General features: G+C 44.6%; 1 protein-coding gene across 3 annotated transcripts; it reads right to left on the bottom strand.

Annotated features, from left to right (window-relative positions):
- Positions 1-57976: 57976 nt before the first annotated feature.
- On the bottom strand, positions 57977-138946 carry LOC137415103 (E3 ubiquitin-protein ligase TRIM7-like). Of its 3 annotated transcripts, none has more exons than XM_078770170.1 (9): positions 138838-138922; positions 130124-130280; positions 111614-112096; positions 88385-88480; positions 85309-85542; positions 83582-83604; positions 78059-78186; positions 75971-76024; positions 57977-58649 (listed from the first exon to the last, which is right to left on the bottom strand). In XM_078770170.1, exons 3-9 carry the CDS (start codon positions 112055-112057, stop codon positions 58123-58125), a joined length of 1506 nt encoding a protein of 501 aa, XP_078626296.1. In that variant the 5' UTR covers positions 112058-112096; positions 130124-130280; positions 138838-138922; the 3' UTR covers positions 57977-58122. The 3 variants fall into 3 exon arrangements, with proteins under 3 accessions (XP_078626296.1, XP_078626298.1, XP_078626297.1); XM_078770172.1 differs by having other exon boundaries at positions 130132-130280; positions 138838-138879; XM_078770171.1 differs by lacking the exon at positions 130124-130280 and having other exon boundaries at positions 138838-138946.
- Positions 138947-144179: the final 5233 nt, after the last annotated feature.

Raw genomic sequence — 144179 nt, 5'->3', positions numbered from 1 at the left:
GCTTTACCTCCTCGCGTAGCCCCGAAACCTCCTCACTTACCCCTCGTCGTATCTCCTCCATCTCTTTTGTAGATGCCACCCTCATCTGTCCCAATTCATCCCTCTGAGCATCCAATTTGGTTTCTACCCCGATTTTTACCTCCTCTATCTGCTCTCCCATTTGTTTAATTCCTCGGGCGGATTGCTCCCCTATCTCCCGCAATTTGCCTTCCATCCTATTTTCTAACCCCATTAACCCATTTTTTACCCCCTCTAACTGATTCTCCTGGGCAGCCATTCTATTTTCTACCCCCGTTAACCCATTCTTTACCTCTTTTATCCCGTTGTCTAACCCCTCAAATTTCTTGTCTAATTCCCCGATTTGGGCATTGGTACCCCTCGCTTCGTCCCTCATTGCCCCCATTTGGCCCCCCATCTCTCCCATTTGGCCCCCCATTTCGCCCATACTGCTTTTCAAACCTCTAATTTGGTCTCCCAATTGCTCACTATTCTTTTCCATAAGGGCCTTCATTTGCATCATAAAAAGGTTCAAATCCACCAGCGGCGCTGCTGCGGTCGCGGTCGCGGCAAAATTTGGTGCCGCTACACCCACGTGCGCGAGGACGCCATTTTGTGCACCTGATACCCCCTCAACCGCCTCCTCATTGCTCTCCTCCTCCCTTTCATCCACATACATTTCCCCTAGGTCCTGGGTCGATTCTACCCCATCTATCTCTCCCACCGGCATCCCGTCGCCTTGACCAGCCATGGCGCGATTTCAAAATTCGGGTTTTGCTTTAAAACAAAACAAATTTCGTCCGCTCCAAATTTTGACCAAATTTTTTCTAGATGTTTTTTTTTAAAATTCGGTTCGGGCCCCGAATCTCACTCCCAGACACCAATTGTTACAGACGCGGTTTTAGATGTTATATTGACCGAGCGGTGGTGTATTACCGCGTCCGAACAGTTACTCCCCGATTAGAACCCGATTCCACCCGACGTTGACCAGATCGCACCACAGATATTCAATCGGGAAACCTCTAAAGCGACCGAAAGAGAATGAAAAGAGAAGAAGACAGAGTACGGAGGAAGAACAGATTTATTATACACACACAAGCAATGGATGGAAGAAGCAGTCACACAGCGAATCGTTAACTTACACTATTCATTTTACTTAATCCCAAGACAACGAGTAGGACAGACGACGTTCACACTTACACGGGGGATATTGCAGGCAGGTAGGGCTTGAGGTGGATTGCTGGAGAGGGAGGCAGGGTCGGAGGCAGCCGCTCTCAATTCCTCGCGGTTTTTGGCGGGAAAACCCTTCGTCGCGTATCCGCTGCCGATGCTTTAGACGTCACGCGCTGGCTCGGGCACACCTGCTCCTCTCCTTCTGGTGGAGCCGTCTCCCTCCTTTCAGCGCGTCTCTCCAAAGCTGGTTTCCTTTCCGAGTACCTCTCCTCTTTGGCTTGGACTCCCTTTCGTCTGCCAGTAAAAGCTCCTCTTGGTGTCGCCTCTTCGCTCATCTCCCAGGTCATCTCTGAAGCAGTCCCTTACAGTCGCTTTTATAACTCGGGGTGGATCTTGATTCGTGTCTGAGCTTCTGAGTGTCGTGTCTGACAATAGGTACATTCAAGTCGTGTCTGAGCTTGATTTTCACGACAATAGGTACATTTGTCATGTCGTACGTATGAGACTTATTGTGGATTACCATTTTAAAGCAGTTAATTAATTCTTGTTCAATAAATTCTGTTCTTGTTCAAAGCAGAACATTCGTTACACTTCCTCCAAAATTGTTACACTTCTCAAAAACCGTTACACTTCTCAAATTCGTTACACACTTCTCAAAACCGTTACAATATATATAAATATATATATATATATATCAGGTAGATCTGCAAAGGTATCATGCTCCGACTGTCGTGAAGAAGAAGAACCATCTCGATGTACATGAGTAGAGGACCTGTCTAGCCCGGATGTCAGATTAAGCTTGTATATTTGTGGTCATACAAGGATGGCCTCGTGTTAACGAGAGTAGGGATTATGCTAATTCCCCTGTGTGTTAGACCTGGTGATTTATCCTTCGTCCCGTATGGCAATGCACTAGACGCGAGTTAGGTCCATTAACTACAACAGCAAATAATAATAAAACCTAACCGGAACCCAGATGACGCACTTTGGCTGACAACTCCGACTATAGCAACACACATCGCTCAGGCAGACCGGGAGCCACGCCTAAGAAGGACTCACTATTGGGCCAGGTGTCGACCAACGGGAAGGCCAGGGTAAGGACGGACTCGTGATTGGTCAAGGCAGGGGCAAGAAGCTGGCCACTGATTGGAGAGCAAGAAGCGACGTGTGGATTGGAGGAGAAGTGCTGGTGATGTCACGAGACAGCTAATAAAATAACTCGCTGGTCGGCATGTTGTCCTTCTCGTTCTGGATCTACCTTGTTCTGGACCTTCACCCTACGCTTGACGTTGCCCCCTTGCATTCTTGACCCTGGACCCTTGCTCGTTGGACGACAATGGATGGTGGAAAGACGGTGGAGCGCTGACGACTCTCCTTCCCTGTGTTCACGTACGGGACCTCGCGAGCGATCAAGTGGGGATGTGAGGCTTACTGCGGCAGTGTATGCTGGCTTAGCAGGGTGGAGCAAAAGGTTCCCGCCAACGGAGGCCTGTTTCGCGCCAACGTCTGGCGGTTTTCCCACAAACCGGAGCCGCGTCAGGACTGCGCGCCTGGGGCCTGATGATCCCTGACACACCAGCCGAGTTGAGATAAGTCCCCACAATAAAACACACAATGTTTCTTTTCATTTATTTTCCCTTCGTCGGTGTGATACGTCTGGTGTGGGAGCGCTTCTTTTTCGGACATATATTTAACTGGCACATTTCATTGTTCTCGGGTTCCGTTTAATAAACCTGTTCTTTTTGTACATTTTAATTCCGTTTTCGTTTGAGTTACTTTCTTGCAGGATTGGAGCTGCCACACGGGAAGCTGCCGGCTTCTTCTTCCTCTCTCTTCTGCCCACGCGTAGATAAGAAATCCGTATTTGAACAACGCCTCGAATAATGCTCAATTTGCTATCCGTGATTCCCCGGTATTCACCGAGGGGAATCACACGACAAAACCATTGAGGATGACCAATTGGTGGAAGTGGGTGACTTGATGTCATTCGGTTATTGCAATGTGATTGTGCTTGAATTATTAACCTCAAATTGTACACAAGATGGTGCACGATTTGCATGCTCGATACCCATGCGTACATCTGAGATTATATGGAACGACTGCGAAGGTTCCACGTAAAGCATTGAATTTCACTTTGAATACATCAAATATGTACCTGATATAGAGGAATATATCGTTGAAAGAGAACAAGCATGAAAATGTTCGGAATATATTTTAATTGTCAAGCAATGTATTTGAGAAGAAATGTTGAGATATGTACTTTGCAGATGTTGTGCCAGGGCCCACATACAACGTTGTTGGTGTTATAACTTATTTATTTCGATGTTATCATGAACAAAGGCAATACCAATTGAATTATACTCAAGAAAAAAAACATTCCAAACAGGTGTGACTTGCCATATCTATCTAAAAGCTCTGTGTATTTATTTATCTGTCATGAAGGAAGTGACCTCACGTTCACGGAAGTGATGTCATGACTGCCTCCACCCCATTTCTTGGACAGCTCAGCCAACTCAATAGTATGGCAGATAAGTGCAGGAATTGTGCCTTTGATACAAGCATGGCATTTGGCACACAGTCAGAGTATGTTCGAAGAAAGATATTTGGCTATAGGGCCATTGCAGATTTGTCCTTTTTTGAAAAATGGCCGCCATTGTTGTCACAGGCCAAATCTGCGATGGCCCTCTAGCAAAATATCTTCCTTAGGGCATACTCGAACTGTGTGCCAACTCTCGTGCTTGTATCATCAAAGGCACAATTCTCCCAAATATTTCACCTATCTGCCGTACTAAAAATTGGGTGCCATTTTTATTGGACACATCTGTGATGACTCTAATTGTCAGAATATTTAACTGTGTACCAAATACCATGCTTGTATGATTCAAACAACAGTTTATACAAATTAATATACCATATGACATATACCATATACCATAATATACCATATTAAATGCGGCCATTTTAAAAACATTGTTGTTTAATACAGGACAAATATATGATAACCCTATAGTTAGGGGTCTTTAATTATGTGCCAAATGTCAAGCTTGTATGACCACAACAACAGTTTATACACAGTAATGTACCAAATATATGTAAAATAACAAGCAATGGAGGCCATTTTGAAAAGTGGCCGCCATTGTTGTCGCAGGACATATCTGTGATGGCCCTACAGCCAAATTTCTTCCTTAGGGCATACTCTAACTGTGTGCCAACTCTCGTGCTTGTATCATCAAAGTCACAATTCTCTCAAATATTTTACCAGCTGCCGTACCACAATCCACAATCAAAATCACACGCTACCTTTTTGTGAAGCAGCTCAGGCCTTAGGTCTCGGGTGTCAGTCCATGGCCTAGTGTAATTGAAATTATCCACGGTAAATAACCGCGTCGTATTATATTTGTACCCAAGCAGTACACATGTATTTGTTTCATTTCAAATGCTGTCCCCCTGTCATGTGACCAGATCCTCAGCTCTGATTGGTGGACGTTTGTGAGGGACATACAGACAGAGATGCTGTTATTGACGGCATTGCCCAATGGGCTACGATGTAAAATCATGAGGACAAAGAGGATGATGACAAATGATTAGTTAACTAAGAAAGAACTGAACTTGAGAACCAATTCACGTGGATATGTACAAGTATTGTAATGCTTTCAAGTCAATATCAAAATACTCTCGTGTACTTTTGTCATTAATAATAATCAAGACCTGGTGCACATGCAGTATTTTGTTACAAATTTGGGAAACCAAAATGACCAAATGATGTAGGGGGCTTGAACTTTTTCACCAGTTGTTGATTATGATAAAATATTTTGGTGGGATGAGCGGGCCATGTCCAATGATTTCCAGCTGGTACCATGGCACATACTTGACATTCTTCCATGGCACATACTTGATATTCTTCCATGGCACATACTTGACATTCTTCCATGGCACATACTTGATATTCTTCCATGGCACATACTTGATATTCTTCCATGGCACATACTTGATATTCTTCCATGGCACATACTTGATATTCTTCCATGGCACATATGTGATATTCCTCCATGGCACATACTTGATATTCCTCCATGGCACATATTGATATTCCTCCATGGCACATACTTGATAATCTTCCATGGCACATACTTGATATTCCTCTATGGCACATACTTGATATTCCTCCATGGCACATACATGATATTCTTCCATGGCACATACTTGATATTCCTCCATGGCACATACTTGATATTCTTCCATGGCACATACGTGATATTCCTCCATGGCACATACTTGATATTCCTCCATGGCACATACTTGATATTCTACCATGGCACATACTGGATATTCTACCATGGCACATACTTGATATTCTTCCATGGCACATACTTGATATTCTTCCATGGCACATACTTGATATTCTTCCATGGCACATACTTGATATTCTTCCATGGCACATACTTGATATTCTTCCATGGCACATACTTGATATTCCTCCATGGCACATACGTGATATTCCTCCATGGCACATACTTGATATTCCTCCATGGCACATATTGATATTCCTCCATGGCACATACTTGATATTCTTCCATGGCACATACTTGATATTCCTCCATGGCACATACTTGATATTCCTCCATGGCACATACTTGATATTCTTCCATGGCACATACTTGATATTCTTCCATGGCACATACTTGATATTCTTCCATGGCACATACTTGATATTCCTCCATGGCACATACGTGATATTCCTCCATGGCACATACTTGATATTCCTCCATGGCACATATTGATATTCCTCCATGGCACATACTTGATATTCTTCCATGGCACATACTTGATATTCCTCCATGGCACATACTTGATATTCCTCCATGGCACATACTGGATATTCTACCATGGCACATACTTGATATTCCTCCATGGCACATACTTGATATTCTACCATGGCACATACTGGATATTCTACCATGGCACATACTTGATATTCTTCCATGGCACATACTTGATATTCTTCCATGGCACATACTTGATATTCTTCCATGGCACATACTTGATATTCTTTCATGGCTCATACTTGATATCTTTTCACGGCACATACTTGATGTTCTTTCATGGCACATACTTGATATTCTTTCATGGCTCATACTTGATATCTTTTCATGGCACATACTTGATGTTCTTCCATGGCACATACTTGATGTTCTTTCATGGCACATACTTGATATTCTTCCATGGCACATACTTGATGTTCTTCCATGGCACATACTTGATATTCCTCCATGGCACATACTTGATGTTCTTCCATGGCACATACTTGATGTTCTTTCATGGCACATACTTGATATTCTTCCATGGCACATACTTGATGTTCTTTCATGGCACATACTTGATGTTCTTTCATGGCACATACTTGATATTCTTCCATGGCACATACTTGATATTCTTCCATGGCACATACTTGATATTCTTTCATGGCACATACTTGATATTCCTCCATGGCACATACTTGATATTCTTTCATGGCACATACTTGATGTTCTTCCATGGCACATACTTGATGTTCTTTCATGGCACATACTTGATATTCTTCCATGGCACAAACTTGATATCCTTTCATGGCACATACTTGATGTTCTTTCATGGCACATACTTGATATTCTTCCATGGCACATACTTGATATTCTTTCATGGCACATACTTGATATTCCTCCATGGCACATACTTGATATTCTTCCATGGCACATACTTGATATTCCTCCATGGCACATACTTGATATTCCTCCATGGCACATACTTAGTATTCCTCCATGGCACATACTTGATATTCTTCCATGGCACATACTTGATATTCTTTCATGGCACATACTTGATATTCTTCCATGGCACATACTTGATATTCTTCCATGGCACATACTTGATATTCTTCCATGGCACATACTTGATATTCTTCCATGGCACATACTTGATATTCTTCCATGGCACATACTTGATATTCTTCCATGGCACATACTTGATATTCTTTCATGGCACATACTTGATATTCTTTCATGGCACATACTTGATATTCTTTCATGGCACATACTTGATATTCCTCCATGGCACATACTTGATATTCTTCCATGGCACATACTTGATATTCTTCCATGGCACATACTTGATATTCTTTCATGGCACATACTTGATATTCTTCCATGGCACATACTTGATATTCCTCCATGGCACATACTTGATATTCTTCCATGGCACATACTTGATATTCCTCCATGGCACATACTTGATATTCTTCCATGGCACATACTTGATATTCTTCCATGGCACATACTTGATATTCCTCTCTGGCACGTACTTGATATTCCTCCATGGCACATACTTGATATTCCTCCATGGCACATACTTGATATTCCTCCATGGCACATACTTGATTTTCTTCCATGGCTCATACTTGATATTCCTCTCTGGCACATACTTGATATTCCTCCATGGCACATACTTGATATTCCTCCATGGCACATACTTGATATTCCTCCATGGCACATACTTGATATTCCTCCATGGCACATACTTGATATTCCTCCATGGCACATACTTGATATTACTCCATGGCACATACTTGATATTCCTCCATGGCACATACTTGATGTTTTTCCATGGCACATACTTGATATTCCTCCATGGCACATACTTGATATTCTTCCATGGCACATACTTGATATTCTTTCATGGCACATACTTGATATTCCTCCATGGCACATACTTGATATTCCTCCATGGCACATACTTGATATTCTTCCATGGCACATACTTGATATTCCTCCATGGCACATACTTGATATTCCTCCATGGCACATACTTGATATTCTTCCATGGCTCATACTTGATATTCTTCCATGGCACATACTTGATATTCCTCTCTGGCACATACTTGATATTCCTCTCTGGCACATACTTGATATTCCTCCATGGCACATACTTGATATTCCTCCATGGCACATACTTGATATTCCTCCATGGCACATACTTGATATTCTTCCATGGCTCATACTTGATATTCCTCTCTGGCACATACTTGATATTCCTCCATGGCACATACTTGATATTCCTCCATGGCACATACTTGATATTCCTCCATGGCACATACTTGATATTCCTCCATGGCACATACTTGATATTACTCCATGGCACATACTTGATATTCCTCCATGGCACATACTTGATATTCCTCCATGGCACATACTTGATATTCTTTCATGGCACATACTTGATATTCCTTCATGGCACATGCTTGATATTCTTTCATGGCACATACTTGATATTCCTCCATGGCACATACTTGATATTCCTCTATGGCACATACTTGATATTCCTCTATGGCACACACTTGATATTCTTTAATGGCACATACTTGATATTCCTCTATGGCACATACTTGATATTCCTCTATGGCACATACTTGATATACTTCCATGGCACATACTTGATATTCCTCCATGGCACATACTTGATATTCCTCCATGGCACATACTTGATATTCTTCCATGGCACATACTTGATATTCCTCCATGGCACATACTTGATATTCTTCCATGGCACATACTTGATATTCCTCCATGGCACATACTTGATATTCTTCCATGGCACATACTTGATATTCCTCCATGGCACATACTTGATATTCTTCCATGGCACATACTTGATATTCCTCCATGGCACATACTTGATATTCTTTCATGGCACATACTTGATATTCCTCTATGGCACACACTTGATATTCTTCCATGGCACATACTTGATATTCTTTCATGGCACATACTTGATATTCTTCCATGGCACATACTTGATATTCCTCTATGGCACATACTTGATATTCCTCTATGGCACATACTTGATATTCCTCTATGGCACATACTTGATATTCCTCTATGGCACATACTTGATATTCTTCCATGGCACATACTTGATATTCCTCCATGGCACATACTTGATATTCTTCCATGGCACATACTTGATATTCCTCCATGGCACATACTTGATATTCTTTCATGGCACATACTTGATATTCCTCTCTGGCACATACTTGATATTCCTCTATGGCACATACTTGATATTCCTTCATGGCACATACTTGATATTCCTCTCTGGCACATACTTGATATTCCTCTATGGCACATACTTGATATTCCTTCATGGCACATACTTGATATTCTTTCATGGCACAAACTTGATATTCCTCTCTGGCACATACTTGATATTCCTCTATGGCACATACTTGATATTCTTTCATGGCACATACTTGATATTCCTCTATGGCACATACTTGATATTCCTTCATGGCACATACTTGATATTCCTCCATGGCACATACTTGATATTCTTTCATGGCACATACTTGATATTCCTTCATGGCACATACTTGATATTCCTCCATGGCACATACTTGATATTCCTCCATGGCACATACTTGATATTCCTCTATGGCACATACTTGATATTCCTTCATGGCACATACTTGATATTCCTCCATGGCACATACTTGATATTCCTCTATGGCACATACTTGATATTCCTCCATGGCACATACTTGATATTCCTCCATGGCACATACTTGATATTCCTCCATGGCACATACTTGATATTCCTCCATGGCACATACTTGATATTCTTCCATGGCACATACTTGATATTCCTTCATGGCACATACTTGATATTCCTCCATGGCACATACTTGATATTCCTCTATGGCACATACTTGATATTCCTCCATGGCACATACTTGATATTCCTCCATGGCACATACTTGATATTCCTCCATGGCACATACTTGATATTCCTCCATGGCACATACTTGATATTCCTCCATGGCACATACTTGATATTCCTCTATGGCACATACTTGATATTCCTCTATGGCACATACTTGATATTCCTCTATGGCACATACTTGATATTCCTCCATGGCACATACTTGATATTCCTCCATGGCACATACTTGATATTCCTCCATGGCACATACTTGATATTCCTCCATGGCACATACTTGATATTCCTCCATGGCACATACTTGATATTCCTCCATGGCACATACTTGATATTCCTCCATGGCACATACTTGATATTCCTCCATGGCACATACTTGATATTCCTCTATGGCACATACTTGATATTCCTCCATGGCACATACTTGATATTCCTCCATGGCACATACTTGATATTCCTCCATGGCACATACTTGATATTCCTCCATGGCACATAATTGATATTCTTCCATGGCACATACTTGATATTCCTCCATGGCACATACTTGATATTCCTCTATGGCACATACTTGATATTCCTCCATGGCACATACTTGATATTCCTCCATGGCACATACTTGATATTCCTCCATGGCACATACTTGATATTCCTCCATGGCACATACTTGATATTCCTCCATGGCACATACTGGATATTCTACCATGGCACATACTTGATATTCCTCCATGGCACATACTTGATATTCTACCATGGCACATACTGGATATTCTACCATGGCACATACTTGATATTCCTCCATGGCACATACTTGATATTCCTCCATGGCACATACTTGATATTCCTCCATGGCACATACTTGATATTCTTCCATGGCACATACTTGATATTCCTCTATGGCACATACTTGATATTCCTCCATGGCACATACTTGATATTCCTCCATGGCACATACTTGATATTCCTCCATGGCACATACTTGATATTCCTCCATGGCACATACTTGATATTCCTCCATGGCACATACTTGATATTCCTCCATGGCACATACTTGATATTCTTCACCTTCAATCGCCTTCACTTCTACTGGATAATAAATACCATTGTATTTGACACTACCAGTGTCCATCAGCCACACGAGACACATGCTCGGCCAGTTCTTTGTTATCAACATCAGCATCAGCATCAACAGTCAAAGCGAAGTGGATCACTTTGCCATTTTCCACCTTCATGTGGTGCGATCCCAGTATCCCGTGGACCAAACTGGCATCCCTGAATATCTACTCCAAAGCGAAACCTTCATTTCTCTCATCAATCTTGTGCTGTTTCATTTCAATCACCGTCACACTGCTCAGACCAGCAGCTGATGTGAAGCTTGCAGCATTGGTCACGATGTTCTTTCTGCTTCTCACGGAATTCCACACCCTATCCTTCACTGCACCACCAATGCCATCAACAGGCCCCTCGCCGTGTGATGTAGCAAAGAAATCCCAATCTATCTTAGGTTCATGCTTCTGGAGAAGAGCTAAAGCAGACATGATGAACCGATTTTTGAATTGGTAAGCAGGACCATCTCACCAAATGGATATGCTCTTGATATTTTTGGGGATATCTTCAAGCAGTATATCCAGGTAGGCCACAATCGTATCCTTAGAATGGGTACAATTGTTGTCTAGACCATCATCATGGGGTGTAGGGTCCTTGAGTGCCATTGTGCAACAGTGAATAGACACTTTTCCTTGGTAATAATTCAACTAAAGTTTCATTAGTACACTCCTCCTCAAACTCGTAGAGATTACTATCATAATCATTTTCCTACACATTCCATGTTACTGGATGATCTTTACTCTGGGGCAAAAACTGCTTTGAATCCTTTCCCCTTCATTGCAGCTTTTTTTTTTTTTTTTGGCTACAAAGTCGAGGCTCTTGTAAGAGCTAACACATAAAAACATAAACAGAAACACACATGAAACATGTAATAAAGGGAGCGTGATACCAGGGGTGGGGGGAGAGGAACGCAGAACAACAGCAGAGAACAGGGACATCATGAGATCTATGGAAAGGACAGGGCTGGTGGAATTTGAAAAAGGTGGATTTGGGATGTCTTAACGGTGGTAGAAAAGATCAAGGTTTTGGATAAGGGAAGATAAGAGATGGTGGTGAACAGCTGTTTTGAAGACCTGGAGGGAGGAGTGGGATTGAAGAGAGTGTGCGAGTTTGGTCCAGAGGTGGGAAAAATAGGAATGAAAGAGAGAAGGTGAGCAGAGAGTCTTGATTTTGGCAGTTTCACCAGATCGGTTGCTGGCAGATCTTGTGTGTCCTGCAGGAATATTTGAGTGACAGAGCAGTTGGAGTTAGACCGGAGAGGAGTCAGTAGAAGACAGAAAGACCACCAACCTGCCTGCGTTGGGCAAGTGAAAGGAACTCGGAGTTAGCTTCATCGTGGGAGATTCCAATGATTCTAAAAGCCTTAGTTTCTGCAGCGTGAAGCCGAGCTAAGTGTGAGGCAGAAGCACCAGCGCAGAGGGGAGAGCAGTACTCCAACAAGCTGCAGATGAAAGCTTTGTATGTGGTGAGGAGCTCAGTCGTGCCATGAAATGACTTCGCACGACGGAGGATGCCCATTCGGCAACTGTGTTTGGAAGCGAGCGTGGAAATGTGGTTTTCCCAGGAAAGATCATGGCAGATAGTGACGCCCAAGGTTGGTTAAGCATTCATTACTCTGCGCCTGTGAAGCGAAAAGCAGGCTTAGACATTCCATTGTGCACATGCGGTGTGCGTGTCTGCATAAAAAAAAAAAATCATTTTCTCAGCAACCATTGGTCCGATTGACATGAAATTTGTACCATAAGAGCACGTCTTCCTGTATAATTTTGTAATGATAATTGTGACGTCATAGGTCATGTGGTATATGTGCTATCTTGGAAAAATAAAAAAACCATGCACCTCTATATCTCCGAAACCGCTCCATGGAAGAAAATGAAACATGGCTCATTGTCAAGTACTCCCCATGGGGAATAAGATATATATATATATATATATATATATAATGTTGCGGCTATGGGATTTGGCCTCCATCCATATCCGCTTCTAAATATTCCCCTATTTCCCCAATACTCCCCAACTATCCCCAATCCCCCATTCCCTAGTCCCATTGTCTGTAAACAACACTCTGTAGCCCCGACCTTCCCCTTTTTCCCCCATTAAATGTCGTGCCCAGGTTCACCGCATCTCACGTAGACAACTATAGGACATCTTGCTAGTTATTCTTAGTCTATGTCAGTTAAGGACTCGTTTCCATTAATTCTGACTCTTCGTTGCACCAGAATGTGATTGTATGGCACCGTTAGCAAGTTTAGGACCTCCCAATACCTCCCCGCATCTCTTCCTCATGGAACTACAACAACAACAACAACTACAACAACAGCGGGGGCGGCGCGGCGGCGGCGCGGGGAGTGTGCGTCCTCACTCCGGCTTGGTTAGCCGCCATTGCCCATGTGCTCCGACGGGGTTACCACGCAGGGGCTCACTGTCAGCTCCTCGTCAAGGGCGAAGCCCGGTAACTCCCCCGCACCCAATAAGAAGCGGCGGACCGATTCCATCTGGGGCGGAGCTAACGAGCCGAGGGCGTGTCACTCCCCGCTGGACATGCGCAGGAAGACGGAGGTGACGTCAGATGCGCCTCAGCTTGGAGAGAAAAGGACGCCACCTCCAGCGCGACGATACCTCCCCGCATCTCTAGACCGGACCGGGTCGATTCTGCCCCTGAGCTCAAGGTGCACCTTGAGCTATCGACTGCCTGCCCTTCCTTGCCAGCAATCCCTATGTGAGTCAGTCTTGTCCCGTTTGTCTGTGGTCTGTCGGGGCTAAGATAAGACCGTGTATAAGTGCCCATCTTTCTGTGCTGTACCTCTGTGCCGTGTAATCTAAACGTTCTGCATAACAATATTATATCCTCCTCCGGAGGTCTTGAGAACTGTACCCCTGGTGTCGTGTCATTTAACCCAGCCGTTGTGTCCTTTCCTTCATTGATCTAGCGTAGCGCGATTCGGCCAACGTTCGAGTGTAATCGGGTAACTTGTGCGAACACGGCGGCCATTCCGCTCGGCCCATCATAACATCTAAGTCGTGTCCGTAACAATTGGTGTCGGGAAGTGGGATTCGATCCGGAGCACGTTTCACGCGCTCGAAATTATAACGGCGAAATTTGATTGTGTTTTACAAAAATAAAAACCCGAATTTTAAAAGTCGCGCTATGGCGGATCAAGACGGCTGGGTTCCGGTAGAGGAGAGTGAGGCAGGGTCGATCCAGGACCAAATTGAGGGACATGAGGAGAGCGAAGCAGTGAGGGTGGCAGGTTCGCAAAATAGCGTCGTCGCGCACGAGGTTACGGGCGCGCAAAATGGCGCCTCGCACATGGCCACGGCGACCGCGCCCGCGACCGTAGTAGCGCCGCTGGTAGATTTGAACCTTTTTTTTAATACAAATGAAGGCCCTTATGGCCCAGAATAGCGAGAAATTGAGGGAGGACATGGGGGCTAATAGTGAGCAAATGAGGGCTGATAGTGAGCGATTGGGTGAGCGATTGGAGGGCCAAATGGGGGTAATGAGGGACGAAGCGAGGGGTACCGGTGAGGGATTAGACAATAGATTAGGGGAAATACAGGAGGGGTTAATGGGGGTAGAAAACAGAATGGCCGCTCAAGAGAATCAAATGGAAGGGATGCAAAAGGGGTTAGAGGGGTTAGAAAACAGTATGGAAGGCAAATTGAGGGACATGAGGGACCAAGCGGAAAGGGAAGTAAAAAAAATGGAGCAGCAGATAGAGGGGGTCAGAATGGGGGTAGAAACTAAATTGGATGCTCACAGGGAGGAAATGGAGCAGATGAGGGTGGCATCTGGGCAGGAGATGCAAGTGATGGGAGAGGAGATCAGAAGAGGTGTGAGTGAGGATGTCGGAGGAGTGCGCGAGGAGGTGAGGCACTGTGAGGAGCGCATGGAGAAGGAGGTGAGAAAGGGGACTGTAAAGTTACAAGGGGGCATAGAGGACCTGACGCAGGAGGTGGAACAGCTGACGGAGAGACAAAAAGGACTAACGGAGCAGGTTCAAAGGAACACTGCGGTACTAGGAGGGTTAAAAGCTACACAGAAAGAACTAAAAGACGACTTGATAGCGACGAAGAGGGAATGTCAGATGGTACGTGAGGGACTGACAACGAGGTTGGACGAGGTGACAGAGGTAATGGAGACGAAGGACCGGCAGGTGAGGACGCACATGGAAACGGTCAAGGTAGCCTTGGAAGACGAGCTTGAGGAGACGTACCGGGAAATAAAAGAGGTGAAGCAGAAATTAGAAGAAGTGGAAGAAGGGGTGAGCGAAATTAAGAAGCGACGGAGAGGGGATAAGAAAGAGATAAAAGAGGAGATAAAAGAATTGGTCCAAAGTCTGTGTTTGGATCGTGATGATGTGCTCATTAACCGGATGAGGGATTCGCAGGTGATGAAGGAGAAGCGAAGAGGAAGAGGACCCGGTGTAAGTGGTGACCAATATGGTCGTGCGTATGATGCGCCAGGTGATTTAATGAGCTTGGGGGTCGAGATGGACCCGGGTGTTCGTGAGAGGCCGTTGGTGAAGTGTGCGACAGGTCTGGTGTGCGAAAAAGGAGGTGTGCGAGAAAGTCCGACTCTGGGGTGTGTGAGGAAAAAGTGCGTGCCAAGGAGTGAGGGTGCTGGCGAGAGTGAGTCGGTCGTAGCGCGTGTGCGAGGGAGCACATGGAAGCGCGGTGTGGTAAGTGTTACAGAGGGTGTGACGGGAGAGTGTGCGCAAGAGTGTGCGCGAGAAAGGTGTGTGACGGACAGGTGCATGGGGAAAGAGTGCGCTGTCAAAGGCAAGGAAGAATGCACGCCTGTGGTGAGTGTTACAGAGGGTGTAACGGGAGAGTGTGCGCGAGAAAGGTGTGTAACGTACAGGTGCATGAGGAAAGAGTGCGCTGTCGGGAGTAAGGGTGAGTGTGCTGTCAAGAGTGGAGGTGAGAGTAGTACGAGTGGCACGGAGCGTGAGTTGGTTGTGACAGGTGAGCGAGGATGTACACCTGGAATGGAAGGATGCACACCTGGAATGGTAGAGCGTGAGTGGGAATGCACGCTGGAATTGGTAGTGAGGCACGTGGTTGGGTGTGCGAGTGAGAGCACACCTGTGATTGTCACAGAGGAGGTGACCGAGGAGGGGGCGCGAAGAGGTGTGTTGGTGAGGTGTGCGACCAACGAATGTGTGCCAAAGTGTTCGGTGGTCAGGTGTGTGACCAAGGCTGTGAGTGGAATGAGTGTACCTGGGTGTGTTAGAGAAGGTATGACGAGGAGCATGGAAACGGCTGGATGTATGAGCAAGAAAGGGGTAGCGTATGCTTGTAAGCATGCAGGTGAAGCATCGACGGTAACCGGGCTAGAGGTTAGAACGACTTATAGCCGAAGCGGGCCCTCGGTGCGCGTCGGGCAGCTTCGCGTGCCGCGAGGACCAGCGGGGATCCGAACCACGGCGGTTTCGAAAGAACCGCCGTACGCGATCCACGCTGTGCCTCGCTTGGAACGGCCGCGTCCGGGCTCCACTAGGCGGAGCGGGCAGCCCGATAGGAAGGGTCGTCATGGCGACCACTTTCTATTGAGACGTGCCGGCAGGTCGAGATCGGGACATTGGATGGCTCCACGCCGAGGTGGTGCGTGGGATCTCGGCCCGGGTAAGCCCCCGTCCCTGCCACGAATGCGGGACGTATCCAGCCGCTGGCACCAAACAACCCGCATTCATTGCTCGGCTTTACGAAGCCGGGCTTTGGACAGGAATTGGCGCACCGAGAAGCATTAGTGAGTAGACTGTGTGATGAGGTTAGTGTTTTGGACCCAAAATTAGAAAAAAAAACAAAATTTGATGATTGGCAAAGGATTGGCAGTAATGATTGGCAGATGATGGGTAGTGATTGGCAAATTTTTGATTTGTTGAAATTTGATGTGCAAAATTGGTAGTGAGCGATGGGCCCGGTGGGTAAGGGTGGCATCCCTGCCACCCTTCCCATGGTGGGGCAAATGCGCTATAGATTATGGGGTGTATGGCAGTGAGAACTAGCCCGGGTGGGTTAGGATATTGATAGGGATCTAGCGAAGATGACATTAGGTGACGTTAAGGTTAGTCAGTGACAAGGATACCTGTAGTGGGGACGCAGGTAGATTAGTATGGATGATAATGACGAGGGAGCGCAATAGTTTAAAGGGACGACTGGGAAGCGCAAGTTTCAGAGGGGAGGAGTTAGATGAGATGATGCTGTGTGAGAACTGGACAGGTGTGTGGAGCAGTGTATGAGTAGTGAGTGTTGTGGATCAGCGCGAATGCGCTTGGGGAGAGAAGGGTGCAGGCGGCACCAAGTATGAGTGCACAGGTGTGCAAGTACAGGTGTGTGGAATACATGGAGTATTGGAATGAGTGGTGTGGAGAGAGTTGGAGTAAGTGGTACGGAGTGGTGTGCATGGTGCGAAGGTGTGGATGGGGGAAGAGTGGACCCCTTTCACGAGTACCCGGGGCGGGTAGTGTAAGTGTTAGGTAGAGGGTATAGGTAAATTGTGGTTGGATATTGGCATTTGTGGTGCGGATGCAGAATGGTATTGTGGATGGGTGCATTAGTGTTGTGGAAATGGCTGGGCGTGTAGCCTGTTAGTGTGTGTAGTTGGTTTGGGCACTCCACCACTGTGAGGATGTCGGCCAGGTGAGGCCGCAGGTGGGCTCTGGGAGCCGGTAGAGTTGTGGATGGGGCCCGAGGATCCGGAGGACGGACCCGGGTAGCCCAGTGCCAGAGAGGGCACCGAGTGGGGAGAGCGCCAGAGGGCCTTCCCCAGGTAGATAGGTTAGGGTAAGGAGCAGGTAAGCTCGGAGGCAACTGCAGTGGTGGAAGTGTGCAGGTGGGTAGACCTGCTGGGGGAGCTACACGTCGCAGCCCAGAAATTGTGCGAGGGCACCGGGAGATGAATCGGGGGAGTGAGACCCCAAATTGAGAAGCACCACAGTTTGGTCAATGGGAATTGGTTTTTAGAACCCATAGTGTAAGTGGCCAATGGATTGGCAGGGAAAGACCCCGGGTAATGTAAAGTTGTTAAAGTCATTTAGGAAATAGTTAGGATTGATGAACCTGTCGCACCATACGCAGCCACTTGCCTGAGGTGATGATGATGACTCCACACCTGTGTTTTCTTTGTTCTGTGTTGCAGGAAATGAGAATTGCTGTGTGGATTTGTGAGACGCATCACGACGTGGATAAGACATTGGGGCGATTCCATCTCTCCCTCCTTAGGAGGGACTGATGATGAATTGGTGATGGCAAATATTGATGTTGAGTTGGAGATGGCAAATTTTGATGAGAGTTGGAAATGGCAAATTTGATTGGTTAGGAGGGAGAGAAGACGAATTTGGTTTATGGGAGGAACGGGGAAGACAGTAGGGACGTGGATTTGTAAAGTAGATGTTTATGGGTAGTGTTGTGTTTTGTGGATACAGTAAGGGGTAAGGGAGGGGCAATGTAGGTTACCTGGTGGGGGGGGGGGGGCGTACGGTAGGAACGTACCTGTCTCACCTGGTTCCCATGTGCCCCCAGTGTGCATCACCTTGTAATGCGTGCACTTTTGCGCCCTTACCACCTTACTCACTTGTCTTCTTCTTTTGTCTCCCACCTCCGAGGATCTGGCTTTGGGGCAGAGAGAGAGGAGAGAGAGGTGCTGGCTCCGCAGTTGTGGGCCTGTACTTTCGCTGCTTGCTGCCTGGATCGATACACCAAATGGACCGCAATTTTTGTGGCCGCCCACCATGGACCGCAGTCTTTTGCGGGCAAGCACCACCCGTTGATGGACCTCTGGGTCAACGTGGCACCTATGCCATACAGGTGAACCACTCATAGTTGGCCCCCCTGACGGCCACAATTTAGAAATGGACGCGGTTGGCGCCTTTCTTTATTTTTAAGGAAGCCAGAAGGCCAAGTGCTCCATGAAGGCAAGACCAGCGGCAGAACATCGGCCGGCTGCGACACCACCGGTGACTATAAACACTTTATTGGTGCACCGGATGGTGCTGACTGTGTGATGGGGTGGTGCTTTTGGTGCTTGAACGGGGTGCTCTGCACATTATTAAAGGCCGTAGGGCCACAGAGCACTCGTGGGTTGGTGTATCGATGCTGGCATGCGTGCTCTCTCTATGCATAACATCTGCATGTGTTCCTCCAAAAACAGGTCCTGGATCGTAGTGTAAATATCAGTGTAGTCTTGTGTAAATAATGCTCCCTACCGGCTGTATGTTTAGTTTGAGAATTCTTTCCGCGATTCGGTTATCCTGTGGGTGTGTTTCTGTGAGGAGAAGGGTGCAACGTCGCAGGGGGGCATATTTACTCATTTGTGAACATCTGTAAAACTGTCGCACTCAGGGTTGAGTTAATAGTAGAGGGAACTACATCTGAGTGCCACACTAAAGTAGGTAAAAATTTATTGGGTCGGGACGCCCCGAGGTAGAGAAGGGTGCAATGTTGCGGATATGGGATTTGGGCTCCATCCATATCCGCTTGTAAATATTCCCCTATTTCCCCAATACTCCCCAACTATCCCCAATCCCCCATTCCCTAGTCCCATTGTCTGTAAACAACACTCTGTAGCCCCGACCTTCCCCTTTTTCCCCCATTAAATGTCGTGCCCAGGTTCACCGCATCTCACGTAGACAACTATAGGACATCTTGCTAGTTATTCTTAGTCTATGTCAGTTAAGGACTCGTTTCCATTAATTCTGACTCTTCGTTGCACCAGAATGTGATTGTATGGCACCGTTAGCAAGTTTAGGACCTCCCAATACCTCCCCGCATCTCTTCCTCATGGAACTACAACAACAACAACAACTACAACAACAGCGGGGGCGGCGCGGCGGCGCGGGGAGTGTGCGTCCTCACTCCGGCTTGGTTAGCCGCCATTGCCCATGTGCTCCGACGGGGTTACCACACAGGGGCTCACTGTCAGCTCCTCGTCAAGGGCGGAGCCCGGTAACCCCCCCGCACCCAATAAGAAGCGGCGGACCGATTCCATCTGGGGCGGAGCTAACGAGCCGAGGGCGTGTCACTCCCCGCTGGACATGCGCAGGAAGACGGAGGTGACGTCAGATGCGCCTCAGCTTGGAGAGAAAAGGACGCCACCTCCAGCGCGACGATACCTCCCCGCATCTCTAGACCGGACCGGGGCGATTCTGCCCCTGAGCTCAAGGTGCACCTTGAGCTATCGACTGCCTGCCCTTCCTTGCCAGCAATCCCTGTGTGAGTCAGTCTTGTCCCGTTTGTCTGTGGTCTGTCGGGGCTGAGATAAGACCGTGTATAAGTGCCCATCTTTCTGTGCCGTACCTCTGTGCCGTGTAATCTAAACGTTCTGCATAACAATATTATATCCTCCTCCGGAGGTCTTGAGAACTGTACCCCTGGTGTCGTGTCATTTAACCCAGCCGTTGTGTCCTTTCCTTCATTGATCTAGCGTAGCGCGATTCGGCCAACGTTCGAGTGTAATCGGGTAACTTGTGCGAACACGGCGGCCATTCCGCTCGGCCCATCATAACATCTAAGTCGTGTCCGTAACAATATATATATATTTTTTTGTTTGTTTTTTGTTTTTTGTATACCGAATCGAGGCTCGTGAAAGAGCTAACATTTACTTCACAAACAAATCGACCAGACAAACAAAATACACAAAAAGAGGGAGCGGAAGACAAGATGGGGTGAAAAGGGGAAGCACACAAACACAACATCCGAGAGCAGGGAGATGTGTGGAAGGGAGAGGGCCCGGGGGGAGGAGGCATGGGAAGGGGGGGGGGGGGGAGGGAGGGAGAAGTATAAAGCACAAGGACACCAAGGACTTCCAGGACAGAAGTTGGTATTTCAAAAAGGGGAATTGGGGTGAAATTAGTGGGGGTAGAAAAGATCAAGGTTTTGGATGGGGGAAGATAAGAGATGGTGGTGAACAGCTGTTTTAAAGACTTGGAGGGTGGAGTGGGATTGAAGAGAGTGAGGGAGTTTGTTCCAGAGGCGGGAGAAAAGAGGAATGAAGGAGTGAAGGTGAGCAGAGAGTCTTGATTTTGGCAGTTTAACCAAAAGAGGGTTGCAGGCAGATCTTGTGCGACCTGTAGGAATATTTGCGGGACAGAGCCCAGAGAGAGCTGGGGGGGCAAGGCCAGAGAGGAGTCGGTAGAAGACGGAAAGACCACCAACCTGCCTGCGGTGAGTGAGTGAGAGGCCCTTGGAGTTAGCTTCATCGCGGGAGATTCCAATGATTCTGAATGCTTTGGTTTCAACAGCGCGAAGGCGAGCTAGGTGTGAGGCAGGAGCACCAGCCCAGAGGGGAGAGCAGTATTCCATTGAGCTGCGGATGAAAGCCTTGTATGTGGTGAGGAGCTCAGGTGTGCCAAGGAAGGACTTCGCACGACGGAGGATGCCCAGTCGGCGACTGGCTTTGGAGGCCAGATTTGAAATGTGGTTTTTCCAGGAAAGATCATGGCAGATAGTGAGACCCAAAAGCTTGAGTGACAGAACTTCTTGGAGAGGATTATTCAGAAAGTGGATGGGAGGGTTGTCCAGTCGGTCTTTTCGGAGAGACATCGTAAGAGTGTGAGATTTGTCAGGATTGAAAGACATGTTCCACTTGTTTGCCCAGTCTGTGATTTTGTCAAGGTCTGCAGAGAGTGAGGAGGCTGCAGACTGCCGATCTGAGGGATGAAGAATGGAGCGACAGAGAGTAGAGTCATCAGCAAAGAGATAGAGAGGATTTTCAAGAGAGTCAGAGAGATCATTGATGAAGACCAGAAAAAGCACAGAGCCCAGAACACTGCCTTGGGGAACTCCAGCCTGAACAGGAAGAGGAGATGAGAGAAACCCATTCAGGGCCACACGTTGACTACGACTAGAGAGGAAGTCCGCCAGCCATGCATGGAGATTTCCATGGATACCAAAAGAGGAGAGTTTGGTGAGCAGAGCGGGGTGCCAGACTGTATCGAAGGCACGTGATATGTCAAGGGAGACTGCTCTAATTTCCTGTTTGGCATTGAGGACCTCCATCCATTGTTGAGAAAGCAGAAGCAGCATGTCCAGAGTGGAGTGTCCAGGTCAAATTGATGATCAGAGATCAAGCCATTGGAGAAGAGGAAAGATTTCATATCTGAAGCAATGATGGAATTCCATGACCTTGCTGATAATTGGGAGAAGGCTGATTGGTCTGTAGTTGCTGGGATCTGTTTTTGCACATTTTTTGTGCAAAGCGGTGATGTTGGCAGATTTCCAAGCAGATGGAAGATGACCTTGAGCAAAAGAGAGGGTGAAGAGAACAGAGAGAGGGAGTGAAAGAGCGGAAGAACATGATTTTAGGACCCGTGGGCTGATGCCGTCAGGTCCAGTTGCAGAATCAGAGTCGAGGGTTGACAGACACTTTTCCACCTTGTCAGGAGGAAAGGACACAGAGTCCAGGAGCAGCTGGGTACGACTGGGTACGGTGGGTACAGAGAGAGATGAGTTTGGGACACAAGATTTAGAGGCAAACACAGAGTTGAGGCATTCGGCTTTTTCATGTGCGGAGTCAGCCGTGTGGCCATTTAAGGTGAGGGAGGGGATGGAGGGGGAACAAACACCAGAAACAGATTTTACCAGACGCCACCAGGATTTGGAAGAGGGAGACAGATAAGAGAGTTCGGTCCTGAGGACGGAGAGATATTGTTTCCTGGCTCTCCTGAGGGTGGACACACACTTGTTTCGGGCTTTGTGAAAGGAAATGAGATTTCCTTCCGTTGGATTTGCTTTCCAGGAGACAAAAGCAAGTTGTTTCTGGGCAATAGCCTCACCACAAGATTCCGTGTACCATGGACGGGAGGAAGGGTATGACAACTGAAGACGAGAAGGGATAAAACTGTGCATGAGAGAGAGCAATTTACTTTGGAAGAATTCCCAGGATGAGTTGATGTCAGAGGCAGTAGAGATGGGAGACCAGTCCAGATGATTGATGGCTGCTTGAAGACCGTGCCAGTTGGCCTGAGTGAAATGCCAGACTCGTCGATGCTGAGGAGGCTCTCTGAAAATGGTCAGAGAGATGTCCACTTTCACAAGCACATGATCAGATGAGCCGATTGGAGCAGAAGAAGAGCAGCAGACATTTTCAGGGAAGTTAGTCATAACCAATTCCAGAAGAGAAGATTCTCCGTTGACTGAGATCCGGGTTGGGAAATTGACAGATTGTGTCAGTCCCAGTGAGTCACAGAAGTCCTTTGCTGAAGAGCCATGGCTGGTGAGAGAGGTACCCACCCCCAGCCAACTGGCATGGTTACAGTTGAAATCACCACACTTGAGGAAGAGAGAGTTGGGATGGGTAGATAGAAGTTGGTCCATATTATCAGACAGCGAGATGTAGATGGAGTCATCACTGTTTGGTGGATGGTACAACACGCATATGAACAAAAGGTGGGAGCGAAGGGGAAGCCGTAGCCAAAGGTATTCCTGGGGGTGAGGTGGAGAGAGGGCAGTGCAGGGCGAGTGAGGAAGAGTTTTTTATAAAGATAGCAACCCCACCTCCAGAACGAGGCTCAGGTCTATCATACCGGAGGAGGGAGTAACCTGGGAGAGATACCAAGGAATCAGAGGCATCATGAAGGAGGAAGGTTTCTGTTAAGCAGATCATGTCTGGTTTGTCAGAAGCAACCTGGATGGAGAGATCAGTTAAGTTTGAGCGAAGGCCCCGGATGTTTGAGGTCCATACTGTTAAGGAAGAGGAAGGGGAAGCATCGGATACAGAACAGGTGGGGGGGGAGCGGTAGGGCAGGATGTGGAAGAGGAAGAAGAGGTAGGGAGAGCTGTTGCAGGTGTGTCAGAGATTACAGAATAGCTTGGAGAAAGGGAAGAATGGGGCGGACAAAAGGTTTGATGGTGTTTGGGTGAGGCGCAGTGAGGTGTTATTTGAGGAGGGGGAAGAGTGAGGCAGAAGGTTGAGGAAGATGAAGGTGAAAGTTGGAAGGGGGAAGAAGCGGGGAGGACGCTTTGAGGAGGAGGGGTGAGAGGGGAGTCTAGGAGGGGAGGAGTGAGGGAGAGTCTCGGAGGGGAGGGGTGTGGGGGGAGTTTAGGAGGGAAGGGGCAGGGGGGGGGAGATTTGAAAGGGATGGGTGTTTGGGAAGATTTGGGGGGGAGGGGCAAGGGGGAAGATTTGACAGAGATGGGTGATGGGGAAGATTTGGAGGGGAGGGGTGAGATTGGATTTTGAAAAGTGTATGATTTATGGGAAACGAACATTTATTGCAAAATGAGTTTCTTGAGACATTCGAGTCAAAAATACGTATGAGGACGCTGAAGGATGGGTGGAGTTCTGGAGAGTTTAGGGAATGAATGAAAGATGCACTGTAAGAGATGGAATTTTTTTTTTGAATGAATAGAATTGGTGAGCAAGTCGAAAGCATCCTTTTATAGAAGAAGTAGAAAAAAGTGTTATAGAATATGACATAATAATAAAGTTCTTCAGGGACAGATGAAACATGTATTAACAACTTGATCACGTGATCTCGAACAACGTGGTCGAAGAACGAAAGAACAAATAACGAAGAACGAAAGAGCAAAAGAACGAAGAACGAAAGAACAAATAAGAACGTACAAGCGGATAAGAACAGGGAAGGAAAAAAAATTTTTTTTTTTTTTTTTGAGATTTTAAAACAAGGGAGTATGGGTGAAAAGATCGTGAAAAACAGAGACCGATAGTAGTTGTAGCGCGATCGAAGAACCGCTGAAACAAAAAAACAAAAGCCTCAAGCCAAGGTCTGAGGACACGGAAGCCTACTACTACTAGCACTACACTAGGCCTCAGAATACACGATACGAAAAAAACCGACGATTCTGTACACAGGTATGAAAAACCAACACCGAGAAACCTATTAAAGTCACCCCAATAGGTACATACACCGAAAGAAAGATAAAGATACGACAAAAACACAAATGTGAAAGATCACTTAGCTTCGAAAAGACGTGACCTCGCCGTGATCTCGCGAGAGCATTAACATATGTTAATGATGATGTCATTGGTGCCTTCGTTATGCCGTCATAATTCGACAAGTATAATGCTTCATCCGATCAGTATGAATTTTTTCTCCCTGCAATTGTTTGGTCTGTTGGACACGATATTTTCACCATCGGAGAACCTCCTCAAGTAGAATCTTTTAGTGATAATTAAGACATCATAGGTCACATGGTACAGGTCGCCATCTTGGAAAAAACCTTGCACCTCTATATCTCCGAAACCGCTCCATGGAAAAAAATAGAAAAATGGCCCATTATAAAGAACTCCACATGGGGGATAGGTGTTGTTAATGATGACATAATTGGTGCCGTAATTATGACGTCATAATTCGACAGGTACAACGCTTCGTCTGATCAGTTTCAAATTTATTGACGGTGATGTACGCATCAATTATATTCGAGAATATAAATTAATGATGCCATCGGTGACGTGGTCTGGCAGCCATATTGGATCAAAGAAAGAAAAAAACGTTCAAAAACATAAGAGTTGGCTCGCACCAAGTTGACTGCGCAGGGTAAGTATTTTATGAATATCATCTAGTTCTTCCAGCATTTACAGTGAGCTGGTATACATAATAAGGTCACTCGTAGATTATGGGAGTATAATAGCATGGAGGATTCAACCTTATGGAGGGCACTGATGGCAGGAATGAAATTTTCATGTTATCTACATCGGCAAATATTGTTATGTCGATGTGGTAGAGCAATATGTAGAGCAGTTAGATCTGAGTAGGTAACATGCTTCGTGTGTCGTGGTAAGGAAAACTACCTGTAATAAGTTACTGTATAGGCGTTTTGTTTTTTAAGATGTATACTTGTGAATCTCCCAGGAGGTTCGAGTGATAAGTAGTGTCGGGATTAAGGAGTAGCGCCCCAGTGAGTCCTCACCTGGTTAGCCAAACCTTTATCCCTTTTGGCACTGCACACCACATAGACATTCCGACGGATCCTCAGTGCAACACTAAATAACGCCCTCCCCCCTGACATGAGTTAGGAAGAAATCAGGCCAGGACACCGCCACATGGCCGCCACCATTTACACCTCTGAGAGGCCTATCCACCTCAAATAGCATGTGCTATGACACAAGGAGCAGGGAGCGCGAGTGGGAGTGATGCAGTGGGCGTGCACCTGGGCAAGCCGGCGAGTTGGTGGAGGAGACCGATTGGTTAGCAGTGCGCCAGGGCTGACGTCATGAGCCAGCAGATATTAACGAGCGCCGAACGCCATTTTGGGCAGTTGGACTTTTCGTGCGCAGAGTTGAGTACCGGTGCGAGTCGAGTTGGATCCCGAGTTGGAGTTGAGTGCGCAGAGTTGAGTTGCGCAGTTGGGAAAGCAGTTACATTCCTGAGAGGCGAGTTGAGAGGAGAGACGAGTTGGAGTTGAGTGGAGAGTTCACTGGAGTGCATGCAGTTTGTTCCGAGCAGTTGCTTCTGTCAGTGGTTCGAGGGATGCAGAAAAGTGACTCGCTATTGCAGCTCTTTTTCGTCCTGCGCAGCCCGAGTTGGGCTGAGGTGTAGCCCGAGTGGACTTTGCTGTCCTGCTGTGGGACCTCGTGGTGCTTGGAGCGGTGCTGGTGCTTGGAGCGGTGCTCGGTGCTTTGGAGCTTGGTGCACGGACCTCATGGGAGCAGCGAGAGGCTTGGAGCGGGGCCGTGTTACACCAGAAGACGACGAAACCAGATAAGACCGAGCTCCGCGTTCACAATAACATAACGAACATGTTTCTTTCCTATTTCATCCCCCTGTTCGTGTTTGAGGTCTGGTGTGCAGGATCCCGATTTAGACATTAGATTTACCGGCGCGTGCTTTTCCTGTCGCTGCCTTTATTTAATAAACCCTTGTATTATTTTCCTTTCCCATTCAAACCTGTGCCCGCTTGAGTTGATTGCCCCTTACAAGACCGGAGCTATGCTGGCGCGTGCTTTCTGACTGCAGTTAAGTGCTTTCGCCGCAGCCTCCATTTTCCTTCTTCCTCCCGCGCGGCCATAGCCGAATCCGTGTTTGGGTAGTTGCCTCCGAATAAGACCGTTTAGGCCATCCGTGACTCTGGTGTTAACCGGAGTTGCACGACAATATTATATGGTAGTTTGCTGCTCAGGAGAACATGATTTAGCCTTAGTTCAGGAAATTAATTTTTGCCAGTCTTAAAGTCTGGAAATTCCTCTGAAAACATAGCATGTCTCCTTCAGGAATGAGGTGAGGTACCTAATTTGAAACTTGGAGCCATCCGCTGCATGAACAGGAAGACAGACTACTGTGCCTTCAGAAAGTATTCACACCCATTGACTTTTTCACATTTTGTTGTTACAGCCTGAATTTTAAATGGAGTAAATTGAGATTATTCTTTTTTGGCACTGATCTACACATAATTCCCTGTTACGGATCCGTCACTTCTGCCTTTGTTGTTATTATATACTGTTAGGATTTTTAGTTTCAGGTAATATTGTTGTTTAGATTTTTGTGTGAAATGGAGATGACTTTAGTAAAAGGTAAAAATAAATGTTTGTGAAGGAAAAAGGAAAATGCAGCAAAGAGACCGGAAGAAGAGAGATTGAGAAGGGTAGTGAGAGGAGGAGAACGGCTATGATAGAGATACAGCCATGAGTCATGTTGAGGCTGGAAGCGGCCTTTTTTGATATTGGTCGCGAATGAGTTGAGACTTCCCATGAAAGGGATTGCCCGCGATATCGTCATATATTGCGAGTGCAATTAAACCTGTGTCTCAGGTTTTATCACCAAGTGTGAGTCATCGTTGGAGAAATCAAGCGTCTCCATTATGGGCCTATACGCCATTTTGTCCTCGAAGAAGAAGAGGCTGTCCACTTGGTGCATCTTGTTTTGTCGTTTGTATTTCCATATCGACCTCCTCATGTGGATTGCCGTTGGTTTCTATATCGGCTCAATTTCCATATCGACATCTCAACTCGTAACTCCTCATCCATAGCCGCACCAATACCTGCCTGTTGTGTTGTTCTGCTCGGCTTCAACCAGCATGGAGATTAGTGCACAGACTTTGGAGAATGTTAAATTCCATTCTCGTTTGGCGTGTCGTGAGTTTATTGCTTTGAGAGCATTTGGGAATGATGGTACCATCATATATATTGTTCATTTGATGCAAGTGACATTTTCATTGTACTTTCTTTAATAGTGTTATTATTGTGTATGTGAGAGTTATTAATACAATTACTTGTTTTGTTCCACACAATTGCATTGGTGTGGTTTTACCATGGTTTATTCGAACACTCAAAAATACAAATCTTTCTGCCGCATTCCCTCTCGAGATTCTGAGGTGCACCATAACCAGGGTTTGGGGAGGTAATATGGAGCATCCACATAATGTCATAGTGGATTTTTTAAAAAGTTTTTCTAAATTAATAAAAAATGAAAAGCTGAAATATCTCGAGTCAATAAGTATTCAACCCCTTTGCTATGACACTCCCAATTGAGCTCAGGTGCATCCAATTTCCTTTGATCATGCTTGAGAAGTCTCTAAAACATGATTGGAATCCATCTGCAACCAATTCAATTGATTGGACTTGATTTAGAAAAAACACACCTTTCTATATAAGGTCCTACAATTGACAGTGCATGTCAGGTCAGAAACTTTACCATGAAGTCCAAGGAACTGTCCATAGAACTCCAAGATAGAATTATGAGGAGGCGTAGATCTGGGGAAGGGTATAAAACAATTTCTCGAGTGTTCCAAAACTGGCACAACATTACATTGCATTTTCTTTCTTATTAGGTTCGGGATATTTGGCCAGTCCTATCTTTGTCGATGTTGTGCCCCATTGCATTTCTCCTTGAGGGCATCAAGGCAACCACAATTTTAAAAGGTACCATATGTATACCAGAACAGAGATGGAAGATTGATTATTCTCAACCTGGAGGTTATTCGTGATCGAGCTGGGTTTTTTATACTGCCAATCTGAAAGCAACAGTCATTCTTCTGAGACTACCTCATTTTCCTGAAGCTTGGTGTGCAAGGCTGAACATTTCTGCTTTCAGTTGGACGTTAACCACTATTTCTCGGACGTCAGACCAGTCTCTTCGTGAATAATAAATACTCGGCCACCACAGTATGCAAGTTTATTTGGTAATCATTTCCAGATTGTGATGAAATTGGTCATTTGGCCAGTCCTATCTTTACTGCATCTTGGTCAACTTGGTGATGTAAACTGATCCACATCCCCCATCCCTCTAGTTGTTCAAGATATAATTTCTGAAGGCAGAGATTTCAGACAACTCCATTAAACAGTGAAACGCCTGCGATTAGTCTGTTTCGTCTTGTAATGGCCTCTTACGAAAGGATGACCTTCTCACAAGCTCCTGACTGGCATTATACATCCACGGTACCCATTACACCTCTTCCAGTTCTCCTCTTGTGTATTACTGACCTATTCTGGTGGGATTGTTGCAGTGAGGATATCAAGAACTGCTCGGCTTTCATACCAGAACAGAGAACCTGCATTTGACTTCCTGTTTAGATATTGTTATCCTGGAACCTTCAGGGTCTACCTCTGATCAACTACTTGCCACTTAAAGTGAATATTGAAAAATACTGGCTCAGTGTATGATGATCAATGCTTTATTATTAGTTTTCACAAAAGGGCAAGTTTGCATGAAGGCCATGATGAGTAAAACACACGTGTTTGTCTGTGGGCAGGTTACGAGCAGTAAAAAGCTCCATCTTCTTTTCTGCTGAAGCCGTTCTTTGTATTCGCTGTGTGATAACTCTCTGCAAAAAAAGATTTGCAGTTGGTAATCTGATTGATAGTTTCAACGAAGGTTGATGTTCAACCCTCAAGAATGTCGTTTTTTTTCTGAAGGTCGACGATGCCTTATCATTGTTGAGCAGTCCTGCTAAAGTCGGCCCACCGATCCTCCTCGGCTCCTCCAAGACACGCAATCTTCCAGGATCCCACTCCTGGTTCAAAGCTCCGTAACTGTCTGTCTCGAAGAAATTATTTTTTGCAATTCCATCAACCAAAAGGTTCAGTTATTCAAGATTACAAAATGGTTCTCAATTGAACAGGGGCGAGATTGGACAAAGCCACTGCACTTTCAGCATTTCATTAAGTATTTACTGCTGCATCCGACGCATTGTGATGTCATGGAGTCACAGCAAACAAACACACTCTTGTTACAAGGGTATCTTCGAGAAATAAGTACGTAATGCAAAAAGTGCATGTTCTTGTAATTACCTCCGCCACCAAAGGTGGATGGAGGTTATGTTTTCACCCCTGTTTGTCAGTCTGTCTGTCCGTTTGTGAACAAAATATCTCAAAATGTTGTGGACGGATTCGGACGAAATTTGGCACAGATGTCCTGTATGTGACAAGAACGAATAGATTCAATTTTGGTGAAAATTCGGATCCGGCTACTAAATTTTTGTCTTTGGTGTCTTGGGTTATGGTCCAAAGTCTTCAGGGTCTTTTGGGTCTTCGAGGTCTCTTGGGTCTTCGGGGTCTTTTGGGTCTTCCGGTTTTTCTGGGTCTTTGGGGTCTTTGAGGTCTTTTGGGTCTTCTGGTTATTCTGGGTCTTTTGGGTCTTCAGGTGCTTTGGGGTCTTGAAGGGTATTTTGGGTCTTCAGGGATCTTGGGGACTTAAAGGGTCGTCAAAGGTCTGAGGTGTCTCAGCAGTCCAAACGTAATTTAGAGCTCAAGGACTGTGTTTTGGGTTTTAATTTTATTTGAAGAAGAAGACGTTTGGTCGCATATAAACATACATAACCATATACGTTAGATCTATAATAATAAGATGGCCAAAAACGAGGGGTAGATCAGGCTATGATGGACTGGACCTATCTATTGTGATTCCTGTGATTGATTTTTATTAAATGTGATTCTGTACTGTGATTTTCTGGTCCAATCTGAGATACAAAACGTAAACTGTTCACCAGTCCACCTTTGGTGGCAGAGGTAACAAGGGTATCTCAGAGAAATAGGTACGTAATGTAAAAAGTGCATGCTCTTGTAATTACCTCTGCCACCAAAGGTGGACTGGGGTTATGTTTTCACCCCTCTCTCTCTAACTGTCGCCAGGATATCTCCAAAAAAATATGAACAGGTTAGATGTTGCGGACAGGTTGTGTGTGACAAGGATGAAGTGATTCTATTTTGGTGAAGATCCTGATCCGAATACTCAAATTTTTAAGTGATTCTTCACCATTGAGAGACGGGGCCAAAAACTATATACAGCACGATATCCCAAAAAGTTATGGACGGATTCGGATGGATCTTGGTGGACAGATTGGGAATGTGACAAGGACGAACAGCTTCGATTTTGGTAAAGATAAGGATACATTAATTATTTTTTAAAGTGATTCTAAATAATTGAGAGATGGGGCCAAAAATGATAAATAACATGATATTTCAAAAAGTTGTGGACGAGTTATGACAAAACTAGGTGGATGAGTTGGTAAGCTGACAGGAACAAGCCAATAAGATTTTGGAGAGAGAGAGAGGGGTGGAGGGTGCCACCAATAGCGAGGTTGAAGGATAAACTAGAGGGAGACTTGGACAAATATGGAAAGAGGGAAGGAATGAGGGGTGAGGAAGCAGAGCATCCATGTAGTGGACAAGACGGATGATGGAAGCAAACTCTCAAGAAGGAAAAATGCAAACGGGTAGGTTGGAGAGTGGGGGTTAACAGGGGTATAAAAGGTCATAGTTTTGGATTGGGGATGGTCTGAGATGGTGGGGAACAGCTGTCTTGAAAACCTGGAGGGAAGAATGAGATTGAAGAGAATATGGAAGTTTGTTCCACTGTGGGAAAAAGAAGACCTAATGAGTGGATGTGAGCAGTGATTCTGAATATTGTGAGTTTCACCATGAAGGGGTCGATGGCGGACCACGTGCGCCCTGCAGAAACCTGGGGAGGGGGAGGGTGGACAAAGTATGGGAAGAGCAGAGGGTGCAAGACCAGAAAGGTAGGGGTAGAACACAGAGACCAATGATCTCTCTGCGACGGTAAAGTGATTGACCCAAAAACTCAGCTTCATTGGGGGATCTTCCAATAATCTTGGAGGCCTTGGTTTCCACATTGTCAAGCTGAGTAAGATGTGATGCGGAGCCATCCCAGAGGAGAGAGCAGGACTCCATCAAGCTGCAGATGAAGGCCTTGGAGGTGGATAGGAGTTCAGGTGTACCAATGAAGGACTTTGTATGACGGAGGATGACCAGTCGGTGTCTGGCTTTGGAGGCCAACTTTGAAATGTGGATTGCCGAAGAGAGATCATGGCTGAGTGAGACCCAGGAGTTTGAATGACTGAACTTCCTGAAGAGGGTTGTTGAGAAGGTAGATCGGAAGGTTTCCCAGGCGGTCCTTTCTTGGAGAAATAGTGAGTGTGAGATTTGTCAGGATTGAAAGACGTATTACAAGTATTTGACCATGTTGTGATTTTTCAAAGTCTGAAGAGATGGAAGAGGATGCAGCCTGCCTGTCTGAAGGATGAGGGATGTCACGGCAGAGTGTGGAATCATAAGCAAATCGATAAGAGGATTTTCCAGAATCGGAGAGATAATTGATGAAGATCAGGAATAGGACTGGGCCCAGAGCCTTGCTTAGCGGTACTCCAGCCTTAACAGGAAGAGTGGATGAAATGATTCCCCTGAGAGCCACATGTTGGCTACGAGAGTAAAGGAGGTCAGTAACCCAAGAGTGGAGTTGGCCTTGGATGCCGTAGACAGTGTTTGGAGAGCAAGTCGGGATGCCAGACTGTATCAAAAGCACGGCTTGTTCTTGTCAACAAACTAACTCATCCACCAAGTTTAGTCCGATTCCTTGCAGAACGTTTGGAGATATTGTGCTGTGTATAGTTTTTGGAGCTATTTCTCAATGGACCAATCTCAACCTTTCACCTTCCCCCAACCCCGCTCGCCCCCTTCCCCAGCCTGGTGTTCGCTTAGCGATTCGGGTGCTGGCTTGGGATCCGAGGATGCTGAGTTCAAATCCCGGTCGATCGTTTTATTAGGTTGAAAAAGGATGAAAAAAAATCAGGTTGAAAAAGCTCCTCACCACATGCAAGGCTTTCATCCGCAGCTCAATGTAATGCTGCTCTTCCCTCTGGGCCGGTGCTCCTGCCTCACACCTTTTTTTTTTTTTTTTTTTTTTTTTTTTTGGATACAAGATCGAGGCTCGTGAAAGAGCAAACATTAATCACACAAAAAGACAAACCGACACACAAAACAAAAAAACAAGGGGAGCGGCAGACAAGATGGGGAGAGAGGGGGGAGGACACAAAAGAGAGGGGGAAGAAGGGGAAGGACACAAACACAACATTTGAGAGCAGGGACATCGGGAGGACTTGGGGGGAGGTGGGAGAGGATTAAAACATATGAACACTGCAAGGACTCTGGGGTGAATTGCCGGGGGTAGAAAAGATCAAGGTTTTCGATGGGGGAAGATAAGAGATTTTTTTTTCATTTTTTTTTTGTATACAAGATCGAGGCTCGTGAAAGAGCGAACATTAATCACACAGAAAGACACACCGACACATAAAACATATAACATCGGGAGCGGTAGACAAGATGGGGAGAGAGGGGGAAGGACACAAACACAACATTTGAGAGCAGGGACCGAGAGACATGGAGACATCGAGAGATCTGAGAGAGGGCGAGGGCTTTGGGGGGGGGGGGCATGGGAAGGGGGCGGTGGGAGAGGTATAAAACATATGGACACTGCCAGGACTTCCAGGAAAGAAGTTGGAATTTCAAACAAGGTGGATCTGGGGTGAATTAGCGGGGGTAGAAAAGATCAAGGTTTTGGATGGGGGAAGATAAGAGATGGTGGTGAACAGCTGTTTTAAAGACCTGGAGGGAGGAGTGGGATTGAAGGGAGTGAGGGAGTTTGTTCCAGAGGCGGGAGAAAAGAGGAATGAAAGAGTGAAGGTGAGCAGAGAGCCGAGATTTCGGCAGTTTAACCATCAGAGGGTTGCTGGCAGATCTTGTGCGACCTGTAGGAATATTTGGGGGACAGAGCACAGAGAGAGCTGGGGGTGCAAGGCCGGAGAGGAGTCGGTAGAAGACAGAAAGACCACCTACCTGCCTGCGGTGAGTGAGTGAAAGGCCCTCAGAGATAGCTTCATCGCGGGAGATTCCAATAATTCTGAAAGCTTTGGTTTCAACAGCGTGAAGCCGAGCTAGGTGTGAGGCAGGAGCACCGGCCCATAGGGGAGAACAGTATTCCATTGAGCTGCGGATGAAAGCCTTGTATGTGGTGAGGAGCTCAGGTGTGCCGAGGAAGGACTTCGCACGACGGAGGATGCCCAGTCGGCGACTGGCTTTGGAGGCCAGCTTGGAAATGTGGTTTTCCCAAGAAAGATCATGGCAGATAGTGAGACCCAAAATCTTGAGCGACAGAACTTCTTGGAGAGGATTGTTGAGAAAGTAGATGGGAGGGTTGTCCAGTCGATCTTTTCGGAGAGACATAGTAAGAGTGTGAGATTTGTCAGGATTGAAAGACATGTTCCACTTGTTTGACCAGTCTGTGATTTTGTCCAGGTCTTCAGAGAGTGACGAGGCAGCAGACTGCCGATCTGAGGGAAGAGGAATGGAGCGGCAGAGAGTGGAGTCATCAGCAAAGAGATAGAGAGGATTTTCGAGAGAGTCAGAGAGATCATTGATGAAGACCAGAAAAAGCACGGGGCCCAGAACACTGCCTTGGGGAACTCCAGCCTGAACAGGAAGAGGAGATGAGAGAAACCCATTCAGGGCCACACGTTGACGACGACTAGAGAGGAAGTCCGCCAGCCATGCGTGGAGATTTCCATGGATACCAAAGGAGGAGAGTTTGGTGAGCAGAGCGGGGTGCCAGACCGTGTCGAAGGCACGTGATATGTCGAGGGAGACAGCTCTAATTTCCTGTTTGGCATTGAGGACCTCCATCCATTGTTGAGACAGCAGAAGCAGCATGTCCAGAGTAGAGTGACCTGGTCTGAAACCAAATTGATGATCAGAGATCAAGCCATTGGAGAAGAGGAAAGATTTCATATCCGAAGCAATGATGGATTCCATGACTTTGCTGATAATTGGGAGAAGGCTGATTGGTCTGTAGTTGCTAGGATCTGTTTTTGCACCTTTTTTGTGCAAAGCGGTGATGTTGGCTGATTTCCAAGCAGATGGCAGTTGACCTTGAGCAAAAGAGAGGGTGAAGAGAACAGAGAGAGGGTGAGATAGAGCAGCAGAGCAGGATTTTAGGACCCGTGGGCTGATGCCGTCGGGTCCAGTTGCAGAATCAGAGTCGAGGGTTGACAGAAACATTTCCACCTTGTCAGGAGGAAAGGACACGGAGTCCAGGAGCAGCAGGGTACGACTGGGTATGGTGGGTACAGAGAGGGATGGGTTTGGGACACAAGATTTAGAGGCAAACACAGAGTTGAGGCATTCAGCTTTTTCACGTGCGGAGTCAGCTGTGTAGCCATTTGAGGTAAGGGAGGGGATGGAGGGGGAACAAACACCAGAAACGGATTTGACCAGACGCCACCAGATTTTTGGAAGAGGGAGACAGATAAGAGAGTTCGGTCTTGAGAACGGAGAGATATTGTTTCCTGGCTCTCCTGAGGGTGGACACACACTTGTTTCGGGCTTTGTGAAAGGAAATGAGATTTCCTTCCGTTGGATTTGCTTTCCAGGAGACGAAGGCAAGTTGTTTCTGGGCAACAGCCTCACCACAAGATTCCGTGTACCATGGACGGGAGGAAGGGTATGACAACTGAAGACGAGATGGGATAAATCTGTGCATGAGAGAGAGCAATTTACTTTGGAAGCATTCCCAGGATGAGTTGATGTCAGAGGTGGTAGAGATGGGAGACCAGTCCAGATGATTGATGGCTGCTTGAAGACCGTGCCAGTTGGCCTGAGTGAAATGCCAGACTCGTCGACGCTGAGCAGGCTCCCTGAGGATGGTCAGAGAGATGTCCACTTTAACAAGGACATGATCAGATGATCCGATCGGAGCAGAAGAAGAGCAGCAGACATTTTCAGGGAAGTTAGTCATAACCAAGTCCAGAAGAGAAGATGTTCCGTTGACTGAGATCCGGGTCGGGAAATTGACAGATTGTGTCAGTCCCAGTGAGTCGCAGAAGTCCTTTGCTGAAGAGCCATGGCTGGTGAGAGAGGTACCCACACCCAGCCAACTGGCATGGTGACAATTGAAATCACCACATATGAGGAAGAGAGAGTTGGGATGAGTAGATAGAAGTTGGTCCATATCATCAGACAGCGAGATGTAGATGGAGTCATCACTGTTTGGTGGACGGTACAACACACATATGAACAAGAGGTGGGAGCGAAGGGGAAGCCGTAGCCAGAGGTATTCCTGGGGGTGAGGTGGAGAGAGTGCAGTGCAGGGCGAGTGAGGAAGAGAGTTTTTGATAAAGATAGCAACCCCGCCTCCAGGACGAGGCTCAGGTCTATCATACCGGAGGAGGGAGTAGCCCGGGAGAGATACTATGGAATCAGAGACATCATAAAGGAGGAAAGTTTCTGTTAAGCAGATCACGTCTGGTTTGACAGAAGCAACCTGTATGGAGAGATCAGTTAAGTTTGAACGAAGGCCCCGGATGTTTGAGGTCCATACCGTTAATGAAGAGGAAGGGGGAGCATCAGATACAGAACAGGGGGGAGAAGGGGTAGGGTAAGATGTGGAAGAGGTGGAAGAGATAGGGAGAGCTGTTGAAGGTGTGTCAGAGATTTCAGAATAGCTCGGAGAAAGGGAAGGATGGGGCGGACAAAAGGTTTGATGGTGATTGGGTGAGCCACAATGAGGTGTTATTTGAGGAGGGGGAAGAGCGAGGCAGAAGGTTGGGGGAGATGGAGGTGAGAGTTTGAAGGGGGAAGAAGCGGGGAGGACGCTTTGAGGAGGGGGAGTGAGAGGGGGGAAATTGAGAAGCAATGAGAGTGGGGAGATTTGAAGGGGAGGGGTGAGGGGGGAGTTTGGGAAGGAAGGGACAAGGGGAGGGATTTGAAAGGGATGGGATATGGGGGAGATTTGGAGGGGAGGGGTGAGGCAGGAGTCTAGGAGGGGAGGGGCGAGGGGGCGTATTGGCGGGGAGGGGTGAGGGGGTAGTTTAGGAGGGAGGGGGCAAGGGGGGAGATTTGAAAGGGATGGGTGATGGGGAAGATTTGGAGGGGAGGGGTGATGGGGAAGATTTGGAGGGGAGGGGTTATGGGGAAGATTTGGAGGGGAGGGGTGAGATTGGATTTTTGAAAGTGTATGATTTATGGGAAACGAACATTTATTGCAAAATGAGTTTCTTGTGACCTTCGAGTTAAAAATACGTTTAAGGACGCTGGATGGAGGATGGAGTGCAGGAGAGTTTAGGGAATGTAGAAAAAAGGCACTATAGGAGATGGATATTTTTTTTGGGATGAATTGATTTGGTGAGCAAGTCGAAAGCAGCCTTTTAAAGAAGAAGAAGAAAAAGGTGTTATAAAATATGACGGAATACATAACTTGAGGGGAAAGTGTAAACATTGAAGGTTAATGAGTGAAAAATATCTGGGGAAATGGGGGAGAAACACGTGGTCGAAGAACGAACGAACGAATAAGAATGAATAAACGAATGAGAACAGAGAAGGAAATGCTTTTTTTTTTTTTCTTTTTTTTTTTTGAGTTGAGATTTACACAAGGAAGTAGGCTATGGGTGAAAAGCCTGGGAATACAGAGAACGAAAGTTATTGGATCACAAACGACGGACCGCTGAGAGAAAAACAAAGCCTCAAGGTTGTACAGTGCACACTGTACAAGGCCTCAAGACACGACACGGCAAACAGACGATCAATTTATGAAAGATAAACACCGAGAAACAACCAAAGTTGCACACAATAACTTCACACACCGAAAGATAAATACAGTTTCGACAAAATACAATTGTGAACAGACTTAACTTCGAAAAACGTGGAGACCGTGTGGAGCTTCGAAAATCCCTCCCACCGTCTCCGAGATCTCGCGAGATCTCCCTCGTCTTCACCTAGCTCGTCTTCACGCTGTTGAAACCAAAGCTTTCAGAATCATTGAAATCTCCCGTGATGAAGCTAACTCTGAGGGCACTTCACTCACTCACCGCAGGCAGGTTGGTGGTCTTTCTGTCTTCTACCGACTCCTCTCCGGCCTTGTTCCCCCAGCTCTGTCTGTGCTCTGTCTCCCAAATATTCCTACAGGTCGCACAAGATCTGCCACAACTCTCTTCTGGTGAAACTGCCGAAATCAAGACTCTCTGCTCGCCTTCACTCTTTCATTCCTCTTTTCTCCCACCTCTGGAACAAACTCCCCCACTCTCTTCAATCCCACTCCTCCCTCCAGGTCTCTAAAACAGCTGTTCACCACCATCTCTTATTTTCCCCCATCCAAAACCCTGATTTTTTTCTACCCCTGTTAATTCACCCCAGATCCACATTTTTGAAATACCGACTTCTTTCCTGGAAGTCCTAGCTCTGTCCATGTGTTTTATCCCTCTCCCACCCCACCCCCATTTCCACGCCTCTTCCCCCCCCCCCAAGCCCTCTCCCTTCGACAGATCTCCCGATGTCCCTGTTCTCCAATGTTGTACTTGTGTGTTTCCCCCTCTCTCTCCATCTTGTCTCCCGCTCCCTTTATTTCATGTTTTATGTGTCGGTTGTTTTTTTTTGTGATTAATGTTGGCTCTGACACTACACGAGCCTCGATGTTGTTTTCCAAAAAAAATAAAAAAAATAAATGAACGTCAGGGGCGTTGACTCAGCCTGTCATCCTTCCGATGTCGGCAAATCGTTGACTCAGCCTGTCATCCTTCCGATGTCGGCAAATCGTTGACTCAGCCTGTCATCCTTCCGATGTCGGCAAATCGTTGACTCAGCCTGTCATCCTTCCGATGTCGGCAAATTGGGTACAAGCTCGCTGGTAATCGGGGCACTACATCAGCGGCACAAACCTGAATAACTGTACCTTTCGGTTTATGGGATTGCAAAAAAGAATTTCTTCGAGATAGACAGACATGGAGGTTTGAAGCAGGAGTGGGATAATGGAAGATTGCGTGTATTGGAGGAGCCGAGGAGGGTGAGAGAGCAGAGTGATCTCGACGGAAGGGGAGAGGGTATAAAACACGACGTTCAGCGTTTGCTCATTCCAAAGAAACTGTGTCTTACCGATTGTTCCCTTTCTGCTGTAAATGGAGCTCTTGGTCAGGTTTGTCCATTTCACGAGAGGGGGGTTCATGGGGGCATCATCCAGCACTAATTCCTTTGGTATGTTCTTCAAAATCCGTCTGAATCAAGAGGACAAAACAGTGCTCGTCACGAAATCACGTTTTACTATTTCACACAACATATCATAAGTTGCATTGCCCTCCATCTTTAGAAAACAATGCAAAATTTCATCAATAGGTTGCCATGGTGACGTGGATACCTTTTGTTCTCTTTGGCTGACAAAACCTACACGGACACACCAGGTGTGTAAGTATGAACATGTCCTGTATTGTTAGAATCCAGATTTTGTATGTAATAATGATAATGTATTTGCTTCTAAATTTATTGTGCACTTCAACCCGATTGGCTGATTCATTTTAAGCGTTGATTAATGATTGTGGTGATCATTCGAAGCATATAGATAAGACAATGCCGTATTAGTCAGTTCCCTGCGCAGCATGAGATGGGGTATTGTAATCACTTCTGTGTGTGTGTGTGTGTGTGTGTGTGTGTGTGTGTGTGTGTGTGTGTGTGTGTGTGTGTGTGTGTGTGTGTGTGTGTGTGTGTGTGTGTGTGTCTGTCCGAGCCAAAACTCTTTTACCATATGAGTTTTGTCATCAAATTTTCACCAAACCATTATTATGATAATACGGAGAAGGCAAGTTAACAATTTGGTCAAAAGGTCAAAGGTCAACGACACGTAAAATCATCAATTTTCATCCGACTGACCTGAAAGTTTAAGAATTTGCATATTGGGTCACAGAATTCGTTCACCAATCAAAATCTAGATGCCGATTATTTTTCGGACTAAAAGGTCAAAGGTCAAGGTTGCATAAAAACACCAATTTTCGCCCTATCGACCTAAAATTTCAGGAATTTGCATATCGGGTCACTGGATTGGTTCACCAATCAAAAGGTGGGAGTCAGTTGTTTTTTTTATTTGATAAAAAGGTTAAAGGCCAAGGTCAATGCATATGATAATCAATTTTCATTTTGCATTTTTTAAAAAACTGTTTTCATTATGTTGAACATACAGAAGAAGAAGAAGAAGAAGAAGAAGAAGAGGAAGGAGAAGATGCCGAATGAATACAAACGGAGGCGGACGGGCCTTGCATTTGCACATGCTTTCTAGTTCAATTTGTGAAAGTAGCATTCATTATATAATTAAAATTATTTATGCCTTGTCGTCCCCACACCATGGCAGGATGGCCTCGAGGTACGCACACTCACCTTTAAGCTGTCAAGCCTGGGTTTGAATCCTGACCCAGCTGTAAACTGTCATCCAAGTGTTTCACAGGCAGAATGAGTCATCAATTTGTGTGACATACGTCGGATGGATGCGAAATGGATGTCCCGTCTGCCAGCATTCGTTGGTGGACGGTAAAGATCCCACGGTGCCCTTCGCGAAGAGTAGGCAACTTATCGCCGGAATCCTGAACAAATTCCAGCTCTAATCACCCTTCTTTGAACTTGAGGCCTAACTCGCCCTGATGTCAATTAGTGGCGCGGCTTAGCCCAAATATTCAAAAGAATTGTGCATTTTGTGATACAAGCACCAAATTTGGCACACTAGTAGACTATCATATTATGAAAAGATCTGGATATTGGGCCATCTCAGATTCAGAGATTTGATTTTTGCAAGATTTGCAGATTTTGCAAGCTGAGATTGCAACGCCAGGGACGGCCGACTCCTTCCTACGAGCTGCCCACGTCACCCGCACAAGAAGAGCTCATCAAATCACTGCAGCGGCACTGCACATCCTGCAACACCGTGCGTATGAACGCCACTGTATGACATATGCTGATGATGCAGAAGACCTGCCTGAGTTCGAAGACTGGTGTCACCAGAGAGGAGAAGACATTCCCAACTTTCAGTACTGGGCAACTGTGCTGGAACTAGAGATGTTGGTACTGGTCTACGTGCGTTCTCTGCGGCAGGCTTCATTCACGACGTACCTTGATGCCCTGACGGAACTGGTCCCATGGTTCCATGCCTTAGACCACACACACTATGCCAGGTGGGTCCCTGTTCACCTGAGGGACACGGTTGCACTCCCAATGAAGCACCCAGATGTAGCCAGAGAATTCAGGGCTGGCAACTTCACTGTACAGAAGACGAAGAAGGTGTTCTCTTCGATCCCAATCGAATCTAAATCTTGCAAAAATCAAATCTCTGAATCTGAGATGGCCCAATATCCAGATCTTTTCATAATATGATAGTCTACTAGTGTACCAAATTTGGTGCTTGTATCACAAAATGCACAACAGGTTTGCTATGCTGCTACACTATGAGCGCATGGAACAGCTTCGAAAAACGTGACCTCCAATCTTGCGCATGCGCAAAAAGGTGCTGCTTCGTATGCAGTCTTTGGCTACTGGTTGCATCATTCCTCTAGTACTCATTTTTCTGACCTCAGAAGGATGACAGGCAGGCTGAATCAACCCACCTAGTGTTAATTCAACGGCACGACAGGGTCTCAAACTCAAGACCCTAGGTTCTTAAGCCAACCACTTTAACCATTGAGGTTGAGCCATTAGGCCATTTTTCACCAGACCTGTAAAAAAAATATTTACTACCAATGACAGGATGGGGAACAGGAAAGTGTTGATAGTAAGCAACTGCTGGTATTTGCAGTATTCGGCCATTGCACGTCGGGGTATAAGTCCCTCAAAGACAGTTTTTGTGCAACAAAGATGGGGATTTAATAGTTGAAATTAGTTCTGGGCGATAATCGTAATGGGATTATAATCGTGCTTTACATTTGTTTTCTTACAAAAATTCACCAAATGTCAGTCCGTCCGTTCGAAGGTACCGCAAAAACGGCTGAACCGATCGCAAGGACATTTTGGGTGGGTAATCCTGGAACCCCTGGAGTAAAATAGGATATATGGTTTTTCCAAGTTTTCCAATTTTCCAAACACGATGGAATAATATTTACCGATATAAACAGTGATGTGGCTTTTGTTGAAATTCTACGTACCCAGTAGAGAGTAGATCGACTCCTGATGAACTCTTCCTCCATAAACGTGCCGCTCCGAAGGAACACGGCAGCGTGTGCAAGGCGACTGAGAAACAGGTGTAGCGGCCGCTTCCGTGTTACAGATTCGGCGCGCACTCTTCACACATAAAGGGGCACCGAAGAAAGACGTGGAGCAGCCACTTCCGTTTTACAGAATTCAGGTTTTTTTCAAAATGGGCGCCGTGTACTGTTTAGATTTTGATGATTTGCGTGTGATATGATTCAACGGATGTTTATATGAATCGTTTAAAATAAAAAAGCCTTCAATTTCTGATATTTTGCCTTTTCATTTGGGCCTCCCAATTGAAGCCCCGCCCATGGGGCGGGTACCGTTGCGAGTAACGATAATGGAAATTACTGATGCTGCACATGCGTGGTAGGTAAATCGAACCTTGAACCCGGATATCGACGGTGTATTGACTGCTTTTAGTGTGTTTAGTTTCTCTCAAAAGATATACCCGTATGACATGCAGCACTATAAAATAAAGCAGGTGATATAATATGGAATGTATATTCTCCAATATGTAATTTAAATGGTATATCATTGAGCAATAAACGTCAAAAACAATCAACTACTCAAGGCGCCAAAAGAGCTTCCGGTGGTGTTGAATTTGGTGATCTGTTTGACTCCGCTTTGTCTGTGCGCGAAGTTGAGCACTCAAGGACACATCAAGTCAAAGATCAAGAAATAGAGCGTCCTCGGTGTGCAGAGTTTTGGCTCTGAGGACAAGGACAAGCAAATTATCTCGTTCTTCACTCCTCTCACCGTTTTCGTTGGAACGAATGGAGGGGGAAAGATGGTGTCGGGTGATTTATTTGTTTATTTATTTTCCCCATTTTGGTCACAACATGGGATGACTTGGCATTTAGTATTCGCGAAGTTCCACATAAAATGCATTCTTTTAAATGTTCTTCACAAATGTCCCAATGAGCAAGCAGATTGCTTGGAGCATTCCAAAAGCAAGCAGCTAGCTCAGTGTGTTCCACAAGCAAGCAGCTAGTGTGGTGTGTTCCACAAGCAAGCAGCCAGCATAGTGTGTTCCATAAGGAAGCAGCCAGCATAGTGTGTTCCATAAGCAAGCAGCCAGCATCGTGTGTTCCATAAGCAAGCAGCTAGCTCAGTGTGTTCTAAAAGCAAGCAGGTTTGCTTGTTGTGTAACATAAGGAAGCAGCTAGCTTGGTGTGTTCCATAAGGAAGCAGCTAGCTTGGTGTGTTCCATAAGCAAGCAGCTAGCTTGGTGTGTTCCACAAGCAAGCAGCTAGTGTGGTGTGTTCCATAAGCAAGCAGCTAGGTTGGTGTGTTCCATAAGGAAGCAGCTAGCTTGGTGTGTTCCATAAGGAAGCAGCTAGCTTGGTGTGTTCCATAAGGAAGCAGCTAGCTTGGTGTTCCATAAGGAAGCAGCTAGTTGGTGTGTTCCATAAGGAAGCAGCTAGCTTGGTGTGTTCCATAAGGAAGCAGCTAGCTTGGTGTGTTCCATAAGGAAGCAGCTAGCTTGGTGTGTTCCATAAGGAAGCAGCTGGCTTGGTGTGTTCCATAAGCAAGCAGCTAGCTTGGTGTGTTCCACAAGCAAGCAGCTAGTGTGGTGTGTTCCATAAGCAAGCAGCTAGGTTGGTGTGTTCCATAAGGAAGCAACTAGCTTGGTGTGTTCCATAAGGAAGCAGCTAGCTTGGTGTGTTCCATAAGGAAGCAGCTAGCTTGGTGTGTTCCATAAGGAAGCAGCTAGCTTGGTGTGTTCCATAATGAAGCAGCTAGCTTGGTGTGTTCCATAAGGAAGCAGCTGGCTTGGTGTGTTCCATAAGGAAGCAGCTAGGTTGGTGTGTTCCATAAGGAAGCAGCTAGCTTGGTGTGTTCCATAAGCAAGCAGCTAGCTTGGTGTGTTCCATAAGGAAGCAGCTAGCTTGGTGTGTTCCATAAGGAAGCAGCTAGCTTGGTGTGTTCCATAAGGAAGCAGCTAGCTTGGTGTGTTCCATAAGGAAGTAGCTAGCTTGGTGTATTTCAGAGGCAAGCAGCTCGTGTGGTGTGTTGTCACTTGGTGGTGAGAGAGTGTGAGAGAGAGACGGACACAGTGTGAGAGAGAGAGGGAGGGAGTGTGAGAGAGAGAGGGAGAGAGTGTGAGAGAGAGAGGGAGAGAGTGTGAGAGAGAGGGGGAGAGTGTGAGAGAGAGAGAGAGAGGGGGGGAGTGTGAGAGAGAGAGGGGGAGAGTGTGAGAGAGAGAGGGAGAGAGAGTGTGAGAGAGAAAGGGATAGAGTGTGAGAGAGAGAGAGGGGGAGAGTGTGAGAGAGAGAGGGAGAGAGTGTGAGAGAGAGAGAGAGGGGGAGAGTGTGAGAGAGAGAGGGAGAGAGTGTGAGAGAGAGAGAGGGGGAGAGTGTGAGAGAGAGAGAGGGAGAGAGTGTGAGAGAGAGAGAGGGAGAGAGTGTGAGAGAGAGAGAGGGAGAGAGTGTGAGAGAGAGAGTGTGAGAGAGAGAGGGGGAGAGTGTGAGAGAGAGAGAGAGGGGGAGAGTGTGAGAGAGAGAGAGGGGGAGAGTGTGAGAGAGAGAGGGAGAGAGTGTGAGAGAGAGAGGGGGAGAGTGTTGGAGAGAGAGGGTGAGAGTGTGAGAGAGAGAGGGGGAGATTGAGAGAGAGAGGGGGAGAGTGTGAGAGCAAGGGAAGGAGAGACAAAGAGTGAGAGTGAGCGAGAGAGAGAGAAGGAGAGTGTGAGATTGTGTAGAGGGAAAGGGCCGGTCCATGGGGACCGATCAGCACTTGATGAATTAGGGCAGCAGGAAGAAAGGGGAAGATTTGACCCACGACTTCAGTTTGGGGGTACAACCATCACGTGTCGGTAGAAGTTGTGGTATATGGTGGTGTCGTGTGTATAAATATATAAATAAAATGAACATATGTCACCCACAGGGTGAACCGTATCTTGCCAAAATGTGAACATGAGTGACTTGCTTCAGGTCACACTGAGGTGAACAGAACTGCTATCCACTAGAAGCGACTCTTTGAGGAATGTCTGCCCACGAGATATTCCGATGATAATCGTTCTAGAGAGTGACCTTGAAAAATACGTGTTTGCCTTATAACGTCACCAAATGACGTCATTTATATAATGTCTAAAGCTTGACATTTATACGAAACACTCATCAACGGCCTCAATTTGAGGTACTACACGATATGGTAACTGAAACTTGAAAATTTTACCTTTTGGTCAAAATTGAATGACCTTCAAAATGACCTTGAAGGTCAAGGCCGATCGACACCAAAAACTAATCAACTGAGCGCCATACCACACCCTATATACCCACCAAGTTTGGAGATCATAAGATCAAAGTTACTCAAAAAATAAGGGTTTCGTTGACCTCCATGATTGACCGCAAAGTGACCTTGACCTTTGACCTTGACCTTAATAATTTCGTATGGTGAATAGTATGTCTTCATGACCAACGCACATGAAATATTGAAAGATTTTGATGAGAACTGAGGAAATAATTTTTTCATGAAAATTCCGTTTTTTCGTCATGACGTCATCAAATGACGTCATAGCGTCAAACTGTTTACAGATCTGGGAAGCACTCATCAAGGGCATTCATATGAGGTATTACTCGATATGGTACCTACGATTTCAACATTTGACCTTGGGGTCAATAATTTTCGACCTCCAGCGCTAACCATGAAGGTCAAGGCCGATCGCCACCAAAAACTAATCAGCTGAGCGCCGGACCATATACTAGATTCCCATGAAGTTTGGAGACGATCCGATCAAAGTTACTCAAAAAATAAGGGTTTCGTCGACCTCCATGATTGACCACAAAGTGACCTTGACCTTTGACCTTGACCTTCAAAATTTTGTGTGCTGAAGGGTATCTCTATAGGACTCTGATATGCGAAGTTACAGGAGTTTCCAATAATAACTGTGGTCTACAGAGTGATCTAAACGTGAAAAAAAAATGATTAACCACAAACAAAAAAAAAACATATGTCACCCACAGGGTGAACCGTATCTTGCCAAAATGTGAACATGAGTGACTTGCTTCAGGTCACACTGAGGTGAACAGAACTGCTATCCACTAGAAGCGACTCTTTGAGGAATGTCTGCCCACGAGATATTGAAAGATTTTGATGAGAACTGAGGAAATAATTTTTTCATGAAAATTCCGTTTTTTCGTCATGACGTCATCAAATGACGTCATAGCGTCAAACTGTTTACAGATCTGGGAAGCACTCATCAAGGGCATTCATATGAGGTATTACTCGATATGGTACCTACGATTTCAAAATTTGACCTTGGGGTCAATAATTTTCGACCTCCAGCGCTAACCATGAAGGTCAAGGCCGATCGCCACCAAAAACTAATCAGCTGAGCGCCGGACCATATACTAGATTCCCATGAAGTTTGGAGACGATCCGATCAAAGTTACTCAAAAAATAAGGGTTTCGTCGACCTCCATGATTGACCACAAATTGACCTTGACCTTTGACCTTGACCTTCAAAATTTTGTGTGCTGAAGGGTATCTCTATAGGACTCTGATATGCGAAGTTACAGGAGTTTCCAATAATAACTGTGGTCTACAGAGTGATCTAAACGTGAAAAAAAATGATTAACCACAAACAAAAAAACAAACAAACAAACAAACATACAAGCTGACTAATACATCTTGCAAAAACTTCGTTTTGGCAAGATAAAAAACAAATAAACATATGTCACCCACAGGGTGAACCGTATCTTGCCAAAATGTGAACATGAGTGACTTGCTTCAGGTCACACTGAGGTGAACAGAACTGCTATCCACTAGAAGCGACTCTTTGAGGAATGTCTGCCCACGAGATATTGAAAGATTTTGATGAGAACTGAGGAAATAATTTTTTCATGAAAATTCCGTTTTTTCGTCATGACGTCATCAAATGACGTCATAGCGTCAAACTGTTTACAGATCTGGGAAGCACTCATCAAGGGCATTCATATGAGGTATTACTCGATATGGTACCTACGATTTCAACATTTGACCTTGGGGTCAATAATTTTCGACCTCCAGCGCTAACCATGAAGGTCAAGGCCGATCGCCACCAAAAACTAATCAGCTGAGCGCCGGACCATATACTAGATTCCCATGAAGTTTGGAGACGATCCGATCAAAGTTACTCAAAAAATAAGGGTTTTCAACATTTGACCTTGGGGTCAATAATTTTCGACCTCCAGCGCTAACCATGAAGGTCAAGGCCGATCGCCACCAAAAACTAATCAGCTGAGCGCCGGACCATATACTAGATTCCCATGAAGTTTGGAGACGATCCGATCAAAGTTACTCAAAAAATAAGGGTTTCGTCGACCTCCATGATTGACCACAAAGTGACCTTGACCTTTGACCTTGACCTTCAAAATTTTGTGTGCTGAAGGGTATCTCTATAGGACTCTGATATGCGAAGTTACAGGAGTTTCCAATAATAACTGTGGTCTACAGAGTGATCTAAACGTGAAAAAAAATGATTAACCACAAACAAAAAAACAAACAAACAAACAAACAAACAAACAAATAAACATATGTCACCCACAGGGTGAACCGTATCTTGCCAAAATGTGAACATGAGTGACTTGCTTCAGGTCACACTGAGGTGAACAGAACTGCTATCCACTAGAAGCGACTCTTTGAGGAATGTCTGCCCACGAGATATTGAAAGATTTTGATGAGAACTGAGGAAATAATTTTTTCATGAAAATTCCGTTTTTTCGTCATGACGTCATCAAATGACGTCATAGCGTCAAACTGTTTACAGATCTGGGAAGCACTCATCAAGGGCATTCATATGAGGTATTACTCGATATGGTACCTACGATTTCAACATTTGACCTTGGGGTCAATAATTTTCGACCTCCAGCGCTAACCATGAAGGTCAAGGCCGATCGCCACCAAAAACTAATCAGCTGAGCGACGGACCATATACTAGATTCCCATGAAGTTTGGAGATGATCCGATCAAAGTTACTCAAAAAATAAGGGTTTTCAACATTTGACCTTGGGGTCAATAATTTTCGACCTCCAGCGCTAACCATGAAGGTCAAGGCCGATCGCCACCAAAAACTAATCAGCTGAGCGCCGGACCATATACTAGATTCCCATGAAGTTTGGAGACGATCCGATCAAAGTTACTCAAAAAATAAGGGTTTCGTCGACCTCCATGATTGACCACAAAGTGACCTTGACCTTTGACCTTGACCTTCAAAATTTTGTGTGCTGAAGGGTATCTCTATAGGACTCTGATATGCGAAGTTACAGGAGTTTCCAATAATAACTGTGGTCTACAGAGTGATCTAAACGTGAAAAAAAATGATTAACCACAAACAAAAAAACAAACAAACAAACAAACAAACAAACAAACAAATGAACATATGTCACCCACAGGGTGAACCGTATCTTGCCAAAATGTGAACATGAGTGACTTGCTTCAGGTCACACTGAGGTGAACTGAGGTGAACACTGAGGTGAATATTTGAAAATTTGCGATATATTTTCGACCTCAGCGCTAACCATGAACGTCAAGGCCGTTCGCCACCAAAAACTGATCAGCTGTGCACTAGACCATATACTACAATATTGTAAAGTTTCGAGCTGATTCGACTAACAATACTCCAAACATAAGGGTTTAGTTGACCTCCATGATTGGCCGCAAAGTGACCTTGACCTTTGACCTTGACCTTCATAATTTTGTGTGCTAAAGGGTATCTCTAAAAGACTCTGATATGCGAACTTACAAGAGTTTCCAAAGGGAACTGTGCTCTACAGAGTGACCTAAACAATGCGAACTAAAGCAATACAATATACATGAAAAGTGCAGTTTTTTCGTCATAACGCCGTCAAATGACGTCACATTGTCAAACTAGTTATATGTTTGGAAAGCACTCAACAAGGGCTTCAATTTGAGGTACTACTCGATATGGTAACTGAAACTTGAAAATTTTACCTTTTGGTCAAAATTGAATGACCTTCAAAATGACCTTGAAGGTCAAGGCCGATCGACACCAAAAACTAATCAACTGAGCGCCATACCACACGCTATATACCCACCAAGTTTGGAGATCATAAGATCAAAGTTACTCAAAAAATAAGGGTTTCGTAATTTGACCTTGGGGTCAATAATTATCGACCTCCAGCGCTAACCATGAAGGTCAAGGCCGATCGCCACCAAAAACTAATCAGCTGAGCGCCGGACCATATACTAGATTCCCATGAAGTTTGGAGACGATCCGATCAAAGTTACTCAAAAAATTAGTGTTTCGTCGACCTCCATGATTGACCACAAAGTGACCTTGACCTTTGACCTTGACCTTCAAAATTTTGTGTGCTGAAGGGTATCTCTATAGGACTCTGATATGCGAAGTTACAGGAGTTTCCAATAATAACTGTGGTCTACAGAGTGATCTAAACGTGAAAAAAAATGATTAACCACAAACAAACAAATGAACATATGTCACCCACAGGGTGAACCGTATCTTGCCAAAATGTGAACATGAGTGACTTGCTTCAGGTCACACTGAGGTGAACAGAACTGCTATCCACTAGAAGTGACTCTTTGAGGAATGTCTGCCCACGAGATATTCCGATGATAATCGTTCTAGAGAGTGACCTTGAAAAATACGTGTTTGCCTTATAACGTCACCAAATGACGTCATTTATATAATGTCTAAAGCTTGACATTTATACGAAACACTCATCAACGGCCTCAATTTGAGGTACTACACGATATGGTAACTGAAACTTGAAAATTTTACCTTTTGGTCAAAATTGAATGACCTTCAAAATGACCTTGAAGGTCAAGGCCGATCGACACCAAAAACTAATCAACTGAGCGCCATACCACACCCTATATACCCACCAAGTTTGGAGATCATAAGATCAAAGTTACTCAAAAAATAAGGGTTTCGTTGACCTCCATGATTGACCGCAAAGTGACCTTGACCTTTGACCTTGACCTTAATAATTTCGTATGGTGAATAGTATGTCTTCATGACCAACGCACATGAAATATTGAAAGATTTTGATGAGAACTGAGGAAATAATTTTTTCATGAAAATTCCGTTTTTTCGTCATGACGTCATCAAATGACGTCATAGCGTCAAACTGTTTACAGATCTGGGAAGCACTCATCAAGGGCATTCATATGAGGTATTACTCGATATGGTACCTACGATTTCAACATTTGACCTTGGGGTCAATAATTTTCGACCTCCAGCGCTAACCATGAAGGTCAAGGCCGATCGCCACCAAAAACTAATCAGCTGAGCGCCGCACCATATACTAGATTCCCATGAAGTTTGGAGACGATCCGATCAAAGTTACTCAAAAACTAAGGGTTTCGTCGACCTCCATGATTGACCACAAAGTGACCTTGACCTTTGACCTTGACCTTCAAAATTTTGTGTGCTGAAGGGTATCTCTATAGGACTCTGATATGCGAAGTTACAGGAGTTTCCAATAATAACTGTGGTCTACAGAGTGATCTAAACGTGAAAAAAAAAAGATTAACCACAAACAAAAAAAAAACATATGTCACCCACAGGGTGAACCGTATCTTGCCAAAATGTGAACATGAGTGACTTGCTTCAGGTCACACTGAGGTGAACAGAACTGCTATCCACTAGAAGCGACTCTTTGAGGAATGTCTGCCCACGAGATATTGAAAGATTTTGATGAGAACTGAGGAAATAATTTTTTCATGAAAATTCCGTTTTTTCGTCATGACGTCATCAAATGACGTCATAGCGTCAAACTGTTTACAGATCTGGGAAGCACTCATCAAGGGCATTCATATGAGGTATTACTCGATATGGTACCTACGATTTCAACATTTGACCTTGGGGTCAATAATTTTCGACCTCCAGCGCTAACCATGAAGGTCAAGGCCGATCGCCACCAAAAACTAATCAGCTGAGCGCCGGACCATATACTAGATTCCCATGAAGTTTGGAGACGATCCGATCAAAGTTACTCAAAAAATAAGGGTTTTCAACATTTGACCTTGGGGTCAATAATTTTCGACCTCCAGCGCTAACCATGAAGGTCAAGGCCGATCGCCACCAAAAACTAATCAGCTGAGCGCCGGACCATATACTAGATTCCCATGAAGTTTGGAGACGATCCGATCAAAGTTACTCAAAAAATAAGGGTTTCGTCGACCTCCATGATTGACCACAAAGTGACCTTGACCTTTGACCTTGACCTTCAAAATTTTGTGTGCTGAAGGGTATCTCTATAGGACTCTGATATGCGAAGTTACAGGAGTTTCCAATAATAACTGTGGTCTACAGAGTGATCTAAACGTGAAAAAAAATGATTAACCACAAACAAAAAAACAAACAAACAAACAAACAAACAAACAAATAAACATATGTCACCCACAGGGTGAACCGTATCTTGCCAAAATGTGAACATGAGTGACTTGCTTCAGGTCACACTGAGGTGAACAGAACTGCTATCCACTAGAAGCGACTCTTTGAGGAATGTCTGCCCACGAGATATTGAAAGATTTTGATGAGAACTGAGGAAATAATTTTTTCATGAAAATTCCGTTTTTTCGTCATGACGTCATCAAATGACGTCATAGCGTCAAACTGTTTACAGATCTGGGAAGCACTCATCAAGGGCATTCATATGAGGTATTACTCGATATGGTACCTACGATTTCAAAATTTGACCTTGGGGTCAATAATTTTCGACCTCCAGCGCTAACCATGAAGGTCAAGGCCGATCGCCACCAAAAACTAATCAGCTGAGCGCCGGACCATATACTAGATTCCCATGAAGTTTGGAGACGATCCGATCAAAGTTACTCAAAAAATTAGTGTTTCGTCGACCTCCATGATTGACCACAAAGTGACCTTGACCTTTGACCTTGACCTTCAAAATTTTGTGTGCTGAAGGGTATCTCTATAGGACTCTGATATGCGAAGTTACAGGAGTTTCCAATAATAACTGTGGTCTACAGAGTGATCTAAACGTGAAAAAAAATGATTAACCACAAACAAACAAATGAACATATGTCACCCACAGGGTGAACCGTATCTTGCCAAAATGTGAACATGAGTGACTTGCTTCAGGTCACACTGAGGTGAACAGAACTGCTATCCACTAGAAGCGACTCTTTGAGGAATGTCTGCCCACGAGATATTCCGATGATAATCGTTCTAGAGAGTGACCTTGAAAAATACGTGTTTGCCTTATAACGTCACCAAATGACGTCATTTATATAATGTCTAAAGCTTGACATTTATACGAAACACTCATCAACGGCCTCAATTTGAGGTACTACACGATATGGTAACTGAAACTTGAAAATTTTACCTTTTGGTCAAAATTGAATGACCTTCAAAATGACCTTGAAGGTCAAGGCCGATCGACACCAAAAACTAATCAACTGAGCGCCATACCACACCCTATATACCCACCAAGTTTGGAGATCATAAGATCAAAGTTACTCAAAAAATAAGGGTTTCGTTGACCTCCATGATTGACCGCAAAGTGACCTTGACCTTTGACCTTGACCTTAATAATTTCGTATGGTGAATAGTATGTCTTCATGACCAACGCACATGAAATATTGAAAGATTTTGATGAGAACTGAGGAAATAATTTTTTCATGAAAATTCCGTTTTTTCGTCATGACGTCATCAAATGACGTCATAGCGTCAAACTGTTTACAGATCTGGGAAGCACTCATCAAGGGCATTCATATGAGGTATTACTCGATATGGTACCTACGATTTCAACATTTGACCTTGGGGTCAATAATTTTCGACCTCCAGCGCTAACCATGAAGGTCAAGGCCGATCGCCACCAAAAACTAATCAGCTGAGCGCCGGACCATATACTAGATTCCCATGAAGCTTGGAGACGATCCGATCAAAGTTACTCAAAAAATAAGGGTTTCGTCGACCTCCATGATTGACCACAAAGTGACCTTGACCTTTGACCTTGACCTTCAAAATTTTGTGTGCTGAAGGGTATCTCTATAGGACTCTGATATGCGAAGTTACAGGAGTTTCCAATAATAACTGTGGTCTACAGAGTGATCTAAACGTGAAAAAAAAATGATTAACCACAAAAAAAAAAAAACATATGTCACCCACAGGGTGAACCGTATCTTGCCAAAATGTGAACATGAGTGACTTGCTTCAGGTCACACTGAGGTGAACAGAACTGCTATCCACTAGAAGCGACTCTTTGAGGAATGTCTGCCCACGAGATATTGAAAGATTTTGATGAGAACTGAGGAAATAATTTTTTCATGAAAATTCCGTTTTTTCGTCATGACGTCATCAAATGACGTCATAGCGTCAAACTGTTTACAGATCTGGGAAGCACTCATCAAGGGCATTCATATGAGGTATTACTCGATATGGTACCTACGATTTCAAAATTTGACCTTGGGGTCAATAATTTTCGACCTCCAGCGCTAACCATGAAGGTCAAGGCCGATCGCCACCAAAAACTAATCAGCTGAGCGCCGGACCATATACTAGATTCCCATGAAGTTTGGAGATGATCCGATCAAAGTTACTCAAAACATTAGTGTTTCGTCGACCTCCATGATTGACCACAAAGTGACCTTGACCTTTGACCTTGACCTTCAAAATTTTGTGTGCTGAAGGGTATCTCTATAGGACTCTGATATGCGAAGTTACAGGAGTTTCCAATAATAACTGTGGTCTACAGAGTGATCTAAACGTGAAAAAAAATGATTAACCACAAACAAAAAAACAAACAAACAAACAAACATACAAGCTGACTAATACATCTTGCAAAAACTTCGTTTTGGCAAGATAAAAAACAAATAAACATATGTCACCCACAGGGTGAACCGTATCTTGCCAAAATGTGAACATGAGTGACTTGCTTCAGGTCACACTGAGGTGAACAGAACTGCTATCCACTAGAAGCGACTCTTTGAGGAATGTCTGCCCACGAGATATTGAAAGATTTTGATGAGAACTGAGGAAATAATTTTTTCATGAAAATTCCGTTTTTTCGTCATGACGTCATCAAATGACGTCATAGCGTCAAACTGTTTACAGATCTGGGAAGCACTCATCAAGGGCATTCATATGAGGTATTACTCGATATGGTACCTACGATTTCAACATTTGACCTTGGGGTCAATAATTTTCGACCTCCAGCGCTAACCATGAAGGTCAAGGCCGATCGCCACCAAAAACTAATCAGCTGAGCGCCGGACCATATACTAGATTCCCATGAAGTTTGGAGACGATCCGATCAAAGTTACTCAAAAAATAAGGGTTTTCAACATTTGACCTTGGGGTCAATAATTTTCGACCTCCAGCGCTAACCATGAAGGTCAAGGCCGATCGCCACCAAAAACTAATCAGCTGAGCGCCGGACCATATACTAGATTCCCATGAAGTTTGGAGACGATCCGATCAAAGTTACTCAAAAAATAAGGGTTTCGTCGACCTCCATGATTGACCACAAAGTGACCTTGACCTTTGACCTTGACCTTCAAAATTTTGTGTGCTGAAGGGTATCTCTATAGGACTCTGATATGCGAAGTTACAGGAGTTTCCAATAATAACTGTGGTCTACAGAGTGATCTAAACGTGAAAAAAAAGGATTAACCACAAACAAAAAAACAAAAAAACAAACAAAAAAACAAACATACAAGCTGACTAATACATCTTGCAAAAACTTCGTTTTGGCAAGATAACAAACAAACATACAAGCTGACTAATACATCTTGCAAAAACTTCGTTTTGGCAAGATAACAAACAAACAAATGAACATATGTCACCCACAGGGTGAACCGTATCTTGCCAAAATGTGAACATGAGTGACTTGCTTCAGGTCACACTGAGGTGAACTGAGGTGAATATTTGAAAATTTGCGATATATTTTCGACCTCAGCGCTAACCATGAACGTCAAGGCCGTTCGCCACCAAAAACTGATCAGCTGTGCACTAGACCATATACTACAATATTGTAAAGTTTCGAGCTGATTCGACTAACAATACTCCAAACATAAGGGTTTAGTTGACCTCCATGATTGGCCGCAAAGTGACCTTGACCTTTGACCTTGACCTTCATAATTTTGTGTGCTAAAGGGTATCTCTAAAAGACTCTGATATGCGAACTTACAAGAGTTTCCAAAGGGAACTGTGCTCTACAGAGTGACCTAAACAATGCGAACTAAAGCAATACAATATACATGAAAAGTGCAGTTTTTTCGTCATAACGCCGTCAAATGACGTCACATTGTCAAACTAGTTATATGTTTGGAAAGCACTCAACAAGGGCTTCAATTTGAGGTACTACTCGATATGGTAACTGAAACTTGAAAATTTTACCTTTTGGTCAAAATTGAATGACCTTCAAAATGACCTTGAAGGTCAAGGCCGATCGACACCAAAAACTAATCAACTGAGCGCCATACCACACCCTATATACCCACCAAGTTTGGAGATCATAAGATCAAAGTTACTCAAAAAATAAGGGTTTCGTAATTTGACCTTGGGGTCAATAATTTTCGACCTCCAGCGCTAACCATGAAGGTCAAGGCCGATCGCCACCAAAAACTAATCAGCTGAGCGCCGGACCATATACTAGATTCCCATGAAGTTTGGAGACGATCCGATCAAAGTTACTCAAAAAATTAGTGTTTCGTCGACCTCCATGATTGACCACAAAGTGACCTTGACCTTTGACCTTGACCTTCAAAATTTTGTGTGCTGAAGGGTATCTCTATAGGACTCTGATATGCGAAGTTACAGGAGTTTCCAATGACTCGATATGGTAACTGAAACTTGAAAATTTTACCTTTTGGTCAAAATTGAATGACCTTCAAAATGACCTTGAAGGTCAAGGCCGATCGACACCAAAAACTAATCAACTGAGCGCCATACCACACCCTATATACCCACCAAGTTTGGAGATCATAAGATCAAAGTTACTCAAAAAATAAGGGTTTCGTAATTTGACCTTGGGGTCAATAATTTTCGACCTCCAGCGCTAACCATGAAGGTCAAGGCCGATCGCCACCAAAAACTAATCAGCTGAGCGCCGGACCATATACTAGATTCCCATGAAGTTTGGAGACGATCCGATCAAAGTTACTCAAAAAATAAGGGTTTCGTCGACCTCCATGATTGACCACAAAGTGACCTTGACCTTTGACCTTGACCTTCAAAATTTTGTGTGCTAAAGGGTATCTCTAAAAGACTCTGATATGCGAACTTACAAGAGTTTCCAAAGGGAACTGTGCTCTACAGAGTGACCTAAACAATGCGAACTAAAGCAATACAATATACATGAAAAGTGCAGTTTTTTCGTCATAACGCCGTCAAATGACGTCACATTGTCAAACTAGTTATATGTTTGGAAAGCACTCAACAAGGGCTTCAATTTGAGGTACTACTCGATATGGTACCTACGATTTCAACATTTGACCTTGGGGTCAATAATTTTCGACCTCCAGCACTAACCATGAAGGTCAAGGCCGATCGCCACCAAAAACTAATCAGCTGAGCGCCGGACCATATACTAGATTCCCATGAAGTTTGGAGACGATCCGATCAAAGTTACTCAAAAAATAACGATTTCAACATTTGACCTTGGGGTCAATAATTTTCGACCTCCAGCGCTAACCATGAAGGTCAAGGCCGATCGCCACCAAAAACTAATCAGCTGAGCGCCGGACCATATACTAGATTCCCATGAAGTTTGGAGACGATCCGATCAAAGTTACTCAAAAAATAAGGGTTTCGTCGACCTCCATGATTGACCACAAAGTGACCTTGACCTTTGACCTTGACCTTCAAAATTTTGTGTGCTGAAGGGTATCTCTATAGGACTCTGATATGCGAAGTTACAGGAGTTTCCAATAATAACTGTGGTCTACAGAGTGATCTATTTGACCTTGGGGTCAATAATTTTCGACCTCCAGCGCGAACCATGAAGGTCAAGGCCGATCGCCACCAAAAACTAATCAGCTGAGCGCCGGACCATATACTAGATTCCCATGAAGTTTGGAGACGATCCGATCAAAGTTACTCAAAAAATAACGATTTCAACATTTGACCTTGGGGTCAATAATTTTCGACCTCCAGCGCTAACCATGAAGGTCAAGGCCGATCGCCACCAAAAACTAATCAGCTGAGCGCCGGACCATATACTAGATTCCCATGAAGTTTGGAGACGATCCGATCAAAGTTACTCAAAAAATAAGGGTTTCGTCGACCTCCATGATTGACCACAAAGTGACCTTGACCTTTGACCTTGACCTTCAAAATTTTGTGTGCTGAAGGGTATCTCTATAGGACTCTGATATGCGAAGTTACAGGAGTTTCCAATAATAACTGTGGTCTACAGAGTGATCTAAACGTGAAAAAAAAATGATTAACCACAAACAAACAAACAAACAAACAAACAAACAAACAAACAAACAAACAAACAAAAAACAAACAAACATACAAGCTGACTAATACATCTTGCAAAAACTTCGTTTTGGCAAGATAACAAACATACAAGCTGACTAATACATCTTGCAAAAACTTCGTTTTGGCAAGATAATAATTACTAGCTGTGTGTTGGTGGTGGAGACGGTAGTCTGACAGGATGAGGATGGAGTCTGATGTGATTCTTGGGGTTTTTTCACTTCAACAATTCAGAAAACCAGGTCCCATGACTTTTTCTCTCATCCCAAAATCATGAGACATACGTCATGCCCAGATATTGTTGTGAATATGTGAGGAATGTGAAGGAAATAAATGCATTTTCATCAAACACTAAATTAGAAAAACAATAAATGTATTTAGTTTTATAAACTTTATTAACAAATCAACAATCAGATTGTAAATACATTGTTGTATTGTTGTAATCACAAAGTAAATAATCAGAAGGGGATGAACGAACACAATGGAATGTATGAACAAAACGGAATGAACGAAATCATTAAAAGGAGCAAAACCGCACGGAGTCATCATCACCATAAACCCCAATCGCGGGTTTAACGGGGACCAGGAAGTTCCCCCTGAACACGTGCAGAACCCGCGAGTCCCCGAAACACGTAAACTCTCCCTCCTCGCAATCCAACAAGAACCCAAACCGTTCGGGATTCCCCAGCACGGACAGGAGGGTTCCTTGACAGTTGTGGACTGTGTAGTATTTGTTTTCATATTTCCGTAAACACCAAGACTCGGGATTCCCTCCCAATCCGCACTCATTCCCTTCCCCTTTCCTCCCCATGGAGTTTAAACAGATTCCGATTCTCCACCAACTACTCGACCTCACATCGACCTCCCAGTAATGACGACCCGAGGAGAAACAATCAGAGGAAAGAACTTGTGCATAACGATCAAACCGATCAGGATGTTTCGGGTGATGATTGTCGGTCTCGGTTCGAGTCGCCGTCCTGAGATCCTGGGAGATCTTGACCCAAGGATGTGCAGTGTTTGGGTCCAGACTCGGGGTCCGTCCATCTGTGGACACGACGCGGGGTCACAGACTTCGTTAGACAAACGGACAGAAACACAAACACATTAATCTCTTTTATAACATTTGAAATATTAAATACATTATTAATTTCACCTTCTTTACGAAACACAATTCACCTTTCTTTACCTGGTTAGGAATCCCCGACCATCCTCTTGTTCCCATATAACAAAACCCTCCCCCGACCATCCTCTTGTTCCCATATAACAAAACCCTCCCCCGAACATCCTCTTGTTCCCATATAACAAAACCCTCCCCCGAACATCCGGATATTTAATTTTCGCCTTCGTTCGATTTTCTTTTAAAATAAAAATAATGACGTTTCATGGAAATTGTAACATCTTGTGAATGGGTTATGGGGTAACATAAACCTGGTGTTACCTTAACGGTTAAGGTGGCGGGTTTAACATCTTAACGTCCTGAGATTGAGCACCTGTCCTACCGTTAAAATAACACCTGGGCCCTGTTGCTGGAAGGATATCACATAATTATCCACTGGAGAGCTTCGAGCAACCGGGCCCAGGTGGGCTGACTCAACCTGTCATCCTTCCGTGGTGGACCAGGTGAGTACCAGCTTACTGGGAGTAATAAACCATTCGAGTATCCTGCGTCGGAGTGGCGACCTGGCCAGTACTGCACTCCTTAGCCAATGAAATGGCGTGAAAGGAATTTTATTGTTATAGTCTGGAGGCATATCCCCAAAAGTGGCCTAGAAAAGGTGGTAGGGGTACACTCATGTTACAAGCTGGCAACAATGTTTTTCTGAAAGCCCAGACCTCTAGGAACCCAAAAAGTCTTGTTGCCAGCTTGGGAAATGATTTGGACCAGATTTGTGGCCATTTTTCAAAATGGCCGCCTACATTTTTGGTGTTTTCTAATATTTGAGCTCTAGAACTTATATCTGGCTGTCTTAAAGGTCTCTAGGGTTATGACCTTATAACATATAGTCATACAACAATCCTCACCCAAATTGGGGTGCATGGCATATCTATAAGTGGTTTTATTGAAGCAAAAAGGCAAAAATATGCCTGAAAAACGCCTTCATTTTGATTTTTCCAAATCACTAAATTGCATACTGTGAAGTTGTTCTTTGGTCAATTTCTTTCAAAATAGTTTTAAAATTTGCCCAGATCCCTCCTCTTCATTAGCAAATCTTCAGGAATATACCCAAGTTCTCAGAAAATATGTTTTATGCATGATCAGCTACCCCTACCCCCTAAATCACAAAACGTGCCAATTTTCAATATTTCCAGATTCCAACCAATATCATTGTTGTATGACTTTTTCTCATCATGATAGGTCCAAATTAACTTACTCTATGTGATTAGGTGTTAATAAAAATTGAATTTCACACTTTAGTGAAAATCCAAGATGGCTGCCAAATGGTCATAGAATATTTGGTGGCACGAGACCATAAGACTGCAATTTCATTCAGAGGCACTTCTAAAATGTTCCATTTATACTAAATATATGAGGCACTACTATTCTATAGGTCACATGTATGTGAAAGAGTCTTGATGAGTTGAAGATGTATTATTTTAGAGGGGGACTTTATGTAAAATTTATGTTTTATAACATTTGAATTTCAGGAAAGTAGTGTGGATTTGGAAGTGCCTTGTTTGCGGAGTATATTAGTTCCAACATAGCTGACAAACAAGGCACTTACATAAATGAAGACATAGAAGATTGTAAAATATAAGCTATATTATTTAATGTAAAACAAAAATAAACATACATAACTTGTATACATAATGCAAACATTATTATGTTACACTGATCCAAACAATACAAACGTCAATGCAATGCTTGCACCTTTAAACTAAACAAATATTTGGCACTGAATTAACAAAGTCATACCCAACAAGCTAATCTGGCTATTCATACATAAGTGACAGAATGTGGGATACAGTCATATCATAGACTAGTAATACATTGGTGGAACAGAGCTGAAGCAAGACTAGTTACATTATGTCAAATACAGCCTAACTAAAGACTAGTAACACTATTTGAATGCAGTCAAATCATGGACGTGTAATGCTATGTGGAATACAGTAGCATAATAGACTATTGACATTATGTCATATTGAGCTTAGTAAATCAAAGACTAGTAGAACCAAATACTCCAAATACTAAACTTAGTCTAGTAATACTTTGTGAAATACAACTGAATCATAGATTGGTTACATTACGTCAAATACAGCCAGCATAGTAACAATATGACATTATGGAATATACTCAAGTTTCCATGCATGTCGTCTAATCACTATCAGAGTCATTGAGGGGGTTCCTGCATAAGTCTGCACATTTGCATGCCAATGTGCACCGCAATCCATTTTTCCTACAGTTGCACCTGCCAGTTAGACATGGACGGGCCTTTGAGGTACATGCACACGTCGCAATTTTGACACATTCTGCTGTGAGCCCTTCCTTGGTCATGAGACGGGGCATCAGCTGGTTGTCCTCAAGGTACCAGCCGGATGTTGTTGGATTGGGGATTCCTGGATTTGGCACATTGGCATTTCGCCACACAAGGGCTTGATGATGTGCCCTTAAAATGTGCTGGTGCAATGCATCCTCTGTTGGTGGCATGTTCTCTGGCTTTTTACCAACTGAATCTGAATTGGGAACATCTCAGCGCCTGGATTTCCTTTGCATCTCCTTTCGGGTTGTAAAGACGGCAGACTGTGAGGCATGAAAGGAGCCTTGACCGTCAAGGGTCTCCTCTATGATGTCAATGTTATCATTAGCATATCTGATGTATCCTTGGTAGGTAGCTTGTGCAAAATTCAGGGGTATTATTGTGTTGTTTTGCTCAACATATCTGGCCAAGACAGAGTTTGCAAGGGCAGTGTCAGCTCTTCTTACAGTTTCATAACTAACACCATGTCCTGCAGCATGCATTAGTTGCACCAAGTCCTTGGACCTTGTTGCTTGGTGAACAGTGAGAGCTAGCCCTAGTTGCTTTGGTGTCTGCTTTCTGCCACCAGATGCCAAACATACTATGTCCTGTGCTATGCTCAAAATCCTTTTGCTTTCTCCATCATCATCACCTTCGGAGGTCCCTTCAGAATCTTCAAATATGCTGTCACAATCACACAGCAGGCGTAGGAAAATGTAAAGGCTTTCAGGAACCACCTTCTGTGCACTTTCAGTATTGATGTCTCCAATATCTGAGTGTCCTGGCATTGTCTTTATGTCATTTCTCATTTTGACTGCCACTCTGTAAAGCCAACTCAAGAGTTCATTGTCCTTTGTTTCGGCTGAGAAAGATGGAATGTGCTGGGAGGTTTCATCAGAATCTTGTATCTCACTTTGTTCTAGCTCATCTGCCATCTCTGCTATGTTCTGAACAACAATACCTGTTTGAATTAGTGGGAAGACTAGAAGTGAATCCTGTTGATTCATGGACTGTACAAAATCTGCCCTATCTCCTAATACCCTTTTGACTTTGTTCTTGAATGCTTTGTAACTCTGTCGGTCACATTGCTCCACACAGACACTGAAGTCTCTTCTCATCATGTAACAGTATTGGTGCCAGATGGTTTTCATGGTATAGATGTCTCCTCCAGACAGCCCAGCATCCACCTCCTCGATCATTTTGTTGAAACAAACATCTGGTGGATATTCTGGGCCTTCTTCTACCACAGTTGACTCAGACTTCCTCCTGAAGGTTACATAACAAGGAAGGTGGTACTTCCCTTCAGCAGCTATTAGGTCACTTATTCCTGCCAACCGGCATCTCATAATCTTGTTCTTTTGAGCATCATTTAGTATTCTGTCTGAGGTCTCTAAAGTGGCTACATTCCTCAATTGCTTTCCTGCCTTATCCTCCTGACAGAAAATACATTTGTCCCAGGACACTGAAGCAACTGATGCTCTAGAAGAGGGGCGAATGCATGTAGATGGTTGGTCACACGAGTCCTTTGCTTCCTTTTCATGCCGATTTTTCAGTCTCTCAATATGGTTGGCATGTGTAAACTTTGAATAACAGCCCCTGTGCCATACTATGTGTTCTTTTTCATCATCAAGGTCAATACTCTGTATTCTGTCAAGTGTTGAGATGTACTCATGGTCATGGTATTTCTGTCTCGTAATCACACAGTCTTTAAAGCGTTTGAGACCAACATCTGTGGGCTTGGTTGTCTTTTCATTTTTTCTGTTGCCTTGGCAAATGAAGCATGTGCTCCAGTCGATGTCCAGTGCAACTGATTCTCTCTTCCGTCTCCCGCCTATCACAGCTACAGGTTCCATCTTCATTCATATCTGGAAAGAGACAAAGACTATGTCTACCACAACACTGAAAGCTATTTACAGCACATGCAACAAGCAATATGTTATAGTACATTGTTAACACAACAATTATGTTAAAATGATGATTCGGGCAGGACCTGAGGAAGGATACAAAGGAAAGCATCATTATTGCAATATATTATGTCTCAAAAATGTGTTGGTATCAAATGGTAGACTGCATTACCTTAACTTAACGTCATAATGTGAAATATTATATTTTATTGCCCATTTGGCAGCCATCTTGGATTTTCACTAAAGTGTGAAATTCAATTTTTATTAACACCTAATCACATAGAGTAAGTTAATTTGGACCTATCATGATGAGAAAAAGTCATACAACAATGATATTGGTTGGAATCTGGAAATATTGAAAATTGGCACGTTTTGTGATTTAGGGGGTAGGGGTAGCTGATCATGCATAAAACATATTTTCTGAGAACTTGGGTATATTCCTGAAGATTTGCTAATGAAGAGGAGGGATCTGGGCAAATTTTAAAACTATTTTGAAAGAAATTGACCAAAGAACAACTTCACAGTATGCAATTTAGTGATTTGGAAAAATCAAAATGAAGGCGTTTTTCAGGCATATTTTTGCCTTTTTGCTTCAATAAAACCACTTATAGATATGCCATGCACCCCAATTTGGGTGAGGATTGTTGTATGACTATATGTTATAAGGTCATAACCCTAGAGACCTTTAAGACAGCCAGATATAAGTTCTAGAGCTCAAATATTAGAAAACACCAAAAATGTAGGCGGCCATTTTGAAAAATGGCCACAAATCTGGTCCAAACCATTTTCCAAGCTGGCAACAAGACTTTTTGGGTTCCTAGAGGTCTGGGCTTTCAGAAAAACATTGTTGCCAGCTTGTAACATGAGTGTACCCCTACTGTCACATTTCCTGGAAGTGCCTCCAGACTATTACCTCCAACCAACGAAGGTGGACCGAGGTTATGTTTTCTCCCCTGTCTGTTTGTGTGCAGGATATCTCAGAAAGGTATGGACGGATTCGGACGAAATTCGGTGTACCGGTGGGGTAGGTGACAAGAAATAATGGATTCGATTTTGGTCAAGATCCGGATCCGGATACTGGAATTATTTTCGGGATTCTTCTTCATTGATTGGTGGTGGTTCAGATGCAGCCTGTGGCTGTTTGGGTGCATCATTTTCTGGGGACAGGACGTGCACTGATGCAATGCCCCCATTACCAGTCGGCAGGTACTCATTTTGCCCACCTTAAAAGGATGACAGGCTGTGTCAGCTCACCTGGTGTTCAACATCATGGCAGGGGCTCAAACTCAGGACCCGATCATTTAAAGCCAGCCACCTTAACCGTGAAGCCAACACCAACCTCACCATTGAATGATCGGGCGAACAATGATATACAGCACGATGTCTCAAAAAGTTATGGACAGATTCGGACGAAACTTGGTGGATAAGTTGGGTGTGACAAGGAAGAGGTGATTCGATTTTGGTGAAGGTTCGAATCCGGATCTGATCAGTGGGACAAAAATGGAATTAATCAGCCTGGTATGCCCTCTACCAGGGGTATGCACTCTACCAGGGGTATGCACTCTACCAGGGGTATGCACTCTACCAGGTGTATGCACTCTACCAGGGGCATGCACTCTACCAGGTGTATGCACTCTACCAGGGGTATGCACTCTACCAGGTGTATGCACTCTACCAGGGGTATGCACTCTACCAGGTGTATGCCCTCTACCAGGTGTATGCACTCTACCAGGGGTATGCACTCTACCAGGTGTATGCACTCTACCAGGGGTATGCACTCTACCAGGTGTATGCACTCTACCAGGGGTATGCACTCTACCAGGTGTATGCCCTCTACCAGGTGTATGCACTCTACCAGGGGTATGCACACTACCAGGGGTATGCACTCTACCAGGTGTATGCACTCTACCAGGGGTATGCACTCTACCAGGTGTATGCACTCTTCCAGGTGTATTCACTCTACCAGAGGTATGCACTCTACCAGAGGTATGCACTCTACCAGAGGTATGCACTCTACCAGATGTATATGCACAAAGCAAAAAAAACAGATGGTCAAATTCATCTTGAATTCCTGGAATTCATCTTGTCGTTATCACCTGGTGTTGGCCTCACGGTTTGGGCGGCGGGCTTGGGATCCAAAGGTCCCGAGTTTGAATCCCGTTGAATTAACGCCTGGTGGAGTTGGTTCAGCCTGTAATCCTTCTGAGGTTGGCAAAAATGAGTACCAGATAACTGGTTGGAGAGACGCATTGCATCAGCGGCAGCCGCACCCACAGAAAAATGATGCAACCAGCAGCCGGGTGGCTGCACACGAACCACTCACATCTTGTTGTTCATAATACGCCTAATCTTCTTCAGACGGCATATTTCTGCGCTGCCTTTATCAATGGCAATGATTCGTTCGGCGACCATCCTACTGAGTTTTACTTCCTGTGACATCCTTTGGTATAACAAGTCAAGTGAATCCACTTGGATTCCGCCCAGGTTGGCACATGGTATTTATTATTCATATGGTACTTTCCATGGTGAAGTAGTTCGCAGCAGAACCGGCAGCATAAATATAGATTTGATGACGTCATGTTTACACATCTGAGCGCCAGAAACTGTCTACACATCTGAGCGACAGAAACTAGCTTCACTTTTGAGCGGCAGAAATGAGCGACAGAAAATTCCCAGGCAAACGCTATAACGCACCAGGTTTACAACCTGTGCGTTAATAATTCTAATAGCTTGAAAGGATTCCACGAAAACTACGTAAAACTACATTCCTTTACAAAATAATAGGAACGGGGTAGGCGTGGCTATGACAACCAATCAGCTTGATGGAGGCGGGGCCGCTCGACACATTTGCCTCAGTGTCGGCGTTGTGCGTGATAATGTGGAATCAAATGATATCAGCAGAAATATAATGCCTCAGAAATGCCTTGTTTTTCAGTGTTACATTTATGAAACGAAAATAAAATAATAGCTGCACACCGGCATCGACATCGTACACGGGACACGTGATCACGAACCTTCCAGTCACGGGTCAAGGCAAAGCGAACCACGTGATCAATAACCATCTCGAGTCACGGTTTCTCGTCGGCAGATTCGCTACGTCGGCGCATCACTGATGCCGTTGTATAGAACAGGCTGAACAAGGGATCAACTCGAACTCTGAATTGAATAAATATTTGAATTGACATTTAGTGTTCCTTTCATCTTTGTTTTGGCATACTGCGTTGACTGGACTGGTCAATGGTCAACTAATTCATATTTAAATATAAAGATCCTATTTTCCCTGCTCAATCAAACCTTAACCTTGCTATGCGCATGCTCAGATAAAAAAGCGTGTCACGTGTACACTGTGTTTGACTAACGTCTTTCTGGTGATTTATAGTGACTATTTTGGTCTGGAGACAATCTACTCAAGTATTACTGAGGTCTTCTGATTTCTCAGAACCAGGATTTGGATACTACAGATAAATACTTATATTGTGGCGGACATGAAAGCTCACTGGCGCGAGGGCATCATTCCGCACACCAAGTGGGCGGCGGCCACGCCCGAGGGGTAGGCGTGGCCGCGGGATATACACCGGGCGCGCAGCCCGGAACGCTCCAGTGTTACAGTGGATCTCTTGAATAAAGACTCTTACAACTTACCGCGTTGTCCGCTTCCTCCTTGCTTACAAGCAGCGCGTGTAACACCGCGCTTCATTGGTGACTCCGACGTTCTGGTCAGCCGTCACTGACCACCCGAACCCGCCACAGCCATGGCAACCAACGCGGTAGCGATGAAGCTCCCCGAGTTCTGGGAAGCTTAGGCGGAGATCTGGTTCCTGCAGGCCGAAGCCCAGTTCAGGCTTCGAGGCATCACGGCGGACGAGACACGCTACTGCCACGTGGTCGCCTCCCTCGGGGCCGGCACGGCCGCCCACGTCATGTCGGTCCTGAGGAACCCACCGGCCGATGACAGGTACGAGGCGATCAAGCGTCTCCTACTCGCCACATTCGGCCTCACGGTGGACGCACGGGCCGATCGCGTCTTGGACCTCCCCGAGCTCGGTGACACGCGACCGTCGGTCCGAATGGACCATATGCTGTCGCGCATGGGCGACGAAACCCCGAACGCTCTATTTCGGGCGTTATTTCGACGCCAGCTGCCGGCACGAGTACGCCACACGTTGGCCGGTTCCGCGACAACGGAACCCCGAGCGCTCGCGGCCGAGGCCGACAAGTTCTACGTGGCTTTGGACATGCAGGCGAGTTTCGGTGTGGCCGTAGCGGCTCCCGAGCCCGAAACTGCTGCGGGTGCCCACCCCTACTACGCACCGCATAGCCGCTGAACCTCCTGCGGGTGCCCACCCATACTCCGAGGGGCGCCTCGTGGCGGCCGCCATGCCCCGCCCACCACCACCGCGGAAACCGCGGCCTCCGGCTTCGCCGCAAACCTGGTGCCATTTCCACGCTAGGTTCGGCCACGAGGCCCGGCAATGTCGACCGCCGTGCTCATTCGGCAGGTCGGGAAACGCCCGGGCCGGCCCTCGGTGGTGGCACTGAGCGCCGGCCGATTAAACAGCCTCCTGTACACAACGGACACCTTATCCGGGCGCCGTTACCTGTGCGACACGGGAGCGCAGGTGAGTGTCGTTCCCGCTGGTAAGTCCGACAAGCAGACCGCGGGCCGGGGTCCCGCTCTGCTTGCTGCCAACGGTACGCCCATTCGAACATACGGAAAACGCTGCCTTTCTCTGCGGTTCGGAGGGCAGGTTTTCCGATGGTCGTTCGTGACTGCCGACGTGCCTATGGCACTGCTTGGCGTGGACTTCCTTTGTGCCAATGGCCTCTTGGTGGACATAAAGCACAGAAGGCTTGTCCAGGCTGAGACGTTCAGCTCGCTCGCTTGCGCCCTGCCCGCCTCGTTGAGCAGCTCACGGAGCGGCTCATCGAGTGGCTCGCCGAGCGGCTTGCTGAGTGGCTCGCCGAGCGGCTTGCTGAGCGGTTCGGTTCCGGCCAGGTTCATCTGCACGCTTCCGGCAGCGGACGAATTCACCCGCCTCCTCGCCCGTTTCCCGGCCCTCACGAGGCCCACCTTCTCGGCGGGGACCGTCAAGCACGGGGTGGAACATCACATCCCCACCGCTGGGCCACCGGTCTACGCCCGGGCACGCCGCCTCGAGCCGACGAAGCTCGCGGTTGCTAAAGCCGAGTTTGCTACGTTGGAGCGGCTCGGCATCGTGCGGCACTCCGAGAGTGCTTGGGCGTCGCCGCTCCACATCGTGCCCAAGCACGGCGGGGGATAGCGACCGTGCAGGGACTACCGCCGTCTCAACGACGCCACCACCCCCGACCGCTACCCCGTCCCCCATATTCAGGACTTTTCCACCCGCTTGGCGAATATGTCGTTCTTCTCGAAGGTGGACCTCATACGCGGTTACCACCAGGTCCCCGTCAGGCCGGAGGACATCCCGAAGACGGCTGTCATCACATAGTTCGGTCTTTTCGAATTTCTTCGGATGCCCTTCGGTTTTTTTTTTTTTTTTTTTTTTTTTTTTTTGTTGTTTGTATACTGAATCGAGGCTCGTGAAAGAGCTAACATTTACTTCACAAACAAATCAACCAGACAAACAAAATATATAAAAAGCGGGAGCGGAAAACAAGATGGGGAGAGAAGGTGAAGCACACAAACACAACATTTGAGAGCAGGGAGATGTGTGGAAGGGAGAGGGCTTGGGGGGAGGAGGCATGGGAAGGGGGGGGGGGTGGAGGGAGAAGTATAAAACACAAGGACACCAATGACTTCCAGGACAGAAGTTGGTATTTCAAAAAAGTGGAATTGGGGTGAAATTAGCGGGGGTAGAAAAGATCAAGGTTTTGGATGGGGGAAGATAAGAGATGGTGGTGAACAGCTGTTTTAAAGACCTGGAGGGTGGAGTGGGATTGAAGAGAGTGAGGGAGTTTGTTCCAGAGGCGGGAGAAAAGAGGAATGAAGGAGTGAAGGTGAGCAGAGAGTCTTGATTTTGGCAGTTTCACCATAAGAGGGTTGCAGGCAGATCTTGTGCGACCTGTAGGAATATTTGCGGGACAGAGCCCAGAGAGAGCTGGGGGGGCAAGGCCAGAGAGGAGTCGGTAGAAGATGGAAAGACCACCAACCTGCCTGCGGTGAGTGAGTGAGAGGCCCTTGGAGTTAGCTTCATCGCGGGAGATTCCAATGATTCTGAATGCTTTGGTTTCAACAGCGTGAAGACGAGCTAGGTGTGAGGCAGGAGCACCAGCCCAGAGGGGAGAGCAGTATTCCATTGAGCTGCGGATGAAAGCCTTGTATGTGGTGAGGAGCTCAGGTGTGCCAAGGAAGGACTTCGCACGACGGAGGATGCCCAGTCGGCGACTGGCTTTGGAGGCCAGATTTGAAATGTGGTTTTCCCAGGAAAGATCATGGCAGATAGTGAGACCCAAAAGCTTGAGTGACAGAACTTCTCGGAGAGGATTATTCAGAAAGTGGATGGGAGGGTTGTCCAGTCGGTCTTTTCGGAGAGACATCGTAAGAGTGTGAGATTTGTCAGGATTGAAAGACATGTTCCACTTGTTTGCCCAGTCTGTGATTTTTTCCAGGTCTGCAGAGAGTGAGGAGGCAGCAGACTGCCGATCTGAGGGATGAAGAATGGAGCGACAGAGAGTAGAGTCATCAGCAAAGAGATACAGAGGATTTTCAAGAGAGTCAGAGAGATCATTGATGAAGACCAGAAAAAGGACAGGACCGAGAACACTGCCTTGTAGTGTTTGAAGAATGTTTGAAGAAGTTTTGAAGAACCCGGTTTGAAGAATGCGGCTCAGGCGTTCCAGCGCCTCATGGACAGCGTCTTGCGCGACTTGGATTTCGTCTACGTCTATCTGGATGACATCCTCGTCGCAAGCTCGTCCCGCGAAAAGCACCTCCACCATCTCCGCACGCTCTTCGAACGCCTGGGCCAGCACAGCCTGATCGTGAACCCTGCCAAGTGCCAGTTCGGTGTCACTGAAATCGACTTTTTGGGGCACCGCATCACCAGGCACGGGTCCGTCCCCCTACCGGCCAAGGTGGAGGCGGTGAAGGGGTTTCCGCGCCCCCACACGATCAGGGGGCTCCAGGAGTTCCTGGGCATGGTAAACTTTTACCATCGGTTCCTGCCCCGCATCGCCCAGCTCCTGCGCCCCCTGCACAAGGCCCTCCGAGGGAAGCCGGGCAAACGTGACGTCACCTGGACCGAGCAGATGGACGTGGCGTTCGTGGGCGCGAAGCTCGCCTTGGCTAACGCCACCATGCTCGCGCACCCGGTGCCCGATGCACCGATCGCCCTCACCACCGACGCCTCGGACTACGCGGTGGGCGCGGTGCACGAGCAATGGGTGCGTGGAGCTTGGCAACCGCTGGCGTTCTTCAGCCGGCAGCTTCGCCCGCCCGAACGCCGGGACAGTACCTTCGACCGCAAGTTGCTCGGGCTCCACCTGGCGGTCAGGCACTTCCGCCATCTGCTCGAGGGCCGTGCGTTCACGGCCTTCATCGACCACAAGCCACTGGTGTTCGCGATGGGCAAGGTCGCCGAGCCGTGGTCGGCCCGGCAGCAGCGTCACCTCTCGGCCGTGTCCATATACACGACGGACATCCGGCACGTCGCGGGGAAGGACAACCCGGTGGCGGATTGCCTTTCCCGGTCCGTTGCCCACATGGTCCACCTCGGCATCGACTATGCCTGGATGGCGGCGGACCAGGCCGCCGACCCCGACGTCCAGGCCTTGCGCCGTTACGGGCCTCCACGTCACCGAGGTGCCGTTCAACGGCGCGGGCACGGCCCTCTGGTGCGACGTCTCCCTCGGGCGGCCTCGCCCCATCGTGCCCGCGGGCTGGCAGCGCCAGATTTTCGACGCCATCCACGGCCTGTCCCACCCGGGCACGAGGGCCTCCCAGAGGTTGATCGCCGACAAGTTTGTCTGGCATGGCCTCTGGAAGGCCGTCCGCGGCTGGGCCAGGACGTGCCTCGCGTGCCAGCGCGCGAAGGTGCACCGACACACCCAGGCCCCATTGGCCCCGTTTGCGGTGCCAGAACGTCGGTTTGACCATGTTCATGTGGACCTGGTGGGACCTCTTCCCCCCTCGCGGGGTTTCACCCACGTCCTGACCATGATGGACTGCACCACCCGGTGGCGGGAGGCCGTGCCTTTGGCATCAATGACGGCGGCGGACGTCGCGCAGGCGTTCATCGCCACCTGGGTCGCCCGGTTCGGCGCCCCCTCGGACATCTCGTCCGACAGTGGCCCCCAGTTCACCTCGGAGCTCTGGGGGGTGGTCGCGCGGGGGCTTGGGGTCCAGCTGCACCGCACCACGGCCTACCACCCCCAGGCTAATGGCCTGTGCGAGCGGTTCCACCACTCCTTGAAGGCCGCGCTCCGGGCGACCCTCCACGACGGCGGCTGGGTCGACAGGCTCCCCTGGGTGCTTCTGGGCCTCCGGACGGCGCCCAAGGGCGACCTGCGTGCATCCGCGGCGGAGTTGGTCTTCGGGCAACCGCTGCGGGTGCCGGGTGAGTTCCTCCCAGACTCCACGGCACCATGGTCCGCGGCGCAGGAGCGCTCCGCGCTGCAGGAGACCGCCCAGAGGTTCGCCCCGGTGCCCACGGCGCACCACGGGCACCCACCTACGCACGTCGCCCCGGAGCTTCGCACCGCGGAGTACGTCTTCGTCCGGCACGATGCCCACCGGACACCACTGCGGCCCCCGTACGACGGGCCTTTCCGCGTGCTGGAGACCGGGATGAAACATTTCACCTTGGACATCGGCGGCACTCCTGACTGTGTCTCCATAGATCGCCTCAAGCCGGCCCACCTCGATGTGGACCACCCACCGCCGGTGGCTCGGCCCCCGCGTGGGGGCCACCCCCCAGCGGGCGGGCCCCCGGCACCGCCCGGCCCCGCCGGCATGCTGCCCCCCGAGCCTGCACCCATCCCGGGTGCAGCCGGAGGGATCCCAGCTGGCATCCATGCACCCCGGACTGCGCCAGTCGCAAGAGGGCGCTTCGGCCGGGTCATCCGTTTGCTCCGCAAACTGGCCCTCCAGGTGCGCGGGAATTCTGGGGGGGCGCGTGTGGCGGACACGAAAGCTCACTGGCACGAGGGCATCATTCCACGCACCAAGTGGGCGGCGGCCACGCCCGAGGGGTAGGCGTGGCCGCGGGATATACACCGGGCGCGCAGCCCGGAACGCTCCAGTGTTACAGTTGAGCTCTTGAATAAAGACTCTTACAACTTACAGCGTTGTCCGCTTCCTCCTTGCTTACAAGCAGCGCGCGTAACACCGCGCTTCAATATCTTGTCCTGATAAAGTTCTTCAATGACGTTAATTTTACAAAACGATTATCAGAGTGTGCGCTGGCACTTTCGAGTCGACGTACTGACGTCGGGATGACGTGGATAAAAAATGTTGGCCCCACCCACTGACACAAAACGAAAGTTGGAGTATGTTTTCATACTCTCATAGTCGTTTGTTGAGGATAGTTGCAGTTCGAGTGTATTGTAAATTTTGTTGACACTTCAAGTAAGCAAAACAGTAAAAACCACGAGAGTGTCTTTCACGTCCAGCCATCCATAAATTCCTCTCGAAAGGCTCCGCCCCTCTCCTCTGTTCTCACCCTATTGGTTAGAGGGAAACCACAACAGTTATTTTGGGCATTTCTAAGTCCAGTTCGTTGTGTGGCCTGAGGCTGGATTAAGACATTACTCTTTGAGAAACGAGCAATAAGACAGAGCTGCAAGATACAGTCAGGCTTACGTAAAACAATATAGGAACACATGTACAGTGTTTGACATTGCTGATTAAGATACACTGCCAGTCTAAAGTTTTAGAACACCTCAATTTTTCCAGTTTTTATTGAAATTTACACAGTTTAATGTCTCAATGTACTCTGAAATTAAGCATAGAACAAATAAACAATTGGAGATAAAAAAGAAATCATAGATTTCATTTTGTTTAACAAAATTTAATTTAAATTTTTGACTCAGCAAAGTATCCACCTTTTTCAGATATAACCGCCGAACACACTCGTGGCATTCTTTCTCCAATGGAAATCAAATATTGTTTGGGAAGTTCTTCCCAACACTGTTGCAGAAGTTCCCACAAATGTGTTGCACTTGTAGGTTGCTTTGCTTTCACACTTCTGTCCAATTCATCCCAAACCAGTTTGATGGGGTATTAGTCTGGAGACTGTGCTGGCCATTCCATGATTTGAGGCCTACCCTCTTGTTATTTTCCTCGAAAGTAGTTTTGACATAGCCTGGAGGTGTGTTTCGGGTCATTATCTTGCTGTAGGATGAACCCCTGACCAAACTCGGTGTATACCAGAGGGTATCGCATGGCGCTGCAAAATGCTGTGGTGGCACTTTTGGTTCAGGGTGCCAGTCACTCTGTGCAAGTCGCTGACTCTGGATCGAGCAAAAGAAGCCCAGACCATCATGCTTCCTCCTCCATGTTTGACAGTTTGTGTCACACACTGAGGAACCATCCTTTCGTCCACTCGACGGTGTACAGAAACCCTGTATGATGAACCAAAGATTTAAAATTTTGATTCATCAGTCCATAAGACCTTGTTCCTGTCTCCAGTAGTCCACTGGCGGTGCTTCATGGCCCAGGCAAGCCTCTTTTTCTTATTTTGCCATCTTAGCAATGGCTTTCTTATTGCCACTCGACCTGTCAAACCTGCAGCTCGAAGTCTTCTCTTCACAGTTGAAACGGAGACTTGCTTTCTTCGACCAGTGTTAAGCTGTGCTTGAAGCTGTTGTCCTGTGAGCCGCCTATCACACAAGCTGTTGACTCTCAGAAACTTGTCTTCTGATTCTGTTGTGGCTTTGGGTCTGCCAGACCTCTTCCTGTCAGAGTTTCCTCCAATTTCCAATATACTACTTCCTGGAGTGCAATATTGTCCAAATAATGCTTCGGAGGGTACAATAACAGTCTGTTCCAACACTGCTTTAATACAGACAGGGGGGTTGTAATCAAGTAATCAGCAGAGGTTGGGACACCTGTAGGAATTGTTTGCATCAACTTTCAAGGCTTAATTTTCTTACATTGCTGCAGCACAGCTGTAAGTTGTTAACCCATTCTTTGTTCCCTGAAGAAGGCCTTTTTTTTACAATATAACTGCACAATTTACATTCTTTTCCCGTTTTTGCTAACCTAAACGTTTTTATCCTCGAACAGTTTACTGCTTACCTTTGTACCATTTCAGGTTATTCACTGGATATTAAACTGCGTAAATTTCAATAAAAACTGGAAAAATTGAGGTGTTCTAAAACTTTTGACCGGTAGTGTATCTTGACACTTTTGCTCCAAGATTGGGCACCAAACCATTGTGTTATTCCACATTGTAAAAAATAACAGAAACAAGCGAATAAAAAAAGCCCACAGAATCTTGTTTCTCACAGTCTGAGAGTCATTTAGGTGCTTTTTTGCAAACTCCAAGCGGGCTTTCATGTGTCTTTCACTGAGGAGAGGCTTCCGTCTGGCCACTCTGCCATAAGGCATTGATGGTTGTCCTTCTGGAAGTTTCTCCCAACTCCACACAGGATCTCTGGAGCTCAGCCAGAGTGATCATCGGGTTCTTAGTCACCTCTCTGACCAAGGCCATTCTCCCCCAATTGCTCAGTTTGGCCGGGCGGCCAGCTCTCGGAAGAGTCCTGGTTGTTCAAAACTTCTTTCATTTAAGAATTATGGAGGCCACTGTGCTCTTGGGAACCTTCAATTATGCAGAAATTTTTTTGTAGGCTTCCTCAGATCTGTGCCTCGACACAATCCTGTCTCTGAGCTCTGCAGGCAGTTCCTCTGACCTCATGGCTTGGTTTTTGCTCTCATATGCATTGTCAGCTGTGAGACCTTATAAAGACAGGTGTGTGCCTTTCCAAATCATGTCCAATCAATTGAATTTACCACAGGTGGACTCCAATCAGGGTGTAGAAACATCTCAAAGATGATCAAGAGAAATGGGAGGCACCTGAGAAAATTTCAAGTGTCATAGCAAAGGGTATGAATACTTATGTAAATGTGATATTTCAGTTTTTTCTTTTTAATAAATTTGCAAAACTTTCTAAAATCCTGTTTTCTCTTTGTCTTTATGGGGAAATGAGTGTAGATTGATGAGGGAAAAAATGAATTTAAACAATTTCAGCATAAGGCTGCAACATAACAAAATGTGAAAAAAGTGAAGGGGTCTGAATACTTTCTGAATGCACTTTAGTAAGCTCCTTTGTAATTTCAGGGACTTCTTGCAACTTCAGTTGTCTTTCCTACTTTTCTTTTTTATCAACTTCGAGTGACCAATCACAAATGTAGATAATTATATAATGTTGTTATTAGAGATGTCCTTGCAGTTTGTAAGAAGTTGATGATCATGTTCTGAGAACTGATCAGGTATTGAGATCATGTACTGTTGATGATCATGTACTGTATTCAGGCTGCTAATTTGTAGAGTCTCCGTATGTGGCTCGACTACAAGAGTAATCAAGTAATGTTGTAACCGGTGGAGTGTTTGTCGAAGCTTGAAGCAATAATTGATTAAGTGTAAATGAGGCAGTGATGTAAGGATTGCCTGTTTACTGAGAATGGCCAAAGATGGTGATCTTCACAAGCACATGATCAGATGAAAATGCATTCTTTGTTTGAAATTAGTTTTGGTGATGCATTATCTGTTTGAAATTTCTTTATATTTTGTCCTTGATGATTTTGTGGAAAAATTTTCAAAAGTGAACTTTCAAAATACAAGAAAGCGAGAACTATGTTGAACATATAATCCAAGTAAGAGAGAAAAGAAACAAGTGCATCAGAATGAATAAAAAAGGTAAGCAAAATCAAAGGAAAGGGAACGAATTAAAGTCAAGAAAGTGGGAATTTTGAAAGATCATGGAAAAAGAGAAAAACCAAAGAAGGACAATGAATTTCCTCGTTAAATATCATTCTTTTCAATCCCTTCACCCTCCATGTCCCATTTCCCTTCATTTCACTTACAAAGACTTCTCAAGCTGCTCTGGTCCAGCTCAGACATTTGGAGCTCCACTGGCTCTGTTGAAAGAAGGAAAGGTAAAGCAACATCACAATCAATGTGGACACCCTGCTGTTTATTTATACAGTAAATATTTTTTGCTTTAAGGAACAATTTATAAACATGAACAGATTTGAACAATGTGTGAATGCTACCGAGGCCTTTCCCGCATGTGCTGTGTGTGAATTTACAAGGACTTGCTTCTGCCCATCAGGGCACTTTTAACCTGCCGCTGCTAGGGAGAAGTGTGCAACTCAAACAGTCTTTTTAAACATGATTTTCAGCATTTAAACGAGTGGCAAATCATAGATAATTAACCACAATTGTTTTGCTCCTGGATGAAAATCAGACTCCTGGAAAAATAGGAAATACGAGAAATATCTGTGGATGAGACTGAGAGGTGTTTAGTTCCGTTCATTTCCTGTTAATACAAGCGAGCTGTGGGTACACACAAAAATACACACACACACACAAAACACACACACACACACAATCACACATGGATGCCTTACCTTCAAGCAATAAATGCAAAAATCAAGTATAATTTATCTTGCCCGTACCCTGTAAACAGGAAAAAGGAAACAAAGAAAAGATATTTATACCAGCCCTCACAGCTCCAAAATCTCGTTTGGTCTTTTGCTCTCTGAAGCAGGTTCTAATCAAGGATTTGCCTGTGCTTGGCTCCATTCAATGTTCCCTCTGTCCTTACAAGTCTCCCAGTCCCTGCCACTGAAAAGCATCCCCACAGCATGATGCTGCCACCACCGTATTTCACAGTGGGGATGGTGTCAGATGGGTGATAAGCTGTGCTCTGTTTCCGCCAGAAATAGCGCTTTGCATTCAGGCCGAAGAGTTCAATTGTCGTCTCATCAGACCACAGAATATTTTGCCTCACTCGCAGAGTCTTTCTCGTATCTTTTTGCAAATTCCAGGCATGCTGTCATGTGCCTTTTTCTCAGGAGTGGCTTTGTCTGGCTTCACAAATCCAGCCATAAAGCCTAGATTTGTGAAGTGCTGCAGACTCTTATCCTTCCAGCAGGTTCTCCCATCTCAGCCAAGGAACTCTCGTTCTGTCACAGTGGTCATTGGGTTATTGTTCACCTTCCTTGACCAAGGTGCTTCTTGCCCGGTTGCTCAGTTTGGTCGGACAGAACTTTCAACATTCTAGAAATTGCTTGATACCCTTCCTCAGATCTACGCCTCCTCACAATTCTATCTCAGAGTTATACGGACAGTTCCTTGGACTTTATGGTAGTTTCTTCTCTGACATGCACTGTCAACTGTGGGACCTTGTATAGAAAGGTGTGTTTCTTTATAATATCATTTCCAATCAATTGAGCTCCATTAGCTCTGTTTGAAACGTGCCATGTTTGTTTTTTAATTTAACATTTTTTTGTCAATGCACTAATTGTATTTTATAAACTTTTATCTTGTAAGCAATCTTTGATTGAAAATTATGAATATGTATGCATGTGCAATTCAGCCATTCGCTGCCAGACATGCTTTCGACAAACCATTTTGATTGATTGATTGAATTGGCCATAGTGGACTCCAATTAAGTTGAACATCCATCTTGAGGATGATCAAAGGAAATTGGATGCACCTCAGCTCAATTTGGAGTGTCAAAGGAAAAGTATTGAATACCCGTTGGCTCAAGACATTTTCAGCTTTTCATTTTTAATTATTTTGTAAAAGGAAATTCTAAAAAAATTAATTCCACATTATGGGGGTATTATGTGTAGATCAGTGACCAAAAAAATCTACATTTTATCCATTTTAAATTCAGGCCGTAACACAACAAAATGTGAAAAAAGTCAAGGGATGTGAATACTTTCTGAAGGTACTGTACGGTATCCTTTAAGTATAAGGTGCCCCAAACACCGCTAAGGTGCCCCAACAGATCATGTCCTTTTGAAAGTTGTATGTGAGAGGAAGACAATGTTCTTTGTCATTTATATACTTTTCACTTTTCTATTATCCTTCCTGGTTCTCTCGCATCTCATGTTCCCCAAATAATTATTCCCCTTACAAAATAGCACATTTTGGTCACTCACTCCTTATATTCTTCAGAAAGTTCTCATGGAGTTCAATTAATGAGCCCAGATTCTTCTCCTCCTTGGAGAAGTCCAACACTGTGGGCTGTGCCATCTTCAGAGATTGAAAATGTGACACCGACTCGAGCCTTGGTATGAAAAGGAAAAAACTTCAGAAAGGTCAGGGGGTCATTGGAGGAGAAAAGGGTTTGTAAAATGATATTATAAAAGCCTCAAATATAGAAGATATCGATAAACTTCTCTCAGCGGTCCTTCGATTGTGCTCCAATTACTTTCATTCTCTCAGTTTTCCCAGTCTTTTCACCACATACTTCCTTGTTTAAAATCTCAACTCAAAAAAATATACAGACTTGGCATTTAATATGGAATATTTTTTTTTTCTTGACTTGGTTTTACTTTTTGAACTCAGTATATCAATCTGGTGAGTTTATTTTACGCTTCAGTGATTTCTTTGTCAAAAGAACCATGTCACTAATTGTCTTTCGCAGCGAGAAGTCAATAACAGGATAATATCACAGTTGGCATGACAAAATGTAAGGACAGGTACATTTGACGATTGGCTTCACAATCAGGTATATAAGGGTTGTTGGTTCTGTATTAGTGGAAAACAACTGCTGCACATCTACAAAAGTTATTGCCGCTTCCTCTGGAGATGGTCCGTCAACTTGACAATGCTGTTTGTCATGGAGTTGTGGCTTTACGAAATTCCAGCATGAAACAGCATGCTATTGCTTGGCAGTATGGCATCACTCAAGGTCAGGTGTCAAAATCCTGAAACTAAATGCTCAGAGGGGTGTCCCTACGCCAATACCGAGCCCAGGACGTCCCCGCAGAATCACAAGGAGAGATGATCGCCAGCTGCACTGGTTAGTCTGCAATGGCCGGACCAAGTCAACTAATCGGCTTAGGGCTGAGTGGCAGCAACTGACAAATGTGCCTGTATCCAGCAGGCTAGTCAACCAACGACTGGTTCAAGCAGGATATCGTGCCAGGCATCCCCTGAGAAAGCCACGCCTGACCAGACAACACAGCCAGCGCCGATTGCAATGGGCCAGAGAGTACCGTCAATGGCAGCCAGGACACTGGAATCACGTGACCTTCAGTGACGAGTCTAGATTTCTGGTCTATCATCAAGATGGCCGCGTCCGAGTATGCAGACAAGTGCATGAAGCCTACAACGAAGATTGTATAGTGCCAAGAGTCCAAGCTGAAGGTGGTGGGGTGACTGTTTGGGCTGCTTTTCATGCAGGGGGCAAAACTGACCTGGTTGTTCTGAATGGAAACCTGAACCAGTTCAAGTACAGGGCCATTCTGGAAGAAACATTGCTTCCATTTGCTCGTGCAGCCTTTCGAGGAAACTTTGTCTTCCAAGATGACAATGCACGGCGTCATCGTGCTCGCATGATCCAACACTTTCTTGTTGACCATGGTGTCGAGCATATGGAGTGGCCTGCCATGTCCCCGGATATGAATCCGATAGAGAACTTGTGGGCAGAATTAACGCGTCAAATCGACAACTCGGATCAGCAGCCCACCACTGTGCGTGAATTGCAGCAGGCTATTGTCACTGCATGGCAAGCGATTCCGGTCCAAACCTTGGCAAATCTCGTGAACAGCATGCCTCGACGTGTACGTGCTCTCCTGAATGCTCGTGGGGGTTACACGAAGTACTTTGGCTACGGCTTCCCCTTCGATCCCACCTTTTGTTCATATGTGTGTTGTACCGTCCACCAAACAGTGATGACTCCATCTACATCTCGCTGTCTGATAATAGAGACCAACTTCTATCTACCCATTCCAACTCTCTCTTCCTCATATGTGGTGATTTCAATTGTCACCATGCTAGTTGGCTGGGTGTGGGTCCCTCTCTCACCAGCCATGGCTCTTCAGCAAAGGACTTCTGCGACTCACTGGGACTGACACAATCTGTCAATTTCCCGACCCGGATCTCAGTCAACGGAGCATATTCTCTTCTGGACTTGGTTATGACTAACTTCCCTGAAAATGTCTGCTGCTCTTCTTCTGCTCCAATCGGCTCATCTGATCATGTGCTTGTGAAAGTGGACATCTCTCTGACCATTCTCAGAGAGCCTCCTCAGCGTCGACGAGTCTGGCATTTCACTCAGGCCAACTGGCACGGTCTTCAAGCAGCCATCAATTATCTGGACTGGTCTCCCATCTCTACTGCCTCTGACATCAACTCATCCTGGGAATTGTTTCAAAGTAAATTGCTCTCTCTCATGCACAGATTTATCCCATCTCGTCTTCAGTTGTCATACCCTTCCTCCCGTCCATGGTACACGGAATCTTGTGGTGAGGTGGTTGCCCAGAAACAACTTGCTTTCGTCTCCTGGAAAGCAAATCCAATGGCAGGAAATCGCATTTCCTTTCACAAAGCCCGAAACAAGTGTGTGTCCACCCTCAGGAGAGGCCAGGAAACAATATCTCTCCATTCTCAAGACCGAACTCTCTTATCTGTCTCCCTCTTCCAAATCCTGGTGGCGTCTGGTCAAATCTGTTTCTGGTGTTTGTTCCCCCTCCATCCCCCCCCTCACCTCAAACGGCTACCGGGCTGACTCCGCACGTGAAAAAGCTGAATGCCTCAACTCTGTGTATGCCTCTAAATCTTGTGTCCCAAACCCATCCCTCTCTGTACCCACCGTACCCAGTCGTACCCAGCTGCTCCTGGACTCTGTGTCCTTTCCTCCTGACAAGGTGGAAAAGTTTCTCTGTCAACCCTCGACTCTGATTCTGCAACTGGTCCTGATGGCATTAGCCCACGGGTCCTAAAATCATGTTCTTCCACTCTTTCACTCCCTGTCTCTGTTCTCTTCACACTCTCTTTTGCTCAAGGTCATCTGCCATCTGCTTGGAAATCAGCCAACATCACCGCTTTGCACAAAAAAGGTGCAAAAACAGATCCTAGCAACTGCAGACCAATCAGCCTTCTCCCAATTATCAGCAAAGTCATGGAATCCATCATTGCTTCAGATATGAAATCTTTCCTCTTCTCCAATGGCTTGATCTCTGACCATCAATTTGGTTTCAGACCTGGTCACTCTCCTCTGGACATGCTGATTCTGCTTTCTCAACAATGGATGGAGGTCCTCAACACCAAACAGGAAATTAGAGCTGTCTCCCTTGACATTTCACGTGCCTTCGATACGGTCTGGCACCCCGCTCTGCTCACCAAACCCTCCTCCTTTGGTATCCATGGAAATCTCCATGCATGGCTGGCGGACTTCCTCTCTAGTCGTAGTCAACGTGTGGCCCTGAATGGGTTTCTCTCATCTCCTCTTCCTGTTCAGGCTGGAGTTCCCCAAGGCAGTGTTCTGGGCCCTGTGCTTTTTCTGGTCTTTATCAATGATCTCTCTGACTCTCTTGAAAATCCTCTCTATCTCTTTGCTGACGACTCTACTCTCTGTCGCTGCATTCCTCATCCCTCAGATCGGCAGTCTGCAGCCTCCTCACTCTCTGCAGACCTGGACAAAATCACAGACAGGGCAAACAAGTGGAACATGCCTTTCAATCCTGACAAATCTCACACTCTTACGTTGTCTTTTCGAAAAGACCGACTGGACAACCCTCCCATCCACTTTCTGAAGAATCCTCTCCAAGAAGTTCTGTCACTCAAGCTTTTGGGTCTCACTATCTGCCATGATCTTCCTGGGAAAACCACATTTCAAATCTGGCCTCCAAAACCAGTCGCCGAGTGGGCATCCTCCGTCGTGCGAAGTCCTTCCTTGGTACACCTGATCTCCTCACCACTTACAAGGTTTTCATCCGCAGCTCTATGGAATACTGCCTCCCCTCTGGTCTGGTGCTCCTGCCTCACACCTAGCTCGTCTTCACGCTGTTGAAACCAAAGCGTTCAGAATCATTGGAATCTCCCGCGATGAAGCTAACTCCAAGGGCCTTTCACTCACTCACCACAGGCAGGTTGGTGGTCTTTCCGTCTTCTACCGACTCCTCTCTGGGCTTGCCCCCCCCCCCAGCTCTCTCTCTGGACTCTGTCCCCCAAATATTCCTGCAGGTCGTACAAGATCTGCCTGCAACCCTCTTATGGTTAAACTGCCAAAATCAAGACTTTCTGCTCACCTTCACTCCTTCATTCCTCTTTTCTCCTGCCTCTGGAACAAACTCCCTCACTCTCTTCAATCCCACTCCACCCTCCAGGTCTTTAAAACAGCTGTTCACCACCATCTCTTATCTTCCCCCATCCAAAACATTGATCTTTTCTAACCCCGCTAATTTCACCCAAAATCCTACACTTTTTTTTTTTTTTTTTTAATACCAACTTCTGTCCTGGAAGTCCTTGGTCCCCTTGTGTTTTATACCTCTCCCCCCCCCCCCCCTTCCCACGCCTCCTCCCCCCAAGCCCTCTCCCTCCCACACTTCTCCCTGCTCTCAAATGTTGTGTTTGTGTGCTTCCCCTTCTCTCCCCATCTTGTCTGCCGCTCCCTCTTTTTATATATTTTGTTTGTCTGTTTGATTTGTTTGTGTGATAAATGTTAGCTCTTTCACGAGCCTCAATTCTGTATACAAAAAAAACAAAAAAAAACAACTTGTGGTTGAAATAGAATGAATGAATGAATGAATGATCGTTTTGAGGCCATTTTTCCCCGATATAGCGGGGGTTAGCCTTGCGGGCCCCATGACAATCATGGTTCCCTGTTTGAGGCAATGTTTTTATGGCTGGATGCCCTTCCTGACGCCAACCCTTAGTCACCTCTTATGATGAGCAGGGATACGGTGTACCTATTCTAAGCCTGGGTACACACCGGGATCATTCATCCCAGCAAGCTGGTACTCAATTTGCCGACCTCAGAAGGTTGACAGGCTGAGTCAACCCCCCTGGTGTTAATTGCAGTGATCGACCGGGATTCAACCTCAGGATCCTAGGATCCCAAGCCGGCACCCCAACCGCTAAGCCAACACCAGGTTCGAGCGATAAATAGAATAGGGATTAAAGCATAACGCCCCTGTGTGTCACACCTGGTAGCCAAACCTGTGTCCCGTATGGCAATGCACACCTGTAGACACCATAGATAGGCCCTTTGTTGCAACATTAAATAATTCCCTTCCCTGACATGACTTTGTAAGACGAACAGGCAGGGGAGGGAGGGTGGGGAGGGGGCGGCTCGGGGCTCCGCCGCATTGACCGCGGCCGTGGTTGAAATAGAATGATAGATGGAATTTATATTTGCTCCAATCTTTCGATGAGAATCTACAATTCAACAAATACATGAAAAGGAGAATGGGTGAAACAAATAGACTTGATAACCTTTTATTTTCTTCATGTTCTCTAATATAATATGGACTCAGGTTACATTATATAACAAGGATCATCAAATGGGAACGAGTTGAGACATTTTTGTGAATTACATATTTTTGGAAGAAGTAGAAAATAAAATATATCTGGAGATGATTGAAAATGAATGATGGTTATGAAGAAGGAACAGAGAGGAGGAAAAAAGCATGATGATGTGTCAAACAATGTGATGGACACCATCACAGTCTTACCTTTTTATGACATCCTTATAACCCTGAAAAGGAAGAAAACAGTGAATTACCTCAAGACTTCTTCGTTAATGAATGCTCTCGTCATAAATGTAAATAATGCTTCATAAATGTTGTGGTAAATGCGGAACTATAATCCCGAAACAAGAGTGATAAATGAACTTCCAGGGTCTGTGTCAAGGACGATATCTCCACATCTGATGGTATTGTAACGGATTTGGGTTTGTGTAATTGATTGTAAATATACCCTCTTGTAAATAATGTAATGATTCTTTGTAAATACCTCCATTTGTGTAAAGGTCAAGGGTCGTCCCCTAGTTAGTCCACCGCACCGTTAGCAAATCATAGGATCTCTCAATAGTTATTTCTTTATTATGTGTATCAGGTAAGTCCATGTCTCCAATAGTTGACTTTGTGTTGCATCGAATCAAATGAGATAGATCCCTTTTCAATTGCCCCAAAACGCTATTGCCAACAGCGTTCGTCGTCATTGCCAGCAGCATTCGCCGCCCTTTGGCTGGGGCTTGTTCGACTGGCCCCAAAACTCTATTGAACACGAGGTCATCTCGGAGAAAATGGGGAGGAGCTACATTATGGGCGTGGCCCCCACCTCGTCCTCAAGGGTGGAGCCCCCGAACGACCAATCAGAAATCAGTGGGTATGGCTTGAGAGGGTGTGGCTATATAACCCGTTGCGCAAAGCCCCCACCGGAGAGAGTTCTGAGGAGTCCTGTGGAGAGGTGAGTTGGAGTTTTGAGGGAGGTGCTTACGCAAGTGGCGGTTCTGCTGAGAGAGCTTTGGAGACGCATGAGAAAGAGAGCGCAGGAGGCAGAGGACGCCTGAGAAAGCTGCCGGTGTGAAGCCTAATACGTCGAGCTGCCGCCCTGCTCGCTTCCAGCCCGGAGCGGACCTGCTTGCCGTGTTTTCCCGCCGCACCTTCCAGCCCTGCCGTTCTGCACGGACCCTTCTCTCCCTCCAGCCAATGCAACCTGCAATTCCCCATTCGTGTGAGTCTGCCTGTCGTCTGTCCTTTGTGTTGTCTGGGGTATAAGTAAGCCTGTTTAAGTTAAGGATTTGCACTGTGTATCTGCTTTTTCATTTTCCCTGCAAATTACTTTTATCTCTTCTCTTCTTTGCTTTGTGTAAATAGTAGTTAATAAATATCCCTGTTATTTCTTACCTTTGGCTTCTTCTTTCTCATCCGATCGCTTAGAGATTTCCCCATTGAGTTCATTTCGGCCAAACGCTTCGCAATCGGGTTTAGTCATTGTTAAACGGCTCGCGCCACAGTTCGCCTCGCTCGGTGCAATCCATCAATTACACTGCGGCACGAGCGGGAGTATTCCCTTGCGTACCGGGAGGCGCTGGTACTTAGGTCATAGGACGGATAGGCCTAATACCCTATTCAGCGCTGACCAGGCGTGACGTCATACTTCCAGGACTGGGGGAATCGGCTAGTGTAAAAGACAAGGGGATTTACCCCCCCTTGGTAAGGGGAGCGCCGACCCCAGATCTGTAACAGTATATTCATGTTGTGTTATTGTCCTTCTGAAGTACAATGTACCATTAATTCACTCTCCGAGCAATACCCCAAGTCCCAGCATTCAATAGGTTCTCATGTCCTGAAAGTTTATGATGAGTCAATTTTTTCCTCTTCTAAAAAAATTAAATTCAATAAACATTGACAATTAAACATTACCACTTTTGTAAAAGGTGAAGAAGAATGCCTACCTGTAAAAAAGAAACAGTCTCAAGATCCTGGAGTGCTGCTTTCAATGTGAAATTTGTTTCATGGAGAGAGTTCAACTGCTCCTTCACCTTGTCCATCTGCTTCTGAAGAAGACAAATCTTCTCGTTTTGCCTTTTGATCACGCTACTCTTCATCAGATCCACAGATTTATCCACATATTGGTACAACGCCAATCGCTTTTCCTCCATCCTGTCCACAATCCCTTTGCCTGAATGCTGGAATAAATCAATCATTGTGTGATTAGAATTAAAAGTCAAGAATAAACCATCAGAAAGGAGGTTAAAACTAAAGAGAACAAGCGTTACGCCTCTGTCCCCCGTTGGTGAAGTGATGCGAGTTGACAAAGTGGAAGACGCAAGGCGGCCATCTTGGATTTTGACGTGGCGACCTAATTTTCAATAGCGTTCTCCCTTATGCGTAGATACACTCACACACCAGATTAGACGTTAGTAGTTCGTTTATTTTTCAAGATATTTCGCTCACAAGGTTCAGAAATATATATGGTGGCGGCCATCTTGGATTTTGACGTGGCGACCCAATTTTCAATAGCGTTCTTCCTTATGCCTCGATACACCCACACACCAGATTAGACGTTGGTACTTCGCTTATTTTTCAAGATATTCAGCTCACAAGGTTCAGACACACATGGCGGCGGTCATCTTGGATTTTGACGTGGCGACCCAATTTTCAATAGCGTTCTTCGTTATGCCTAGATACACCCACACACCAGATTTGAAGTTGGTACTTTGCTTATTTTTCACGATATTCCTCTGAAAAAGTTCAGACATATATATGGTGGCGGCCATCTTGGATTTTGACGTGGCGACCCAATTTTCAATGGCTTTCTTCCATATGCCGAGGTACACCCACGTACCAGATTAGAAGTTGGTACTTCGCTTATTTTTCAAGATATTCAGCTCACAAGGTTCAGACATACATGGCGGCGGCCATCTTGGATTTTGATGTGGCGACCCAATTTTCAATAGCATTCTTCCTTATGCCTTGGTACACCCACACACCAGAATAGAAGTTGGTACTTCGCTTATTTTTCGAGATATTCCTCTCACAAGGTTCAGACATACATGGCGTCAGACATCCATGGCGGCGGCCATCTTGGATTTTGACGTGGGTTGCACCCACACACCAAATTCGAATGCCATCTTTCGCTTACGCATGCACGCACGTACTCACGCATGCACGCACGCTCGCATGCACGCCCACACGGACGGACACACGGACAGAGGGGAAAACCATAGTCCCCCTTTCGCTCCGCGGTGCGACGGAGGACAACAAAGAATTACGACTGAAGAAGGATTAGGACATATTGCAGGAGTACGTTTAGAAGGACACAATGTTTTGGACAGGACACTTATCCACAACACTTATTGGGGTGAGTTGATGGGTTGATGGAAAATTTCAACATTTACCCAACCTAGATGAGGGAGATTTTAACTAGTTCGCATGTGATGGACAGAATTAGGCAGAAAAGGTACTAGTACCCGACTGCAAAGTCACAATGAGCTGGCGAAGCCAAAGCCTCTTACCACTATTTTACCCATCACGATGGCATCAGTAGGTTAGGTAGTTGATAGTAGGTCGGTGTAGGTACCGTACCTGGTAAGACTTGGTAAAAGAGAAGAGCAGACAGTCCTCCCCAATACCTACATACAATAAATGTCACAAGAAGCTTAAGGAAGTAACTATACGATGTGCTAGCTTAAGGCCTATTTTAAGAAATTTTAACTGGGCTTAACATACGTTTTCACAGTATGTGTGTCGTCTTCTAACTTCAGTCGCTGTCAGGACTGGTTCTCTCCGGGCACTGTGGCTTCCTCCACCAGAAGAAGTTAGCTTGCAGTAAGATCAGTGCCGACAGATTAGACAATAGCGCCGTTTCAACGGCAATGTGTGACTGTTGTTAATCAAACCGAGCTTTCTTTCTTTATGTAAACCGCTTATACCGTATTTCTGGCCGTGAAAAAAAACGATTTTCGTTGAAGATAACGAGGTTGGTCTTAACGTATTTTAATTACAAATTAGAGGTGCATTAGATTGTGAATCAAAGAAAGACGGGTGAAACAAACTCCTATTGAACTTTTTCGCAATTGTTTTATGCAAACTTCCGCATCCGCAAGATGGCGGCCTCCATTGCGCTTCGGAATTCTCAAGCCAAGGGACACAGCATGATCTGGTTTTCGACATAATACGTACACGTTTATTGACAACACAGGCTTCGCCAGCTATAAATCTTTAAAAGTGAAAGAAATAAAAGAAAATTTCAGATTTCCTGATCACATAAAACACTAACATTTGTTCAGATATGGACAGAGTTTGTTTCCAGGGAATTTGTTTCCAATGATTTGCACAGAGGTGGGCAGTATTATTACAGGATTACCTGCCTAACTCCACTCTTTTCTCTGGCTTGTGAAACAATCTTCATGAAAAAGTTCAATCTCGCTCTACCCTCCACGGATTGATGTTGGCATCCCACTACCCTCACCCGTCACCCTGAACCATCCAAACCTGCAATAATTTACCACTTTCACTATTTCACCACTTTTCACCACCAGTCCCCACTTCCCCAAGCCAATCGTCTTGCAGATTACCGTGTTCTTCACATCTTGTTTTTTTTTCTTTTTGCCCATTAATTAATTCCCTCACCTTTTCATATTCCACCTTTTGCCCCACTGCCCCACCGTCAATACATTTCCTTTTTTCACTCTGTTTATTGCTCTTCCATGAGCTAACGTCTGTATCCAAAAAAATCATTTTAAACAATAACGTGAAAGCATTTTAAGGGAACAACTTTCAAAAAAAAGTCTGTTCAGTTGGATTTAAAAATAAATCTGACATTAATGGTCATGGATTGAAATTGTTTTGGGTCAGGTCGTTGGTGGCTAGTGTGTGTAGATGGCCAGAGGTGGCCTGAGATGGCTGAGATGCAAGTAAGATTGTGTAGTTTGAGCTGTAGTGATGTCACCCATTGGAGAAACAAATATTTTTTACAGATGCCAATTCTCTTCCCTTCAATCACGTCTATTCCTTGGTACTTCATACCTGTGTTTGTTTAACCTGCCGCTTCAGCTGATGGAGTTGGGCTTCAAGGTGCTGCTTTGACTTTGATAGTTCAGGACACTTTGCAGTCAAAACGCCCTGCACAGAATAAATAAGTCCAGGTAAAGGGAATTGTTCATCTGTATGTGGAAACGATAAGGCACCAACTGCACAAAATGATTTTAAAATGTATTTGCAAAAAAGTGGAGACGAGACATTTATAGATTCCAAATTAAATATGAACTCTTCTTTATTTATACAACTGCATGAGAAGAGAGGTCATCAACATTATTTATCATGGTGAATAATTGATCGTTAAAGGAAGCAGAGGTGGACTACAAAGGGGCGCCCTAAATCTGGCAAATAAAATACATTTACTTCTTCATGCAGCTGTATGAATGAAATTGGCGCCATTGATATGAACTTTTCTGGAGCATTACTTGGTTCCTCCTCAGAACATAAGTGTAGTCCAGCATGCACATGAGATTTTTTGAATGTCCCTTCTTTTCTATTCTTTGGCATTTTCTACAAGCTATGAAATGTCACTTCTATGAAATGAAGTAGACATTTGAAGAAGACAAAGAAGTAGACATTTCTATGAAATGAAGTAGACATAAGGGTGAAAGGTGCGAGGAGATCTCGGCGGGTGAAGTACCAACCGAGGATGAAGGTGTGGAGGTTTAAAGAGGTGACAGTAAGGGAGGCATTAAAAGAGAGGCTGAGTAGGGTAGAGGATGATGTGGTTTAGCTTGAAAGTGGTTGGATGTCAATGAAAGCTAGTCTGTTGGGAGCCATTGGTGAAGTATGTGGATGGACAAAAGGACCACCGAGACACTCGGAAACATGGTGGTGGGATGATGAAGTTGGAAAGAGGATTGACGAGAAGAGGAAGAAGTTCAAGGAGTGGCAGAAGGCGAAGGGTACGGGAGCAGAAACAGCAGAGCATGAAAGTTATAAGGCAGCCAGGAAGGCTGCAAATAAAGAGGTAGCAAAGGCGCAGGAGGCATGCAGGAAAATGTTCGGAGAACGCTTGGATTCTGAGGAGGGCCAGAAAGCAGCATTCAGGATTGCAAAGCAGATAGCGAAAGAGAGGTGTGATGTGATGGGGGTGAGTTGCTTGAAGGATGAAGTGGGACAAATCGTTGTGGACCCAGATGGAATTAAAGGAAGATGGAAAAGATATATGGAAATGCTGTTGAATACAGAGAATGAATGGGATGGCAACATAGAGAGTAACCCAGTTTTAGGACCGGCAGAGAAGATAACTGAGAAGGAAGTTGAGGAAGCGATAAAAGCAATGAAGAGTGGAAAAGCGGGAGGGCCGACGGGAGTTGTGGGAGATATGTTGAAGGCAGCCGGAAGTTGGGGTGTGAAGAGAATGACAGAGATCTGTAATCTGGTGGTGAAAGAAGGCCGCATTCCAGTGGATTGGGAACTGAGTACCCTCGTCCCTCTATACAAGGGGAAAGGTGACCCTCTGGAGTGTGGCTCGTACCGAGCGATAAAGTTATTGGAGCATGGAATGAAGGTATTGGAAAGGGTGTTGGAGAGGAGGATAAGGAAGAAAGTGAAGATCGACGAAATGCAGTTTGGATTTATGCCAGGGAGAGGAACGACAGACGCGCTTTTCATTGTGAGGCAGTTGCAGGAGAAGTACATGGAGGAGAAGAAGAAGAAGTTGTTTCTTGGGTTTGTTGATCTGGAGAAAGCATTCGAAAGGGTTCCACGCAAAGTATTGACATGGGCATTGAGGAAGTTAGGAGTGGAGGAATGGTTGATCAGAGTAGTGATGGCAATGTACAAAAGAGCACGCACAGCTGTAAGGATGAAGGACGGGAACAGTGGTGAGTTTGAGGTGAAGGTGGGAGTGCATCAGGGGTCGGTACTAAGTCCACTACTATTTGTAGCTGTGATGGAGGTGCTGGCTCAGAACGTAAAGGAGGGTTTACCGTGGGAGTTGTTGTATGCAGATGATCTGGTGTTGATTGCGGAAAGTATGGATGGACTGAAGGAAAAGATGAACAAGTGGAAGGAATGTATGGAGACAAAAGGTCTGAAGGTGAATATCGGAAAGACGAAGGTGATGGCAAGTGGTAAAGCATGTGGTGAGGTGGAAAGAACTGGGAAGTGGCCCTGTGCTGTGTGTAGGAAGGGTGTCGGAGTGAACTCCATTCAATGTACAATGTGCGCTGAGTGGATTCATCAAAAATGTAGTGGTCTGAGAGGGTCATTAACCAGTGTGGCAGCTACATTCAAATGTAAGGTGTGCACAGAGGGAGCTGCAGATGGAGGAAATGTTGCGTTGGATCTTGGAGACGGCGTGAAGCTGGAAGGTGTGAAAACATTTTGCTACCTCGGAGACATGCTGAATGGAGAAGGTGGATCAGACTCCGCAACGGTTGCTAGAGTGAGATGTGCATGGAAGAAGTTTTGGGAACGGAGTGGCGTGCTGATTATGAGGGGAGTGTCGTTGAAGCTGAAGGGAAAGGCGTATGCTGCATGTGTGAGAAGTGTTATGATTTATGGGAGCGAGACATGGGTAATGAACGTAGAGCAGCAACGAAGGTTGGAAAGGGTGGAAATGCGAATGGTTCGACGGATGGGTGGAGTATCGTTGAGAGAGAGGAAGACAAATGATGAATTGCGAAAGATGATGGGAATAGAGCCTGTGATTGATGCTTTGAAGAGGAACAGGTTGAGATGGTTTGGTCATGTGTTGAGGAAGGATGAAAGCGACTGGTTGAGAAGAGTGATGGAAATGAATGTAGAAGGAAGTAGAGGACGGGGAAGACCGAGAAAGCCTTGGCTAAAGATGGTGGAAGAAGAAATGCGGGCAAGGTGGTTAACAAGGAGAGATGCAGAAAATAGGGCAAAATGGAGAAGATTGTCATGGGGACCGCAAGGCTAACCCCCGCTCTAGCAGGGAAAATGGCCTTTAAAATGCATGTTGTTGTATGTTGTATGAAATGTCACTTCTTTTCTATTCTTTGGCATTTTCTACAAGCTATGAAATGTCACTTCTTTTCTATACTTTGGCATTTTCTACAAGCTATGAAATGTCGCTTCTTTTCTATACTTTGGCATTTTCTACAAGCTATGAAATGTCACTTCTTTTCTATACTTTGGTATTTTCTACAAGCTATGAAATGTCGCTTCTTTTCTATACTTTGGCATTTTCTACAAGCTATGAAATGTCGCTTCTTTTCTATACTTTGGCATTTTCTACAAGCTATGAAATGTCACTTCTTTTCTATACTTTGGGATTTTCTACAAGCTATGAAATGTCACTTCTTTTCTATACTTTGGCATTTTCTACAAGCTATGAAATGGCGCTGCTTTTCTATTCTTTGGAATTTTCTACAAGCTATGAAATGTCGCTTCTTTTCTATTCTTTGGCATTTTCTACAAGCTATGAAATGTCACTTCTTTTCTATACTTTGGCATTTTCTACAAGCTATGAAATGTCGCTTCTTTTCTATACTTTGGCATTTTCTACAAGCTATGAAATGTCACTTCTTTTCTATTCTTTGGGATTTTCTACAAGCTATGAAATGTCACTTCTTTTCTATACTTTGGTATTTTCTACAAGCTATGAAATGTCGCTTCTTTTCTATACTTTGGCATTTTCTACAAGCTATGAAATGTCGCTTCTTTTCTATACTTTGGCATTTTCTACAAGCTATGAAATGTCGCTTCTTTTCTATACTTTGGCATTTTCTACAAGCTATGAAATGTCCCATCCTTTTCTATACTTTGGCATTTTCTACAAGCTATGAAATGTCGCTTCTTTTCTATACTTTGGTATTTTCTACAAGCTATGAAATGTCACTTCTTTTCTATACTTTGGTATTTTCTACAAGCTATGAAATGTCGCTTCTTTTCTATACTTTGGCATTTTCTACAAGCTATGAAATGTCACTTCTTTTCTATACTTTGGGATTTTCTACAAGCTATGAAATGTCGCTTCTTTTCTATTCTTTGGCATTTTCAACAAGCTATGAAATGTCGCTTCTTCTCTATACTTTGGCATTTTCTACAAGCTATGAAATGTCGCTTCTTTTCTATACTTTGGCATTTTCTACAAGCTATGAAATGTCGCTTCTTTTCTATTCTTTGGCATTTTCTACAAGCTATGAAATGTCACTTCTTTTCTATTCTTTGGCATTTTCTACAAGCTATGAAATGTCGCTTCTTTTCTATACTTTGGCATTTTCTACAAGCTATGAAATGTCGCTTCTTTTCTATACTTTGGCATTTTCTACAAGCTATGAAATATCGCTTCTTTTCTATACTTTGGCATTTTCTACAAGCTATGAAATGTCGCTTCTTTTCTATTCTTTGGAATTTTCTACAAGCTATGAAATGTCGCTTCTTTTCTATTCTTTGGCATTTTCTACAAGCTATGAAATGTCGCTTCTTTTCTATATTTTGGCATTTTCTACAAGCTATGAAATGTCACTTCTTTTCTATACTTTGGCATTTTCTACAAGCTATGAAATGTCCCTTCTTTTCTATTCTTTGGCATTTTCTACAAGCTATGAAATGTCCCTTCTTTTCTATTCTTTGGCATTTTCTACAAGCTGTGAAATGTCGCTTCTTTTCTATTCTTTGGCATTTTCTACAAGCTATGAAATGTCCCTTCTTTTCTATTCTTTGGCATTTTCTACAAGCTATGAAATGTCCCTTCTTTTCTATTCTTTGGCATTTTCTACAAGCTATGAAATGTCACTTCTTTTCTATTCTTTGGCATTTTCTACAAGCTATGAAATGTCGCTTCTTTTCTATACTTTGGCATTTTCTACAAGCTATGAAATGTCGCTTCTTTTCTATACTTTGGCATTTTCTACAAGCTATGAAATGTCGCTTCTTTTCTATACTTTGGCATTTTCTACAAGCTGTGAAATGTCGCTTCTTTTCTATACTTTGGCATTTTCTACAAGCTATGAAATATCGCTTCTTTTCTATACTTTGGGATTTTCTACAAGCTATGAAATGTCACTTCTTTTCTATACTTTGGCATTTCCTACAAGCTATGAAATGTCACTTCTTTTCTATACTTTGGCATTTTCTACAAGCTATGAAATGTCACTTCTTTTCTATTCTTTGGCATTTTCTACAAGCTATGAAATGTCACTTCTTTTCTATACTTTGGCATTTTCTACAAGCTATGAAATGTCACTTCTTTTCTATTCTTTGGCATTTTCTACAAGCTATGAAATGTCACTTCTTTTCTATACTTTGGCATTTTCTACAAGCTATGAAATGTCGCTTCTTTTCTATACTTTGGCATTTTCTACAAGCTATGAAATGTCGCTTCTTTTCTATACTTTGGGATTTTCTACAAGCTATGAAATGTCGCTTCTTTTCTATACTTTGGCATTTTCTACAAGCTGTGAAATGTCGCTTCTTTTCTATACTTTGGCATTTTCTACAAGCTATGAAATGTCGCTTCTTTTCTATACTTTGGCATTTTCTACAAGCTATGAAATATCGCTTCTTTTCTATACTTTGGGATTTTCTACAAGCTATGAAATGTCGCTTCTTTTCTATACTTTGGCATTTTCTACAAGCTATGAAATGTCGCTTCTTTTCTATACTTTGGGATTTTCTACAAGCTATGAAATATCGCTTCTTTTCTATACTTTGGCATTTTCTACAAGCTATGAAATGTCGCTTCTTTTCTATACTTTGGCATTTTCTACAAGCTATGAAATGTCGCTTCTTTTCTATACTTTGGCATTTTCTACAAGCTATGAAATATCGCTTCTTTTCTATATTTTGGCATTTTCTACAAGCTATGAAATGTCGCTTCTTTTCTATACTTTGGGATTTTCTACAAGCTATGAAATGTCGCTTCTTTTCTATACTTTGGGATTTTCTACAAGCTATGAAATGTCGCTTCTTTTCTATACTTTGGCATTTTCTACAAGCTATGAAATGTCGCTTCTTTTCTATACTTTGGCATTTTCTACAAGCTATGAAATGTCGCTTCTTTTCTATACTTTGGCATTTTCTACAAGCTATGAAATGTCGCTTCTTTTCTATACTTTGGCATTTTCTACAAGCTATGAAATGTCGCTTCTTTTCTATACTTTGGCATTTTCTACAAGCTATGAAATATCGCTTCTTTTCTATACTTTGGCATTTTCTACAAGCTATGAAATGTCGCTTCTTTTCTATACTTTGGCATTTTCTACAAGCTATGAAATGTCGCTTCTTTTCTATACTTTGGCATTTTCTACAAGCTATGAAATGTCGCTTCTTTTCTATACTTTGGCATTTTCTACAAGCTGTGAAATATCGCTTCTTTTCTATACTTTGGCATTTTCTACAAGCTATGAAATGTCGCTTCTTTTCTATACTTTGGCATTTTCTACAAGCCATGAAATGTCGCTTCTTTTCTATACTTTGGGATTTTCTACAAGCTATGAAATGTCGCTTCTTTTCTATACTTTGGGATTTTCTACAAGCTATGAAATGTCACTTCTTTTCTATACTTTGGCATTTCCTACAAGCTATGAAATGTCACTTCTTTTCTATACTTTGGCATTTTCTACAAGCTATGAAATGTCACTTCTTTTCTATACTTTGGCATTTTCTACAAGCTATGAAATGTCACTTCTTTTCTATTCTTTGGCATTTTCTACAAGCTATGAAATGTCACTTCTTTTCTATTCTTTGGCATTTTCTACAAGCTATGAAATGTCACTTCTTTTCTATTCTTTGGCATTTTCTACAAGCTATGAAATGTAACTTCTTTTCTATTCTTTGGCATTTTCTACAAGCTATGAAATGTCACTTCTTTTCTATTCTTTGGCATTTTCTACAAGCTATGAAATGTCACTTCTTTTCTATACTTTGGTATTTTCTACAAGCTATGAAATGTCGCTTCTTTTCTATACTTTGGCATTTTCTACAAGCTATGAAATGTCACTTCTTTTCTATACTTTGGGATTTTCTACAAGCTATGAAATGTCACTTCTTTTCTATTCTTTGGCATTTTCTACAAGCTATGAAATGTCGCTTCTTTTCTATACTTTGGCATTTTCTACAAGCTATGAAATGTCGCTTCTTTTCTCTACTTTGGGATTTTCTACAAGCTATGAAATGTCACTTCTTTTCTATACTTTGGGATTTTCTACAAGCTATGAAATGTCACTTCTTTTCTATACTTTGGCATTTTCTACAAGCTATGAAATGTCACTTCTTTTCTATACTTTGGCATTTTCTACAAGCTATGAAATGTCACTTCTTTTCTATTCTTTGGCATTTTCTACAAGCTATGAAATGTCACTTCTTTTCTATTCTTTGGCATTTTCTACAAGCTATGAAATGTCGCTTCTTTTCTATTCTTTGGCATTTTCTACAAGCTATGAAATGTCACTTCTTTTCTATTCTTTGGCATTTTCTACAAGCTATGAAATGTCACTTCTTTTCTATACTTTGGTATTTTCTACAAGCTATGAAATGTCGCTTCTTTTCTATACTTTGGTATTTTCTACAAGCTATGAAATGTCGCTTCTTTTCTATTCTTTGGCATTTTCTACAAGCTATGAAATGTCGCTTCTTTTCTATTCTTTGGCATTTTCTACAAGCTATGAAATGGCGCTTCTTTTCTATACTTTGGCATTTTCTACAAGCTATGAAATGTCGCTTCTTTTCTATACTTTGGCATTTTCTACAAGCTATGAAATGTCCCTTCTCTTCTATTCTTTGGCATTTTCTACAAGCTATGAAATGTCCCTTCTTTTCTATTCTTTGGCATTTTCTACAAGCTATGAAATGTCGCTTCTTTTCTATACTTTGGCATTTTCTACAAGCTATGAAATGTCGCTTCTTTTCTATACTTTGGCATTTTCTACAAGCTATGAAATGTCCCTTCTCTTCTATTCTTCGGCATTTTCTACAAGCTATGAAATGTCGCTTCTTTTCTATTCTTTGGCATTTTCTACAAGCTATGAAATGTCGCTTCTTTTCTATACTTTGGCATTTTCTACAAGCTATGAAATGTCACTTCTTTTCTATACTTTGGCATTTTCTACAAGCTATGAAATGTCCCTTCTCTTCTATTCTTTGGCATTTTCTACAAGCTATGAAATGTCCCTTCTTTTCTATTCTTTGGCATTTTCTACAAGCTGTGAAATGTCACTTCTTTTCTATTCTTTGGCATTTTCTACAAGCTATGAAATGTCCCTTCTTTTCTATTCTTTGGCATTTTCTACAAGCTATGAAATGTCACTTCTTTTCTATTCTTTGGCATTTTCTACAAGCTATGAAATGTCGCTTCTTTTCTATACTTTGGCATTTTCTACAAGCTATGAAATGTCGCTTCTTTTCTATACTTTGGCATTTTCTACAAGCTATGAAATGTCGCTTCTTTTCTATACTTTGGCATTTTCTACAAGCTATGAAATGTCGCTTCTTTTCTATACTTTGGGATTTTCTACAAGCTATGAAATGTCGCTTCTTTTCTATACTTTGGCATTTTCTACAAGCTATGAAATGTCGCTTCTTTTCTATACTTTGGTATTTTCTACAAGCTATGAAATGTCGCTTCTTTTCTATACTTTGGCATTTTCTACAAGCTATGAAATGTCGCTTCTTTTCTATACTTTGGCATTTTCTACAAGCTATGAAATGTCACTTCTTTTCTATACTTTGGGATTTTCTACAAGCTATGAAATGTCACTTCTTTTCTATTCTTTGGCATTTTCTACAAGCTATGAAATGTCGCTTCTTTTCTATACTTTGGCATTTTCTACAAGCTATGAAATGTCGCTTCTTTTCTATACTTTGGGATTTTCTACAAGCTATGAAATGTCACTTCTTTTCTATACTTTGGCATTTTCTACAAGCTATGAAATGTCACTTCTTTTCTATACTTTGGCATTTTCTACAAGCTATGAAATGTCACTTCTTTTCTATTCTTTGGCATTTTCTACAAGCTATGAAATGTCACTTCTTTTCTATACTTTGGCATTTTCTACAAGCTATGAAATGTCACTTCTTTTCTATTCTTTGGCATTTTCTACAAGCTATGAAATGGCACTTCTTTTCTATTCTTTGGCATTTTCTACAAGCTATGAAATGTCACTTCTTTTCTATACTTTGGTATTTTCTACAAGCTATGAAATGTAGCTTCTTTTCTATACTTTGGTATTTTCTACAAGCTATGAAATGTCGCTTCTTTTCTATTCTTTGGCATTTTCTACAAGCTATGAAATGTCACTTCTTTTCTATTCTTTGGCATTTTCTACAAGCTATGAAATGTCGCTTCTTTTCTATTCTTTGGCATTTTCTACAAGCTATGAAATGTCGCTTCTTTTCTATACTTTGGCATTTTCTACAAGCTATGAAATGTCGCTTCTTTTCTATACTTTGGCATTTTCTACAAGCTATGAAATGTCCCTTCTCTTCTATTCTTTGGCATTTTCTACAAGCTATGAAATGTCCCTTCTTTTCTATTCTTTGGCATTTTCTACAAGCTATGAAATGTCGCTTCTTTTCTATACTTTGGGATTTTCTACAAGCTATGAAATGTCGCTTCTTTTCTATACTTTGGCATTTTCTACAAGCTATGAAATGTCGCTTCTTTTCTATACTTTGGCATTTTCTACAAGCTATGAAATGTCCCTTCTCTTCTATTCTTTGGCATTTTCTACAAGCTATGAAATGTCCCTTCTTTTCTATTCTTTGGCATTTTCTACAAGCTATGAAATGTCGCTTCTTTTCTATACTTTGGGATTTTCTACAAGCTATGAAATGTCGCTTCTTTTCTATACTTTGGCATTTTCTACAAGCTATGAAATGTCGCTTCTTTTCTATACTTTGGTATTTTCTACAAGCTATGAAATGTCGCTTCTTTTCTATACTTTGGCATTTTCTACAAGCTATGAAATGTCGCTTCTTTTCTATACTTTGGCATTTTCTACAAGCTATGAAATGTCACTTCTTTTCTATACTTTGGGATTTTCTACAAGCTATGAAATGTCACTTCTTTTCTATTCTTTGGCATTTTCTACAAGCTATGAAATGTCGCTTCTTTTCTATACTTTGGCATTTTCTACAAGCTATGAAATGTCGCTTCTTTTCTATACTTTGGGATTTTCTACAAGCTATGAAATGTCACTTCTTTTCTATACTTTGGCATTTTCTACAAGCTATGAAATGTCACTTCTTTTCTATACTTTGGCATTTTCTACAAGCTATGAAATGTCACTTCTTTTCTATTCTTTGGCATTTTCTACAAGCTATGAAATGTCACTTCTTTTCTATACTTTGGCATTTTCTACAAGCTATGAAATGTCACTTCTTTTCTATTCTTTGGCATTTTCTACAAGCTATGAAATGGCACTTCTTTTCTATTCTTTGGCATTTTCTACAAGCTATGAAATGTCACTTCTTTTCTATACTTTGGTATTTTCTACAAGCTATGAAATGTAGCTTCTTTTCTATACTTTGGTATTTTCTACAAGCTATGAAATGTCGCTTCTTTTCTATTCTTTGGCATTTTCTACAAGCTATGAAATGTCACTTCTTTTCTATTCTTTGGCATTTTCTACAAGCTATGAAATGTCGCTTCTTTTCTATTCTTTGGCATTTTCTACAAGCTATGAAATGTCGCTTCTTTTCTATACTTTGGCATTTTCTACAAGCTATGAAATGTCGCTTCTTTTCTATACTTTGGCATTTTCTACAAGCTATGAAATGTCCCTTCTCTTCTATTCTTTGGCATTTTCTACAAGCTATGAAATGTCCCTTCTTTTCTATTCTTTGGCATTTTCTACAAGCTATGAAATGTCGCTTCTTTTCTATACTTTGGCATTTTCTACAAGCTATGAAATGTCGCTTCTTTTCTATACTTTGGCATTTTCTACAAGCTATGAAATGTCCCTTCTCTTCTATTCTTTGGCATTCTCTACAAGCTATGAAATGTCGCTTCTTTTCTATTCTTTGGCATTTTCTACAAGCTATGAAATGTCGCTTCTTTTCTATACTTTGGCATTTTCTACAAGCTATGAAATGTCACTTCTTTTCTATACTTTGGCATTTTCTACAAGCTATGAAATGTCCCTTCTTTTCTATTCTTTGGCATTTTCTACAAGCTGTGAAATGTCGCTTCTTTTCTATTCTTTGGCATTTTCTACAAGCTATGAAATGTCCCTTCTCTTCTATTCTTTGGCATTTTCTACAAGCTATGAAATGTCCCTTCTTTTCTATTCTTTGGCATTTTCTACAAGCTATGAAATGTCCCTTCTTTTCTATTCTTTGGGATTTTCTACAAGCTATGAAATGTCCCTTCTCTTCTATTCTTTGGCATTTTCTACAAGCTATGAAATGTCCCTTCTTTTCTATTCTTTGGCATTTTCTACAAGCTATGAAATGTCCCTTCTTTTCTATTCTTTGGCATTTTCTACAAGCTATGAAATGTCCCTTCTCTTCTATTCTTTGGCATTTTCTACAAGCTATGAAATGTCCCTTCTTTTCTATTCTTTGGCATTTTCTACAAGCTATGAAATGTCGCTTCTTTTCTATTCTTTGGCATTTTCTACAAGCTATGAAATGTCGCTTCTTTTCTATACTTTGGCATTTTCTACAAGCTATGAAATGTCGCTTCTTTTCTATACTTTGGCATTTTCTACAAGCTATGAAATGTCCCTTCTCTTCTATTCTTTGGCATTTTCTACAAGCTATGAAATGTCCCTTCTTTTCTATTCTTTGGCATTTTCTACAAGCTATGAAATGTCCCTTCTTTTCTATTCTTTGGCATTTTCTACAAGCTATGAAATGTCCCTTCTTTTCTATTCTTTGGCATTTTCTACAAGCTATGAAATGTCCCTTCTCTTCTATTCTTTGGCATTTTCTACAAGCTATGAAATGTCCCTTCTTTTCTATTCTTTGGCATTTTCTACAAGCTATGAAATGTCGCTTCTTTTCTATTCTTTGGCATTTTCTACAAGCTATGAAATGTCGCTTCTTTTCTATACTTTGGCATTTTCTACAAGCTATGAAATGTCGCTTCTTTTCTATACTTTGGCATTTTCTACAAGCTATGAAATGTCCCTTCTCTTCTATTCTTTGGCATTTTCTACAAGCTATGAAATGTCCCTTCTTTTCTATTCTTTGGCATTTTCTACAAGCTATGAAATGTCGCTTCTTTTCTATACTTTGGCATTTTCTACAAGCTATGAAATGTCGCTTCTTTTCTATACTTTGGCATTTTCTACAAGCTATGAAATGTCCCTTCTCTTCTATTCTTTGGCATTCTCTACAAGCTATGAAATGTCGCTTCTTTTCTATTCTTTGGCATTTTCTACAAGCTATGAAATGTCGCTTCTTTTCTATACTTTGGCATTTTCTACAAGCTATGAAATGTCACTTCTTTTCTATACTTTGGCATTTTCTACAAGCTATGAAATGTCCCTTCTTTTCTATTCTTTGGCATTTTCTACAAGCTGTGAAATGTCGCTTCTTTTCTATTCTTTGGCATTTTCTACAAGCTATGAAATGTCCCTTCTCTTCTATTCTTTGGCATTTTCTACAAGCTATGAAATGTCCCTTCTCTTCTATTCTTTGGCATTTTCTACAAGCTATGAAATGTCCCTTCTTTTCTATTCTTTGGCATTTTCTACAAGCTGTGAAATGTCGCTTCTTTTCTATTCTTTGGCATTTTCTACAAGCTATGAAATGTCCCTTCTTTTCTATTCTTTGGCATTTTCTACAAGCTATGAAATGTCACTTCTTTTCTATTCTTTGGCATTTTCTACAAGCTATGAAATGTTGCTTCTTTTCTATACTTTGGCATTTTCTACAAGCTATGAAATGTCGCTTCTTTTCTATACTTTGGCATTTTCTACAAGCTATGAAATGTCGCTTCTTTTCTATACTTTGGCATTTTCTACAAGCTATGAAATGTCGCTTCTTTTCTATACTTTGGGATTTTCTACAAGCTATGAAATGTCGCTTCTTTTCTATACTTTGGCATTTTCTACAAGCTATGAAATGTCGCTTCTTTTCTATACTTTGGCATTTTCTACAAGCTATGAAATGTCGCTTCTTTTCTATACTTTGGGATTTTCTACAAGCTATGAAATGTCACTTCTTTTCTATACTTTGGCATTTTCCACAAGCTATGAAATGTCACTTCTTTTCTATACTTTGGCATTTTCTACAAGCTATGAAATGTCGCTCCTTTTCTATACTTTGGGATTTTCTACAAGCTATGAAATGTCGCTTCTTTTCTATTCTTTGGCATTTTCTACAAGCTATGAAATGTCACTTCTTTTCTATTCTTTGGCATTTTCTACAAGCTATGAAATGTCACTTGTTTTCTATTCTTTGGCATTTTCTACAAGCTATGAAATGTCGCTTCTTTTCTATACTTTGGCATTTTCTACAAGCTATGAAATGTCGCTCCTTTTCTATACTTTGGGATTTTCTACAAGCTATGAAATGTCGCTTCTTTTCTATACTTTGGCATTTTCTACAAGCTATGAAATGTCGCTTCTTTTCTATACTTTGGTATTTTCTACAAGCTATGAAATGTCGCTTCTTTTCTATACTTTGGCATTTTCTACAAGCTATGAAATGTCGCTTCTTTTCTATACTTTGGCATTTTCTACAAGCTATGAAATGTCACTTCTTTTCTATACTTTGGGATTTTCTACAAGCTATGAAATGTCACTTCTTTTCTATTCTTTGGCATTTTCTACAAGCTATGAAATGTCGCTTCTTTTCTATACTTTGGCATTTTCTACAAGCTATGAAATGTCGCTTCTTTTCTATACTTTGGGATTTTCTACAAGCTATGAAATGTCACTTCTTTTCTATACTTTGGCATTTTCTACAAGCTATGAAATGTCACTTCTTTTCTATACTTTGGCATTTTCTACAAGCTATGAAATGTCACTTCTTTTCTATTCTTTGGCATTTTCTACAAGCTATGAAATGTCACTTCTTTTCTATAATTTGGCATCTTCTACAAGCTATAAAATGTCGCTCCTTTTCTATACTTTGGGATTTTCTACAAGCTATGAAATGTCACTTCTTTTCTATTCTTTGGCATTTTCTACAAGCTATGAAATGTCACTTCTTTTCTATACTTTGGCATTTTCTACAAGCTATGAAATGTCCCTTCTTTTCCATACTTTGCCACATGGCACATACCATATAAAGAGGTCTTTTCCATACCCCTGGCATTTTTTCAAAGAATTACTACCAGAGTCAAAAAATTGATATGTCCAACATCTTGGGGATCGCCCCCATGAGCCAAGCAAAAATAGAACCGCGGGTCCTGAAGCTCACCTGAATCAGGAGCAACTATCACTCAAACCCCCCACAGAACACGATATTTTTTAATGCAGTGAACAAACTTTTGTACATCATGAGTGATGATGGTTGTGATCAAATTTCATTGAAATTCTGTGTGTAGTTTCAGAGAAGAGAGCAAATTCGTATTTAGGGGGGGGGGAGGGGTCAACCCTCACAACCCTCTCAGCCGTAAACTCCCTTAATGAACACAGATTTTGATGCGGACAATACACCTTCGTTGGGCATCATATATGCAGGTTGTGATCAAGTTTCAAAAAACCGTGTGTGTAGTTTCAGAGAAGAGCGCAAATACCAATTTTGGGTGGGGCCCCACAGACCACCTTCGATCTTGACTTTTTTATGCCGTGAACAAACATTGGTACATCACGGGTGATGAAGGTTGTGGACATGTTGCATCAAAACCGTGTGTGTAGTTTCGGTAAGCGTGCTTCCATTGCGAGCAAAATCACGTCAACTATAATTATCGATATAGATGGAAAGTCTTTCGTCTTTTCAAAGAACCTAATCACGGCTCATCATTTTGGATTCTGTGTCATTCAACTTTGCAAATGATTTTGCTTCGCAATTAGAAATGGTAAGAAGGCTTGAATCTGAAACAAATCGTCAAGATACATGTCGATATAACATGGCTTGGACATATTTTAGATAATCAATACTAAGTAGCATCCTGTTCTACTTGTCAAGCTCACTAACTGCTGCATACAAGAAAGCCATCATACCTGGCTTCTTTGCTTCCAGCACTTGCACAAATGACTCCACATTATAAAGATACAGTGCTGTATCCTGTAGACAGGCAGATACAGCAGCTGCATCACTGTCTCACGATCTGGAATTGTTGGACAAACAAAATGGATCACACCTTGCCTTCCTGGCAAATCTCTCAGTCTCACACCAGAGGGACCATTACATAAACCCCCATATTTCCATGTTCAACCACTGAGTGTCCAAGAGATTCAGTGTCTAACTTCTGACATCTCTTCGGTTGAACATGTTACAAAGTTGGTTTGCAAAAGCAACCACAGATCGGGCATCCTCCATCGTGTAAACTGTAAAGTCATTCCTTGATGGAGGTGAGCAGTGAGTCTGGATTTTGGGAGTTTCACAAGAAGTAAGTTGGTGGCAGACCTAATGGGGGGTTGAAGGGTGAGGAGACAGAACATTGAAAGGGGAGAGGGTGAAAGGCTAACAAGGACACAGGAGAAGATAGAGAGCCAACCAAGCTGCCAACGATGCAGGAGTAACAGGCCCAGGGATGCCGCATTGCTGAAGGAGATTCCACTGCTTTTGAAGGCCTCGGTCAGTATCCATGGATTCAAGTTGAAAAGGTGTGAAATATGAACATGAGCCCAGAAGGAAAGCAATACTCCATTGATCTGCAGCTGTAAGCCTTATGGGTTGTTAAAAATTATAATTTGTCTTTGCATGATGGAGAATTCCCAATGAGGCAATGGCTTTGCAAGCCAACTCAGATATTTAGTTGGTCCAGGAGGGATTGTGGCTAATGGTGATGTTAACACGTTTGAAGACCTGAATTGCAAGTATTGTTTGAATGGAGTAGATTGGAGGTTTTTCCAGATGGTCCTTTTAAAGAGACGAAGTGAGACTGACATTTGCCTGGGTTTTTTTTTTTTTTTTTTTTTTTTGTTGTTGTTGTATACAACATCGAGGCTCGTGAAAGAGCAAACATTAATCACACAAAAAGACAAACCGATACACAAAACACAAAAAACAAGGGGAGCGGCAGACAAGATGGGGAGAGAGGGGGGAGGACACAAAAGAGAGGGGGAAGAAGGGGAAGGACACAAACACAACATTTGAGAGCAGGGACATCGGGAGGACTTGGAGGTGGGAGATGGGAGATGGGAGGTGGGAGATGGGGAGGTGGGAGAGGATTAAAACATATGAACACTGCAAGGACTCTGGGGTGAATTACCGGGGGTAGAAAAGATCAAGGTTTTCGATGGGGGAAGATAAGAGATGGTGGTGAACAGCTGTTTTAAAGACCTGGAGGGAGGAGTGGGATTGAAGGGAGTGGGGGAGTTTGTTCCAGAGGCGGGAGAAAAGGGGAATGAAAGAGTGAAGGTGAGCAGAGAGCCTAGACTTTGGCAGTTTAACCATAAGAGGGTTGCAGGCAGATCTTGTGCGACCTGAAGGAATATTGGGGGGACAGAGCACAGAGAGAGCTGGGGGAGCAAGGCCGGGGAGGAGTCGGTAGAAGACAGAAAGACCACCAACCTGCCTGCGGTGAGTGAGTGAAAGGCCCTCGGCGTTGACTACATCGCAGGAGATTCCAATGATTCTGAAAGCTTTGGCCTCAACAGCGTGAAGCCGAGCAAGGTGTGAGGCAGGAGCACCAGCCCAGAGGGGGGAACAGTATTCCATTGAGCTGCGGATGAAAGCCTTGTATGTGGTGAGGAGCTCAGGTGTGCCAAGGAAGGACTTCGCACAACGGAGGATGCCCAGTCGGCGACTGGCTTTGGAGGCCAGCTTGGAAATGTGGTTTTCCCAAGAAAGATCATGGCAGATAGTGAGACCCAAAAGCTTGAGCGACAGAACTTCTTGGAGAGGATTGTTGAGAAAGTAGATGGGAGGGTTGTCCAGTCGGTCCTTTCGGAGAGACATTGTAAGAGTGTGAGATTTGTCAGGATTGAAAGACATGTTCCACTTGTTTGACCAGTCTGTGATTTTGTCCAGGTCTGCAGAGAGTGAGGAGGCTGCAGACTGCCGATCTGAGGGATGAGGAATGGAGCGACAGAGAGTAGAGTCGTCAGCAAAGAGACAGAGAGGATTTTCAAGAGAGTCAGAGAGATCATTGATGAAGACCAGAAAAAGCACAGGGCCCAGAACACTACCTTGGGGAACTCCAGCCTGAACAGGAAGAGGAGATGAGAGAAACCCATTCAGGGCCACACGTTGACTACGACCAGAGAGGAAGTCCGCCAGCCATGCGTGGAGATTTCCATGGATACCAAAGGAGGAGAGTTTGTAGAGCAGAGCAGGGTGCCAGACCGTATCGAAGGCACGTGAAATGTCAAGGGAGACAGCTCTAATTTCCTGTTTGGCGTTGAGGACCTCCATCCATTGTTGAGAAAGCAGAAGCAGCATGTCCAGAGTAGAGTGACCAGGTCTGAAACCAAATTGATGATCAGAGATCAAGCCATTGGAGAAGAGGAAAGATTTAATATCTGAAGCAATGATGGATTCCATGACTTTGCTGATAATTGGGAGAAGGCTGATTGGTCTGTAGTTGCTGGGATCTGTTTTTGCACCTTTTTTGTGCAAAGCGGTGATGTTGGCTGATTTCCAAGCAGATGGCAGATGACCTTGAGCAAAAGAGAGGGTGAAGAGAACAGAAAGAGGGAGTGAAAGAGCAGAAGAACATGATTTTAGGACCCGTGGGCTGATGCCGTCAGGACCAGTTGCAGAATCAGAGTCGAGGGTTGACAGAAACTTTTCCACCTTGTCAGGAGGAAAGGACACAGAGTCCAGGAGCAGCTGGGTACGACTGGGTATGGTGGGTACAGAGAGGGATGGGTTTGGGACACAAGATTTAGAGGCAAACACAGAGTTGAGGCATTCAGCTTTTTCACGTGCGGAGTCAGCCGTTAAGCCGTTTGAGGTGAGGGAGGGGATGGAGGGGGAACAAACACCAGAAACAGATTTGACCAGACGCCACCAGGATTTGGAAGAGGGAGACAGATAAGAGAGTTCGGTCTTGAGAATGGTGAGATATTGTTTCCTGGCTCTCCTGAGGGTGGACACACACTTGTTTCGGGCTTTGTGAAAGGAAATGAGATTTCCTTCCGTTGGATTTGCTTTCCAGGAGACGAAAGCAAGTTGTTTCAGGGCAACAGCCTCACCACAAGATTCCGTGTACCATGGACGGGAGGAAGGGTATGACAACTGAAGACGAGATGGTATAAATCTGTGCATGAGAGAGTGCAATTTACTTTGAAAGAATTCCCAGGATGAGTTGATGTCAGAGGCGGTAGAGATGGGAGACCAGTCCAGATGATTGATGGCTGCTTGAAGACCGTGCCAGTTGGCCTGAGTGAAATGCCAGACTCGTCGACGCTGAGGAGGCTCTCTGAGAATGGTCAGAGAGATGTCCACTTTGACAAGCACATGATCAGATGAGCCGATTGGAGCAGAAGAAGAGCAGCAGACATTTTCAGGGAAGTTTGTCATAACCAAATCCAGAAGAGAAGATGCTCCGTTGACTGAGATCCGGGTCGGGAAATTGACAGATTGTGTCAGTCCCAGTGAGTCGCAGAAGTCCTTTGCTGAAGAGCCATGGCTGGTGAGAGAGGTACCCACACCCAGCCAACTGGCATGGTGACAATTGAAATCACCACATATGAGGAAGAGAGAGTTGGGATGGGTAGATAGAAGTTGGTCCATATTATCAGACAGTGAGATGTAGATGGAGTCATCGCTGATTGGTGGACGGTACAACACACATATGAACAAAAGGTGGGAGCGAAGGGGAAGCCGTAGCCAAAGGTATTCCTGGGGGTGAGGTGGAGAGAGGGCAGTGGAGGGCGAGTGAGGAAGAGAGTTTTTTATAAAGATAGCAACCCCACCTCCAGGACGAGGCTCAGGTCTATCATACCGGAGGAGGGAGTAACCTGGGAGAGATACCAAGGAACCACAGACATCATGAAGGAGGAAAGTTTCTGTTAAGCAGATCACGTCTGGTTTGTCATAAGCAACCTGTATGGAGAGATCAGTCAAGTTTGAGCGAAGGCCCCGGATGTTTGAGGTCCATACCGTTAATGAAGAGGAAGGGGGAGCATCGGGTCCAGAACAGGGGGGGGAGGGGTAGGGTAGGATGTGGAAGAGGAGGAAGAGGTAGGGAGAGCTGTTGAAGGTGTGTCAGAGATTTCAGAATAGCTTGGAGAAAGGGAAGAATGGGGCAGACAAAAGGTTTGATGGAGATTGGGTGAGGCACAGTGAGGTGTTATTTGAGGAGGGGGAAGAGCAAGGCAGGAGGTTTGGGGAGATGAAGGTGAAAGTTGGAAGGAGGAAGAAGCAGGGAGGATGCTTTGAGGAGGAGGGGTGAGAGGGGAGTCTAGGAGGGGAGGAGCGAGGGAGAGTCTCGGAGGGGAGGGGTGAGAGGGAAGTTTAGGAGGGAGGGGAGGGAAGGGGCAAGGGGGGAGATTTGAAAGGGATGGGTGATGGGGAGGATTTGGAGGGGAGGGGTGAGATTGGATTTTGAAAAGTGTACGATTCATGGGAAACGAACATTTTTTGCAAAATGAGTTTGAGACCTTCGAGTCAAAAATACGTTTGAGGACACTGGAGGAGGGATGGAGTTCTGGATAGTTTATGGAATGTAGAAAGGAGGAACTGTAAGAGATGGTATTATATATTTTTTTTGGAATGAATAGATTTGGTGAGCAAGACGAAAGCATCCTTTTGTAGGAAAAGAAGAAAAGGGTGTTATAATATATGAGAGAAAATAGTTGTTCAGGGGAGAGATTATACATTTCTAACCGCGTGATCGCGAACGAAGAACGAACAAACAAAAAGAACAACAAATAAACGAATAAGACCTGGGAAGGAAATAGTTTTTTTGGGGTTTTTTTTTTTTTTTTTTTTGTGAGTACAGATATTAAACAAGGAGGTACGGGGTGAACGACTGGTACGAAACAGAGAACGAAAATAATTTCAGCGCATTCACGAATCGCTGAGAGAAAAACAAACCACAAGGTCTGAGACGGTACGGTAGTCTAAGCCTACGAGTACTAGGCCGCAGAATACTCGATACCATTAACCGACGATTGTGTATACATGAACGAAAAATTGCACCGAAAATTTTCCAAAAGATACGCTGTAGGTACATACACCGAAAGATAGATACAGTCTCGACAAAAACACAATTGAGAAATATCACTTAGCTTCGAAAGCGTGAGCGCATGGAGCAGCTTCGAAAAGACCTTCGAAAGAAAAGAAAAGAAAAGAGGGTTTATGGAAATATTCCAAGGGCTGCTTCTTCTTTTTTCACACACCTTCAGAGAGGGAAGAGGTTGATGCCTGCCTGTCTGAAGCATTTTCCGGAAATTAAGAAATATACTTGATTTAATCGAAGAATAGGACTGGGCCTCAGACACTGGTTTGGGGCCTTCGAGTCTCAACTGGGAGAGGATCCCATTGACACTCAGGCATGACGATGAAAGTGGAGGAGAGGAAGACACAATACCAGATTTGGATAAATGATTGAGCCATGTCCAGGAGATACAGAATTGATCTCTTTTCTAAAATTCAGAGCCTCAATCCATTGTTGGAAGAGCAGCAGATGGAGGTCCAGGGTGGTTGAATGGGGTTAGAAACCAAACTGATGGTTTGAGATCAGGCCATCTTACTAGAATTCTCCAAATGTCGTCTGTCCGTTCGAAGGTAACGCAAAAACGCCTGAACCAATCGCAACGATATTTTGGGTGGGTATTCCTGGGACCCCTTGGAGTAAAATAGGTTCTATTGTTTTTCCAAATTTTTTTTCCCAAATTTCCAATTTTCCAGTTTTTCCAAACACGATGGAATAATATTTACCGATATGAACAGTGATGTTTCTTTTGTTGAAATTCTACAAATACTGTTTAGATTTTGATGAGAATTATGAACCTGCCGTGAATGCAGAAGTGGACAGATTACGGCTGCGCAGGTTTGATAATATCCCAATACAACCGTCATTCAATCGTAATGTTAAATCGTGAAACGTTAATCGTGTTAATCGCTTTGCTAAAGTATCAATGAATGATTGGAATTGAGTGAATACAATTACGATTTTGAATTCGTAATTGTATTCACTCAACCATACGGAACTTCACATCAGGATTTAAATATTTGTTTATGTCACGAACGTTGTTAAAAGTTTATTATATTAATGTATATTTGTGATTGGAGTTATGCTGTTTGGAATGAAAAAAGAGATATCGAGTTCAAGTGAATGACGGAATGCCGTGACGGTTTCCACTTTCGAAACGTGAATTCGCGAATCGCCATATGCAGATTCGCCATTGACCGAGAATGGAGCACACGTACCTGTTTGTTTGCGAACGGGTACGTTTTTCATGGAAGTCCTTCACGAACTTGCTGTATATGTCTGACATGCGACTGAAGGTGCCACAGTAATGTGGAATTTATTGGTTTCATGCTTTAGCATTCGCCGTTTGTGCATTGTCTGTTTGATTCTGGCCTCCCACCCGTGCGTAGCACAGGTACCTCACTAGTTAGAGAAAAGGAAGGTTTTGATGTCAACTGCAATGTTGGATTATTAAGGCCATTTCTGTCAATGTAAAAACCTGTCTGTGCTCATTTGTAGACTGGTGTCCTTGTCAATATCATTGCACATTTCAAACAGCCATTTTGTTTATGGAGAACAATTCAACTTTGGTTTCCAGTTACATCATAGTTTGTTGAAGGAGTTTTTCATGAGTAATATGCTGGTCCTCTTTGAACAGAATATAAAAATGAGATCATTAAAAAAAACTCAAAGTAATTTGATGCTTCATGCTTTTGAGCAGTCGAGTAATTTTTTAAAGTCTGATTGTAGTGTCATCAAAAATATTATTGAAGATGTTTGAAACCATGATAAGACGCCATTGGCCGAGACTCAGTATGAATGTGAACATTGTGAAGCAATGAAGTAAAAGCACAAGAAAACAAGCACCATTGATGGATAATAAAATTAGGCCTGAACATTACCTCTTGGTAATTGCTGTAACTGGAAGTATTTTTTATCCTTTTATATGAAGTTTAACAACAGCCTGGTGTTGGCTTAGCGGTTCGGGTGCCGGCTTGGGATTCTAGGACCCTGGGATTGAATCCCAGTCGATCGCTGAATTAACACCATGGGGGCTGACACAGCCCGTCATCCCACTGAGGTCGGCAAATTGAGTACCAGTTTACGAGCAATTCCCTGTGTGTCGTAAGAGGCGACTAACAGGATTGGTGGCAGGAAGGGCATATGGCTATAAAACATTGCTTCAAAAAGGGGACCACGGTGCCCGAAAAAGGCCAAGCCCTGCTCTGCGGGGAAAAATGGCCTCTAAAGGTGGTGCCATATGAAGTTTAACAACAACAGGTTGTTTTGTGTGGTTTTCATGAATATACCTGGGATGGTAAAGTGGTCTAAACCTGTATCTTCATGCTTTTGAGCAGTCGAGTAATTTTTTAATTACTCCCTGCTCCCTGCTCCCTGAGTATACTCCCTGCTCTCAAATGTTGTGTTTGTGTGCTTCCCCTTCTCTCCCCGTCTTGTTTTCCGCTCCCTCTTTTTGTGTGTTTTGTTTGTCTGGTTGATTTGTTTGTGAAGTAAATGTCAGCTCTTTCACGAGCCTCGATTCAGTATACAAAAAAAAAAAAAAAAAAAAATCTTTGATTAACACACACTTCCCTTTATTCAACATCTCAAAATGCTGTTCACACACATTATTCTTGAGCATAGCTTGACATTTCATCTGCAAGCTTTTTCAGAGATTTGGATCTATATCCTTAGGCCCAGGGCCATGAACAATCTCAGCACAAAATTGTTAATTTGGTGAGCTCTCAAGCCTACCTTTTTACCTGTAAAATCAATAACCACCTTTTCTGTCAGTTGTTCAATTTAAAAGACTTGTTTTTGATACTTCGCTCATTCTACAACCAATTGATCTACAGCAGTGTCGGGGAAAGTATCATAAGGAGGTAGTCTTTCTATAAAATAACCTCCACTTGTGAGGAATGTTCTGAGTTATGAGAAATTTTCATGATTACACAACTTGCAATTTATCAATGTCTTACATCTTTTGGCTCTTTGTTCTTTCAACTTCCTTTGAGAATGGATTTTATATTCTGGGAAATAAATTCATATGGATATAATTTACATGAAAGAAAAACCATTTTCATTTATTTACTTGCCTTGAGTTCATCATGAACAAGCTCCACAGGAACAACTTCATGGTTCTTATGTTGTCCAACCATGCACATCACACACATCAAGCTTTCATCATCCTTGCAAAAGAGTTGTATTGGTTTGCCATGCTCGGTGCATCTTCGCTCCTCCACGTTTACTCCTGGCACCAACTTCATCTTCTCCACGTTTACTCCTGGCACCAACTTCGTCTTCTCTACCAATTTGGCAAGGGCCACATTCTTTTGACATTTTGGTTTTATCGGAAATACCTCACGGCAGTTCGGACAATCACAGACTGTGGCCTCTTCCCTGCTTTCCCAGTGTTGCTCGATGCAGACTTTACAAAATGAGTGACCACATGGCAGAGTAATTGGCTCCTCGTACAGTTCAAAGCACACAGCGCATTGAAGTTCATCTGCACAAACGCCAGTCATCGAAGAAGACGCCATTTTCTTGTATCAGAGAAGGAAGTGGAGCAGAGTTGAAACCTGTAGATCGAGATGGGGTAGTTATAAAAACAAAACGTTAGAGGTAAGAAAACATCAGGTAAATTACTATGGAGCACAACTACCTTAGAAACAAGAGAGTTCATAGAACACGATACCCCACTCAGTGTTAAAGTCTATACAGGAATGCCTCGTCGTTCACGAGGTGGTGAAAATCCCCGTGAACCGCAAACTTAGGAGGTAATGGGGAAAATATGGTTTGGGATTCAACTATAAAATTGTCCTTAGGCCCAGGGATTATATCACACAACTATAAAATTGTCCAAACTGAACCATTAATTAACATGTTTGTGCATTGTGTTTGTGCTGTTTGGATTCAAAAGAAAGTATTATTTTCCTGCATTAAGAACATAAAATCAAGTGTATTTTCCTGAGTTATTATTATTATTATTCCAAGAATATAAGACGCGTCGCTTCTCTGATGGAAACACCAATCTTTGCTGCAATGGCTAATCTATAGAGGAAGAAAAACAAACAAACAAAGGATTTCTGGGAGATCCTGCCCTCCGTGCAGGGATAACCAACGTCACGTGTTGGCATTTGCAGTTTTGACCCGCGTGTCCATGCCCCCTTAAAATAAAAAGTTTTTTCCCGGGAGTTACCTGGGAGTTACTCGAATCCCACGTCGCTGGATCTCTTGAAATCCATTAATTCGTTCTCAAGTTATAACATGAAAAACAAACAAACAAGACGGACGGCTCCTTTTGTAATACAGATTTTGCGAGGAGGCTGAGGCTGCTGATTGCATCATTGCTGGGAGCGTGGCTGTGCCCCTGATGAATTGCAGGGATTCCAGTAAGCTGGAACTCATTTTGCAGACCTCAGAATGATGACAGGCCGAGGCAACTCCCCCCCCCCCCCAATCCACCCCTCTCACCCCTAGAGTTCTTTTATAGAGAGAGTAGCGACAACTAACGATTTGACACCATTTTGAGTCCATTCAGTGCGGAGCCGCCGTATGGCGCTAGTGCATTGAACGGTGTATTCCATTATGTTCTCTATGTATGAGAGATGGGAATGGTCTTTTCCATGTTGATAATGAACAAATTATGTGAAGATGACAAAATAGAGGATTTATGACAACGAAGAGCCATATGATAAAGAAGAAAATCACAGAGCTGGTTGTGATTTAACAGTCACAGACATTTAGAACCATGACAAAGAAGGAATGAACTAGACAGGTACACGTGCTGCTTATTTCAGCCTCATTTTAATTTCAGGGAGGCGAGAGCGAGACTCGAACTCTCACCTCCCTGCTTATACATGTACATGTACAATACAATGTTAAGAGTTATCTTTGTATTTCTGCAGTTGTTTGACCTTGTTTATCGTGTGTGGGTATATATTTGTGTTTGTTTAATTTTCATATTTAAATTATTAATCTAAACTTTGCTGCATGTTGCCGATCATATATTAATCCCACCAAAAATAGATTAGCCCCCCTACCCCTGGCCCCCTCTTTCCCTCTCTCTATATCTCTCTCTACACACACACACACACACACACACACACACACACACACACACACACACACACACACACACACGAATACATATACAAATTACATATTTACAATCACACACACACACATACACACACACGAATACATATACAAATTACATATTTACAATCACACACACACACACACACACACACACACACACACACACACACACACACACACACGAATACATATACAAATTACATATTTACAATCACACACACACACACACACACACACGAATACATATACAAATTACATATTTACAATCACACACACACACATACACGCATGTGCTAATGCACACACATACAAATTATAAATTGAAAGTCACACACACAAACACAAGTTAATGTCCTCACACATTCAAATCAACAGAGACAAATACATACATTCAATGCATGCCCCCCCCCCCCCCTTTCTCAGTTGTGGCATACAACTGTATCACTGGCATGAATTGGTTTCTAGCAAATTCTTTCTGAAGCATCATTGAAAAGTTTGAATGACAATAATCCTATCTTCCATGTGAAAGTACAAAAAATAAAACTTATTTTATTATTTGTTTTACGAAGGTCTCAGAGACCATTGTGAAAGGCTTTGAACTCATTTACGATTAATCCTCAAACCGTGAACCTGTAACCTTCCACTTTTATAGCAAATTACGTAATTTTGTTTAAAACAAAGCATGTCATTCACTTGTTGGAGTACGAACTACCACAGGCAGGAAAGTGCCTTCAGCAGAGGGCATTGGTACATGTATATAAACAACAATTTGTAAGTTTTGATTCATGTACCTCAAAACAGAGTGTACAACTATACATGCTCAAATTCTCGTCATTCATAAAGAGCTCCTTTGCGAGATATTCATACAGTACATTTATTTAATTTGCAACCAATATTACAATCATTCCCTCAGAAATATCATGTTGAAATGTATGTTAGTCCATAGCTTTAAAATAACTTGGATATGTGTATTATTCCCTGTTGAAATAACATATTAGAGAAAATGTTAATGATAACATTTTCAAAATGATTATTTAGTCCAATTATCCAGGTAAGTTGCTAGCTTGTAGGTGTACAGCACATTGCAGTCCTGCAACTGAAGTCCAATGGAAATATCTATTTAACTTTTGCAGCCAATTGTCTCATTGCCATGCTCTTGCTGCCAAGTTCACCCCCCTTCCTTGCTTGTGCAGCTTGTTGCCTGCGTCGATGTGTCTTTTTCTTACAAAAGATGTGTCGGCGTGTGTTGATGAATTTTGTAAGCAGTTTGGCTTTCAGATTGTGGCACGTTGGGAAGTGAACATCTCTCGTTATCTGCTCTGCTCTCTCCACAAACATTGTTGCGACGTTCTTTTCAGCCATGAAAGCATCCTGTGCACCACGAAACATGGCCTCCACAGTTACCAACATGTTGATCACTTTTTCTGAAACATGAACAAGACACCCTTGCTTATACTCTTTCAGTACAGTAAGCTCTGCAGCTTGGTTAACTTCTTCACCTTCAGCAACAATCACCTGGCTAATGCAATCATCACACGTCTTCTGGTTTTTCCTTATACTGTGAACACAGTAGCCAGCAAGGTTGTACAAGCTATCGCGCTCAGGTTGAGACAGCTCCTGCACGTCTTGGATATCTGGAATGACAAGGCCCTGTAGATTTTCCTCGGACGGTACTCTCACTTCCTGACTGAGGAAATCTGCCAAGAATTCCCCATCATCCTTGTGGTAGCTTGCCGAGCGTGGGAGTGTCAGGAATCGGATCCGTTCTCCGTTCATTCGTCTTTGTTTTGACTTTAGTTTGACCGGAGTTTGACTTTGAGTCTGAGTCTGACTTTGGAGACATGATCTAGACCCTATATTAATTGATCTAGCTCGAAGACTCTAACTCAAACTTAATTTTAAATAAAGATGCCTTCCCCTTCAAGTGCTAATTAATCCACGAGCAATGGATAACAAGCCTGTAAAGCCAAAGCAAAGGCCAGTCTCACTCGCAGCACACAAATATACGCATATGGGACCATTACCACCATCACACTGACCTGGCAGAGAACTGACGAAGAAGTTACTTTCCATCCAACACGACTGACTCTGTTCTCCCAGATTTTCCGTCTTTTAGCATCTGATGGAAATCTATACATCTTGAATCCCTTCTCCATTCTATTTGTGCACCCACAGGCGCTACAACCTGTCATTTTGTCGTAAAATCGATGTAAAACACGAATGAGAACGCTGCGTACAGCGGGAACGTTAAAACGCTGACCGATATGCGTCCGATCCTGAGCCTGTCCACGATGGACTCAAAATGCCTCCACGCAATCACGTGACTAGATTTTTCCAGACCCTCTATGTCGCAACTCTGTATATAAAGGGACTCTACCCACCCCGCCCCACCCCCCCCCCCCACAATCCACCCCAACCCACCCCACACCCCCAATCCACCCCTCCCACCCCGCCCCACACCACCCAATCCACCCCTGCCACCCTGCCCCACCCCCCCAATTCCACCCCTCCCACCCTGCCCCACACCCCCAACAATCCACCCCTCCCACCACACACCCCCAATCCACCCCTCCCACCCCGCCCCACACCCCCCTATCCACCTCTCCCACCCTGCCCCACCCCCCAATTCCACCCCTCCCACCCGCACCCCCCCAATCCACTCCTCCCATCCTGCCCCACCCCCCAATCCACCCCTCCCACCCTGCCCCCCCAATCCACCCCTCCCACCAACACCTCCCCAATCCACCCCTCCCACCCCTCCCAACCCCCCAAACCACCCCTCCCACCCCGCCCCACCCCCCAATCCTCCCCGCCCCATCCCCCCCAAACCACCCCTCCCACCCCGCCCCACACCCCCCAATCCACCCCTCCCACCCTGCCCCACCCCCCAATCCACCCCTCCCACCCTGCCCCCACCCCCCAATTCCACCCCCCCCAATCTGCCCCCACCCCCCAATTCCACCCCCCCCCCAATCCACCCCTTCCCCCCCCCCCCACAATCCACCCCTCCCACCCCACCCCACTCCCACCCCTACCATGTCATTTGGAATCCACCCCCCCACAATCCACCCATTCGCATTTTGTACTAATTAACCCTTGACCCTAATTGGTGGCTAATTCTGCAAATTTCGCAAAACAAACAACAAAGTCTCATTCCCCTGAATCTAGACAATGATGCTATGCCATATACTCTTTTCACTGGTGCATTTTGACATGAAACATCAAAGGGAAATCGACTGACATGGCACTACATAGAAAGGTCAACCGTTACGGAGATATTCTCCATAGAAGTGAAATTTTCTTTCACATTTTCCATTAAATTCAAATCTTTGACATGCAATGTATGGCTTAAGATGATAGATATTGGAAAACCTTTTTTACCACTGTATTGAATATTAAAAATAAAACAATTTCTGTGAAAACTTGAATTTTGCACTTATTGACCTTTGACCTTAATTAATGACCTAATTAGGCAATTTTGGGAAACACAAACAAGATATTCATATTCAGCACAAAATTCCCTTTAGGAAAAACCTATTTGTTTGCTTTTCCTCAAAAATGCCTCATGCAATCACATTTGCTGGAAATTGAACCAGTCTACAAAGTATCTTGTGCGGAGACCGTACAAAGTGCATCATTTATAGTCCAGGTTTCCTTAAACTTCTGAACAGCGTTACTATATTCTGCCACCTTGTACTCCGAAATAATGCGTGAGCGTATTAAGCCCTTCAGACATACAGAACTATGTTCCACCACATTTCTCTCAATTTTTGCCTTCCTGGTTTCATACATTGCCATTTTCCCACAGGCGAAAATAAAGTTAACAAGGAGATCACGTGACTTGCTTAGTTTCTTTACCGGGTGCCCGATGATAAAAAGTGTTGGAGAGAAGTGAAGCCAGAAGCGCAAGAGAAGATTTTTCATCAGTAAGAACACTGGTTCAAGACGGTGGCATTGAAGGTGTATGTGAAATATAGTTTCCCTTTCACCACAAAAGCAGCATTCCTCTGGGAAGTTAGTGAAATGGCGCATCATAGAACCAGAGCTCAGTGCACCATGTAGCAACCTCCAACTTAAGTCTGCCATCATTCTTCACGTTGGGTAGAGATAGAATGAATCCCAACGTGGATGAACAGTCGAAGGAAGTGGAAGAATCTCACGCCAGGGAGTATCTAGTCGGGTTGCAAGAGCTATATAATGGAGTGAGTGGAACACTAGCAGGTATATATTTTTCCTTGATAGCCCACAGAACGACATTTCCACTGTGCCAGGGGTCTTACTCATATTGTTTGCAGGTATTGGCTGAGAGAGCTCGCAACATCGTGGTCTGATTTTAAAATCCATGGAGTTACCGATGGACATCTGTCCAGATCAATCACCCTCTTTGGGATTCTCTAGATATTCCAGACAATCGGGAGGCAAGGAGCTTTTGACCTCTTCAAGTATCCTGGAGGGGATCCTGATTGTCCTTAGGCCCATTTTCGCTACGAGTTCCTTGGGTAAAATAAGCCTTCTCTTACCATCGTTCAGAAGGTCTCCCAATGTGGATATGTTACCAGCTAAGAGGTTCCTTCTTACTGAAAAGGAAGCCAGAGTTGGGGCCTGCAGAAGAGCGTTGAGAATGAGCGGTTCTTCTAACAGGTCCTTGCCTGGATAAGGAACTGTTCTTTGTTCGTCGACTACATTCCAAGCCTTCAGCGTTTCTTGGTAAAAAAGAGGCAATGTAGCACTAGACAGGCTCCGTGATGTAATGATGAAAAGATTCCTTTTGTACCCTGGATTGAGCACTTTGCTGAAGAAGTATGATGCCAGTGAGCACCATTGCGGTCCAGGGTTCACATGTAGGTAACGTTGTATGGTCTTCAGCCTGGATGCGTGGTAGTGGCTTCGAAGGCAGGGAAAAGACTGTCCACCTTCTGCAAAAGGCAAGCTCAGAATGCCCAGGGAAACCCAGTGTATACCATTCCAAAAGTAGTCCAATAGCTTCCTCTGCATCTTAACCAGAAACTCCTCTGGAGTGCTTATGCAAGAGAGCCTGAATACTAACTTCGGAATTATAAACTGTTTAAGAAGGAGTGTTTTTCCCCTCAGAGACAGGACTTTTAGTAGTCCACGCCAGTCTCTCAACTTTGCTTCGATCTTGTCCCCTAAAGTGTTCCAGTTAATGAGTGGTGAGTACCCATGGGCAGTGGACAAGTGCACCCCCAAATATTTGAGCTCATTGCGACTCCAGGTCAATTTCTGAAAAAGTGTTGTTAACTCCTCTACCTGCATTTGTCCAATTAGAAGCCCAGAGCTTTTCCTCCAATTGATTGTAGCAGACGATGCTGCTGAATAGACCTGCTGACAATCATAAACTACTTGCATATCCCTTGCATTACTGGCAAACACGAGAACGTCATCTGCATATGCAGAAAGTTTGAGGTTGACCCTGTTGTGTGGCACCACAATGCCAGTTAGCCTTCTTCTCATCAAACAAAGGAAGGGTTCAATACATAGGGAATATAATTGGCCGGACAGGGGACATCCTTGTCTTATTCCTCTCTCAAATGGAAAGGGCGTGAGCAAGAAACCGTTGACTTTAACTCGGCATTCTGCCGACATGTACAACATCTGAATCATGCCTACAAATCTCCTCCCCAACCCAAAAGTTAGCAAGGTTTCAAAGAGATACTCATGGTTCATCTGGTAAAAGGCTTTCTCCTGATTCAAGGAAAGAAATCCGACTTGAGTCCGAGTCATGTCTGCATACTGTATCAGGTCTCTGACAAGGGATATGTTGTCATGTATTGTCCTGCCTGGAATGGCATAAGATTGATCCTGGCTGACTAATTTTGTCAGGACTGGTCCGAGACGGAGTGACAACATTTTAGCCATGACCTTATAATCCACACACAGCGGCAATTCTTCAAGTTCTCAAGTCACCCTCCTTGGGAATCAAAACCAGAATCGCTCGACGCCAAGAAAGGGGCATTATACCTGTATCACATGCTTCCTGAGCTATGCTTAGGTAATCAGGTCCAACCAAGTCCCATACTTTTGTATAGAATTCACATAATAAGCCATCCATGCCAGGGGATTTATCTCTTGATAGGCTGTGCAGGGGCGGTTTTCAATTCTTCCAGAGATAATGGAGTCTCCAGCTGCTCCCGGTCTTCTAGAGAGGCTTCAGGAAGACTACTCCACAAAGTGCCACCTGCACCTGCATCTGTGCTCTTACCCGAATATAGCTGAGCGTAAAAGGCTCTAATTCGTTTTTGAACACCCTCCGAGCCATTGAGCAAGAGACCATCTTCTGCGAGAACACTCGATATAGTCCGGAATTGACCTTTGCGTTATTCCACCCCTTTGAGATAATTCAGGACATATTCATCCTCAGAAATAAACTGCAAACGAGAGCGCACATACGCCCCTCGTGCCTTCACACGACTACATGCTTTAAGGGTGCTCTTCTTTTATTCGTATGCTGCAGTTCAGTAAAGGTAAGGGTGGTCAGGTGCTTCTCAAGGTGCAGCAGTTCCTCTTCCAGTCTTTTGATCCCTACCCCAAGTGTTTTGCTCAAACCATACAAGTATTCCTGACATAGCAATTTCAATCGTACCTTGCCTTCATCCCACCAGAATCCAAGTGAGCAAAAATCTCCTTTTTTATTCTTCCAGGCTAGCCAAAAATTCAAAAAGATTGACAAAAAGGCTTCATCCTGACTTAAAGCATTGTTCAGGTGCCACAAGCCAGGGCCTCGCCTTGTTTCCGCCAGGGAAAACTTGATCCAGGCCAAGTTGTGATCTGTGAAATGGGCAACTTTTCTGCCGGAGTCACTGACACTCTTACACCAACGGTGAGACACGTAAATTCTATCGAGCCGGGATTGTGATATATGACCACCTCTGATGCTCGTGTATGTGAATGTTCTGTCTGTGGGGTGTTGTATGTGCCAAGTATCTCTCAAGTTTAACAGTGTTATGGTTTGTTGTAATATTCTTACAGAGGGATTATGTGGCTCCTGACCTATTCGATCAAGGGAGGGGTCTAGAGTGCAATTAAAGTCTCCTCCAAGAATTACACACTCTTCACCAGGCAAGGTGAGCATGAATCTCTGCAACCGGTTGAAGAAAATCCCCCTTGCAACTCCTACACAAGGTGCATAAATGTTGACGAAATTGACAACAAAATCTTCAAACTTTGCTTTTATATGTAGCAACCGCCCCACACTGGCTTCCTTTACGACAAGTATTTCAGGTTTCCTCTTTGGTGAAAAGAGGGTAGCCACTCCACAAGATGTGTCCGTTAGGTGACTGAAAAAGGCCAAACCTTCCCATTGGTTTTCCCATCGGGATGCAGCCTCTTGGGTCGAGTGGGTTTCCTGCAGAAAGGTTACTTCAAGTTTTTCCTTCACACAGAATGACAATACCTGGTACACACGGAATGCATCCTTACAGCCATTGAAATTCAATGATCCTATTCGTAAGTTTGATGTCATTATTGTATTTAGAGTTTTGTTTATGTGAAATTCATCATCTTAAACCAATTTAGTGTATTCAGGCCCGTAACTCAACAGCTTTGCTAGAAACTTCCTGACTCGGGCTTGTTCGGCCAAGCCTGAAGTCCTTGTTTTATGACCCTCTCTCCTTCGTACATACAGGGAATGCACTAGCAAGTCATAATCTTTCCACCATTTCAGCGCATTTCCACTTTCTTCCTGCTATGCAAGCTTTGTTCCAGGAACTCGAGTATCTCCTGGCTGGGAATGCAGGAATGGTGTCCTGCAGGTAGGTCTGTCTCTAAACCAGTCAGTGACCCTTGATAGTCTTCCCCATCACCAATACTTTCCTCATCATCGCTGTCTGGAGGTTCAAGATCCTTCTCCTTTGGTGAACTTATCCAATGTGTCAAGTCTTCTGCCATGTCGTCTCTCAAGGCTGACTTGGCATTGTCTTCTGGCGCAGAGGAACGCTCCTTTGGCTCTGATGCAGCGGACGTTGCTTCACCTGTGGAAATGGATGTCTCTTCCTCAGTTGGTATAGGAGATCCAACCTTTTGGGGTGGTAAAATAGAGATGTGCTCAACTATTCCCCTTTCTGCGCCAACTGTGAGTGAAGTGACATCACCTGAGATGTCGGTCAGTGCCAGCAACTTCATTGATGCTTGTGTGTCTCGTTCCCTCTCTCTGTCTGTCCCACCGATGAATGCTACTTCAGCATCCTTTGAAAATTCGGTGTTAATCCTTCGGTTCAGCACTGCTCTTGTAGATGTTTCAATCCCTGGTTTATTTTGAAGCTTCGTTGCAGTTGTTATTATTGGATGCATTTTCTCAGGAGCCAACATCACAGTATCATTTGGCCCTGTCAAGTCAGATACCTCTAGGTTGTTTGTCTTTTCCGTGCTGGGTTTACTACCTGACGGTCTCCCTTCCTGTTCATTCTTCAAACTGTCTTTGGGTGGATCTGAGAGAGAAGACTCTCCATATCCTGTCGTTTGATGAATAGTTTCCTCTTCTTCTTCTTCTTCCATTTCTTCAGATTGGGTTACCACTCTTTTCTCCTTCAGAATACTCGGCCTTACGAATCCCTTTGACACATTATATGTATACACATTATACACACAAAGAGCACCATGTCATCCTCAATTGTACCAGGGTGTTCCGTGGTCCCATCCTCTGCGGGTTCTGATTTTCTCTTCTGTGCTCTATTTGCCTTTCCGCCGTCTTTTGCCTGTGGCTGCTTTCCACCACCGAAATCCAGCGCGGCTTGGGCGATTCTGCCCCTGTTTGGAGAACACCCAGCGTGGCCTTCATCATTGCCGAGCGAGCAAGGCTTCCGCTGCCGAAATCCAGCATGGCTTGGGCGATTTTGCCCCTGTTTGGAGAACACCCAGCGAGGCCTTCATCAGGGCCAAGCGAGCAAGGGCGTGTCGGGACCTGGTTCGCGCCATTGACTGAGTGGTTCGCACCAACCGGAGATGTTTTCGGATGACGTGCTGATGTCCTTGGACTTCGCGCCAGGCTCTGGGCCGACCGGGCCGACGTGGTGTGTGGTGCTGATATTTTGAGAGGCTTGATTTAATACCCCAACCTCTCAACCCCACCTCCTTTTCTGCTACCCCACCGTTATTATTTGCTAGTATTTTTAGTGAAAGCCCACAATATATTATATCCTTACTAGCAGAAGTACCCGGCATTGCCGGGCGGGGGAGGGGAGGGGGAGGGGGGGGGGGAACGGCGGGGGAGCGAGCCCCTTGGCAAAGCGAGCGATTTTTTTTTCATAGCGTCATAGCGTCATAGCGTTCATAGCGTCATAGCGTTCATAGCGTTTCATAGCGTCATAGCGATTTTTTTTTTCATAGCGTCATAGCGTCATAGCGTTCATAGCGTCATATCGTTCATAGCGTCATAGCGTTTCATAGCGTCATAGCGTCATCACGTGATCGCTCTGAGCGAATCAGTGCCCACCTGCTCTGATTCCGTTGATTCCCTGCACTGAAATGCGCTGAGGAAAATATGAATAAAAAATATGGATTGTCAAATATTTTGAGTTCGGCCATGTTCGTCCCAGGCTCAATGGCCATGTCTATGCCAAATATCAAGCACGTAAGCCTCTCCGTTTAGGAGTCTATCGGTAACATTACACACACACACACACACACACACACACACACAAACTGTGTTTTATATATATATATATATATATATATATATATATATATATATATATGCACATTATATATACTAGGGCATGCCCGTACTATATCTATATCTAAAATTATATCCCCCCCCTCTATTTACATGAAATGGTTTGGTCCATTCGCAAAGCCAAAGCGAACGGCAGTTACGAATCGCAGTTACGATGAATCGCAAAGTAGTTTTAATTAGTTTTAAAACATAGTTTAACGCCAACATAGTTTGCCAACGTGAAATAAATGAATACGCTCTCAAATGTGCCGTCCGAGGCAGAGTCTGTTCGGCACGTTCGGCACACGTGATAGCTCGCTGCTCTCTGATTGGTTGAATCGTTTTTTGGACATAGCTCGGTAACTACTTGTCCGATTAATATGAAACCTTGAAAAGGCACATCCTCGGGTCCCCAGCAATATACCTGGCAAGTTTAAAGTATATCGGACCCGTGGTTGTCGAGAAACAGCGGTCACAGACATACAGACATACATACATACATACATACATACATACATACATACACACAGAGATTACTGGAATTATAGATAGATGTGCTTATATATATGGACTTCCGCTTCCGGTCCGCTCGAGCAAGGAGGCTTGCTTCGATCTCTCAACAGCATCGAACTCGAAGTCCTTTCCAAGTGTGTGGTGCTGAACGGGCTGCCGTGGTGTTGACCGGGCAAACGTGGTGTGGTGCTGACCGGGCCGACGTGGTGTGGTGCTGACCGGGCCGATGTGGTGTGGTGCTGACCGGGCCGACGTGGTGTGGTGCTGACCGGGCCGACGTGGTGTGGTGCTGACCGGGCCGACGTGGTGTGGTGCTGACCCGGCCGACGTGGTGTGGTGCTGACCGGGCCGACATGGTGTGGTGCTGACCGGGCCGCCGTGGTGTGGTGCAGACCAGGCCGTTGTGGTGTGGTGCTGACCGGGCCGACGTGGTGTGGTGCTGACTGGGCCGACGTGGTGTGGTGCTGACCGGGCCAACGTGGTGTGGTGCTGACCGGGCCAACATGGTGTGGTGCTGACCGGGCCGACGTTGTGTGGTGCTGACCGGGCCGACGTGGTGTGGTGCTGACCGGGCCGAAGTGGTGTGGTGCTGACCGGACCGACGTGGTGTGGTGCTGACCGGGCCGACGTGGTGTGGTGCTGACCGGGCTGACGTGGTGTGGTGCTGACTGGGCCGACGTGGTGTGGTGCTGACCGGGCCGGTGTGGTGTGGTGCTGACCGGGCCGAGATGGTGTGGTTCTGACCGGGCCGCCGTGGTGTGGTGCTGACCGGGCCTATGTGGTGTGGTGCTGACCGGGCCGCCGTGGCATGGTGCTGACGGGGCCCCCGCAGCCATGATGCCCCCCCCCCCACACCCCCCCCACCTCCCCCCCAGAATTTCCATGTTTTAAACATGTCCCAGTGTGTACCCTGGATTAGAATAGGTACACCGTATCCCTGCGTGTCGTAAGAGACGACTAAGAGGGTTGGCGTCAGGAAGGGCATCCGGCCATGAAAAAACATTGCCTCAAAAAGAGAACCATGACAATTACAACTACATATGGGCAGGGTGCAGCCCGAAGTGAACATCGGTTTCTGAGGTTTGGGACATGGAATGTAGGGACAATAACAGGGAGATCAGGAGAAGTGGTGGAAGTATTGGTCAGAAGAAGAGTGGACATATGTTATGTACAAGAGACGAGATGGAAGGGAAGTGGTGTGAGAATGGTGAAGGGTAGGCAGGGACAGAAATACAAGTTTGTGTGGCAAGGGTGCCTGGAGGGCATGAATGGTGTTGGTGTCCTGTTTTCTGAGGAGTTTGTAGACAGTGTGGTGAGTGTGACTAGAGTGAGTGATAGGTTGATGATGGTGAAAATGATGATTGGAAAACTCTTGGTGAACGTCATCTCGGGATATGCTCTGCAGGTTGGTCGGAGCGATGAAGAGAAGGACAAGTTCTGCTGAGCGACAGAGAAGCTGATGGAAAACGTGAAAGATGAGGAGGTTGTTGTGGTAGGAGGAGACCTAAATGGACATGTGGGAAGGAGTATGGATGGTTTTGAGGGAGTTCATGGGGGTTACGGATATGGTGTGAGAAATGGAGAAGGTGAAAGGATTTTGGAGTTTGCTGATGGAGCTGATTTGTTGATTTGTAATACTCAGTTCCAGAAGGAGGACAATAAGCTTGTTGGAGTGGTGCTGACCGGGCCGACGTTGTGTGGTGCTGACCGGGCCGACGTGGTGTGGTGCTGACACCTCATGTCATGACGCAGCATGTCAGGTGGGTCGACGACAACCGTTGACTACCTGACGGTGGGTAGGCGAGATAGGGGGCACCTCCGGGACACAAAGGTGATCCCGGGGGAGGAGGCTGTTTCACAGCACCACTTGGTTGTCTGCGACATAAGGGTGAAAGGTGCGAGGAGAGCTCGGCGGGTGAAGTACCAACTGAGAATGAAGGTGTGGAGGTTGAAAGAGGTGACAGTAAGGGAGGCATTAAAAGAGAGGCTGAGTAGGGCAGAGGATGATGTGGTTGAGCTTGAAAGTGGTTGGATGTCAATGAAAGATAGTCTGTTGGGAGCCGTTGGTGAGGTATGTGGATGGACAAAAGGACCACCGAGGCACTCGGAAACATGGTGGTGGGATGATGAAGTTGGAAAGAGGATTGACGAGAAGAGGAAGAAGTTGAAGGAGTGGTAGAAGGCGAAGGGTACGGGAGCAGAAACAGCAGAGCATGAAAGTTATAAGGCAGCCAAGAATGCTGCAAAGAAAGAGGTAGCAAAGGCGCAGGAGGCATGTAGGAAAATGTTTGGAGAACGCTTGGATTCGGAAGAGGGTCAGAGAGCAATATTCAGGATTGCAAAGCAGATAGCTAAAGAGACGTGTGATGTGATGGGGGGGTGAGTTGCTTGAAGGATGAAGTGGGACAAATCGTTGTGGACCCAGATGGAATTAAAGGAAGATGGAAAAGATATATGGAAATGCTGTTGAATACAGAGAATGAATGGGATGGCAACATAGAGAGTAAACCAGTTTTAGGACCGGCAGAGAAGATAACTGAGAAGGAAGTTGAGGAAGCGATAAAAGCAATGAAGAGTAGAAAAGCGGGAGGGCCGACGGGAGTTGTGGGAGATATGTTGAAGGCAGCAGGAAGTTGGGGTGTGAAGAGAATGACAGAGATCTGTAATCTGGCGGTGAAAGAAGGCTGCATTCCAGTGGATTGGGAACTGAGAACCCTCGTCCCTCTTTCCAAGGGGAAAGGTGACCCTTTAGAGTGTGGCTCGTACCGAGCGATAAAGTTATTGGAGCATGGAATGAAGGTATTGGAATGGGTGTTGGAAAGGGTGTTGGAGAGGAGGATAAGTAAGAAAGTGAAGATCGACGAAATGCAGTTTGGATTTATGCCAGGAAGATGAATGACAGACAAGCTTTTTATTGTGAGGCAGTTGCAGGAGAAGTACATGGAGAAGAGGAAGAAGTTGTTTCTTGGGTTTGTTGATCTGGAGAAAGCATTCGATAGGGTTCCACACAAAGTATTGACATGGGCAATGAGGAAGGTAGGAGTGGAGGAATGGTTGATCAGAGTAGTGATGGCAATGTACAAAAGAGCGCACACAGCTGTAAGGACGAAGGACGGGAACAGTGGTGAGTTTGAGGTGAAGGTGGGAGCGCATCAGGGGTCTGTACTAAGTCCACTACTATTTGTAGCTGTGATGGAGGTGCTGGCTCAGAACGTAAAGGAGGGTTTACCTTGGGAGTTGTTGTATGCAGATGATCTGGTGTTGATTGCAGAAAGTATGGATGGACTGATGGAAAAGATGAACAAGTGGAAGGAATGTATGGAGACAAAAGGTCTGAAGGTGAATATCGGAAAGACGAAGGTGATGGCAAGTGGTAAAGCATGTGGTGAGGTGGAAAGAACTGGGAAGTGGCCCTGTGCTGTGTGCAGGAAGGGTGTCGGAATGAACTCCATTCAATGTACAATGTGCGCTGAGTGGGTTCATCAAAAATGTAGTGGTCTGAGAGGGTCATTAACCAGTGTGGCAGCTACATTCAAATGTAAGGTGTGTACAGAGGGAGCTGCAGATGGAGGAAATGTTGAGTTGGATCTTGGAGACGGCGTGAAGCTGGAAGGTGTGAAAACATTTTGCTTCCTCTGAGACATGCTGAATGGAGAAGGTGGATCAGTCACGGCAACGGTTGCTCGAGTGAGATGTGCATGGAAGAAGTTTCGGGAACTGAGTGGCGTGCTGATGAGGAGGGGAGTGTCGTTGAAGCTGAAGGGAAAGGTGTATGCTGCATGTGTGAGAAGTGTTCTGATTTATGGGAGCGAGACATGGGTAATGAACGTAGAGCAGCAACGAAGGTTGGAAAGGGTGGAAATGCGAATGGTTCGATGGATGTGCGGAGTATCGTTGAGAGAGAGGAAGACAAATGAGGAATTGCGAAAAATGATGGGAATAGAGCCTGTGATTGATGCTGTGAAGAGGAACAGGTTGAGATGGTTTGGTCACGTGTTGAGGAAGGATGAAAGTGACTGGTTGAGAAGAGTGATGGAAATGAATTTAGAAGGAAGTCGAGGACGGGGAAGACCGAGAAAGACTTGGCTAAATATGGTGGAAGAAGAAATGCAGGCAAGGGGGTTAACAAGGAAAGATGCAGAAAACAGGGCTAGATGGAGAAAATTGTCATGGGGACCGCAAGGCTAACCCCCGCTCTAGCAGGGAAAATGGCCTTAAAATGCATGTTGTTGTTGTTGTTTGCTCTCTTTGCCTTCCCTGCTCCCACTGTCTTCCATTGATTTATGGCAGCGGAAGAGATGGGATGAGAAGCTGGTATAGAACTTTCTTGGGGGGCCACTGCCCTCGAGCACAAAGGAGCAGCCGCCTCTCTTAGGATAACTTCAGTGACGCTGGGATCCCCTCGAGGCTGATCTGGGCATTAAGGAGCTGCAACCTCTTTAATGATAGTGGGGCAGTCTGCTCTCCTGTGATCAATCGCTTTGCATCCAAAACAACGGGGTTCGTTTGTCATATAAAACACCCTGTAATTCTTTCCGTCAAAAGAAATAACAAATGACCCCTCACATTCAGCATCCTTTCCCAATTCGATGGAGTCTTGTTGTTGTAAGACCAGACATGTTGTAGGGAGGGCTCATGACAGCCCAAAGACAGAGGCATGATGGGTGATCTCAACACTCCCAGTTGTTCCAGGAAAGGCACCACGACATTGTCAGGCACGTAAGGGGGTATATTAGATATAATTATCCTTCTACCAAGACTTGAGAGCGGCTCGACTTGTACAAAGAGTCCTCCCACACTAATTCCTTTCTCAATGGCCTTGTTTGCTGCAGCCTCTGAGTTAAGAAAGAACACAGCTTGTCCATACATTTTCGAGGCTGCAACTATCGTTGCTGGATCAACCACACTAGCGAGTGCTTTTACCTAGGCCTCTATTTGGGTGATTTGTCCCAACTTGCATTTCACCCCGTGCTTCCTTGTTATTGCCTTAAACGGGTGGGCAGGGCGGTTCCCATCTGCACCAGAGGTCGTAGCAGCCATTTCTGCCCATGTACCATCCAGAGGCATGATTACTATTAACGGTATATTTCCCATCAAATGAAAATGAAAAAAAATACCAATGAGCTCGTTCGCGAGCTTTTGCTTATTTTAGCATGACCGTACCGGTATGCTGATGATGAACTCAAAAGGATAATCAAACGCGCGTTGAGCAAATAACTTATCGGCTTAATTGCCAAAACTATGCAAATTTAGCACAGAAAGTCAAGGGTTATTAAGCAAAAACAAGGAAGTCAAACAGTTTTGTGATACGCCACAAATCGGGCACGGCAAAACTAGTCCCACACGGGTGAGGCCGCACGCCGCGGCTAGGCCTGAACACAAAAGGACTAATAACTCAAACGGGACGTCAAAATAAAATAACAAAATGAACCAACTCGGTTCAGATAACCCAAATAAACCAAAAATACAAACGGAAACGGAGGAGGATGAGGAGGAAATGTCGAAAATAGCACGGCCCGAGGAGCAGCAAAATGGCGTGGCGTAGTAGTAGTAGTAGTAGTAGTAGTAGTAATAATAATAGTAGTAGTAGTAGTAGTAGTAGTAGTAGTAGTAGTAGTAGTAGTAGTATTAATAGAAGTGGTAATAGTAGTAGAAGTAGTAGTAATATTAATAGGAGTAGTAATAGTAGTAGTAGTAGTAGTAGTCGTAGTAGTAGTAGTAGTAGTAGTAGTCGTAGTAATATTAATAGTAGTAGTAGTAGTAGTAGTAGTAGTAGTATTAATAGAAGTAGTAATAGTAGTAGAAGTAGTAGTAATATTAATAGGAGTAGTAATAGTAGTAGTAGTAGTAGTAGTAGTAGTAGTAGTAATAGTAGTAGTAGTAATAGTAGTAGTAGTAGTAATATTAATAGTAGTAGTAGTAGTAGTAGTAGTAGAAGTAGTAGTAATATTAATAGTAGTAGTAGTAGTAGTAGTAGTAGTAGTAATATTAATAGTAGTAGTAGTAGTAGTAGTAGTAGTAGTAGTAGTAATATTCATAGTAGTAGTAGTAGTAGTAGTAGTAGTAGTAGTAGTAGTAGTAGTAGTAGTAGTAGTAGTAGTCGTAGTAAATGGTGTTATTCAATCGATCAAAAACATTCAGACAGAAAAAAACAGAAATGGCAGCAAAATAGTACATTTTAATATAATTAAATTGTATACGAGTTAACACGCTGAAAAAAGGGCATAAAACAAAGAACAGACAAAATCACAAACTGATTTGATCACTGAAAGTCAAAAAGGCTAAACCACCATCTACATTAGACCGTTCCGCCTTTAAAGAGGACCTTCACACCCGTCTCTCTGGCCGTTCCGATGTCACTGCAGAAGACCTCGACTGTTGCTTCCGCACAGCGTTGGACTGTCATGCTCCAGCGACACGGCGCGCCTTTCCCAGACGCAGGAGTACTCCGTGGTTCAGCGCAGTCAGCGACGAAGTCAGGGCTGCCAAAAAGGAACGACGACGTGCCGAGAGACAGTGGCTGAAGACTGGCCTCACAGTCCATAAACAGTTGTATAACATAGCTAAAAGACTCGTCATAAAAATCATTCTGAAAGCAAAAACGTCATATATTTCTGATCGGATTACTAGGAGCTCCTCCTGCAAGCAACTGTTCAGCATTACCAACCGCCTGCTTGCCACCAAAAATAAATCCGTTCTTCCCACTATGTTTCCTCAAAACGAACTACCCCACGCTTCCTGCATTTATTTCACAATAAAATTCAGTCAATAAGAAACAATCTTGACAAGCAGTCACTCCTTTCCTTCGATGATGCTTAACACTGCTTTCACGGACGACCTCTTAGTTCGTTTACTCCTGTTACTGAGGAAATTGTCAAATGTACAATCCTCAAGTCAAACACAAAAACATGTGATCTCGACCCCCTTCCTACCGATTTGTTCATTTAGTGTTTGGACACCCTCCTCCCATTTATTACTGCAGTTATCAATGATTCTTTGACTATGGGTTCATTTCCGCTTCTCTTTAAGCAAGCTCTTGTTAAACCACTTCTTAAAAAGCCCACCCTTGACCTTAACGACATGAAAAATTACCGTCCTATCTCCAACCTGTCTTTCCTGTCAAAGATCACAGAAAGAATTGTGCTATCACAGATGAATGACCATCTAGTTTCAAATAATCTTTTCAATTCTCGCCAGTCAGCATATAGACCAGGCCATAGCACCGAGACCGCTCTCCTAAGAATAACCAATGATCTTCTGACCTCTCTTGACTGTGGTAAGGTTTCCGTTCTTGCTCTTTTGGACTTGTCTGCCGCCTTTGACACGATTGACCATAGTGTCTTAATTCGTGGTCTTGAAATCACATTTGGTATAACTGGTACTCCCCTTTCTTGGCTGATGTCCTATCTTACTGATAGAGTGCAAACAGTTGTCGTCAATGGCCAGAAATCAGCCCCTTCTCCGCTTTCCTTTGGCGTTCCCCAGGGCTCAGTCCTGGGACCTATCCTCTTTCTTTTGTACACTCAGCCTCTATTTGATCTTGTTGCCAGACATTCAGTTGATCACCACGCCTTTGCGGATGACAATCAGCTGTACAAAGGCAGCATGATTCAACAAATCGTGCCCACTGTTGAAGTGTTAGAAGGCTGTATTGCCGACGTGAAGGCGTGGATGACCCAAAACAAACTTCAGCTGAACGATGCTAAAACAGAGTCTATGATTGTAAGGTCGCACAGATGTCCTCTACAATGTTCACTTCCTACCACTATTCATGTTGGTGAAACCGATGTAAACGTTGTTTCGTCGGCCAAGAACCTTGGTGTGGTTTTCGACTGTAACATGACATTTTCCAAGCATGTACCTCAAACTTGCAAATCAGCATACTTTCAGCTGCGAAAGATCGCATCCATTCGCCACTTTCTTACTCCTCAAGCTGCTCTAACTCTGGTCTGTGCCCTTGTCCTCTCAAGGCTAGACTATTGTAATTCTTTGTATGCTGGCTGCCCTCAGTTTCTCTTGGATAAGTTACAAAAGGTTCAAAACTCTGCCGCTCGTCTTGTCTGTAAGGCGAAGAAGTCTGACCATGTTACTCCGCTTCTTGAATCTTTACACTGGCTGCCTGTCTCTGCTCGTGTGCAATACAAAATTTGCACACTGTTATAAATCATTGTGTGGAACGGGACCTCACTATCTCTCCGATTTGCTCACTCTCTATGAACCTCGGCGACGGCTTCGTTCACGCGACGACTCTATGACCTTAGAGCCGCCGCGCACCAGCACCAAGTCGTTTGGCGAGAAATCGTTTTCATTTGCTGCACCTCTGCTCTGGAATGACTTGCCTTCCTCTGTTCGACATGTTGACTCTCTTCCTGCCTTTAAAACCTCCCTCAAAACCTATCTGTTTCACAAGTCTTTCAAAGTCTAAGTCTTGTTTTCCCTTTGGTTTGAGGTGGGACAGAGATCGAGAGTATGTCTGTGTACATGTGCGGGGGAGGGAGGGGAGGAGGAGGGGGAGTACACATCTGTGGGTTTTGAATGGGGAGGGAGAGGAATAGGGCAAGAGTGAAGGTGTGTCTGTGTGTGTGTATGTTTGTGTGTGTGTGTGTGTGCGGTGTGTGTGCGTTCGCATGATAATGTAAATTGCCATGAGGGTAGTTTACTCTGCTTGATGGGGCTATATAAGACTCCTTTATTATTATTATTATTATTATTATTAATATTATTATTATTATTATTATTATTATTATACATACGACATAAACAATTTAAAAAAGAAAGTGCACTTGAACGGTCTGTCATCTGCATATACTGAGGAATGACAAGAAATAAAAACAAATTTTATTATAAAATAACATGACCATTAGGCAGGATAAACTAGAGGAGGGTAATTGCAGCGAAAAGCAGGAGAAGGATTAAAGAATTGGGGAAGGAATATAGAATTCCTGCCTCAGGTCTGCAAACCAATGTCGAAACTCATAGGCCTCAAGCTGACACCGTGTATCGTTCCTTCCCGTTCCGAGGTCAGAGAGACTAAAAAATAATCACTGGTAATCTGAGTACGTGCCGAGTTGTAGCACATACAAAAAGTTTAACTAACAGATCCTGCCAGTTTGAAAGTTTTCCACGCGTTTATGTCGCACTACTTTGTCTTGATCGAAGGCGCTAATTTTGAATCTAGGCCTATCAGAACACTTGCTTGGGTCACATGATATACAAAATGGTGGCGCCCATGTCGCGCTGAATGTTTAGTCATGGCCTCGGGAAAATCGCGTTTAAAGTGCTTCATGCACTTTGAACACGTCGTGAATAACATAACTTCGCCGTTTACGCCTCTTAGATGGAGTAAATATCGTGAATGCCTGCAGACGTGGCTGCAATTGGACGGCGAGTGTCACAATCTTGCCAACAGACACCAGCATCTGGTCGACGTCGAGTTCACCAACACCTCCACGAGTCTATGATACACCTCCACAAGTTTATGATCTACCTCCACGAGTCTATGATACACCTCCACGAGTCTATGATACACCTCCATGAGTCTAGGATCTACCTCCACGAGTCTACGATACACCTCCACGAGTCTACGATACACCTCCACGAGTCTACGATACACCTCCACGAGTCTACGATCTACCTCCACGAGTCTAGGATCTACCTCCACGAGTCTAGGATCTACCTCCACGGGTCTAGGATCTACTTCCACGAGTCTAGGATCTACCTCCACGAGTCTAGGATCTACCTCCATGGGTCTAGGATCTACCTCCACAAGTCTAGGATCTACCTCCACGAGTCTAGGATCTACCTCCACGAGTCTAGGATACACCTCCACGAGTCTATGATCTACCTCCACGAGTCTAGGATCTACCTCCACGAGTCTAGGATCTACCTCCACGAGTCTAGGATCTACCTCCACGAGTCTAGGATCTACCTCCACGTGTCTAGGATCTACCTACACTGCTAATTATACCCCAAGTTATTGTGCAGGGTGGGACGAAACGAGCTCTGTTGTACAATGTCTGCATCGGTGGGTGATATTGGATATGCGTCCGCCTGCGTTCGATGTCAACCCACTGTTTACGTTTGATCTCGATTAAAGGTCACATGACAGAGGTAAATCCTCAGATGTTTCAAACTCGAGTTTGAAAAGAGATCTGCAAAAATATTTTCAAAGGGCACATGTCCTATTACACCCAAAAATTTAATCTGTCCATCTTTGCACAGCAGGCCATTGTGGTGACAAATTTGGTTGTTGTTGTATCACTTCGGACAGTTCTCTCGAACAAGCCCTTGACACAAAGACAGCGGATCGATCTCCCAGAAACGACCCAGAGATCCCCCACATCGAGGATGGTGTGACCCACCTTCACGAAGTCAGGGCCACGTCAGAGTTGGAGAAAGAGAGAAACAGGGACAAGAGGGAAAGGGACGGTCCATGGGGACCAATCGGCACTCTGACCCTAATAAAGCGCTGACCTGATGAATCCGGGCAGCAGGACAGAATGGGGAAGATTTTGTCCACGAATTGCATTGGGGGGAGGAGGGGGAAGGGTTCGACCACCATGAAGAAGCATCCGCGATATTTACTGTCAAGTTTGATGGAAATCCCTTGTCTCGTCCACAAGTTGTGGTAACCAAGATTTTAAATTAAAGGCCACATGACCATGGTCCCTTTGACCTTTTCAACCCAAAATCGAACCAGTTCATCTTTGCATTACAGTTCATACCAATTTTGTTATCATACCAATTATGACAGTTCATACCAATAAGCCAATCCCATAAGCGGTCATTCTGGAAACGAAAGTCTGGTACGGACCGACAACCGGACGGACAACCGTCCTGCGGAGGCATAAAAACGTGCACTGTATACTCATTTTAATAATAAAATACTCACGATCACCTTGCTGTTCTACCTGAGCGAAATAATTGCTGATTAATTCTACCTGAGATTTTTCAAGTATATTGCTTGATCTTATGCGTTATTCTGTCTGTTTGTCTGTCTGTCTGTTTTTCTGTCTGTCTGTTTGTCAGGTCTGCCTGTCTGTCCGTCAGGCGCCTACAGGTCACAATTTTCAACCGATCTTCACGAAATTTCACCAAATGGTAGAGTTGATCATAAGCAAGAAGCTTATTGTTTTTGGGATCAAAAGGTCAATAGGTCAACATAGGCCAAAGTTCACCAACTTTGTCGAATTTCTAAAATCCTCAATTTTCATCCGATTGCCTTGAAATTTTAAGAAGATTTGTGCTACTTGAGCCGTGGACATTCAGAATTTTCGCAAACATCGAAGCCTGCATCTTTGCGTATTGACACGACGGTGAATAAACTATCATGCGATTTACTTCAGGTGTGTGCCTTATTATTATCTATGGATTGATACTTATTGTATCAATGGATTATCATGTATTCATCGGATTCATACCGCCGACCATAATACCAAGCTTCCCTACTCTACATTCACTATGATATCCCTGGTCATCATGCGGTCCCCATATGCATCTGGAGACATTTTTAGTGTCGCCCCCTTCATCAGTTGTTTTCCAGACAACCACGAAACGTCGTCAATAAGCAGTATCCCTTCCATATGCCAAGCTTACCCATTTTCGAGAGGATATCTCTGATGGTTTCGAAAATATTTTGGGTTAATTTCGGAGAAATTCATTGAATTTTACAGTAGGTACGTACGACAAAAGTACATTTTTTACATTTCCGCTGTATGATGCGTGCGTAAGTAAGAGCCTTCAAAACTGACAGGGCCACAGAACCATGGGAGGTCTGTGCCTAGCATAAATTCCTAGGCTGAATTATATGTACTGACGGAGATACCACGCCGCAAAGTCGGCACCGGAGCTAAAAACCCTCCTTTTTGACTCTACATGACCTAGTTTGACGTGGTCGTTCACGGAAACTGGCAGGATTTCAGAGTTAAACTTTGAACACAAGGTCAGGCATGTTGTATACAATAAAACAATGCATAGAAATCGTAGTCCCACGAGTTCGGAACGAAACTCATTTTCTGGGCACTATTTCAGGCCTCAGCTTGAGGCCTATCATTAGATGTTAGAAATTGGCCTGAAAATCTCGGACAAGTTTCAAGGCGACATTGTTTGAAGGGTGGAATATCACAAAACTGAAGGGTCTTCAACATAAACAACTTTCCATTTGCCCCGGTGACAATATTGCTAATGTGAAGATTCCACTCCAGATCAGATCAGATGACAAAACCCAGTATTTTCATATGATCAAACTTCTGCAGTAAAGTTGCTTGGATCGTAAATTGAGGCTTTGGCAGAGGTTGCTTCATGAAACAAACTTCCATAAGCACACACTTATCAGTATTCAAATTCATGTTATTTTTCATTGCCCATTGGGTAAAAACATTCAAGGCAGATTGTATTGTCACATTAGGTTCCCTGCCCCTTCAATCCTCAATCAATGTCATGTCATCAACATACTTGAAGGTTAGAATATGAGCATAGTTATCAAGCTGAGTCGTTGCATCATTGATTTGAGCCAAACAACAGAGAGGGCCCAATTTAGTTCCCTTTGGTACCCCTTCATACAGGATTTGATTTACAGACAAGGTATCCTTGTATCTAACATATCGAACTCTTTTATCCAAGAAACCACATATCCAGAAAAATAAGGCAGGCCCCGACACCCATTTGAATTAACTATGTTACAACCACATTGTACATATTTCATCAAAAGCTTTAGAGAAATCTGTTGCAACCACCAAGCGGTGACTTCGTTGTTTGTCAGCGTGCTCATACAGATTGTTAACAATTAACAAGTTAATTAATGAAAACACTTAACAAGGAAGTGTGAGGTGGAATAACCTGCTCGGTTACTAAACTGATTGATGTCAATATTGTCCTTAATGTCAATGAGTATGCATCGAGTTGCAAAGGTTTCAGCTAATTTTGCAAAGTGATCAGTCAACGATATTGGTCTGAGTTTATTCCAAACTGGTCTAGAAGTCTTCGGGATTGGGACAACAATTGCCATTTTTCCACTGTGCTGGAATAGTTACCTCTTTGAATGAAGAATTTAAGATATTGTCGCGTCACCTGGGTAAACACCTCAGGATGATGGGTAGCCAATCGTTGTTACTCCCGAGGCGTCCAACCAAATGAATATCAGTTCCTTTGATGGCGCGTGCGGGACCGAAGGTCACGAGGTCCTTACCTGGGCCGATCAGCACGACGGGGGTTATCCGAACCCAACAAACACAGAAACAAACACACAGGCACGACAAAAAATGCAATAAATAATTAATGGTTTAATGAAAATAAGTGCAATATGATCGGAATGAAAGGTGAGATAAAAACGAATATCGTAATTTGAGACGTCTCCACTCATACCTGAATACAGACAGGGAAATGATTAAAGAAAACAAAAAGCAAATCCCCTCTTTTATTTGGCACTCAGCTCTGGCCTCGTCGAGCACTTTAGCGGGGTCGGTCGACTGGAGGACCGCACATCAAAGCGCCCAAACAATGGAGCCGGTCAAGTGCGCCAGCACACCGAGCCGTGTAGCAGGCAGCCAAACGTTCCCCCGCTCAATCCAGGCCAAGCCAGCACCATCTGGTCCTGAGCTCCCTGGAAGAGTTCCAAGTCAAAACAACACCCCTGACTCCAACGCTGCAAGGTTTTCTGGGCTTCAAACAGTTCTCCTCAAGCGCACACGAGAAAACGCGACCACTCGCCATGAAGCCAGCACCAAAGAGAGAGAGAGGGGCAGGGACACACTCTCCTTTTTCCCTCGCTGAAGTCACTCCCTGACCAATCCCCATGCCCCATTAAATAATTCCATATGCTCTCAGCCAACGACGAACTTCACGGTGTGGCCGATCGGTCACGATCCCTTGGAGGCGGAATCTAGCAGTCGTTCGGAAATGTTCGGCTTTCTTTTGGCAATGTCGGCTTAATGACCGTTGTTGTTATTGTTGTTGTTGGTGAACCAGGGTTTTTATGGCCGGCCTTTTTACTTGTAAAAAACAGAAGGGAAAATCACAGGAGGCACATACATACTGGGATTATCCTTAAGCCCCATCTAGTTAATACAAAACCAACATCCGTGTGGTGACATGTGAACACTCTTAACCTGACAGATTCCTTACTTATTATATCGAGGTTCTTCTTCTTTGCATACAAGGTCCATGCTAAAACCTATACAATCTTGACTCCACGATGGTATTTCTTCCCTACCCCCACAAATGTATCAATATCGTTAATAGGGCACTGAATTCACAAGCAAATTCACGAATTAAACAGACTGGGATTCCATCAGCCCTCGCCTGCTTTGAGGATTCATACCCAATGGCATGTTTTCACAATGCCATTACACTCACGAATATAAAAATTGCCCACTTGGATTGCATTATTGGGAGAGTTATTTGAAGTGTGTATCTTGAGGTGTACTTTTCTCCAGGCCAAAATGGTGATAGCAATCTAGCAATCCCCCTTCTCCTCCCAAGGACTCTGAGTCCCTGACTCAAACATAAAACAACATGGAACTTTGAACAAGTCAGAGCCTCGCCAGTGTGTAGTGACCAATGTAGATTTCCCACCTTTTTGACTCGATGTTCTTTTTTGATTTGTGTCCCATACTCCACAGAGTGTCGGTGATGCCGAAACAGATTATTGGTGACGGTTGTACTGGGTGGTTTGCCATTACCTTCCTGGCGGTGCTGGTCCCTGGTCTCTCCTTTTAAATACTGGGTACCAAGCAAGGAAGCAGCTCGTACCATTTATACAAAAAAGTCTTTGTGTGACTCGGACGGGTTTATATCTCCGACCCTCCCAGGTTCAAAGCGGAAGCTTCATTAAACCACCAGGTTTGACATTCCCCACCAGTGGATTATTTACTTGATACAATTGGGAAAAAATATATTTTGAAACACTCCAGAAAAATTTTATTTATAAATGTATCATCTCCTTTGTGATGCAACAAACATGGTTATCAAAATTTCACATGAAAAACAAAACATAATTTGTTATTTCTTTCACAATCCAGTGACCTTAAAGGAATCCCTTACCTCTCGTAACGAAGATGTGTTCAAATTGCACGACGATCAGATAACCAACCAGGAAGCAAAGCAGGTATATCAGTTTCCTTACGTCACGTGGGAATGCATTGACGTCATTTACTTGAAGTGACTATTAAATCTTATTCTGGTTTTCAAGTCCACCACAAACTCTCAGCCACTTGGTTCTATCATAAACACTTGTGGAAATTACACATCATCATTTGAAGTTGTTTTCCCTGTCTAAAGTAACAAAGATGGAGAAAAGATGGTTGTGACATCAATTGACTCATTCCTCTCTTTTCTCAGTCTCATTCTCAGTTTCTCCTGAACAATGTGGATTTTATCATTTGAAGGTAATAATGAATTGAAAGGTACAATGAGGGAAAATAAAATGAGCAAGAATGCAAATCCTCAGAGAACACACCCCCAACCACACCTTAAAATGGGGCGTGTAGATTTTACAGGTAAATCACGTTTTACAGGTAAACACCTGAACAACTAAATAAATGTATATGTAGACAGTGGAGATAGGAATGGGGATAAAAATAAATATATACAGCAGTTTAATGTTTTGTGTTGGCAGTGGAGATGGTTAAAGTGTATTTAATAAATAAGTAATTCAAAGTTGTGTGTTGGTAGTGGAGATGGTTAAAGTGTATTTCGTAAATAAGTAATTCAAAGTTGTGTGTTGGTGGTGGAGATGGTAAAGTGTATTTAACAAATAACTAATTCAAAGTTGTGTGTTGGTATTGGAGATGGTAAAGTGTATTTCGTAAATAAGTAATTCAAAGTTGTGTGTTGGTATTGGAGATGGTAAAAGTGTATTTCATAAATAAGTAATTCAAAGTTGTGTGTTGGTAGTGGAGATAGTAAAAGTGTATTTAATAAATAAGTAATTCAAAGTTGTGTGTTGGTCATGGAGATGGTAAAAGTGTATTTAATAAATAAGTATTTCAAAGTTTTGTGTTGGTGCTGGAGATGGTAAAAGTGTATTTAATAAATAAGTAATTCAAAATTGTGTGTTGGTAGTGGAGATGGTAAAAGTGTATTTAATAAATAAGTAATTCAAAGCTGTGTGTTGGCAGTGGAGATGGTAAAAGTGAATTTAATTAAGAAGTAATTCAAAGGTGTGAGTTGTAGTGGAGATGGTAACGGTGTATTTAATAAATAAGTATATCAAAGTTGTGTGTTGTAGTGGAGATGGTAAAAGTGTATTTAATAAATAAGTATATCAAAGGTGTGTGTTGTAGTGGAGATGTTAAAAGTGTATTTAATAAATAAATATGTCAAAGTTGTGTGTTGGCAGGGAAGATGGTAACGGTGCATTTTGTAGTGAAATTATACCAAGGTGAACCCAGGGTGTGCTCGCTTCAAAAGGGGCGTCTATAAGACCCGGGACAACCGGGGCGCACGGACACTCCTGCGGAACTCACTGTGACATAGTCCTGTAGTTTGAATGGTATGTACGCCCCTAAATGCTGCGCTGACTGTCCTCTCAATTGGACCATTGCCATATTGAATCGACCATTGCTCATGAAATACTCTGATTTTAATGCCTGTTGCATGAATGTATTCTTTACAGGATGTACTACAGATCTAAATGATATTAAACCTACCCAGAGGTCAAGTCGTGTCTGAGCTTGATTTTCACGACATTTAATATCATTTAGATCGTCGGAATGGCTGACCACAAGATGATCGTGGTACCGATTCTCGGAGCCGACTCTCAAGCTGAGGGATCAGCATCGGAGTTCACACACTGGCTCAAAACGCTGGAGAATTACTTTGCTGCTCACGAAATAGAGCCCACCGCTGCGATGAAGCTGTCCGTGTTACAGACGAAGGTCTATCACACCGTTTTCCGGAACATTTCTCGATTTGAGACGTACGCTACGGCTCTGGCCGAGCTGAAGCGCCTATACGTAAAGACACGGAGCGCTGTGCACGGCCGGCATCAACTCTCCCAGTGGCGACAACAACCATCTGAATCGATCAATCGCTTCGCGCAGGTGTTGTACTACCTGTTGGCGGACTGCGTGCAGGACGTCCGGACCCACGAGCAAGTGCAGGACGACTTGCTCTGAGATTCATTCATCTCCGGAATTAATTCTGGAGTCTTGCGGCTCCGACTCCTGGAGGTCGCGGATCTGACATTTACGGAGGCACTACAGCTGGTACGCGTATATACAGATGCCCGAGAACAATCCACCGCATATGATCACCCACGAGTCATGGCGGGGACCTCGCAACTCGCACGACCGGAGAGGGCTACCGCCGAGGATACGGAGGAGGACCCGACCACCACGGCCGAGTCTCCGGGAGCTCCTGAAGCGGACTGCACTTCCAGCCTCACTGCTGCCGCCGCTGCCCGGCCACGGCCTGACCGGTATGCAAAATGTTATTTTTGTGGGAATCGGCAGCACCCTCGCTCTGAATGCCCGGCCCGGGAGGCTACATGCCACCTGTGCTCCACCAATGGCCATTTTGCAAAGGTCTGCAGGAAGGCCGCTCGGGGCACACGTCCCCGTGCGACCTTGAATGGGCTCATCGCGGAGCCAACGGATCGAGCGCCGGACGGGGCGCCTCACTCGGCTTTGATGAGCCGCTCTCCTTCTCGCGGGCCTCTGGCTGCACGCCCGACCTTGGTGAGATACACCGGGCCACCGAAACAAATGGCGCGAACGCGACTGGCCGCAGCGCGACCGACCTTGACTGGCGTTCGAACGCCTACTTCAAACAAGCAACATGCTCCTGCATTGGAAACTCCTCTCGATATGCGGCAAACGCAGCACGTGACTCGAGCCCCATCTGACGGCGGCTCTTACGAATTATATGCACCCACTTTGGCATATGAATCTGCAGACGGCAGAGATCCTTCTCACGTGACTCGAGCGCCATCTGACGGCGGCTCTTACGAATTACATGCACCCACTTTGGCATATGAATCTGCAGACGGCAGAGATCTTTCTCACGTGACTCGAGCGCCATCTGGCGGCGGCTCTTACGACCTACACACACCCACTCTAGCAAATGAAACAGCTGAAGAGCCAACTGACTTCAATGCTCCTGCTGAGGCCCAACCTGCCGATGCGGCCCGAAGGATTGCAGCCGGCGTGGGGTCCACCTGCGAGGCGCGATCTTCTCGCCCGGCCGGTACAATACCTGCCGGGTCTGCCGGCCTTGCGCAGGCCATCATTCCGCTCATGGTCGCGGGCGTTTTTGCTCAACCTTTGATTGACACGGGGTCCACGGATAGTTTTATCGATCAGCGACTCGTGCATCAACATGGGTGGCCGGTTCTCGGGACAACCCGCCGGATCTTCATGGCCTCTCAGGGACTTCGGTTGAGCACAAAAGGGGCATGTCGATTGAAACTTGTGATAAAGGGACGCACGTTCCCGGACGTGTATCTCATGGTATTACCTGCTTTATGCGCTGACGTTCTGTTAGGACTTGATTTCCTTAAGCGGCATGGACGTTTGGAAATAGACTTTGGTGGGCCGGACACGCTCGCTGTGTGCGCGCGCCCTCGCTCAAATGGACATGGAGCCTCTCTGACCTGACCTGACCACTGATTGTACCCCTGTAGCCGTCAAATCGCGGCGCTACTCTCGCGCGGACGCGCAATTCATTGCGGCAGAAACGGCCCTGCTCTTAAAGGACGGTATTATAGAACACAGTAGGTCACCGTGGCGGGCCCAAGTCTTAGTGGTGCGGAGTGAGGCCCACCGCCGGCGCATGGTAATCGACTATTCGCAGACGATTAATCGTTTTACACAGCTGGATGCCTACCCCTTACCGGGGATGGACGCCCTGGTACGCCAGGTGGCCCTGTATTCCGTTTATAGCACTCTCGATCTGCGTAGTGCGTATCATCAAGTCCCCATCTCTACGGCTGATCGCGTCTTTACAGCCTTTGAATCGGGTCAGCGGTTATACCAGTTCACGCGACTTCCCTTTGGGGTAACTAACGGAGTTGCTTGTTTTCAGAGGGCTATGGATGACCTCGTTGCGAAGGAGAATTTGACCGATGTCTTTGTCTATCTCGACAATCTTACGGTTTGTGGGTATGACCAGGAGCATCACGACACTAATCTGAAACGCTTCCTCGAGGTCGCGCGGAAATATCGCCTAACCATGAATGCGGCTAAGTGTCGATACTCTCTACGCACGGTAGACCTTTTGGGGTACACCGTGACCCATGGCTCCGTCTCTCCGGATAAGGAGCGTCTGCGCCCTTTGCTCGATATGGCTCCGCCTAGCGATCGGGCTTCGCTGAAACGCGCTCTAGGGCTCTTCACCCACTATTCAAAGTGGGTGCAAAATTTCTCCGCGAAGCTCCACCCCCTCGTGGCCTGCGACACTTTCCCCATGGGCCCGGCCGCCCTGGCGGCCTTCGAGGGCCTTAAAGTCGACATCGCTGGCGCCGCTGTCGCGACGATTGACGAGAGTGCCTCTTTCGTTTTGGAGAGTGATGCCTCAGATCATGCGATAGCGGCGACTCTCTCCCAAGGGGGCCGCCCTGTGGCTTTCTTCTCGTGGACTCTCACCTCCGCCGAGCGGAGGCATTCGTCTGTCGGAAAGGAAGCGTACGCGATCGTCGAATCAATTCGGCGATGGCGGCCGTATCTGCTTGGGCGGTGTTTCCAAATCGTCACGGACCAACAGAGCGTTGCGTTTATGTACGACACCTTACATGCTCAGCGCATTAAGAATGAGAAAATCACCCGTTGGCGTATCGAACTTGCCGACTTCTGCGACACCATCAAATACCGCCCGGGGAAGGATAACCTAGTCGCTGATGCCTTATCGAGGCCGGCCACTTGCGCGGGGGTTGTAACTTTGGAGGGGCTGCGCACTTTGCACGGCACTATGTGTCATCCCGGGGTAACGCGCTTGGCGCATTTTGTGCGCGAGGGCAATCTGCCATACTCGATTGAGGACATCCGCCGCATCTGCCGTGATTGCACGATCTGTGCGGAACTCAAACCGCGTTTTTATAACCCTCCTATGGGGACACTCGTTAGGGCTACTAGACCGTGGGAGCGCTTGGCGATGGACTTCAAAGGGCCGCTGCCAATGTCGAGCAACTCTCGCTATCTGCTCACTATCGTCGATGAGTATTCACGATTCCCCTTTGCTTACACGTGCGGGGATATGTCGGCTGCCACGGTTATTCGGTGCCTGCAGAATTTGTTTTCTATGTTTGGGTATCCGGCCTATGTGCATACCGATCGGGGTGCGGTGTTCCTGTCCCAGGAGGTGAGGGGCTACTTGCTCCAGCATAATGTCACTTCGAGCTACACCACCCCGTACCGGCCCCAAGCGAATGGGCAGATCGAACGCTTTAA

The sequence above is a fragment of the Myxine glutinosa genome, chromosome 1 (assembly GCF_964187855.1).
Source record: "Myxine glutinosa chromosome 1, kmMyxGlut1.1, whole genome shotgun sequence".
NCBI lineage: Eukaryota > Metazoa > Chordata > Myxini > Myxiniformes > Myxinidae > Myxine > Myxine glutinosa.
This window is presented reverse-complemented; position numbering and strand designations above follow the sequence as displayed.

Coding starts and splice junctions, on each gene's coding strand:
- LOC137415103 (XM_078770171.1), bottom strand. CDS start 112,057: ATGGCGTCTTCTTCGATGACTGGCGTTTGTGCAGATGAACTTCAATGC. Junction 85,543..88,384: donor GGCAGGTTAAACAAACACAG/GTATGAAGTACC, acceptor GATTTATTCCAG/CATTCAGGCAAAGGGATTGT. Junction 58,650..75,970: donor GAGCAGCTTGAGAAGTCTTT/GTAAGTGAAATG, acceptor TCGTGTCCACAG/ATGGACGGACCCCGAGTCTG.